The sequence below is a fragment of the Dendrobates tinctorius genome, unplaced genomic scaffold (genome assembly GCF_039654945.1).
Source record: "Dendrobates tinctorius isolate UK_male_01 unplaced genomic scaffold, ASM3965494v1 ptg000029l, whole genome shotgun sequence".
NCBI classification, from domain to species: domain Eukaryota; kingdom Metazoa; phylum Chordata; class Amphibia; order Anura; family Dendrobatidae; genus Dendrobates; species Dendrobates tinctorius.
The window spans coordinates 18531782-18647240 of record NW_027361697.1 but is presented as its reverse complement, the minus strand read 5'-3'; the positions used below and the strand labels follow the sequence as shown (position 1 = coordinate 18647240).

The following is a 115459-nucleotide window of genomic DNA, read 5'->3' as shown; positions in this document are numbered from 1 at the left end:
TCTGAGCGCTATGTGACAGGCTCGATGGCACAGCTGCCTGTGACAAAAGTGACGAGAGGATAATGGAGATTTTGAATCTCTGCGCACACTTTTGGACACTGGACACTTGTGGATTGTGTGAGGCCCACTGATATCTGAGCGCTATGTGACAGGCTCGATGGCACAGCTGCCTGTGACAAAAGTGACGAGAGGATAATGGAGATTTTGAATCTCTGCGCACACTTTTGGACACTGGACACTTGTGGATTGTGTGAGGCCCACTGATATCTGAGCGCTATGTGACAGGCTCGATGGCACAGCTGCCTGTGACAAAAGTGACGAGAGGATAATGGAGATTTTGAATCTCTGCGCACACTTTTGGACACTGGACACTTGTGGATTGTGTGAGGCCCACTGATATCTGAGCACTATGTGACAGGCTCGATGGCACAGCTGCCTGTGACAAAAGTGACGAGAGGATAATGGAGATTTTGAATCTCTGCGCACACTTTTGGACACTGGACACTTGTGGATTGTGTGAGGCCCACTGATATCTGAGCGCTATGTGACAGGCTCGATGGCACAGCTGCCTGTGACAAAAGTGACGAGAGGATAATGGAGATTTTGAATCTCTGCGCACACTTTTGGACACTGGACACTTGTGGATTGTATGAGGCCCACTGATATCTGAGCGCTATGTGACAGGCTCGATGGCACAGCTGCCTGTGACAAAAGTGACTAGAGGATAATGGAGATTTTGAATCTCTGCGCACACTTTTGGACACTGTACACTTGTGGATTGTGTGAGGCCCACTGATATCTGAGCGCTATGTGACAGGCTCGATGGCACAGCTGCCTGTGACAAAAGTGACGAGAGGATAATGGAGATTTTGAATCTCTGCGCACACTTTTGGACACTGGACACTTGTGGATTGTGTGAGGCCCACTGATATCTGAGCGCTATGTGACAGGCTCGATGGCACAGCTGCCTGTGACAAAAGTGACGAGAGGATAATGGAGATTTTGAATCTCTGCGCACACTTTTGGACACTGGACACTTGTGGATTGTGTGAGGCCCAATGATATCTGAGCGCTATGTGACAGGCTCGATGGCACAGCTGCCTGTGACAAAAGTGACAAGAGGATAATGGAGATTTTGAATCTCTGCGCACACTTTTGGACACTGGACACTTGTGGATTGTGTGAGGCCCACTGATATCTGAGCACTATGTGACAGGCTCGATGGCACAGCTGCCTGTGACAAAAGTGACGAGAGGATAATGGAGATTTTGAATCTCTGCGCACACTTTTGGACACTGGACACTTGTGGATTGTGTGAGGCCCACTGATATCTGAGCGCTATGTGACAGGCTCGATGGCACAGCTGCCTGTGACAAAAGTGACGAGAGGATAATGGAGATTTTGAATCTCTGCGCACACTTTTGGACACTGGACACTTGTGGATTGTATGAGGCCCACTGATATCTGAGCGCTATGTGACAGGCTCGATGGCACAGCTGCCTGTGACAAAAGTGACTAGAGGATAATGGAGATTTTGAATCTCTGCGCACACTTTTGGACACTGTACACTTGTGGATTGTGTGAGGCCCACTGATATCTGAGCGCTATGTGACAGGCTCGATGGCACAGCTGCCTGTGACAAAAGTGACGAGAGGATAATGGAGATTTTGAATCTCTGCGCACACTTTTGGACACTGGACACTTGTGGATTGTGTGAGGCCCACTGATATCTGAGCGCTATGTGACAGGCTCGATGGCACAGCTGCCTGTGACAAAAGTGACGAGAGGATAATGGAGATTTTGAATCTCTGCGCACACTTTTGGACACTGGACACTTGTGGATTGTGTGAGGCCCAATGATATCTGAGCGCTATGTGACAGGCTCGATGGCACAGCTGCCTGTGACAAAAGTGACAAGAGGATAATGGAGATTTTGAATCTCTGCGCACACTTTTGGACACTGGACACTTGTGGATTGTGTGAGGCCCACTGATATCTGAGCACTATGTGACAGGCTCGATGGCACAGCTGCCTGTGACAAAAGTGACGAGAGGATAATGGAGATTTTGAATCTCTGCGCACACTTTTGGACACTGGACACTTGTGGATTGTGTGAGGCCCACTGATATCTGAGCGCTATGTGACAGGCTCGATGGCACAGCTGCCTGTGACAAAAGTGACGAGAGGATAATGGAGATTTTGAATCTCTGCGCACACTTTTGGACACTGGACACTTGTGGATTGTGTGAGGCCCACTGATATCTGAGCGCTATGTGACAGGCTCGATGGCACAGCTGCCTGTGACAAAAGTGACGAGAGGATAATGGAGATTTTGAATCTCTGCGCACACTTTTGGACACTGGACACTTGTGGATTGTGTGAGGCCCACTGATATCTGAGCGCTATGTGACAGGCTCGATGGCACAGCTGCCTGTGACAAAAGTGACGAGAGGATAATGGAGATTTTGAATCTCTGCGCACACTTTTGGACACTGGACACTTGTGGATTGTGTGAGGACCACTGATATCTGAGCGCTATGTGACAGGCTCGATGGCACAGCTGCCTGTGACAAAAGTGATGAGAGGATAATGGAGATTTTGAATCTCTGCGCACACTTTTGGACACTGGACACTTGTGGATTGTGTGAGGCCCACTGATATCTGAGCGCTATGTGACAGGCTCGATGGCACAGCTGCCTGTGACAAAAGTGACGAGAGGATAATGGAGATTTTGAATCTCTGCGCACACTTTTGGACACTGGACACTTGTGGATTGTGTGAGGACCACTGATATCTGAGCGCTATGTGACAGGCTCGATGGCACAGCTGCCTGTGACAAAAGTGACGAGAGGATAATGGAGATTTTGAATCTCTGCGCACACTTTTGGACACTGGACACTTGTGGATTGTGTGAGGCCCACTGATATCTGAGCGCTATGTGACAGGCTCGATGGCACAGCTGCCTGTGACAAAAGTGACGAGAGGATAATGGAGATTTTGAATCTCTGCGCACACTTTTGGACACTGGACACTTGTGGATTGTGTGAGGCCCACTGATATCTGAGCACTATGTGACAGGCTCGATGGCACAGCTGCCTGTGACAAAAGTGACGAGAGGATAATGGAGATTTTGAATCTCTGCGCACACTTTTGGACACTGGACACTTGTGGATTGTGTGAGGCCCACTGATATCTGAGCACTATGTGACAGGCTCGATGGCACAGCTGCCTGTGACAAAAGTGACGAGAGGATAATGGAGATTTTGAATCTCTGCGCACACTTTTGGACACTGGACACTTGTGGATTGTGTGAGGCCCACTGATATCTGAGCGCTATGTGACAGGCTCGATGGCACAGCTGCCTGTGACAAAAGTGACGAGAGGATAATGGAGATTTTGAATCTCTGCGCACACTTTTGGACACTGGACACTTGTGGATTGTATGAGGCCCACTGATATCTGAGCGCTATGTGACAGGCTCGATGGCACAGCTGCCTGTGACAAAAGTGACTAGAGGATAATGGAGATTTTGAATCTCTGCGCACACTTTTGGACACTGTACACTTGTGGATTGTGTGAGGCCCACTGATATCTGAGCGCTATGTGACAGGCTCGATGGCACAGCTGCCTGTGACAAAAGTGACGAGAGGATAATGGAGATTTTGAATCTCTGCGCACACTTTTGGACACTGGACACTTGTGGATTGTGTGAGGCCCACTGATATCTGAGCGCTATGTGACAGGCTCGATGGCACAGCTGCCTGTGACAAAAGTGACGAGAGGATAATGGAGATTTTGAATCTCTGCGCACACTTTTGGACACTGGACACTTGTGGATTGTGTGAGGCCCAATGATATCTGAGCGCTATGTGACAGGCTCGATGGCACAGCTGCCTGTGACAAAAGTGACAAGAGGATAATGGAGATTTTGAATCTCTGCGCACACTTTTGGACACTGGACACTTGTGGATTGTGTGAGGCCCACTGATATCTGAGCACTATGTGACAGGCTCGATGGCACAGCTGCCTGTGACAAAAGTGACGAGAGGATAATGGAGATTTTGAATCTCTGCGCACACTTTTGGACACTGGACACTTGTGGATTGTGTGAGGCCCACTGATATCTGAGCGCTATGTGACAGGCTCGATGGCACAGCTGCCTGTGACAAAAGTGACGAGAGGATAATGGAGATTTTGAATCTCTGCGCACACTTTTGGACACTGGACACTTGTGGATTGTATGAGGCCCACTGATATCTGAGCGCTATGTGACAGGCTCGATGGCACAGCTGCCTGTGACAAAAGTGACTAGAGGATAATGGAGATTTTGAATCTCTGCGCACACTTTTGGACACTGTACACTTGTGGATTGTGTGAGGCCCACTGATATCTGAGCGCTATGTGACAGGCTCGATGGCACAGCTGCCTGTGACAAAAGTGACGAGAGGATAATGGAGATTTTGAATCTCTGCGCACACTTTTGGACACTGGACACTTGTGGATTGTGTGAGGCCCACTGATATCTGAGCGCTATGTGACAGGCTCGATGGCACAGCTGCCTGTGACAAAAGTGACGAGAGGATAATGGAGATTTTGAATCTCTGCGCACACTTTTGGACACTGGACACTTGTGGATTGTGTGAGGCCCAATGATATCTGAGCGCTATGTGACAGGCTCGATGGCACAGCTGCCTGTGACAAAAGTGACAAGAGGATAATGGAGATTTTGAATCTCTGCGCACACTTTTGGACACTGGACACTTGTGGATTGTGTGAGGCCCACTGATATCTGAGCACTATGTGACAGGCTCGATGGCACAGCTGCCTGTGACAAAAGTGACGAGAGGATAATGGAGATTTTGAATCTCTGCGCACACTTTTGGACACTGGACACTTGTGGATTGTGTGAGGCCCACTGATATCTGAGCGCTATGTGACAGGCTCGATGGCACAGCTGCCTGTGACAAAAGTGACGAGAGGATAATGGAGATTTTGAATCTCTGCGCACACTTTTGGACACTGGACACTTGTGGATTGTGTGAGGCCCACTGATATCTGAGCGCTATGTGACAGGCTCGATGGCACAGCTGCCTGTGACAAAAGTGACGAGAGGATAATGGAGATTTTGAATCTCTGCGCACACTTTTGGACACTGGACACTTGTGGATTGTGTGAGGCCCACTGATATCTGAGCGCTATGTGACAGGCTCGATGGCACAGCTGCCTGTGACAAAAGTGACGAGAGGATAATGGAGATTTTGAATCTCTGCGCACACTTTTGGACACTGGACACTTGTGGATTGTGTGAGGACCACTGATATCTGAGCGCTATGTGACAGGCTCGATGGCACAGCTGCCTGTGACAAAAGTGATGAGAGGATAATGGAGATTTTGAATCTCTGCGCACACTTTTGGACACTGGACACTTGTGGATTGTGTGAGGCCCACTGATATCTGAGCGCTATGTGACAGGCTCGATGGCACAGCTGCCTGTGACAAAAGTGACGAGAGGATAATGGAGATTTTGAATCTCTGCGCACACTTTTGGACACTGGACACTTGTGGATTGTGTGAGGACCACTGATATCTGAGCGCTATGTGACAGGCTCGATGGCACAGCTGCCTGTGACAAAAGTGACGAGAGGATAATGGAGATTTTGAATCTCTGCGCACACTTTTGGACACTGGACACTTGTGGATTGTGTGAGGCCCACTGATATCTGAGCGCTATGTGACAGGCTCGATGGCACAGCTGCCTGTGACAAAAGTGACGAGAGGATAATGGAGATTTTGAATCTCTGCGCACACTTTTGGACACTGGACACTTGTGGATTGTGTGAGGCCCACTGATATCTGAGCACTATGTGACAGGCTCGATGGCACAGCTGCCTGTGACAAAAGTGACGAGAGGATAATGGAGATTTTGAATCTCTGCGCACACTTTTGGACACTGGACACTTGTGGATTGTGTGAGGCCCACTGATATCTGAGCGCTATGTGACAGGCTCGATGGCACAGCTGCCTGTGACAAAAGTGACGAGAGGATAATGGAGATTTTGAATCTCTGCGCACACTTTTGGACACTGGACACTTGTGGATTGTGTGAGGCCCACTGATATCTGAGCACTATGTGACAGGCTCGATGGCACAGCTGCCTGTGACAAAAGTGACGAGAGGATAATGGAGATTTTGAATCTCTGCGCACACTTTTGGACACTGGACACTTGTGGATTGTGTGAGGCCCACTGATATCTGAGCGCTATGTGACAGGCTCGATGGCACAGCTGCCTGTGACAAAAGTGACGAGAGGATAATGGAGATTTTGAATCTCTGCGCACACTTTTGGACACTGGACACTTGTGGATTGTGTGAGGCCCAATGATATCTGAGCGCTATGTGACAGGCTCGATGGCACAGCTGCCTGTGACAAAAGTGACGAGAGGATAATGGAGATTTTGAATCTCTGCGCACACTTTTGGACACTGGACACTTGTGGATTGTGTGAGGCCCACTGATATCTGAGCACTATGTGACAGGCTCGATGGCACAGCTGCCTGTGACAAAAGTGACGAGAGGATAATGGAGATTTTGAATCTCTGCGCACACTTTTGGACACTGGACACTTGTGGATTGTGTGAGGCCCACTGATATCTGAGCGCTATGTGACAGGCTCGATGGCACAGCTGCCTGTGACAAAAGTGACGAGAGGATAATGGAGATTTTGAATCTCTGCGCACACTTTTGGACACTGGACACTTGTGGATTGTGTGAGGCCCACTGATATCTGAGCGCTATGTGACAGGCTCGATGGCACAGCTGCCTGTGACAAAAGTGACGAGAGGATAATGGAGATTTTGAATCTCTGCGCACACTTTTGGACACTGGACACTTGTGGATTGTGTGAGGCCCACTGATATCTGAGCACTATGTGACAGGCTCGATGGCACAGCTGCCTGTGACAAAAGTGACGAGAGGATAATGGAGATTTTGAATCTCTGCGCACACTTTTGGACACTGGACACTTGTGGATTGTGTGAGGACCACTGATATCTGAGCGCTATGTGACAGGCTCGATGGCACAGCTGCCTGTGACAAAAGTGACGAGAGGATAATGGAGATTTTGAATCTCTGCACACACTTTTGGACACTGGACACTTGTGGATTGTGTGAGGCCCACTGATATCTGAGCGCTATGTGACAGGCTCGATGGCACAGCTGCCTGTGACAAAAGTGACGAGAGGATAATGGAGATTTTGAATCTCTGCGCACACTTTTGGACACTGGACACTTGTGGATTGTGTGAGGCCCACTGATATCTGAGCACTATGTGACAGGCTCGATGGCACAGCTGCCTGTGACAAAAGTGACGAGAGGATAATGGAGATTTTGAATCTCTGCGCACACTTTTGGACACTGGACACTTGTGGATTGTGTGAGGCCCACTGATATCTGAGCGCTATGTGACAGGCTCGATGGCACAGCTGCCTGTGACAAAAGTGACGAGAGGATAATGGAGATTTTGAATCTCTGCGCAAACTTTTGGACACTGGACACTTGTGGATTGTGTGAGGCCCACTGATATCTGAGCGCTATGTGACAGGCTCGATGGCACAGCTGCCTGTGACAAAAGTGACGAGAGGATAATGGAGATTTTGAATCTCTGCGCACACTTTTGGACACTGGACACTTGTGGATTGTGTGATGCCCACTGATATCTGAGCACTATGTGACAGGCTCGATGGCACAGCTGCCTGTGACAAAAGTGACGAGAGGATAATGGAGATTTTGAATCTCTGCGCACACTTTTGGACACTGGACACTTGTGGATTGTATGAGGCCCACTGATATCTGAGCGCTATGTGACAGGCTCGATGGTACAGCTGCCTGTGACAAAAGTGACGAGAGGATAATGGAGATTTTGAATCTCTGCGCACACTTTTGGACACTGGACACTTGTGGATTGTGTGAGGCCCACTGATATCTGAGCGCTATGTGACAGGCTCGATGGCACAGCTGCCTGTGACAAAAGTGACGAGAGGATAATGGAGATTTTGAATCTCTGCGCACACTTTTGGACACTGGACACTTGTGGATTGTGTGAGGCCCACTGATATCTGAGCGCTATGTGACAGGCTCGATGGCACAGCTGCCTGTGACAAAAGTGACGAGAGGATAATGGAGATTTTGAATCTCTGCGCACACTTTTGGACACTGGACACTTGTGGATTGTGTGAGGCCCACTGATATCTGAGCGCTATGTGACAGGCTCGATGGCACAGCTGCCTGTGACAAAAGTGACGAGAGGATAATGGAGATTTTGAATCTCTGCGCACACTTTTGGACACTGGACACTTGTGGATTGTGTGAGGCCCACTGATATCTGAGCGCTATGTGACAGGCTCGATGGCACAGCTGAGTGTGACAAAAGTGACGAGAGGATAATGGAGATTTTGAATCTCTGCGCACACTTTTGGACACTGGACACTTGTGGATTGTGTGAGGACCACTGATATCTGAGCGCTATGTGACAGGCTCGATGGCACAGCTGTGACAAAAGTGACTAGAGGATAAGAGAGATTGGATTGCTTTTAAAAAAGCAGTTTGCGGAGCACTGGGTAAACAGCAATGCCAGCGTGTCAGGAAGCCTTAAAAGGCAGCCCAACAACCAACACCACTGATACACCACTATATAGCCTCCCCTTGCACTGCACACACAGTGACTTGTGTGTTGTGCAGGCCAAATCGCTAGCAGCAGAAGCAGTTTTTTTGTCTTCTTCCCTGCCTAACGCTCTCCCTACAGAATCAGCAGCAACCTCTCCCTATACTAAGATCGGCAGAAGTAAGATGGCGGTCGGCGTGCACGCCCTTTTATACCCCCTGTGACGCCCACCAAAGCAAGCCAATCACTTGCATGTCCTTCTGAAAGATGGTGGTGACCCATGCCTAGGTCATCACGTTGCCCACAGTGTCCGTGGATCCTGATTGGCTGAAAAAGAGCGCAAAACAAACTTTTGAAACGCGACTTTGGCGCGTAAGTCGCCGACCTCGTGGCCGACCTCATCCTAGGGTCGGGTTTCGTTTCATGAAACCCGACTTTGCCAAAAGTCGGCGACTTTTGAATTTTTTCGACCCGTTTCGCTCAACTCTAGTCCCTATCCATCCCTCATCCCAAAGTCTATTAAGATTTGCAGTCAAATTATCAACCCGGACCTGCCACTTCCAGTTCCAATGCCTTCCATTCGGGCTGGCTTCGGCCCCCCGAATCTTCACAAAACTGGTAGTGGAGGTAGTGGCCTTCCTGAGAGGTCTGGGTATCGTGATCATACAGTACCATACTTAGACGATTTCCTCCTGGTGGCAGGATCCGAAGAAGCGCTCATTCGAGACAGGGACCGGGCAACTGCAATAATGGAGTTCCTCAGCTGGGTGATCAACTGGCAGAAGTCAGACCTTATACCAGAGTGCAGGAAGGTCTTCCTCAGAGTTCTCTTAGACTCACAAGACAGGATATCCCTGCTACCAAAGGGCAAGCAGAAGACTATTGAAGACGGAGCCGGGGACCTCTTGAAGCATCGCTCCTCCATAAGAGGGGCAATGGAGGTTCTGGGTTTAATGACAGCTTGCATTCCGTGTGTCAGATGGGCCCAGTTCCATTTGAGACCGTTACAAAGGCAGACCCTCACAGTATGGGACAGGAGTCAGGCTTCACTCGACGGACCCATAAGGCTGCTAGGACTAGTGAAAAAGTCACTATGGTGGTGGACACAGGCCAAGAATCTCCAGGTGGGCGTATTATGGACAACCTCTCCATACGTGGTACTCACCACAGACGCCAGTACGTGGGGATGGGGAGACCACGTAAAAATGAAAATCTTCCAGGGAAGATGGCCGGCAGAAATCGGAAGCAGATTCTTCAACTACAGGGAGCTCTATGCGGTCTGGGAAGCTCTGCGGCAGAACCGGCCGGTCCTGAAGAATCCACATGTCCGGGTATTATCCGACAACATAACAGCGGTGTCATTCCTGAAGCACCAGGGAGGCCCCAGGCACCGACCGCTCCAGGCTCTAGCAGGGAGAATATTCACCTGGGCAGAGAGAGCAGTCCTCTCAGTAACAGCAGTCCACCTAGAGGGCTCCCAGAATGTGGTAGCAGACTACCTAAGCAGACAACAGGTCTGCCCGACAGAGTGGGAACTGAACGAAGAGATTTTTCATCAACTGTGTCAGCGTTGGGGGACCCCCAGTATAGACCTGTTCACAAATTGAAGAAACTCAAAGGTCTCCAGATTTTACTCCTTGAACCCAGTTAAAGGCAAAAAGCACAACAGTTAAATTTTCTCTGATTGGAGTCCTTCACTATCACCATCTGGTCCAGACTGCCATCACGACTTCTTCATTCATCTATGGTTTTTCCTATTTCATTCAGCTCTTGATGCAGAAGTGAGCAAAATTGATGACATTGTGTTTGCAGATGCATATTGGATTGCATGTATGACCTTCAGGATTTCGATGCTTGATACCTGCTAATTGTTCTTGCATCTCTGCAGGTTTGTGCTGAAATAGCAACTGTATGGCACAAAGATAAAGATATAGGTGTCTCACATAAGTTAAGGTTACTGGCTAAATAGTAAAATACAAGAATCAATATGCACGCAAATATACAAAATATTTCAAAGAGAAGGTATAGCCATAAGAATAGAATATCATTAATATATTTAGACCACAAGACTACCACATCAAATTCACTCATATTTTGGACCATCTCTCTCTTCCACAGCTCTAGGGCATGCACGTTGTCCCCATAGCAGTTCCCTGGAACTGGAGGAAAAAAGGTCGTTAAAACAAAAAAAAAATATATAGGTGAGCACAAATTGTAATAATTACTCCTGATAAAACTGCAGGTGACGGTGAAATGCACCTTGAGACAGGGCTTTGAGATATTTCTACAATATATTGTCCTATTATAGGCAATAACTAAGATGGTGATATACCGTTTTTGCATAATATACTACCGATTTGTGAGTATATAGATATAGCTTCTCTATTAAATATTTTGCTTATTTGTGTACATATTGATACTTGTGTGCAAAATTGAGCAAAACATTTATGTTTTTGTTATGAGCTGACACAGCGTCATCAGCAGTGCTCACCTTTCTATACATTTGTAAGGGGTTGTAAAGTATGGCATTTTTCCTTAATCCCTTTAAGTTCATTACACGTGTTTACCTCAGTGTATAAACCGCTATATTTAATGTACATGACTGTGTAAGTTGTTTTGTCTTATTGTGCTGCTATGTATGTTGTATAATATGCATGTTATATTTAGGGAAAGTGAGTACCCTGGGTCGGCCACTAGATGGGGCACAATGTAAAAGGGGAGCATTAACTCAGACAGGCCACTAGATGGGGAATTGTAGTATATAGTATAGAAATGGTTACTATAGGAGGGGTACGATGGGATAAGTTAAGCAAGACTTCCTGATAGTAGTCAGTTGGGGCCAGGGCGCCCATAGCTCAGGAGGGCTGGCTAGCCCTTGGCAACACCATGTCATGCAACATTAGAAATCACAGAACCCAGCATATATTCGTGACCTGGATTGTCACAGGAGGGAGTTACAGCAGCAGTGCTGGCAGTGCATTTAAAGTGGCTCTTCAGTTGCTAGTGAAGGCTAAGCAGTACGGGCACAACACTCAACATGTGGCAGCTTATCTATTGGGCTGATGCCTTCAGAACCAGGGAGAAACGGCTGAGGGAACACCCGACTGGAGTAAGGCAGGGCACTGAAGATGCTGTGGGACCGCTTGGCACGGTCCACCCTGGAAGCGGGCTTAGTGAGAGAGAGAGAAGGAAAGGGGCAGAAGAGGAGTTAATTGCTGTGAACCCTGATGATGATGCTGGAAAGGATATGAATATGCTGTGTCCCAGTAAAGAAGTTCTTGTTAACGTTGAATTGGATTGTGACTCTGTTATTTCTAAAGTGGATCCTGAAGTCCTCCAGAAACATACAGAGGACCCTGATGAAGCTGCGTCAGATGCTGCAGGTATGCTGAGTCATGGGCAGCGTGTTTATGTGATGGGAGGCCATGACTACAGCACTGGCCGTCTCTCACACATTAGTGATCAGAGCCTGAAAAGCTGGATTTTTGAAGCATCACAATAAATATAATGTTGGAGCGCTCAAAACATAAGGCAATACAAATTTAGTATTTACTCACAACCAGAGTCAGCTGTGCTGTTCAGTCTGTTCAGGGATCTCATAAATGGATGTCTCCATTTAAGCCACTGTGTTTCTTTGTCAGCTCCTCCACACCACATCCAGGGGACACAGTCCGTCAGTGTTACTTCTATAGGACAAACATCCAACCAATAGTGTAAAACAGTAAAGATTGATTTATTAGGTCCAATGCATTTTACTCACATAAGATCATTTAAAAGTCCATAAAACGGCACACTTCATATTTCTTGCCCAAAGGGTCACCCTTCCGGCTTTGTCAGGAGTGTCTCAAGATTTTAGGAACATACAACCCCCCTCACCTTTTTAATTTTTTTTTCAATCTTTTACAAACAAGGTGTGGTCCTGCACACTGATTACCCAGTCATGGCTTTCATCTAGACAGATTTCTGTTAGGGTATGTTTCCACGACCGGATTACATCAGGAATTGCTGCGGATTGAACGCTGCGTACAGTCGCAGCGTTTAATCCGCAGCGTCCAGATGTTACAGCATAGCGGAGGGGATTTTATGAAATCCCGTCTCTCCACTATGCGTGCAAAAACGCGGGTGACACACCCACGAAACCGGACATGCGGCGCGTCTTTCTAGAACGCAGCATGTCTGTTTACCTTGCGTAGACGCTCCGTCTACGCAAGGTAAATAGTGCAGTCTATGGACAGGATGCGGTGATTCAATGAACACATGCATTGTCACCGCGCGTAAAAAAGGGGGCAGCAGCGCTTTGGGCGGAGCTTTCCGCTGCGTCAAAAGTGCTGTGTGTCCGGACCGTGGAAACATACCCTTATACTTACCACCTTATCGCTAATATATGTCTTTGCGAGTCGACATTCAATTTATTCATTTTATTTGCAAGACATCTTACATTGGCCAAGATTATATATTTTTTCCAGGTCCTCATTTATTCTTGATTTTCCTAATTAATTAAAAAGTTATTATATTATTATATGATCCACAATCCAGAAACTTCCTACATCAGCATTACTAGTTTAGCTTAGGTGTAGAGCGATAAATCCACCACTCCCTCCTCACCGCATTATTAGATTAATGTAGAAATCGGGACTCTAGGTCACTGATAACATTTGCTCCACTCTTGCCTTGATCTATATATAGTGTAAGTCTTGTGATGATGGATCAGTTCTTAGCCCACTGTATTCATTCTTTCTCAAACAGAAAATTCATGAATGCAGCTGGAGGAAATGTGTTGTGATGTGGTGGGCAGAAAGTTTCCTTCTAATCTGTTTGATAACAAGAGAAGATAAAAGCTCTGCTTGTTTGGGATTCCTGAGATTCCAGCCCTAGAGAAGTGCCATGGGAAGTGATGAAGAGAATGGGTTTTATATATCCCATTTCAGTCTTGATAACTTTTAACCCGCTGCTGTCCAAACGGTAATCTACATTAACGTATGAATAGCTGAGTGGTAATGTGTAACTCCAATTCCCATTGTATGTCAACCAGCCAGTTTCTGTGCTCAGTTTTTCAGTTTCTGTCCTCAGTTTTTCCAGTTTCTGAACTTATCTTTTATTCTCAAAATTCTCAATTCGCTGGTAAAATCTGTATTTAGTAAACAAGAGATTTTCCCATTGCTGAGATCAGAGATGACAGTTGGTGCTCATGAAGTTGTATGGAGATGGGAGGAGCTGGAGTCAGACAGGGACATTCTGCTGCAAGTTCTCCTTAAACAACAAATACAATTCTACGTAGATCTTTGCATGCGCCATCTCTCATCTCCTATCTCAGCAATGGGAAAATCTGAATTTACTGAAGGTAGATTTTACCAGTGAATTGAGAATTTTGAGAATAAATGATTAATTCCGTAGTAGAAAAAAAAGTAGATTTTGCTAATAAGATATACTGTATTTCAAAGCTTGTTATGTTCACATTATAAGAGAAATACTTTTTTTTTCTAGAACCTTATGAATTTATCATTTATTCCCAAAATTCTCAATACATTGGTAAAATCTACCTTTGGTAAATACAGATTTTCCTATAATCTGAACTAATTATCTTTCCACCATCTCGCATATTTTCCCTACCTGATCTATCTATCACAATAAATGAAATCACACCCTCCCCTGTCCTGGAAATCCGCTGCCTCGGAGTAACCCTTGACTCTGCCCTGTCCTTCAAACAGCACATTCAATCTCTCGCCACCTCCTGTCACCTCCAGCTCAAAAATATTTCCAGAATCCGTCCGTGAATGCCCTCATCACCTCCCGCCTCGACTACTGCAACATCCTCCTCTGTGGCCTCCCCACAAACACTCTCACACCTCTCCAGTCCATCCTCAACTCCACTGCCTGACTAATTCATCTCTCTCCTCGCTACACTCTTGCTTCTCCTCTTTGCAAATCCCTTCACTGGCTCCCAATTTCCCAGCGTATCCAGTTTGAACTACTAATACTGACCTACAAAGCCATCTATAACCTTTCTCCTCCGTACATTTCCGAACTAATCTTCCAATATCTTCCCTTACGTAATCTATGGTCCCCCCAAGACCTCCTTCTCTCCTCCACGCTTATTAGCTCCTCACCCAATTGCCTCCAAGATTTCTCCCGAATATCCGCTATCTTCTGGAACTTTGTGCCCCAACACGTCCGGTTATCCACCACATTTGGATCCTTCAGACGGAACCTGAAAACCCATCTCTACAAAAAAGCTTACAACCTACAATGACCACGTTGCCAACTCAACACCATCGGAGCTGCTGCAAACCCTGACCTACTGTCTCCTTCCCCACCATCCTGTAGAATGTAAGCCCAAAAGGGCAGGGTCCTCTTCCCTCTGTACCAATCTGTCATTGTTAGTTTGTTTACTGTAAGTGATATTTGTATTTTGATGTAACCCCTTCTCATGTACAGCACCATGGAATCAATGGTGCTATATAAATAAATAATAATAATAATATAATATTATAGATGACAGTTGGTGCTCATAAAGGTCTATGGAGAAAAATAACTATCAAGGAGAACTTGCAGCAGAATGTCTGTCTGCCTCTAGCTCCTCCCATCTCCGTAGAACTTTATGAGCACCAATTGCTATTTCTTATCTTAGTAATGTGAACATCTGTCTTCACTCAATACAGATTTTACCCATGAATTGAGAATGAATGTTCAGTCCGGGAGGAGAAAAAAGCACATATTTTTCTGATAAGATATATTGCAAAGTTGCTTATTTTCATGCATTCTGTTGATTTGTGAAAACAACAGTTCCTCTTTAAGATACTTATAAAAGTGGAGCTTTACTTTAGGGAGAGGGATATGTGATCTAATCAAAATAAATACTCCAATGTGGACAGCTCAAATCTACTCAAAACAGAAAAAAAAACACTCATTCCAGCCTAATGGCAAAAATTAAAGCGCTCAGGATGAATCAGGAAAATGTCATTATATTCTTCACTTTTATTGCACTTGGCTGCCTTTCTCCCACTAGGATCGCACAAGTGTCTTTCAGCAGTATAAGGCTGTGCAATTACTACTGATATCTCAATAGCGGCAGATAAAATACTAGAAGGATGACGGCTCGTCATGCCATAACAATTAATCATATTATTTTGGAACCGAGAGTAAAACAAACATTTGGTAAAATCTGTATTGGTTTACACTGGGGCAGGTTACCAGCCAGACTTGGTGATGAACCTTTTAATGATGGCATATACTGTAAAGCCAATCGTACAGCGGGTCCTATGGATTCTACACAAGCGCGTAGTAGCAAAACCTCCAGCAGCTGCCAAAAAAAAAAGTTGTGCCTGCATAGCTTTTTGCTAACGGATTGCAGCTGGATCCGTTCTGATAATTACTGGACATGTGAACATAGCCTTATACAGACGCAGTGCTGTACATACAGTGCCTAGAAAAAGTATTCATACCTTGTGATCTTTTCCATATTTTTTCATGTTACACCCACAAACTTAAATGTATTTTATTGGCATTTTATATGTAATATACTAATACTATGTAGCAAGTATTTGTGAAGTGTAAAGGAAATGATATATGGTTTTCTAAATATTTTAAAATGATAAATTTGAAAATTGTGCAGTGCATTTGTATTTGGGGCCCTGAGTCAATACCACAAAGTAAGACCACCTCATGCAATTACTGCTGCATGACTTTTGTGCTATGTCTCTACGAGCTTTGTACATCTAGAGCATGATGTTTTTGCCCATTCTCCTTTGCAAACAATCTCTAGTTCAATGAGATTGGATACAGACGTTGTTGAGCAGGTCTTGCTGTAGTTTCTCAGTGGGCTTTAGGCCTGGACTGTGACTGGATCATTCACACACATGAATATGCTTTGTTCTAAACAATCCATTGTAGCTCTGACAGTATGTTTAGGGTTCCTGTCCTGCTGGAAGATCAATCTATGCCACAGTCTCAAGTATTTTGCAGCCTCTAACTGGTTTTCCTCCACAATTGCCCTGTATTTAGCTCCATCCATATTCCCAACAACCCTGACTAGTTCTCCTGCTGAAGAAAAGCATCCCCACAGCATGTTGCTGCCACCACAATGTTTAACAGTGGGGATGGTGTTTTCAGGGTGATGCGCAGCATTAGTTTTGTGCCACACATAGTGTTTTGCATTTAGCCTCAAAAGTTCTTCTTTGGTCTCATGGGACCAGAACAACCTACTTCCACATTTTTTGCAAACTGCAAATAGGATTTCTTATGACTTTTTTTCAGAAATGGCTTTCTTCTTGTCACTCTTCCTTAAAGGCCAGATTTATGAAGTACACAACAAACAGTTGTCCTGTGGACAGATTCTGCCACCTGAGCTGTGGACCTCAGGACCTCCTCCAAAGTGACCATGTGTCTCTTTTCTGCTTCACTAATTAGTGCTCCCCTTAATTGGGATCTCGGTTTAGGTTGACGCCCATGTTTTGATAGGTTTGCAGTTGTTCCATACATCTTCTTTTTATGGATAATTGCTTGATCAGTGCTCCGTGAGATGTCCAGAGCTTGGGCTATTTCTTTTATAACCTGACCCTGCTTTACTCTTCTCCACAACTTTATCCTTGACCTCTCAGGTGTGTTCCTTGGTTTCAAGTTGCTGTATGATCCTTAATGTTCTCAAACTTTGTGGGTGCAACATTAAGAAATGAGGACAAGTTCACGAGGTAAGAATACTTTTTCAAGGTACTGTATATAGTGATGGCCATGTGTTGAGTAGGTAAAATATAACTTCTAGCAGTTTACACACAGATGTACAAGTTTAAATATAGTACAAAGCATGGGAACATTTTTACATGCAGTCTGGTGGTAATAGAAATGATAGGAATGTACAGGATATCATAGAGATGCAAAATGTACAAACATCTGCTAGTACATGGATGCAAAGTCCTCTAATGAATTCCGCCCACTATGTAGCCTCTATTATACATTGTCAGCTCTCCCGGAGAGTCTGTCCCATTCCTTTGTCGTTTTTTAGTACATGAGGTACATGACAGGACAAGCACCCAGGCAACAAAGGTACAAACTGCATAAACCTGTCCTTGTGAAATTGTTAGGATGGGTGCAACCACCCGTGTCGAAAGATTTCATCAAAAAGCAGTGAACTGTGGCTGTAAGCAAGAAGAAGTGGCAAAAGGGAGATAGCAATAGAAAGGCTTTATAACATGTGAAGGTAGAGAGACTTTAGGGAGTGCATTGATTCCAATGAGGTTGTTTTCATGTCACTTTGCATTGCAAATCGGAATATCCTCCTGCATTCAACTAAAAGGATGAAACCATATACAGACATACAATTTATTGGAATGAAAGAATGAAGACGGCCAAAGAGAACTTCTTAGCTCCTTACTGTGGTTTATAGAGGGAGATCCTGAGAGCCAGACCACCCCCTTATGATGTCATACAGTATACCACAGATGCACAGAAGATGTTCTGATGGGAACAGAGTTTCCTAATACTCTCAGCTTTCAATGTCATAGTTTAGGCTCTGTTCACATCTACATTGGAGCCACTATTGCCGTATTTGGAGGAAGACTGATGAGTACAACCCCAAGAAAACTGTTCCAACTATGAAGCACGGTGGGAAAAACATCATACTTTTGGGGTGCTTTTCTGCAAAGGGAACAAGTCGACTGCACTGTATTGAAGGGAGGATGGATGGGGTCATGTATAGCGAGATTTTAACCAACAACCTTCTGCCCTCAGTAAGAGCATTGAAGATGGGTCGTGGCTGGGTCTTCCACCATGACAATGACCCGAAAAAAAAAACAGTAAGAGCAACCAAGGAGTGGCTCCATAAGAAGCATTTCAAGGACCTGGAGTGGCCTAGCCAGTCTGCAGACCTGAACCCAATAGCAAATCTTTGGAAAACCTGGAAAATCTTGGGAAAATCTGTATGAAGGAGTGGGCCAAAATCACTGCTGCAGTGTGTGCAAACTTGGACAAAGACTACAGGAAACAGCTCTGTACCAAATATTAAGTTCTAGTTTTCTATTGTATCAAATACTTGTTTCCTGCAATAAAATGCCAGTTGACTATGTAAAAATCATGCAATGTGATTTTCTGGATTTTTTTTTTTAAGATTCTGTCTCTCACAGATGAAGTGTACCTACAATAAAAATTAGAGACCTCTCCATTCTTTGTAGGTGGGAAAACTCATTTTCCCCACTATATATATGCTGTATATATCAGGATTGAGGACTTGAATTTTAGTACCTATGTGGAGGGGACTCCTGTTCTCACTATCCATTAGAATATGGGACTCAGCCAACGTGAGCTGGACTCCCTCTCTCAGAGTTCCCATAGTATCTAGATAAGCTGCCTCTATGTGATACATGCACATTTTTCTCTACACCCTCTTTATCTACAAGATTAACCCACCGATGATCACACGGGCCCAGAAGTCTGAGGTTTCTTCCTGTATAGGACTTATTGGGAAAAAATAGTGTGTTATTTTGGATTTCATTACTTTGTTGCCCAGGTCTTGCACGCTTTGGTGAATGTGCACGATTATGGAGGAGTTGCGAGAAGCAGCTGTTGGCTTTCTCACCATTGTATATGGTCACTTTGTGTATAGGCCATCCTCTCACCATTTATGTGTTTTCTTTGTGGGAGGTGTAGTCTTTACATTCAATGTAGATAAGATAAAAGTAATAAAATATTGGCTAAAATAAAGTCTATCAATATGTAAATGGGTCAATAGTGTTCAAAGGTGAAGTTCCACATCATGTAGCTAATTTAACCATTACAGGGTCTGCCCACTAATTAGATATTTATGACATATCCTTATGATAGGCCATTAATATAAGATCGGCCAGCGGTACAAATCCAGACACTCCCACCCATCAGCTGCTTGCTTTGGAGCAAGAACAGCATAGCGCCATAAACTGTGCAGTGGCCATTCATGGGTACTGCAGGTACCTGAAAATGACCACTATATGGTGTATAATAATAATCTTTATATAGTAATAATATAATATATAATATTATATTCAACAGCACTTAACAGTTTGCACACATTAGCATTGATGTCCCCAATGGGCCTCACAGTCTAAATTCCCTATCAGTATGGCTTTGGGAGGAAACAGGAGAACCCAGAGGAATCCCTCGCAAACAGAGGGAGAACATACAGACTCATTTAAGATGTTGTTCTTGGTGGGATTTGAACCCAGGACCCCAGCGCTGCAAGGCTGCAGAGCTAACCACCAAGCCAATGTGCTGCTTGTGTATGGAGACACTCTGTATCAGCAATGTACACTTTGTACATCCAACCACAACCAGAGCTGCAAATCGCTGATTGGTGGGGGTGCTGGGTGTTCAATCCCAAACAAATCTTATTTTGATGAAGTCTGCTAAAAGATAGATCATCAATATATTAATCCCCTTTAATTCCCAAATGGCAGCTAAGCTTACACATGCATATTCCTTGCAACATACGTAATGTGATTATATATAATAAACAGGTCCAATTTCGCTCATCTGCTGCGCACCAGGAGCTTCAGGTGAAAATTATTTAGAACACTTTTTACTCTTTATAGTACATAGAAGAATCTGTCACAATTAGGAGGTCATTAGCAAGTTTGCTGCTATTTCTGCTATTTATTTAGCAGCAGCTAAGTCCATCCCATAGTTTCATAGTTTTTAAAGTTGAAGGTAGATAAGTCCATCAAGTTCAACCTATAGCCTAACTTGATCCCGAAGAACGCAAAAACCCCACTAGACAGATGCTAAATGTCCCATATTAGAGGACAAATTCCTTCCTACAGATGGCAATCAGACTAGTTCCCTGGATCAATGCCCCATCACATAATCTGGTACCTGAATAATCTGTGATATTTTTCACAAAAGATATCCAGGCCGCCTTGTCCTTTTAGTTAATCGACTATTACAACTTCATGTGGAAGAGACTTGTCAAATCCAATTGCTCTTACAGTAAAGAATTCTTAATCTCACTGCTCGTACAGGAAAAAAATCTCTCCAGATAGGGGTCTACTGATTGCTGTGATTTCAACTTCTAAAATCCCTAGAGAACAGGTATTGCCAGGAAAAGCTGCTTGGGTCCATACCTGCTATTATATGTGTTCAATTGTAGTAGTGTTCCGAGCTGTGGACCCCATTTAGGGCACATATGGGCTCTTATATAATGGTGGAGATGTCCTTTTGTCCAAAGCCAGGATGGCAGTGTGACGTTGAGTCAGCGCATGTGCATACCTCACTACGGCACCATTTTATTGAAGACACTGTATGCGAATTCACAGACAGTGTCTTCAACAAAATGGCGCTGTATATCGTGGGATGTGCATGCGCTGACTCCAGTACCATTTTATAGAAGAATTCTACTGCAACGTCAACATAGCAGTGTGCATGCTGTGACCATCACCATTATCCCAATGGGCGGTGCGTGCACCCTGCTGCGTTGACATTGTAGTACATTACTTCAATAAAAGTCATAAAAGTCAGTGTGGAGTCAGTGCGCTCGCATACCACTCTATTCGGAGACTTTTTTTTTCCTTTAAGACAATGTCTGCGAATTTGCACATACAGTGTCTTCAATAAAATTGTGCCGGAGTCAGCGCGTGCGCATACCGCAGGGTTCCCCAACTCCAGTCCTCAAGGCCCACCAACAGATCATGTTTTCAGGATTTCCTTTGTATTGCACAGGTGAAGCAATTATCACCTGAGCAATACAAAAGAAATCCTGAAAACATGATCTGTTGGTGGGCCTTGAGGACAGGAGTTGGGGAACCCTGGCATACCGCAATCTGCAGTGCCATTTTATTGGAGATACTGTATAAGGTACTAATAAAAATGCTGACCACCTGGGTGTAAAACTGATTCAATAGCTAGTAGGATATATAGAAAGGGATAGCCTATTGGAGACTCCCCCTACAATGGGCAATTGTGTTTTTATGTAGGAGCAGGACTATCAGTAGTGGAGTTTCCATATTAATTTATTATAGCTGAAGGGTTGTTCAGTAAAGAAACTGATTTTTAAGTGTCCTATTAGGTTATGTGCAAACATCTTTTTCAGGTTGATTTCACCTGGAAAAGTGTTGAAAACAATGACAAAACCGCCAACGAAGCAGCTACTGGAAAAAGAGTTCCAGCTTTTTTCTGAACTCGCTTCCCCTAAGGCTACTTTCACACATCCGTTTTTTTAAATCCGGCATGATGCGGCGAAATTTGTGAAAACCGGATCCGGAATTGGATCCGGTTTTTTCACATAGAATGTAATGATCGCCGCATCATGCCGGATGGACATGCGGCGCCTCCGGGTTTTGCCGGATACGGCAAACATGCGCCGTCCGGCATCTGCAAAAAACGTTGGCTGCAACGTTTTTTTGCAGCGCCGGACCGGCTTTTTCAACTGCGCATGCCCGGGCACTATGTTTTAACCCCACAAGTGCCCGGCGCACATCTCTCTCTCTCTCCCCCTCCCCTTCTCTCTCTCCCTCTCTCTCTCTCTCTCCATACGCTCCATACCTTTCTTTGGCTGGCTCTGTAGTCCCCCTCTGTCTCTCTGGCTGCTCTCTCGTCCCCCGCTGTCTCTCTGGCTGCTCTCTCGTCCCCCGCTCTCTCGTCCCCCGCTGTCTCTCTGGCTGCTCTCTCGTCCCCCGCTGTTTCTTTGGCTGCTCTCTCGTCCCCCGCTGTCTCTCTGGCTGCTCTCTCGCCTCCCGATCTCTCTCCGGCTGGCTCTCTCAACCCCCGGTGCTGCGGCTCCTTTAAATGTCCTCCAAGCCGCATCAGGGGCCGCATGTACATCCGGTGTCATCGCTGCAGGCCGGATCCGGCGGCATGGCTATTCGCCGCAGGCCGCCGGACCCCTGACACCGGATGTGTGAAAGAGGCCTAAGAAAACCTTGTTGGGTCTTATAGACGTCGTGGGCACGTATCCTGGGTGTATGAACTGTACATACAGAATTTTTTGAGCAGAAACTGAGAAAATTCTCTAAATCCTCCTCAAAAATCTTGAAGGTTCTATACAGTTTGTGCTCCATAAACTCAGCAAAAAGACTCAGTGTGCACACAGTCTAAGGCGTGTGCAGAAACTCTCTAAAAATTATAACAAAAACTCAGTGATATGTTCGCCATTAGTCTCTTTGCTGATCTTTTGGAGTGAACATTCCAAGTTTTAGAGGCGAATTTGGAGAACTTCAGCTACAAAAAGAAAAAAAAAAAAAGTGAAAATACTCTTAGAATAAAAATACGGTACTTGCCAATGGTCCCAGATTTCTCAATAGAAAAGAGGGCAGACCCCCAAAGAGGGTATTTTTGGACAGACTTGGGGTATTACTGACAGGATCTGGGAGCATTTCCATGGTGGGAATTAGGGTACTGTTACACTAAGCGACGCACCAGCGATCCCGACAACGATACGACCTGGTAAGGATCGCTGGTGCGTCGCTGCATGGTCGCTAGTAAGCTGCTAAACAGGCAGATCTACTCAACGACGCAGCAGCGATGCGGCGATCCATATAACGACCTCGGCGGTCACACAGCAGCTATTCTGATGACTCACGCCTGCGTCCCTGAGTTCTGCGTCACCGAGGTCGCTCTTGTGTGTCAAACACAGCGATGCATGCTGGCCAGTGGGACGCCAACGATCAAAAAATGGCCCAGGACATTCGAGCACGATCAGCGATATCCAGTGGGGGGGGCCGGTCGCCGCTATGTGTCACACATAGCGAGGTCGCTGTTGCGTCACAAAATTGGTGATGTTTCAGCGATCTCGCTAACGATCTCGATATGTGAGACGGGGCCTTTAAACATTTTCAATAACGTTTGCAATTATGGAGTTAAAGAAGGCTGTGATCCATTTGGGAACCTGATCCCCTGACCACAGGAAAGAGAAGTTACAAAGAACATCTATCTGCATGACCAAACCAAAATTACAAATTCAGTCCATTGATTTGAGTGGGCGTTGTGTAATGCTTAACTTTCCCCTGGGGGGGGGGCGCTGCAGGGAAAAACTTCTTGCCGGAGATTACCACTAATTGCCTGAGGAGAGGGAAACGTTAGAATCTGCTCATTGTCAGATTACAACAAGTAGAGAAAACAAAGGAATTGTATTACGCCAAAAAAAGAAAAAACTAAGCGCAATTCAATAGACGCAGCATCAATCATTAAAGACTCCTTTATATTTCCCCATTCACCTTTATTTTGAAAATAAATCCTATAAAAATAAGTTACTTCCTTTTACAAATAGAAATATAATCCATCATATCATAATAACCATATCCATAAAAAAAATCATATATTATATAAATAGTACCCACGATTGTCAATGTAGAAAAGTAATCACCAAACACAATATCCTATGTACTTCCCTTTATAAAAATACAATATTGTCCTGATAAGTGCTTTGTGTCTGGCGTAGACACGCTTAAACATCTCCCACGCAGGAGGAGGGCCTGCAGTGATTTTCAGGTAGTGTTTTTTAGATCAATGTGGCAGGAGCAGTGTAGTTTTACAGTAGTATTAATCTTAAGGTATCTTTAGTGTTTCACAAGTAAAGAAGCAGCTTCATAATATCCATGAGTGGGTTTCACCACGAGTACCTAATGGGTAAAGGGGCTCATTCAGACGCCAGCGATTTCTCTGGTATGGGAAGAAAAATGGTCCAATTTTCATTGGAGTTCGGTCAGTTTTTCTTGTATCGGGAGGGTGGAATTTTCGCAAGCTTCTAGCAGTCAGTAAAAATTGGACACCACATGGATGGAATCTTATATGGATTATTTTGCTTAGTGACTTGGATCAAGAAAAAAAAAAACGATATGATTTGGTGCGCATCAATCGGGATGAATTTCAATATTGTCAAACTATAAAAGAAAAAACAAAACACAACTTGGTTTGAGTTTTTATGTGACGCTGTATGAAAGGAAAGGAACACTTAAAATTTGTGCCAAGCCCAGAGCAGGGTCTGAGGGGGGGGAGTGCATGTTACCAGCATACTTTCTGGTGGTCTTTTGGTTACTTTCAATAGCACTAATGGTTAAAATTGCAAAGTTCTTGTAAAAAAAACCCAAAGATTGCATAGGAGAGTGCACAGTCTGGTCTAATGGCCATTCTGCTAGTCCAAACTTAATTTTTAGTAGTGCTTCAACACCACCGGCAGGCAGAAAGCCAGGAGGACACGTGACCGCAACACTTTACGTCTGTGCCATGAACCATCCTTTTATGCCTATAGCAGGCACTTTAAGTTTCTATGTATTTCCTAGAATGTTCCTTCAAGTTAAAATGATTAGTCTCAACGTCACTGGAAAATGGGAATTAGGTCCTGCTGATCCACCAGAGTGATGTCAAATCTTGATTAATAAAGCTGCCGATCCAGAAAGTAGAATCGCTGCCGATGGGCTGACTAGTAGACTAGACTCCTATTGCTACACATACATTTTGGACCGCTAGAGCTTGATAATAGGCAAACTATAGTGTACTTGTAAAAAAAAAAGGTCATCCACAATGGTTGAATATATTCTGATAGGCTGACATGGGAAAAAAAATAAAGCAGACATTTCCCGTAGGATTTGTAATCCTGAAGAAGAGTATCGCCAATCATCACCGGTAGCTCATTATATTGCCACCTCCATAGACTTCTATGGTCAGCGTACCACTGCATATACGATATTAGGAAGTATCACAATATACTGAATATTTTTGTACCTAGTAGTGCTTTCAAAGTAACATATTATTTATTTTTCCATTATTATCCTTGGAAATTCCTGATTCAGCACCAATTCCAGTAGCGCTGACAATGCCCAATGGCCTCAACTGACGACACACGGCATCCATCATCATGTAGTGTTACATCTATAGGAATGTGTCCTGAACTTGTACCCTGTCAAATGTTGACGTAATCAAGAAATATAACAAATAGATAAGTTTCACAGAAACCAGTAAAGTCCTGTGCTGCGCGGAGAGCGGCAGGTAGTGTGCACTGGAAGAGTCCATGAGAGCAGTAGTCCATCCGCTTTTGACGGGGTTACAGCAACCCTCGTCTATACATTATTCAGCGGCGTTGTCTCCTTGGTTTTCGGTGTTCGCCCTTTTCCGCATTTGCAGAGGACCACTGACAGTACTATTATTAACACGATAAGAGCCACCGCTATTCCTACAGCAACTAATATAGTATAGTCCAAATCTGGAAAGACAAAAGCGAGACAAAGAAGGGTTAGATGAAATAAAAACACTAAATTATTAACTATATATTGGCATGCAATAAATATATATGTATCTCATGTACCATCAAGATACATATGGGGGTTATTCCCTTTTTCACCAAAGCTCCACCTCCTATTAGCAAAATATTCCATATTTTTCAGCTGTTAAAATAGTTCTAGAGGATTTATTATATTCACGGGAGGCAGAAACGTCGTATCTTGTGCAATAGCAATACCTGAATGTATTATGTAGCTACCACATGTCAGGACACATGTGATGCCCGGCCCATTGAAGAGGTTTTTCCATCTCAAACACCTTGTAAATTTGCCAACTTTGGGATCCCCACCTACTGAAAAAAATGGGGGTGCACTGATGCCCATTTGGCCAGATGAATCCAAATGCAGACTTAATGGAGAGATGGCTGTGCATGAGTGGCAATTTTCATTAATATCTATGGGTGTGTCCACACTTTTTTTTTCCGGGAGGTTTTGGAGCAGAAATTCTCCTAATCCTCCTCAAAAAGTCAAAACATTGGAGATTCTGGAGAAAAAAAATTTGCATATACCCTAACATAAAAAACTAAACAACTCCTAAAGACTTGGATGGAAATTGCAAAGCACATGTAGCGTCATCCTGCCATCGACTGTGCCTGGATGTGGCTAGGCTACCATGGCTGGTAGAATGGGGACATGATGCCCCCCCCCCCCCCATCTTCTAGATAGGCCGGCTCCTAGCGGTGGCATCACCACCTACAAGGTATTAATGGCACATCCTGGGGATAGGTCATGAATGTCTGAAATGGTAAAATCCAGTTTTGGGCCCATAGTTGTTGCTTCAGCTTAATATACACCGCCCCCGGACAACTCCACTAATTAGTAAGATAGGAAGCCACAACACATTACAAGTAATGTGTTGGTAAACGAGGGGGGCAGAAAAATAGAAGAACTCGTAGGAACAGAGAGTGGTCTATATGGAAGCACATGTGACTTATTGACCTAATTGCGTGGGAATGGACTGCAAAGAATTAATAAAAGTGTTATGCAATAGGACCCAACTCCCACATGTCTACAGAGGTCATACGAGAGGAGTCAACTTACAATGAGGCACAAAACTCCAGTGGAGGGGAAAAACCCACTGGCAGCTGGAAAGCAAAAGCAAATTCAGAGTCGATGACATTTACATTGGCTTAGACATTAAAAGTAGAAATGCTTCTCCAAGGATCCATAAAAATAGTAGGGTTTAAAACTTTTCAGGAATTACAATGTATATTTTTTACACTTTCAGGGTTATTGAACACTTTGAGAGTTAGTAGCTAGCCACAGGATCAGTGATAACTTTGATTACTGGGGTTTCGACTGCTGGGACTCCCATTAATCCCAAGAAAGGGCTCCTGAAAAGGACCATCGAAATGAAGCAGCGCCTGGAGCATGAGAGAAAATGCTCTGATTATCATCTACGGGACTGAAGTAGAAAGCAGAATGCATGGCGCTTGTGTGACTCCATATGCAGGCATGAGATGGTCGGTTATGGCCGTCTAGACTAGAACATATCCCATGAGGTTTCTCTGCTTCTAAAGGAAAGTGATGCCATTCCCAAAAATGAAGATAAACTATATACGGCTATAAAAAAAATAAAATGGGGCTTTAAAGATTCTTTAACTTTTTTTTTGTTCAAACAAATCCTTGACTAAATCATTTTTTACAGGTGGAGCTTAAAACTGAGTCAATAGCAGAACATAATAGATACTGTACAGGAGGTGACACAGAAAAATGCAATAAATGCTGCTCCATCTGCAAGTCTAGGAAAAGGTTCCCAACATGATCCTCATACCGTAGTACACAGGTGCCTTGCTTTCTATGGCACATTCCATTACGGATCACTGTCACGGTCATGGGACTGGATTTTTTTTTTCCAATAGCTAAATGGAAGCATAATAAGCTAGCCATAGGCAACAGCTATTGTAGCCTCAGAAAAAAGAAAAAAAAAAACCTTTCTAGTTTTACAGCCAGTTTATTATTCCAACACATTCTTTGACTTTGAGCCGAATGTTTTGATAGCAAAAGATTAAAACCCCCAAAACAAACAGAACAAAACTCTTTACTTTGGACACATACCTCCACCATTTGATGGCGTGCACACTTCCTCCGAGTTTTGGCTCACACGGTTCGTTATGCGAGATGGAACTGATGCCTGGACATAGAAGCAATAACCGTCACCTTTCTCTGTATTTATGACAATGTCATTGGTGGAGGAGGATTGTGACTTCTGCGAGAAAAAAAATTATATACACATATAAATTGCAGACAATCGCCAACATTGTAAGTTAGTCATCTTTTACCAAATTATTGTACGGTGCCTTATATAAAGCAAGCACTTGCCAGAATGCAGCTCAAAGCATGCTCTATGCAGGCAATACAAAAAAAAAGTGTGAGGAATGGTGGGATATTTCAACCCTGAAACCATTAAAATTGTAAATTATGCACGTCTATTATACATGCGGTAACATCGGATCAGTATGAGACTTCATATTAAAGAAGCACTCCTCCCATCAAAGTTTTTATCTTCGTAATACATTGCAATAATCCTATTATATAGCCCTGTGCACTTACAATTGCTCATTTTGCCTTTCTACCTAGCTATTTCTCCTCTTTTTTTCAGCTTTATGTAGAAACAGGAAGTCTCTTTTTCCTTACATAAGCCATCCCTCCTCTTTAACTCCTGACTTTTTTTGCTCCCTCCTTCCCGGCAAGGGAATTTACAGTGATGTAGAATTGTACTTCTAATGATGACTCATGCAGGGAAAACGAGACTTCCTGTTTCTACATAGATCTTAGAAGGATTCATGGCCCATACTCAAATTAAAGCATCTTGAGTACCTTTTACGATTACTAGGTCCCCGTGAAGTCATGACATTGTCATGTCAGGGACCTAGTAAGAGCAAGATGGACCCAGGGTTCAGGCATTTAGGTGATGGCCAAGGAAGGTCTGGCTGTCCTGAAGTATAAAGAATGCTTGACCAAGGTATGTAGCATGAATTTTTTTTCTTCTCTTCGGAAATGATGATATGATAATGATCACGATATAGGAGCCTCTTCTTACCTTTCCTGTGCTGGAAGCCTTCCTGTAGTATAGTGTATAGGCAAAGTCATTTTGAAACATATCCCGCACTGTGATCACATTGTTATTAGCATTTCTGTAGGGTGTCGGGGTATCTCTGACAACTACAGTGAGACGGCTGTGGTCTTTATCAAATGTGTAGTTTTGGATCATCGGTTTTCCGATTATGGCTACAATGAAAAAGAAACAAGATCATGTAACTAATGGTAACCAAGGAATATTATAGAAGTATTACAGGAATATTTGCCCTGCCCCCTAAATACTAAAAACAAAAAAAAACGTGTTTTGATAGTTCAACTCTATGCCAAAGATATGGATCTGCTGATACTGATGGAAGACAACTTAGGGGGTTGCCTACATTTTTAGGGTATGTTTGGATCCAAATATTGGGAAGTCATTGTGGTTGACGAGAAAACCAACTCTCCGACATGTCATCTGATGAGGCCAGAAGCTAAACCACTTGCTATAAAGCGGATCCTTACAATTAAATTCAGGTTAAAAAATTGGAAAAACCCTTTGAACACCCAGTTATGCATGACATCCAACAGAAAGTTGGTTCACATTTTCCATACACAAGGACTAAAACAGAAAACCCCCCACAAAAACTTAACAGAAAAATAAGGTAAACAGTGATCCTTCAATAATTTTATGAGAACAGTGCAATTTTAGTAATAAGGTTTCATCCTCGTTTTCATTGCAGATTTATTGACTCCCCCCACGTTGTCTTTATTATTAGAATAGAATGAACACATACTTTGCAGATAAGGTGTGAAAGTTGGTCCTTCCGCATAAGGAAACTCCTCAGCATGAACTTCGATTGATGACGATGGTCTGATTTCTGAAACAATCCGAACTTCATAGGTGCTGTTAATATCCTTCATAAGATCTGAAACATCGCACGTGGTGGCCGTGGTGTATGGACACTTCTTCGTCCAGTCTTGCGAAAGTGGACTAGAAAGACAAAAACCAGACGTTAGTCGACATTTCTTTATCTCTGCATATAGGATGGCTGCCAGATTCCCATGGGCAACCTGAAACTTAGATAAAAACATAAAGCGAAAAGACCGCTTCAGAGATAGCCTAAAAAATGCCAAACTAATGGGTATGACACCACGAACAATCAATGGTCCCTCTGAAGTGGTGAAAAAGTAATTTGCGCATAATGAATATATATGGTTGGTTGTCCGTTCTCATTCAACCCAGTAGCAGCGAAGAGGACAAACAATTCTCTTTTCTCACGGAAAGATCAGTCTGACAAACACCGAACTAATCTGGAATCTCACAAACCCAGAAGTAGAGGACAGGTCAAAAATATCCAATTACGGGACCACCAGTGAGTAGTCGGGTGGTAGCGGCATATTTCATGTTAGAATTCTACTTGTAGACGTTCTCCATCGTCAGCAAGTACATTTTCTACAATTTATTACCATCCTATAATGCAGATTGTCTAATGTATAAAGTTTTGAGCAGAAGTTTTAGGCAGGCGTGGCGAAAGAAAAAAAATGCAATGTAAGAATATTTTAGTTTTTATATCAAAGAGAAAATCTAGTGAGTGCTTTTGTTCATTCACTTTGCATTGTTAAAAACACAATTTTAACTATTTTTAAAGTATTTTTTGCCAAACTCCTGCCTTAAACCCATGCACAGCCCTGTGTGTTGTCTTTCCTACACCTAATCTGTAGCTTAGGAACCAGTTCTACTGATCCTTTGAGTCATAATTCCGCAGTAAAGGTGGAATTCATGTTATCGTATTACCTTGCAGCTCTTATCATTCCTTCTAAAGTAAAATTTCACGAGTACTTGTAACATAACATGCAGGGACAAGCTCGCGCCAGGACTACCCGTACATTATGCCAATACCTCCACTATCAGCAATTCTGCCTCTGCACAGTAATCTAGAACAAATGTTCCACACCTCAAAAAAAAAGCAATGATCCTGACAAAGCAACCAACATCTAGCTATTCCAGGAAATCATTGACAGACAAGTATTGTCAGATAATTCCAATAGCAAAGTTATGCAATAGAAGCCGTGATTAATAAATAATTTGTGGTGCCTCCAGGATGCCACATTGTGAGTTGTCAGTGTGGCGTCCATAGTTATAACCAATTCCTACTCACAGCGGGTGCCACCTAGCTTTACCAAAAAACATTAGAACTTGTTAAATCTATACTTTTCCAACTTGATAGTCTGGATCACCATCTATGAAACGTAGAGGCAACGTTGCTCCTTGTGGAGAGTGACATGTCAAGCCTGACATGCCAAGTACCCCAAAAGAGTGCCTGAAGATTGAGATTTTGACTTTTATCCCAAGTTATGTGACAAAGTCGATATCGACTTTTAGGATCAGCAACTTTCTATTGTTGGATCTAGAGTTGCGGTCCTCTTCCTCTCTGGAGGGACAATGTGCTCATCATTTCATAGATATGCAGAGAGACGTTTATCACTCACCTTCTCAGCAAAACACTGTACGTATAGTTTGTAGGTTTTGGATTCCAGTCTAAAATGGTTTTCAAGTTGATGGATGACCAACTGATGCCTGTCGCCGTGGGAAAGTTCTCACCTACAAAAGATGAATGACATTTTAAGGATTAACAAGCTCCTGTTTCAAAGATACTTAGTGTTTAATTCTACATCTCAAAAGGAAGTAAGCGAGTTACTAAATAAACACAAGCACGGTTTTACTATGGTCAATGCTGAAGAATATTAATTATCCTTATGTATCACGATTGCGTCAATGGCCCTAGATCTCTACGTGACCCAATATAGTCAGAAACATCTCCGGTCTCCTTAGAGGTTTGCGCCGTTGCTCTGCCACTTAGGGGGATGTGCATACAATGTCTTTTTTTAGGTTGAACCCACCTGAAAAAGCCATAAAAAAAGCCAAAGAGAACGAACATATGCACAGCAATATCAAAATATCTTGCGGTGCATACGTGCCATGTTTTATGACTTCTTTTAAGTGCTTCGGGCTACGAAAGCCGTGAAGTGGCTAAAAGAAGTGACCGGTCACTCCTTCTTGTGGCGTTTGCTTGGAAACCACTGCCATGTTATATATGGAATTAAGGGGAAAAAAAAATTCACAAAACACCATTCGGGGGAAAAAAAAAAAGTCTTCAGTGACCATAAACTTCATAAACTCCCAAGAGTGAGAAAAGAAAGTTTATCAGGCCATTCCGCAAACATATGAACAAAATAAGCCTAAAAGTAGATTCTGGTGCTTGGCATCAAGTATAATTCTTCATCATGTATTATGTCATGGCACAAACACTGATGGACACAGACGAAAGAGTGCAAAGTACAATATATGGGCAATTTGTAGTCCAATTTCACCTGCGTTGGGGCTCTGTGCGGCCATACGGGTGGCAGCAATGATATCCACCCCTGGGCACAAAATGTTGTGAACTAATGCAAAGTTTAAATATTTCTATTTGTGGCCGTAGTAAGGTTTAAAGGTTAATCTGAATTAGGTCGGGGTCAGACTTGTGAGTACAATGAGAAAAACTCGCATCAATACCTGGCACTGCCACCGCACACTCCAGTCCTGAGTGCCAGCGGCAGCGCCGGGTATTGATGCGAATTTCTCGCATTGTACTTGCAAGTGTGACCCCGGCCTTAATAATGAATCGGATTTCACATTTTGCTGCATGTACACAAATACTGGTGACCAACAAGGAAAGCCGGCAATAGATATCAGCCGGTATGAGCTCCGGCTGCACAATATCCTGTACTGCTTTCCAAGTGCTGATGGAGGCATGAGGACGGAGGCATAAAGATGGAGGCAGGGTATTTCTAATTGAAGGATATTGTTGGAAACATGCTGATGAGTTACTTCCAAATCAAACTCAAGTTTCTAGTTGTCGCTACTTTACAGTAGTTCACAAAATATGCAAAAGACAACACAGATCTCAACATATTGATTATCGCCATGAAAATACACAGTAAATACAGATATTTATATAGCAAAGGTCGGAAAACTTGTCTCTGGGATCACATTAGCAAAGCAAAACAAAATCAGAACTTCTGATGCTGAGCGAGGCCTCGTTCAGGTGACCATTTTTGTCTTATTACATGTGCAAAAAAAAAAAAAGGTACCGATTTCCGTTAGTGTGCTGGGTCACATTATCATTGTCGTACATCAGTTTTTTCTACCTGTGTCTAAAATGCAAAAAAAAAATACAGATTCCAAGCTTCTTCTACCGATTAGCTACTCGAAAATGTAGAGCACTCAGATGACAAAATGGGTTCTATGAGTTTTTGGGTTTTTTTTGCAGACACTGCAAAACAAATATGGATACGTGAACAGCTTTAAAGCCTATAACGCTACATTCCCACGAGGAGTTTTTGATGTTGTAGATTTTCGAAAAAACGACAGTAACTTATTTTATGTAATAGGTGGAGAAAATCTACATCAAAAATTCACCATAGGAACAGAGGCCAATGGGTGCATGTTTTATCCATGAAAAACACAGATAACACAAGTATGTGAAACATTGCTCAACTAACGAGGCCACCGAATGTGGAAAACTCTTAAACTTGTCAGATATTGCAAGTCCACATTCTATACGGCCATAGGGCGTGACAAGGCTACATTAACAATGAAATTTAAAGGAGGATAGCAGATAAGAAAATTTCGTCCGAATCACTAAAATTCACAATAAATCCCAATGAAAAAAAAAAAAAATATATATATATATATGAGACTTGATACTGTACAATATAAACAAGAGAGAAAGATAAGCACAGCAGCAACCAGGAAAATGTAGCAAAAAAAAAAAGGAATGCCTTCGTCACTACATATAGATTTATACATGATCAAGTCAAATTCTAGAAATACTTAAAGACACAACATTAGGTATCTCACCATATTAAAGGGGACCACATTATTCTAGTTCACCCCCAGCACACCTATTATATAGAGACCACCTAACTAAAGCAGACCATGTCCCATGCCAAACAATGAGCAGTGATGATAATACATAAATAGTAAGAAAGTATACTAAAATATTTTGAGATTAAATTAAGTTACTTTCCCATTTATTGTCCTGGTTGCTGCACACACGTATTTATCCAATTAATCCCAATGATACATGATGAGGTTGTGTTCTTGAGGGGGAACGTGTCCCCCCCATACAACAAAAGTCTTCCTGTTTGATAATCTCCCCAATGAATGTTGCCCCCAGCCTCATCCCAAACTGTACAAAACAATATTGTGCCCGCTGCGACGCAACAGATGTGTTAGTATCACGTGAAATGTCTCTAGACCATATATGATATGTGAAGATATTATTTTTGCATTCATTGTGCAAGTCCTTGGGATAAGTGATCCTAACAACAGGCCTCATTTCACAATTTTCTCCATGGATGTAGCTTCCGCTTGTAAATTTAAAACATACGGAGTTAATTAGGGGTCACAATAAAACTATGTTCTCCTCAGAGAGCGGTTCTGACTTCAAAAGATCCCTGGAAATGGTTTTATCCCTTGAGAATATGTTTAACATTGTAGAAAGCCAACTAAATGACCGTGTCCAATCACAGACGTTGTGGCCTCCGCTTGTGTACTGTATATTGTGCCATATGTTCACCCTGTGACGTGAAGATTATAGAGTTGTACACCTAATACCCAGGGCTACAGAATGTGAGAACACAGAGTACCGATACCATGGTATGTAAAATATGCCAGAATGGGGAAAAAGGGTGGGAAATGGAGAGAAAGCCTAGATCTCCTGCAGCCATGTCCTTACTCAAATAAGCCTAGATCTCCTGCAGCCATGTCCTCACGTAAACCTGGATCTCCTGCAGCCATGTCTTTACTCATGTAAGCCTAGATCTCCTGCAGCCATGTCCTTACTTACGTAAGCCTAGATCTCCTGCAGCCATGTCCTCACGTAAACCTGGATCTCCTGCAGCCATGTCCTTACTCATGTAAGCCTAGATCTCCTGCAGCCATGTCCTTACTCAAATAAGCCTAGATCTCCTGCAGCCATGTCCTCACGTAAACCTGGATCTCCTGCAGCCATGTCTTTACTCATGTAAGCCTAGATCTCCTGCAGCCATGTCCTCAAGTAAACCTGGATCTCCTGCAGCCATGTCCTTACTCATGTAAGCATAGATCTCCTGCAGCTATATCCTTACTCACGTAAGCCTAGATCTCCTGCAGCTATATCCTTACTCACGTAAGCCTAGATCTCCTGCAGCCATGTCCTTACTCACTTAAACCTGGATCTCCTGCTGCCATATCCTTACTCACGTAAGCCTAGATCTCCTGCAGCCATGTCCTCACGTAAACCTGGATCTCCTGCAGCCATGTCCTTACTCACGTAAGCCTAGATCTCCTGCAGCCATGTCCTTACTCACGTAAGCCTAGATCTCCTGCAGCCATGTCCTCACGTAAACCTGGATCTCCTGCAGCCATGTCCTTACTCATGTAAGCCTAGATCTCCTGCAGCCATGTCCTTACTTACGTAAGCCTAGCTCTCCTGCAGTCATGTCCTCACATAAACCTGGATCTCCTGCAGCCATGTCCTTACTCATGTAAGCCTAGATCTCCTGCAACCATGTCCTTACTCACGCAAGCCTAGATCTCCTGCAACCATGTCCTTACTCACGTAAACCTAGATCTCCTGCAGCCATGTCCTTACTCACAGGATGAAGTTTTTTAGGATTATTTCTATGCAATGTGGAGCTCTACCTTGATAGGTGCATACAGGGACAAGGAGGCGCTATATGATAATTACCCCTCAAGAGTCATCTGGTTGGTGCCAATGAGGAGAAGACACATGCAATTCCATGCCATTCCTTGCTTGACTGATGTCCCATAGGCTGGGAAGGGGGTGGTGTTGGGGGTGTACAAAGTTCCAACCCAGCACTCTCCTTTCTTTAGATGACATTAGAGCCATCTGGAAATTATGTATCCCATGTGGAGTGTCAGGTAAGCCAAACTCTTGCAATCACGAGTTTAGACCATTCAAAACAATTTCTATTAAAGGGAACATGTCACTGTGAAAATGCCGCCCATTCTGCAGGCACCATGTCATAGAGCAGGAGGAGAGGAGCAGATTGATATATAGTTTTGCAAGAAAATATCCAGTACAACCCATGATTTCATCATTTATTCCTCTGCTGGTTCTGGGATTTCTGGTCCAGTGGGCGGTCCTATCAGTGACTGACAGCTTTCTATATAGAAGTGTGCATACAGAGGGTGCTGTCAGTCACTGATAGAACCGCCCACTGGACCGGAAATCCCAGAAATAGCAGAGGAATAAATGATGGGAACCCAGGTTATACTGAATATTTTCTCACAAAATGATATATCAATCTGCTCAGCTCTCTCTGCTCGGTAACATGCTGCCTGCAGATCGCAATGCATTTTCTTGGTGACAGGTTCCCTTAAATTTCTATGGGAAACTGAGGTTTTTAAGAATTTTTTTTTCTGCACAAGTTTTGAGAAAAAGAAAGACAAAAAAAAGTGCACATTGCTTCTTAGAAGCGGAGCCTGATGGTATCTGCTCCAACTAGGCACTGTCAAATCAAAAGACTGAAAAAAAAAAACCCTTTTCCAAAACAATTTTAGAAAACATTTTTTTTTTAATGCGGACTCATTTAAAAGTCAACGTTGAAGAGAGGTTTTATCTATGTGGATTTTGAAGTCAGTCTGGTTCCAAACATACATGTAAAAAAACCCTCCCCTCAGGTAAAGGAAACCTCTCCGTAAGGGAGCGTTCCGTCAAGAATGTCGGGCTTGAAAAACTTGTCCAAGAGCGTTCCGTGCGAACGTAAACGTTCTCTTATGTTGCGGCCCACTGTTCTAGGACATGTGAGAGTGACGGAGGCGATCAGTATATATCATACAGGTAACAGAAGTCTAGGAGTTCCCAGGATCTGGGGTCCTGAACTTGACCTTCAGCGTCCTGTCCTTACTGGTCAAGAGACTCTCAGAACATTAGAGCGTCCATAAATATTGACATCAGTATAAGAAGAGTTTACACTCCGAATAACACTAGGGTTACTGACACTCATCACTTTATAGGACAGGCTGGGGGTCTCACCTTGTGCTGAGGTCCTCTGCCAGCAGAAGACAGCCACAAGCAGCAGACTCAGTAGACAGCGCATGGTGTGATATAATCCGGGGGATGAGATGAGGGCAGTAGTCCTGGGGCGCCGGTAATCCGGGGAGAAGAGATGATACTTGTCAGTCCTCCCGGACTCTGCTGCTGTGTGAGGGGAGCTCTGTGTGGGACTTGTCCTGCCCGCAGCTCCCTTTATACTCACCTGACTGGGAGGAGAGTCCTGCCTGACTCACTGCACAGCTCTTCCTGTCATTACCGCCCGGTGCCGCCAGAGGCCGCTCTCTGCGCTAATTAGAACTACAAATTACAGAAGTTGCGGAGTCGCCTGTAGTCAAAAGTCCTGTATAATCAGAAGACAGACAGTGGGACTGGTGAGAATCACACGTCTGGGGGCTGCATTCCTTATCAGGACTCATAGCAGTCTGTCTATTATCTATCTATCTGTCTGTCTCATCTTGTATCTATCTATCATCTATCTATCTATCTATCTATCTGTCTGTCTCATCTTGTATCTATCTATCTATCTATCTACCTATCTATTATCTATCTATCATCTATCTATCTGTCTGTCTCATCTTGTATCTATCTATCTATCTATCTATCATCTATCTATCTATCTGTCTATCTGTCTATCTATCTATCTATCTGTCTATCTATCTATCTATCTATCTATCATCTATCTGTCTATCTATCTGTCTATCTATCTATCTATCTATCTATCATCTATCATCTATCTATCTGTCTATCTATCTATCATCTATCTGTCTATCTGTCTATCTATCTACCTATCTATTATCTATCTATCATCTATCTATCTGTCTGTCTCATCTTGTATCTATCTATCATCTATCTATCTATCTATCTATCATCTATCTATCTATCTATCTGTCTATCTATCTACCTATCTATTATCTATCTATCATCTATCTATCTATCTATCTATCTATCTGTCTCATCTTGTATCTATCTATCATCTATCTATCTATCTATCTATCTATCTATCATCTATCTATCATCTATCTATCTATCTATCTATCTATCTATCTATCATCTATCTATCATCTATCTATCTATCTATCTATCTATTATCTATCTATCTATCTATCATCTATCATCTATCTATCTATTATCTATCTATCTATCTATTATCTATCTATCATCTATCTATCTATCTATCATCTATCTATCTGTCTATCTATCTATCATCTATCTGTCTATCTGTCTATCTATCTACCTATCTATTATCTATCTATCATCTATCTATCTATCTATCATCTATCTATCTGTCTATCTATCTATCATCTATCTGTCTATCTGTCTATCTATCTACCTATCTATTATCTATCTATCATCTATCTATCTGTCTGTCTCATCTTGTATCTATCTATCATCTATCTATCTATCTATCTATCTATCATCTATCTATCTATCTATCTGTCTATCTATCTACCTATCTATTATCTATCTATCATCTATCTATCTATCTATCTATCTATCTGTCTCATCTTGTATCTATCTATCATCTATCTATCTATCTATCTATCTATCTATCTATCATCTATCTATCATCTATCTATCTATCTATCTATCTATCTATCATCTATCTATCATCTATCTATCTATCTATCTATCTATCTATCTATCTATCTATCTATCTATTATCTATCTATCTATCTATCTATCATCTATCATCTATCTATCTATCATCTATCTATCTATCTATTATCTATCTATCATCTATCTATCTATCTATCATCTATCTATCATCTATCTATCTATCTATCTATTATCTATCTATCATCTATCTATCTATCTATCTATCTATCTATTATCTATCTATCATCTATCTATCTATCATCTATCTATCTATCATCTATCTATCTATCTATCTATCATCTATCTATCTATCTATCTATCATCTATCTATCTATCTATCTATCATCTATCTATCTATTATCTATCTATCTATCTATCTATTATCTATCTATCATCTATCTATCTATCTATCTATTATCTATCTATCATCTATCTATCTATCATCTATCTATCTATCATCTATCTATCTATCTATCTATCTATCTATCATCTATCTATCTGTCTATCTATTATCTATCTATCTATCTATCTATCTGTCTGTCTATCCATCTATCTATCTGTCTGTCTATGTACCTATCATCCATCTGTCTATCTATCTATGTATACAAAAAGAAAGAGAGGAGTACAAAAACCCGCTTAATATATCAAGAAGGATTTTATTCAATAAACATCACACAATAATTACAAATTACAATAACAAATTTATATATACGGCATATATATGTATATATATATATATATATGTGTGAAAGTCCTTCACTTATATATATATATATATATTTTATTTATTTATTATTGTGTGATGTTTATTGAATAAAATCCTTCTTGATATTTTAAACGGGATTTGGTACTCCTCTCTTTCTTTGTGTATACATATTCATGTTTTGGAGTATACCTGTTTTTTTCTAATATTTTATGGTATTAGACCTATTTTTGCTCTATTTTTCTTGTTTCTATTATCTATCTATCTATCTATCATCTATAATGTATCTATAGTATCTATCACAGAATAACAATAAAAGCCATACAACAAAACAGACAAGTTACTATAGGTGAATCAAGCAGGGAAAATTAGCCAAAGTCAAAGTGTCAGCTCTATTGAGAAGTATGACATACAGGAACAAAATGAAAATGAATGAAAGATAGATACCCCTAAAGCCTGCAAAAAAAATTGTAGAAAAAAATAGTGAAGTGCCTAAGTCCATGGTTTTCCCAACAACACCCTGTGTGTGTTTCGCCAGTAGCTTTGTCTGTGGTGATGAAACAGTTGCCTAAACGCATCAACAACTTATCAAACGTATTTATTTTCCAAAAGCATGACGGGTACAGTATATGTGAAGGTTCCTGACAAAACTGGTCTGACATGGAGATCTTTTGCAAACTGCCTTCCCTACCAATGCATGCAGGTACTTGGTGTCCCAATATTGGATAGCAATGGAGGAGAACCTGAGATGCACCCAGAGACATATTTTTCCTCCTATGGATTCAATGTGGAACTGAACAAAGTTAAATGGGATCTGCTAACTCTCATGAGTTGTTTATTTTTTACTTTTATTCCCCATTCAGACTTTTTGGGGGATGATTCTCCAATAAAGAGTCTCCACTTGTTCACATTGTACTCAGTGTTAAATATTTCCATCTGCCCAGGAACATTACTGCAATACACTACAGCACAGTCTTGAGAAAAGTATGGAAGGAAGTCCTTTTCTCTGATTCTGTACCGTGAAAAACAGATGCCAGGAGCTAGCAGGTTCTTTTCCTAGAGCCTAAAAAAATTATGCAGAATGTTTAGGAAGGTCCAAGTCCGACTAAATAAATTAATTTGAGCTGTGGTTCATTTGGACAAGCGTGAAAGTCTTCATCAAAATCCTGCTCTTCGTGTTCTGAATCTTCTGAATCAGGTGTATCTTCAAGTTTCTCAGGAGTTGAAGGGACAGGTATTGCTGGACCATGAGGCACAGGGCGATATATAATTTTCTTATTTTAAGGTTAAATCCCGCAACGTTGTATGTACAAAATTAGCAGTCATCACTTTGATTTCTCGGTTCCCTCCAGATCATAGGCACACCAAAATGAAAGCTCTCCTTCCCTTCAGACCACTGTTGTAGTTCTTCTGCATAAACAGAACACACTACATGTGAAGCCCACGACTTGTCCTGATCACCTAGTTTTACACCATTACACCATAGAATCATAGAATCATAGAATCGTAGAGTTGGAAGGGACCTCCTGGGCCATCTGGTCCAACCCCCTGCTCAAAGCAGGATTCGCTAAATCATCCCAGACAGATGTCTGTCCAGCCTCTGTTTGAAGACTTCTATTGCAGGAGAACTCACCACTTCTCGTGGCAGCCTGTTCCACTCATTGATCACTCTAACTGTCAAAAAGTTTTTTCTAATATCTAATCTATGTCTCCTCCCATTCAGTTTCATCCCATTGCTTCTAATCTTTCCTTGTGCAAATGAGAATAAAGTTGATCCTTCTACAATGTGACAGCCCTTGAGATATTTGTAGACAGCTATTAAGTCTCCTCTCAGTCTTCTCTTTTGCAAGCTAAACATTCCCAAATCCTGCAACCTTTCCTCATAAGACAGGGTTTGCAGACCGGTCACCATTCTGGTCGCTCTTTTCTGAACTTGCTCCAGTTTGTTGATGTCTTTTTTAAAATGTGGCGCCCAAAACTGGACACAGTATTCCAGATGAGGTCTGACCAAAGAGGAGTAGAGGGAAATAATGACTTCACGTGATCTAGACTGTATGCTTCTGTTAATACATCCTAGAATTGCATTTGCCTTTTTTTGCTGCTGAATCACACTGTTGACTCATATTCAGTCTGTGATCTATTAGTATACCCAAGTCTTTTTCACATGTGCTGTTGCTTAGCCCTATTCCTCCCATTCTGTATATGGTTTTTTCATTTTTAGTGCCCAGATGTAGTACTTTGCATTTTTCCCTGTTAAAAACCATTCTGTTAGTTGCTGCTCACTGCTCCAATTTATTTATATCTTTTTGAATCCTGTCTCTCTTGTCTAGTATTAGCTATCCCTCCTAGCTTTGTGTCATCAGCAAATTTAATCAGTTTACCCTCAATTCCTTCATCTAAATCGTTGATAAAGATGTTGAACAATACAGGGCCCAGGACAAAGCCCTGTGGTACTCTACTTGAGACATTCTTCCAACTGGATGTGCAGCCATTTACGACCACTCTTTGGGTCTGATCACTAAGCCAGTTATGAATCCACCTAACAGTTGCCTTGTCCATTCCATACTTAGTCATTTTTTCAAAAAGGATTGTGTGAGATACTTTGTCAAATGCTTTGCTGAAGTCAAGATATACAATATCTAGAGCATTTCCCTGATCCACCCAATCAGGGATTCTGTCATAGAAGGAAATTAAGTAAGTTAGGCTGACATGACTTATTAGTTACAAACCCATGCTGACTCTGTTTAATCACTTCATTCTTATCCAGGTACTTACATACATGTTGTTTAATAATTTGTTCAAAGATCTTTCCTGGTATAGAAGTCAGACTCACCGGCCTATAGTTGCCTGGGTCCACCTTCTTCCCCTTTTTGAAGATAGGAACAACATTTGCTCTTTTCCAGTCTTCTGGGACTTCTCCTGTTCTCCTAGAATTTTCAAAGATTATGGAGAGGGGTTCAAAAATGTCTTCTGCTACCTCCTTCAGTACTTTGGGGTGTAATTAAATCTGGACCTGGAGACTTGAATTCATTTAGTTTAGCTAAGTGTTTCCTCGCTATCTTTCTGTCTATAGATATCCTGGATTCTTCTATTCCCTTAATAGGACAGTGAAGAACAGTTGATGTTACATTTCCTTTCTGAGAGAAAACAGATGCAAAATAGGAATTTAAAAGTTCGGCCTTCTCAGCATCTTGTCTTACCATTTCATCATTTTCATCCTGTAAAAATGCTATAGCATCTTTGACTTTTCTTTTACTTTTGACATATCCCCAAAATCCTTTATTATTGCTTTTGACGTCTCTTGCAAGCCTAAATTCTTTGTCAGCTTTAGTAATCTGATTCGTGCCCTGCAGGTTCTGCAGACAGCATTATATTCTTCTTTAGATATGCCTCCCTCTTTCCATTTTATAAACTTTTCTTTCTTCCTTTTTAGCATGTGCTTAAGTTCTGTGTTCATCCATCCTGGTTTCCTTAAATGCTTCCTATTCTTCCCTCTTTTCGGAATTGTTAACAATTGTGCTTTGAGAATTTCATTTTTCAAGATTTCCCATTCTTCCTGGATATTTTTGTCTTTAAGGATATCCAGCCATTGGATCCCTCCAATTCTCTTTCTGAATCCCTTAAAATCTGCCTTTCTGAAATCTAACCTTGACGTCTGAGTCTTCACAGGTCTTCCTCCTCTAGTTATCCAAAATTCTAAAATAGCATGGTCGCTACCTCCTAGGGTCCCAGCCACTTATACCTCCTCAACCATTTCCTCCCTGTTTATAAGGATTAGATCCAAGGTAGCAGTTCCCCTTGTTTTCTCCCCTACCTTTTGGAAGATAAAGTTGTCAGCAAGAGAGGATAAGAATTTCCTTGACCTGTTAGTTTTGCCTGAGAGAGATTCCCAACAAATGTCTGGGTAGTTGAAATCTCCCATGACAACTATGTCATATTTTTTGGAGAACTTGGCCATTTGATGCATAAAGAGTTCATCCATATCTTCAGCTTGCACAGGTGGCCTGTAGTAAATGCCTACAATGGTGTCCTTTCCATTGTTCTGTCCTTGTATTCTTACCCAAACAGTTTCCACAGAACTCCCAGTCTCTGAAGCTTCAATCTCTGTGCAGATATACGCGTTTCTAACATACAATGCGACACCCCTTCCTTTTTTATCAAGTCTGTTTCTTGCAAATAAGTTGTATCCTTCTAGTCTTGTATTCCAATCATGTGTATTGTCCCACCAAGTTTCAGTGATTCAAATGACATATTTCTTTTCCTGTGTTAGTAGTTCCAATTCTCCTTGTTTGTTGCCCATGCTTTGTGCATTAGTATAGAAACATTTTAGTTTGTGATTGGTTTCTCTTTCTCCAATATTTTTATTATTTAGATTCTTTTGTCTTTGTTCTTCCTTTCCACTTCTAATAGCAGAGTTCTCAATAGCATTTGTCAGGTGTATGGCTTTTTCTGGTCTTTTGCTTCCCTTCCCACATTGTTCTAGTTTAAAGCTCTCCTTACAAGTGTAGCAAGGCGACTTCCAAATACATGTTTTCCAGTCTTCGTAAGGTGCACCCCATCTCTAGCAAGTAGTACATCGTAAAGGTAATTCACTCCGTGATCCAGAAATCCAAAACCTTGCTGACGGCACCATCGACGTAGCCAGTTGTTCAGTTACGTATTATGCACTTTTCTAGCGAAGTCCGTAATGTTCCTTCATTGTTTCTTCACTGCAAAACAACCGCAAGTATAGCAAAAGTTGTCGGGTGAATTACGACACCCCTTGTAGCCATTTTGATCACAAAGTTAGAAACAGAAGCTTAATCCACCTCAACGACTAAGTACTGAAAGGAATCTTGGCAAGCACATCACCACACTGCTATGAACTCTGTCTAAGGCCGGGGTCAGACTTGCGAGAGCAATGCGAGAAACTCGTGCGAGTCTCTTGCATCAATGCCTTGATCAAGGTCAATTATACGCTTCTTCTCCTGACATCACGCCAGCCTTTCTAGAAAACACCGGCGATTGTCTAAACGCTGTGTCTAATATCATGTCCTCACTATATCTGAAACTGAACCTGTCAAAGACTGAACTCCTGGTGTTTCCTCCCGCTACTAATGTACCTATACCCGACATTGCTCTCTCTGTGTGTGGTTCCACTATTACTCCCCAGCAACATGCCCGCTGTCTTGGGGTCATACTTGATTCCGAGCTTTCCTTTGCCCCCCACATTCGATCACTGGCTCGCTCTTGTCATCTGCACCTCAAAAACATTTCTAGAATTCGACCTTTTCTTACTTTTGACTCTGCAAAAACTCTTACTGTTTCTCTTATTCATTCTCGTCTCGACTATTGTAACTCTCTTCTAATCGGTCTCCCTCGTACCAAACTCTCCCCTCTCCAATCTGTCTTGAATGCTGCAGCCAGGATCATATTCCTCAGCAATCATTACACCGATGCCTCTACCTTGTGCCAGTCATTACACTGGCTACCCATCCACTCCAGAATTCAGTATAAACTTATTACCCTGACCCACAAAGCCCTCCATGGCTCAGCACCAACCTACATCTCCTCCCTTGTTTCAGTATACCACCCTACCCGCGCCCTCTGTTCTGCTGATGACCTGAGGTTGGTATCCTCAATAGTCAGAACCTCCCACTCCCGTCTCCAAGACTATACACGTGCCGCGCCAATTCTTTGGAATGCACTTCCCAGGTCAATACGATTAGTCCCCAATCCCCACAATTTTAAGCGTGTCCTGAAAACACATTTATTCAGACTGGCCTATCGCCTCAACACATTAACCTAATCTATCCCTGTGTGGCACAGCCAAAAGTTTTACCATAACCAGATTTCCCGCATCATGTTCCCACATGCTTTATGCATCCATTAGCCCTCTGTGTCTGTACTGTCACACACTTAACATTATGGCTGGTCCAAACAATCAGGGCAATTGTTACCACCCACCTTTCGTGTCTACCTCTTTCCTCATAGACAGTAAGCTTGCGAGCAGGGCCCTCTTTCCTCTTGGTATTTGTTATAATCTACTGTATGTGATTATTGTTATGCTGTAATGTCTATAGTCAGTACAATTCCCCTCTGAAATGTAAAGTGCTGCGGAATATGTCGGCGCTATAAAAATAAAATTTATTATTATTATTAATGCCTGGCACTACTGCCGGCACTCGGGACCGGACTGTGAGGCTGCATAGAAATACATGCAGCCGCACTCTCCGATCCCGAGTGCCGGCGGCAGTGCCGGGTATTGACATGTGAGACTCTCGTGAGTTTCTCGCATTGTACTTACAAGTCTGACCTCGGCCTAAATAAAAATCTGCCTTTGCTTCCCATAGCAAACAATCACAGTGCAGTTTTCAGTTCTTATACTGCTGAGGTAAAATGAAAGATGTGCTATTATTGGTGCTATGGACACCACCACATTCTTTAAGTTGGGTTAAGAAAATCTTCTTTGCCCAGAGCAGACAATCGCAGCACAGAGTCCCATTAATTTCTAACCAATGTAATTACATCAATATCATCCATCAAAGGTCAGGCAAAGGGGTCAAAGTATGGTGCAAGAAAAAACCTATGGATTCAGTGTTTGTGAAAAAACTATACGTAGCCTGCCAGTCGGTGATTCCATGGCTCTTTGTTCCTGGTGACCTTGTAAAGCCCTTTTGGATTCTTCAGGGGAGTTGTATTGCACGTGTTACTCCATGCAGAGTATAGGGTTATAAAGCTGCCATTCCTCCTGTGGAATGTGCACCTCTCAGAATGGATGTATGGATCTTTTTGTTGGGGGATCTACATTATTTGCCCTTCTACACTCACAACTTGCTACTTATTTACATTCAGTGAGTAAACCTCCATTTTGATAGGACGTGGGTTTAGATTTTCTCCCTTTTGTCCTTTATTCTGTGCGCTAGACGATGGATCCAGAGGAACCAAGATCCCTTAAAAAAATAAACATTGAAATAATGCATCACCAGAAAATAAACCCATTACCATTTCATATATAATATATACAAAGTAAGGCTAGTTTCACACTAGCGTTTTGGAGCGCAGCGACGGCCTGCGCACGGCCGCCGCTAAGCCCCGCCCCTGCCCCGCCTCCACCAGTATCTCCGCCTCCGGGCGCATGACGTTGCATGCGTCATGCGTCCCCTATCTTCATCACAGAGGGCGCAGGCCGTGCGCAGTCTGCGCACAGTCTGCGTTTGGCGGCGCATGCGTCCTTTTGACGGTGCGCCGAGCAGCGCCAAATGCAACCTGTTGAGATACTGGTGGAGGCGGGGCAGGGGCGGGGCTTAGCGGCGGCCGTGCGCAGGCCGTCGCTGCTCTCCAAAACGCTAGTGTGAAACTAGCCTAAACCATAAAAAATATAACGTAAAGGCAAACGCCCCAATCACTGTCACATACAATAATATAAGACATGCAGGAGTATCTGATATCATCCACTACACACATATATATTTTATTACTCTATATCTGGTATAATCCTGCTCTATACAAGTTTTAATATGTTTCCACTGTCCATGCGTGAGATTCATTGGGAAACCCTACAACTAATGAAGAGCATATACTGGACAGAGATAGAAATGTTTGGTCAGACTTTATGACCTTGATGCTAATGGTTGTGTGGTGGTCATGATGTGACCTACGTTAATAGATGCTGGTTAGAGAACTTGGTGGTGATGACTCTAGGATGAGCGATTCTTATTGGAGCGATATCACATTATTTCTAAGCTTTGCTTTGACTCTTTTCCAGTTTCATCTTACAGAATTATATGAACATGAACTAGTCTGAATTGCTTGCATAATCCTGTATATTCTTTATTCATTATTTAGCTTCTTTACTGACTCAAGTTTACCACCTTCATGTCTGATCATGAAAAAGAATGTGGAAAGTTCATCGAGCTGCCTAATTTACAATACAGATTTATCAATGGTAACAACACCCATTGAATGCCTCCAGCAACTTTTTCCTTGTAACTGAGCCTGAACATAGTTAGTATATATTCGGTATGATGACTTCTATAAAATATATAAAGTAAAGGTGGGGCTGGCAATTTATGGCCTGGAGGAGAAAAAGAATGAACATGATTATATGGGTAATGGGGCCAAAGCTTAAAGGTGGCCAAATAAGCCACAAACATGCAAAACCTGTACCAAGGTCCCCAAATATTATGTGCAATTTATAATCTTGCTGTCCAGGGGACATGGTTCTTGTGACCCCACCTTTATCTATACAGATATAATACTTTTATTTCAATATCATCTTTCTTGTGGTCATTGCACACAGGGGACATATAAATAGGCTAAATTACTTGTTTGTGAATCACCCATTTGAAAAAGTCCATAATGGCAAATGAATGGCCCCCAAATGAACTCTATACCTGGTTAACTTTTTTGGAGTTCTTAGGTCCACAACAGACATAGTTAGGGGTTCAGCTCAGGGGGGACGAAACATCTGAGTGTGTCCCTAACCTGATTACAACTATGGTGGCGTAAAGGGGTTAAGTAAGATGTTCAAAGTTGTATTTATTGTCTTTTGCTAAATGGTACTGCTACATGTTAACATGTATTACCACACGTATGAAAATGGTACTGCTACTCCAATCGGGGTATTATCATTCTTTGTATTCATGTTGTATTGTTATGGTTGCTTTTATTTGCACATAGTTGTGATAATGTTTACTGCATTGCAAGATGTGTTATTTATAGAATTGGGAAAGCGTAGTGCTCCCTTTGCACACTAGAGGGGGTCACTCTAGTATATAGAGCTATTAGTAGGATAGGGTTAAATGTAGGAGGGGCTGCTGGGAGTTAAGTTTAGGAGAGAAGGAAGATAATTCAGACAGGGCCAGGGTGCCCGAAGTGTCCACATGGGCTATAGGCCCAGGACAGCTCGGCAGCCACACAACGTTAAGCAGCGACAGCCCACGTTATCCATGGCCACTGGACATCAATACAGTGGTCCAGTACAGTAAAGAGATGTGGTGACTCATAGCCTGAGCGGACGCCTTTAGGGCGGGAGTCGGGTGTAGTGAGGAACAGAAGGATGCTGAAGTTTCACAGGGAATGTTACGGATGGGTCGGATGCTTTTCCAGAGGCAACCAAACCGGGTGGCGGATGATTTCAAGTCTGGGGCGAAAAAGTAAGAAGGAATTGTCATCATGGCAAGATTAGGCCAAGAAGGAACTGGGAAGCAGTCTAAGACGGTCCAGTCCGGACATGTGCCATATAGAAATGTCAGCAAAGTAGGGAGAGCTGAGGAAGCAAGTGAAGTGGAATGCATATCCCATGATGTGCCAACTGTGGATATCCCGTGTCTACTTATAAGTAAAGAAAACATTCAAGTTACTCTGGACTGTGTCTCAATTACTAGGCGTTGCCTTGGAGAAGGGCCAACACCACTTGGGAAGTGCCCAGGGGGACCCGAACCTGGAGACGCAGGTACGCTGAAGAGTGAAACGCAATTCTCTCTGAGGGAAGGCCGGGACACTGATGCTCTAGTGTCTCTGGCCACGACTATAGTCCTGGCCGACCCTTACAGTGGTGCTCCCTAATTGTAGGTATATGTCAACCTCACCAGATGACTGCGCTGTTACTGAAAATAAATCTCTATATAAAGACCAACACTAAAATTACCGCCAGGGTTTCCATGACCCAGACAATTCCTTTCAAAATAAAATTTATAAATCTTTCTGACATGCAAAACTGAGATGAGCCCTTAAGTTGTCATGTTCCCCATATAGTGACCATATAGTGGTAGATATCAGTCCTGCAGAACATGTAATAAATTACAGTACAGTTACAGATAGTGACTTACAGATGACGTTCTTTCTGGTGGAGTCATTTACTTTCCCCGTCTTTTCCATCTCACCCAGACAGACAGAATAATTTTCTCCAGCCACAACTCATCTTCAGAGAGTACTACAAAGATTCCTTTGACTTCTCACATTTCCAGCACCGTTCACATCTATCCCCAACCTGCACAAACTCCTCATCCTGCTGATACCCCAATGCTGAGCCACTACTGCCATATGTGTCCCTATTACTGCACCTGCTGTGTGATGTAAATACCATGTTCCTCTTACTGTCCTTCGTATTAATGCCACCACTGTGACCCTTACATAGTAAAATGCTTCCTTTGTGTCCTCTAAATGGTAAAATTGTCCCCTAGAAAATATTAATGCCCTGTGTAAAGGCCCTAGAAAATAGTCCACAATTTGCCCCTGGAAAGTGATAATGCCCCGTGTGCACCCCAGACTGTCATAATACTCTGAGTGCCACTATAGCAATAGTGCTTCTTAAGTGTCCACTTAACTTTTGATAATGTCTCCTGAGTGCCCCCATGTACAGCTCCTTTATACACAATATTATGCCCCTATACCTCCCCTATACACAATAAAATGGCCCCACAGCTCCTCTATATACAGTGTGATGGTTCTACAGCTCCCCTATACACAGTATGATGTGCCCACAGCTCTCCTTTGCACCACAGAGTAATGCCACCACAGCTCCCCTATGCACAATATAATGCCCCCACCGCTCCCCTATTTACAGCATGATGGGCCCACAGCTCCTCTATAAGTAGTCGGTTGTCACCACAGCCCCCCAAAAACACAGTATAATGGTCCACACACTGTATGATGGCTCACACACTGCATATTAGCCCCCAGAGTAGGCTTTACACTGTTTAATGGTCCCCAGAGTAGCCCCCCACAGTATAATGGTCCCATCTGTAGCCCTCACACTTTGAGGGCCCCACAGTAGCCCAGAAACTGTATAGGGTCCCTTGCATTAGCTCCCATATTGTATAATGGACTCTGTATTAGCTCCCAAACTGTATAAGGGCCCCCAGAATTATCTACCACACTGTATAAGGGCCACAACATAAGCTCACATGCTGTATAATGGCCCCTGCATTAGCTGCCTCATTGTATAAGGGCCCCTGGATTAGCTCCCACGTTGTTTAATGCTCCAGCATTAGCTTCCATGCTATATAAGTGCCCCCAGCATTATCTCACACTGTACAAAGTCCCCGGCAATAGCTTCCATGCCATATAAGGGCCACCAAATTAGCTTCCATGCTGTGTAAGATTGCTCAGCATTAGTCTCTCACGCTGTATAAGGGACCCGAATATTAGCTCCCATACTGTATAAGAGCCCCCTGCTTTAGCTCCCACAATGTATAAGGGCCCTGGCATTAGCTCCCACACTGTATAATAGCCCTGGCATTAGCTCCCCCGCTGTATAATACCCCCGTATTAGCTTCCATGCTTGGTAATGGCACCAACATTAGCTCCCACGTTGTACAATGGCCCCAGAATCAGCTCCCATGCTGTATAAGGGCCACTGGATTAGCTGCCATGAGAGGTGTTTAGTTATCTTTCAATGAGTCTTCAAACAGAGGCTGGACAGACATCTGTCTGAGATGGTTTAGTGTCTCCTGCATTGAGCAGGGGATTGGACACGATGATCCTTGAGGTCCCTTCCAACTCCAACATTCTATGATTATATGATTTTATGTATAAGAGCCCCAAGCATTAGCTCCCATGCTGTATAAGGGCCCCGGCAATATCTCCAATGCTGTATAACGTTTCCCTGGATTAGCTCCCATGGTGCGCCGATGCACTACCTGTAGACCACAGGCTTAAAGACCTGCGGTCTTCAGAACAGAGAGCGGTAGCATAGGGAGATTGTTTTTCACTGCTGTATTGCAGAGATTAACTATATCATCGCGATGCACACGCCGATATAATTAACAGTAGCTGTAGCTCCAAGTGGGTGCCTTCGAGCATGGGGCTCGGTGTGACTGCACCCTCCGCCCCCCTGTAGCTTTGCAACTGGTCCATAATTTTGTCAGAGTGTGAAATTCTCTGCTACTAGCATTGTTAAAGCTGAGATCCCGCGCTACCACTATAGTACCAATCAGGCCTCAGTAGTTGCTCTCTTGCTTTACAATATGCTATAGAACCATCCTGCACAACATGTGGCCACCAAAGGATGTTGTGCAGCTCACACAGCTATCCAGGATACATTGGCAGAAACGCGAATACATTTGAACAGTGGGGTGCCAAGACTGGGGCAGAGGAACACCTGTGAACCCCTGCCCCAATATGCAGCAATGTGATGAGGTGATGTATTCATGTAACTATCCCTTTAAAGGGAATCTGTCACCCCTTTTTTTAGATACCATATAATGATATCATTCAATTGTGTGTCACATAAGGATTCTCTTAGTACTTCTGCTTCCCCCTGACCCCGCACCTTTCATGCATAAATACCTTTTTTATATCGGTTCAGATGTATGTAAACTGCCACGGTCCGGTCCAATGGGCGGGGCTTATTCAACTGCTCCCCCCTCCCTGTCTTGCTCTATGCATTCCTTCTTGTGTAGACAAGACAGGGAGGGGGGAGCAGGTGAATAAGCCCCGCCCAGCGGACCGGACAGCGGCAGTTTACATACATCTGAGCCGATATAAAAAAGGTATCTATGCATGAAAGATGCGGGGTCAGGGGGAAGCAAAAGTACTAAGAGAATCCTTATGTGACACACAATTGAATTATATCATTATATGATATCTCAAAAAAGGGGTGACAGATTCCCTTTAAACAAAAATGTGGCCCTTGGGATTGGTTCAGTATGGCAATGTGGCCCTTGTTCCAAAAATTGTTGTGCACCCCTGCAATAGAAAATTTTGTACTTTCAAAGGAGGCTAAGTGTGAGATCAGAAGTTAGCTCGACAATAATGATCTACCGTACTTTTTGAGATTAAATAACTCTACTGTGACCCACATTGTCCGTATATTCTGTCAATGGAATTTCACCTCAATTCAATCTTTATTTCATTAAAGATAAGGTATAAACAGCAATATTTAGGCTACACAATGGCCTTTGTCCTGCCAAAAAAATCAGCAGTTACCATTGAACTGTGCATTAGTCAAAGACATAGTGTTAAGCCCACCCATAAAAATTAGATGGCTTGCCATTCTCTATGCGAAAGCTGACAGACATTTCTGTCAGCAGGTTAAAGGGAATCTGTCACTGGATTTGGAGGCCTATGTAAATGGCCTGGGTCAGGTCCGATGGGCGGTGTTTCTTCTTTTTTCTCCACCCCATTCGTGGCCTCTGTCAGCGATCTTTTCTGGTATTAGAATAGTTCTCCATAGTTCGCGTGTGCGCAAAGCAATCTTGCTTTGTGCACGCGCAGTATGCTTTGCCCAACTGAGGGCAAAGCCGATAATCTTTACTGTGCATGCGCCAGTACACTATGTCCCGGAACACAGCGAAATACTTCCGGGACAAAGTGCACGCGCAAACTATGGAGAAGAACTACTCTAATACCAGAGAAGATCGCGGACGGGGGCCACGGATTGGGTGGAGAAAAAATAAGAAACACCGCCCATCGGACCGGACCCAGGCCATTTACATAGGCCTCCGACATCCGGTGACAGATTCCCTTTAATCTCCCGGAGAACAAGCAGGCAGATGGCAGTTCCAAATTGGACATACCTGATCGATATCAGCCCCATAAACATAAGACTGTCAACCAAACCCAATGATATCAGGCAACATAAGTATAATGTGTAGGTGGAGTCTGCACACAATGTCCATGAACTTACTTTATTACCTTAACCGCAGTCCAATGTTTCTATGTTGTTTCTATTGAGATTGTCAAAGTCTACTATTTATATGGAACATGCTACATTGAACATGTAGTTTGGTCTGTCATTGCATGTTATAGGCAGAATTTGTAGATTTATTTATAGTATGACTGGTTGTGAAGATTGAAATTTCCTTTAAGAAATATATTGTAAATTTTCTCTTTTGTTTTTAGTTAAGGCTTTCATTAAAATTATGTATTTTTTAAATATATGTTTTTATATATATATTTTTTTGCAGTCAATATTTCAGCTTTGCTTTGTAGACTGGGTCACAATTAACAGAGTCATCTCAGTATAATTAATGCATTGGTGATTTTATGACAGCTCTGTTTTACTGCTGGAGCCTTAGATAAGAAAAGATAGCAACACTAAATATTTGACACATATACAAAGACTTATCCATTTTTCCTCGTCTCTAGCAGAGGTGGCTGTACTCCAAAACTTTATGGCGACAGTGATGATTTAATGTATCTGCATTGTTAATGCAATGTCATCCCATGGAAATGCTCACTGTGTCTGCAGCTGGAGATTTTATTAAGTATCACATTTCAACAGCTTCCAATCTTTTTTAAAGATTTATCTGTGTGATAAGTGGTGAACTCGTCATCATCTGAACAGCTTGACTATAAGGGTATGTGCACACTTTGCGGTTTCCGCTGCGTTTCCGCAGCGTTTTTGGCTCTGCAGAAACGCAGCAGATTGTGTACCTTGATTTCCTATGGAAATAAAAAAAAAGCTGTGCACATGCTGCGTTTTTTTCTGCGCGGTTTTGCTGCGGTTTTCAAAACGCAGCATGTCAATTGTTTGGTGCAGAAACGCTGCAGTTTTACACCTCATCCATTATGAGGTGTAAAACCGCAGATAAATCGCAGGTCTTTGTCCTGCGGATTTACCTGCGGTTTTCTCTCCAAATTCCGCAGAGACAAAAAACTATATGTGCACATACCCTAAAAGGTAAGAGATATTGTCTACAGAAAGAACCTAGTAAAATAGCCATTAAATAATAATATTATCATAGCACTAAACTAACAATATCTTCTGTTGCTAAACTTTAATATAAATATCATAATATTATATATTGCCTAATAGAAGTGGCATTTCCAATAAATTCATAAATCATACAAAAGAAACAAAGCGGAAACTATATGCCATAAAAACAATAGAATTTTATTATGAATCAATTAAAAAGCATTGAAGTGTAATGCAATATTTTTCGGGGCAATAAATGCAAAAAGACAAAGGACTATAAATCAGGTACAATCAATTTCATGAGCAAATATATGCATATGTGGTGCTTTCTTTATCTATTAAACAAGCTTCCCGAAGGGATAGTTCCTAAAAATGTGCAGATAACAAGAATTATATCAAAAATTCTTTACATGCAAAGTCCGCAAAAAGCCATAATCAAAAAGTGGCAACAATATATATATATATATATATATATATATATACTATTCAAAATATGCGCTGTACAAAGATAAGCGAAGTGCGCCAAAAAAATAAGTTAGTATTTAAATTGCCTACATGAATAATGGCATACAGCAGTAGAGCAAATCCTCAATCCCTAATAAATGCAAATACTTAATCCTGAGCATAATGCAGCAAGCAAATAGGCTAAGAGGAGAGGCATAACGCAGTCATAAAAGCCAAAAAGCTGCTTACAAACAGTATAAAGTAAACCAAGGAGAAAGAAGGGAGAGGAAAAGGTTAAGAGCTGCTGCTAGGCAGATACTGTACCTGGATGGCCGAAGCACCCCTTAATATATATATTGGTGCCACTTTTTGATTTATTGCCCCGAAAAATATTGCATTGCACTTCAATGCTTTTTAATTGATTCAAAATATATATCTATTGTTTTTATGGCATATAGTTTCTGCTTTGTTTCTTTTCTATGATTTATAAACTTTAACCCCTTAATCCCATGTGACGTACTATCCCGTCCATGTGCCCTGGGACTTAATTCCCAGGGACGGGATAGTACGTCACAGCGATCAGCGGCGCCCACGTGGTGAGCGCCGCTGATCGCGGCCGGGTGTCAGCTGATTATCACAGCTGACACCCGGCACAATGTGTCAGGGGTGGTCATGGACCGTCCCGACACGTTAACCCCTTGCACACCGCAATCAAACACGATCGCGGTGTACCGGGGGTTAACAGGAAGCATCAGCAAGGAGGGGGCTCCCTCCGTGCTTCCCTGAACCCCCCACCGCAGCACAATGTGCAGCGCTGCTGCGGGGGTCTCTTTCCCTAAAGGTCCCCGGATTCAAGATGGCGACGGGGACCTTCGGGGGCCTGCAGGGAGCTTACTTCCTCATACCTGCAAAGCGCAGGCATGAGGAAGTCTGCGTCTATGCCTGTGACAGATCGCTGATCTGTCACAGTGATCTGTGATGTGACAGATCAGCGATCTGTCACAGGACAGTGATGTCCCCCCTGGGACAACCTAATGAAGTTAAAAAAAAAAAAAATTGTAAAAATAATTTTAAAAAAATCGCTAAATAAATTAGAAAAAAAAATATTCCCCAATAAATTCATTTTTTGGAAAGAAAAAAACAATAGAAGTACACATATTTGGTATCGCCGCGTCCGTAACGACCTGCCCTATAAAACTGGCCCATTAGTTAACCCCTTTAGAGAGCCCCTTAAAAAATAAAAATAAAAAACGAAGCAAAAAATAATGATTTATTATCATACCGCCGAACAAAAAGTGCAATAACGCGCGATCAAAAAGACGCATATAAATATCCATAGTATCGCTGAAAACGTCATCTTGTCCCGCAAAAAACGAGCTGCCACACAGCATCATCAGCAAAAAAATAAAAAAGTTATAGCTCACAGAATAAAGCGATGCAAAAATAATTATTTTTTATATAAAATAGTTTTCATTGCATAAAAGCGCCAAAACATAAAAAAAGACATGAATGAGGTATCGCTGTAACCGTACTGACCCAGAAAATAAAACCGCCTTATCAATTTTACCACACGTGGAACGGTGTAAACGCACCCCCCAAAAGAAATTCATGAAACGCTGGTTTTTGTTCATTCTGCTTCCCAAAAATCAGAATAAAAAGTGATCAAAAAGTGTCACGTGCCCGAAAATTGTACCAATAAAAACGTCAACTCGTCCCGCAAAAAATAAGACCTCACATGACTCAGTGGGTCAAAAGACGGAAAAATTATAGCTCTCAATATGTGGTGATGCAAAAACTATTTTTTACAATAAAAAGCGTCTTTTAGCCTATGACAGCTGCCAAACATAAAAACCGCCATAAATAGTAAATCAAACCCCCGTTATCACCCCCTTAGTTAGGGAAAAATAATAAAATTAAAAAAAAATGTATTTATTTCCATTTTCCCATTAGGGTTAGGGCTAGGGTTAGGGCTAGGGCTAGGGTTAGGGCTGAAATTAGGGTTAGGAGTGTGTTGGGGTTAGGGTTGGAGTTAGAATTGGGGGTTTCCACTGTTTGGGCACATCAGGTGCTCTCCAAATGCAACATGGCGTCGGATCTCAATTCCAGCCAATTCTGCGTTGAAAAAGTCAAAGGGTGCTCCTTCCCTTCCAAGCTCTGCCATGCGCCTAAAAAGTGTTTTACCCCCACATATAGGGTATCAGCCTACTCAGGACAAATTGCAAATCAACTTTTGGGGTCCAATTTCTCCTGTTACCCTTAGGAAAATAAAAAATTGGGGGCAAAAATATCATTTTTGTGGAAAAAAAATGATTTTTTTTATTTTCACTCCCGGGCGCTATAAACTTCTGTGAATCACTTGGGGGTTCAAAGTGCTCACCACACATCTAGATAAGTTCCGTGGGGGGTCTAGTTTCCAAAATAGGGTCACTTGTGGGGAGTTTCAATAGTTTAGGTACATCAGGGGCTCTCCAAATGCACATGACACCCGCAGACCATTCCATCAAAGTCTGCATTCCAAAACGTCACTACTTCCCTTCCGAGCCCTGACGTGTGCCCATACAGTAGTTTTCTCCCACATATGAGGTATCAGCATACTCAGGACAAATTGGACAACAACTTTTGGGGTCCAATTTCTCCTGTTACCCTTGGGAAAATAAAAAAATTGGGAACTAATTGATCATGTTTGTGGAAAAAATACGATTTTTTTATTTTCATGCCCGGGCATTATAAACTTCTGTGAAGCCCTTGAGGGTTCAAAGTGCTCACCACACAAAACACATCTAGATAAGTTCCTTAGGGGGTCTAGTTTTCAAAATGGGGTCACTTGTTGGGGGTTTCCACTGTTTAGGTACATCAGGGGCTCTCCAAAAGCAACATGACACCCGCAGACCATTCCATCAAAGTCTGCATTCCAAAATGTCACTACTTCCCTTCCGAGCCCCGACGTGTGCCCATACAGTAGTTTTCTCCCACATATGAGGTATCAGCGTACTCAGGACAAATTGGACAACAACTTTTGGGTCCAATTTCTCCTGGTACCCTTGGGAAAATAAAAAAATTGGGGACTAAAAGATCATGTTTGTGGAAAAAGTAAGATTTTTTTATTTTCATGCCCAGGCATTATAAACTTCTGTGAAGCACTGGGGGGTTCGAAGTTCTCAACACACATCTAGATAAGTTCCTTGGGGGGTCTAGTTTCCAAAATGGTGTCATTTGTGGGGGGTTAACACTGTTTTGGTACATCAGGGGCTTTCCAAACGCGACATGGTGTCCGATCTCAATTCCAGCCAAAAAGTCAAATGGCACTCCTTCCCTTCCGAGCTCTGCCATGAGCCCAAATAGTGGTTTACCCCCACATGTGGGGTATCAGCGTACTCAGGACAAATTGCACAATTACTTTTAGGGTCCTGTTACCCTTGGAAAAATAAGAATTGAGGGTGAAAAGATCATTTTTGTGGAAAAAATATGATTTTTTAATTGTACCGCTGTACGTTATAAACTTCTGTGAAGCCCTTGTGCGTTCGAAGTTCTCACCACATATCTAGATAAGTTCCTTGGGGAGTCTATTTTCCAAAATGGGGTCACTTGAGGGGGGTTTCCACTGTTTAGGTACATCAGGGGCTCTCCAAACGCGACATGGCGTCCGATCTGAATTCCAGCCAATTTTGCATTGAAAAAGTCAAACGGCGCTCCTTCCCTTCTGAGCTCTGCCATGCGCCGAAACAGTGGTTCCCCCCCACATATCAGGTATCAGCGTACTCAGAACAAATTACACAATAACTTTTGCAGTCTAATTTCTCCTGTTACCCTTGGTAAAATAAAAAAATTGAACCTGAAGTATTTTTTTTGTGAAAAAAAGTTAAATGTTCATTTTTTTAAATATTAAAAAAATTCCTGTGACGCACTTAGAGGGTTAATAAACTTCTTGAATGTGGTTTTGAGCACCTTAAGGGGTGCAGTTTTTAGAATCGTGTCACTTTTGGGTATTTTCTATCATATAGACCCCGCAAAGTGGCTTCAAATGTGATGTGGTCTGTAAAAATAAAATGGTGTTGCAAAAATGAGAAATCGCTAGTCAATTTTTAACTCTTATAACTTCCTAACAAAAAAAAAATTTGGTTCCAAAATTGTGCTGATGTAAAGTAAACATGTGGGAAATGTTACTTATCAAGTTTTTTGTGTGCTGTATCTCTGTGATTTAAGGGCATAAAAATTCAAAGTTGGAAAATTGCAAAATTTTCAAAATTTTTGCCAAATTTCCGTTTTTTTCACAAATAAACACAAGTTATTTGAAAGAAATTTTACCACTAACATGAAGTACAATATGTCACGAGAAAACAATGTCAGAATTACCGGGATCCATGGAAGCGTTTCAGAGTTATTACCTCATAAAGGGACAGTGGTCAGAATTGTAAAAATTGGCCCCGTCATGAACGTGCAAACCACCCTTGGGGATTAAGGGGTTAATATACCGTACTTAGACAAATTGTTGGTTCCTTTTTAAAACTGTGTTTGCATAATTGGTGCGATGATCCTAAACCTATCAAAAACACGTAGATTAAAAATATCAATCAGTAATCTCTTAATATTTTTTTTAAATGAAACAGTTTTACTTATGTATTTTTCCTAATAACAACGTTGGTTTAACCCCTTCATGACCGGACTATTTTCAATTTTTTGTTTTCGGTTTTGATTTTTTCTCCTCTTCTTCCAAGAGTCATAACTTTTTTATTTCCCCATCCACATAACTGTACGAGTTGTACTTTTGAACTACACCAATTAGTTCATCATGTGATGCACTGGAAAGTAGGAAAAAATTCCAAATACATTGAAACTGGCAAAAAAGTGCAATTTCACAATTATTTTCTAGGTTTTTTTTAAACGTATTCAATATTCAGTAAAATTGTCCTGGCAATATACGTTAATTCTCTAGGTCAGTATGAGATATCAAATATGTATTAGTTTTGCTTCCTGATGTTGTGGAAAAAATTAGGAAATTTGTAAAAAAAAGAAAAAAAAAACATTTTGCTTGTGTCATAATTTTCCGAAACATTTTAAACTTTTGGGGCATGGGTCTGTGTGAGGACTTATTTTTGCGGCCTGAGCTGACATTTTCAACTAATACCATTTCGGGGTATATACAATGTTTTCATCACCTCTTATTTCATTTTTTTGAAATATTACAGAGGTCAGGGAAACGTAATTCTAGTGTTTCGATCTCTTTCTACACCGTTTACTGATTGGAATTATTTATTTTATATTTTGATAGATAGGACTTTTATGAACGCCACATTACCAAAAATATATATTTGTTATATTGCTTTATTTTTAATGGGGTTGCTTTTTTACTGTAGTATTTTGGGGATTTCAAGTCCTTTTTTAGTGAACTACCTTTAATTTTAGTGTTGCGGCTCATAAGATAATGAGGACCCTTGGTGGGTTGCGAGTTTGCCTATTTTAGTCAAAATATCAACCAATATGTCCTGTATTTTTTCCAATTTTTGCAGGTTGCATCCAAGCTCTATAGGGTTGGTGGGGGAAATTGGGGTGTCTATCTATGAGAACTGCACTTATATAGTGCTGGGCAGCCCGCCTGATCTAATGTATTAAGATTAGCCAGTAATTGTAACAATCATTTAAAAAGAAATTAACAAATTGTAATTACTTTTATAGGTAAATATAAGAATAAAGTCCTTGTCCCGTGCTTTTAACTCTTGCATACCCCTGTAAAACAGTTATTTTGTGCGTGTATAGAAGATGAGATCGCTCTACAGTGTGCAAAATGATGATTTTGTGACACAGCCGACATCTGCCTGTAAAAGTAACTCCGATTGCTGCTGTTTGACAAATCTTGCTGTCAATTGTCCATAGTAGCATTTAAATGGTGCAATCTCGTTGTCATGAAGTGACTGTCCTAGCATGACACGACGCAAAGATTGGTCGGTCATTAAACGGCAAAACACACAAAGGAACACCAGAGACACAATAACAGCGCTAGGCCCTGTCGATAGGGAACGGGGGAATGGATACCTCCTGCACTCACCTAAGGATGTGCCCTGATCTCCCTTTCGACCCTATATGGGTTTTTTCACCCCATTGCCGACCAGGATACCTAAACCCTCACTTGCCCTGCTCCTATCCCTAAGTAGGGAATTGGCAAGTGAGAACACTGGTCCCACCGCTGCACTAAGACAACACAAGGTGTGATGAAGGAGCGGCTGCCATCTTAGATGTGGGGCCACATATGTGAGCTTGGCATCCATTTTGGTCTAAGTTCAGAAATTACAGGCAGCTAAAGGCTTCTATACCCCCAGGCGCTGTGTACTTAGTGAATACAAGCAGGATTTAGTGTTCCAATGCTAAATAGCCAGGGCATTGGTGTGATAATGAGGATAGGCCCAAAACAGAGCTTCAAAGCCCAGGTACGGAGCCGTGCCAGCAGGGGGCCAGATAAAGCCTGAGGGCTTCAATTAGAATGTGCCTGCTAGCAGACGCAGAAATATGCATCCTTTGTGTGTCCCAGACACTGTGGCTCCATCCTATGAACACGAATTATGAACTCATCTTTCGAGTTATGGACACATGAAAATATCCGAGTGACCCTGAGGGAATCGTGCATCTGGCAGTTTGACTCCCTAGTCGATGAGAGCACTGATTCCTGAGATATAGAGATTGGCCCTCTACAGTGACCCAATAGGGCCATGTTTGCACTCCACATGACCGGCAAAGCAAACCGCATTCACTGGTACCTCTCATGTTCTGATTCGATCATGCTGTAGAAAGTTATCCCCTTTCTTAGATATTGGAAATAAGTTCTGCAAAGAGCTAAAGGGTGGAGATTATTATCCCACCCTCTGACACAGGGGGAGGAACCCAGCGTGTTTAAGGGCTGGCAGCCCCTGGCATTCAGTCTTTCACAAAGAAGATCCAGACGATGATGATCTAAGAAGGACCTGGGGACAGACCTGCCGAGGGGAGCAGTGGCCCATGCTTTGGGGGTCTGTCCAGCAACTAAGATTATTGTACCTGTGGACTGCAGAGCTCCCCGGCAACCGCATGCACCCTACAATACAATCTGGTAAATTGACCTCCAGCTTAATATCTCTAATCCTTGTACCCTATTGTTATATCTTTTCTCTGACTGCAAATTTACTGTATATTTCTGTAATTATCTAGTGCGCCCTTAAGGCAATTAAACTATAAACTTAATCTTGGGCTGATGCTTTTACTCTGATCACGAATCTTAGAACCCCCAGCGGGTAAAAGGACCTCCTCCCCGGCGACCATTTGCTCTAGGTACAGTTCCCTTACTGACCTGAGAGACAAAGGGGGGTGCCGGAGAGCTGTGCCTGTGTAGTTACGTCACGGTGGTGACGTGGGAGGAACGGGTCCGCGTGTGTGTTCCTCCACACAAGGTAAGGCAAGACAGACACCAAAAGGGAATGGGAAACAAAATACAACACTTAGCTTTCTCTGGTGCAATGAATACATCGCACAGCAGAGTAAGGTTATGTGCACACGCTGCGGATTGGTCTGCAGATTTTTTATCTGCGGAACAGCAGGTAAAACCGCAGGTAAAATGACCTGCGGTTTTCCCTGCGGATTGGCCTGCGGTTTTCCCTGCGGTTTATCACCTCTACAATGGAGGAGATGGTAAACCGCAGCAGAATCCGCAGAAAAGAATTGACATGTCATTTCTTTCTGCGGATTCAAAACCGCAGCTTTTCCGCAGTTAAAAATCTGCAGCATGTGCACAGAAAATTGTAAATCCCATAGATTTACATGCTACTGTACACTGTCTGCAGAACTGCTGCAGTTCTGCTGCGGCCAAAACCGCAGCGGAACCTCAGCAAAAGCCGCAGTGTGTACACATTGCCTTAGGCACCAGATCACAGCATTCAGCTGAAGCACCACTGCACCAGAAAGCTCCTGTTTCCTGCTCGGATGGTCTCCAAAAAGACCAGTATAACGAACAGCTGATGCATCAGGTGACCTTTTAAGGATGGTGGGAGTGGTCACCACCCACATCCGCAGAATTAGCAGCAATGCAAGTACACCAACAGGCCAGCGGGGGGAAAAACTGACATTAACCCCCGATGGCCTGAAAGGAAAAAAGTTTTAATCTGCCACAGATCCAAAAATGGATCATGACACTTGCCAGTGCATCATGGACTAGCTGTGATCAGCCCTACCGTGACTCAATCCTAGGGTTTTGATGGCTTGCTATGGTAACCGGCAGCAAGCTGAAGGCATCCATCTCTCCCATGCTGGTCTTCCCATGAAGCCCAGTCCATAGTTTTTCTTTTTAAGAAGATGTCAACTTAACTATATACTACAATACTGCAGCATGGTAATAAATACTGTAAGTGACCAAATGATTGCAGGTGCAAGTCCCCTAAGGGGACTAAAAAATAAAATAATGCAAAAAAAGTTTAAAAAATATTGAATAAAATATTTTGATAATAAAAATATTAGATAAAAATATAAAAGTTTATATAACTACCCCTTTCCCAGTTTTTAAAATAAAGTAAAAAATAAAAGTTTGCTATTGTGTCTGTAAACATTTGATCTATGTAAAAGTATTTAAATCATACATTTAAAATATACATTAAAAGAAAAAAAAAAATCGAAAGAGCAGATTTACAGTTTTTCTGGTGCAGCACTTCCCCCAAAAATGCAATAAAAAGCAATCAAAATGTTATGTGTACCCCAAATGGTATCAATAAAAACATCAACTCTATGCCCAATAAACAAGTCCTTATGGACAGTTTCATCAGTGGACAAACAAAAACCATACAGGTCTCGATATATGGAGGCTAAAAAAAAGTTTTTTTGGGTACAAAGTTCTATCATTTTTTAAACCATTAAAATAATAAAAAATATTAAGTTTGATATAACTGTAATGATGTCATTCTCTCATTTTTACTGCACAGTGGGCGACTTAAAAACAGAACCTGAAACACAATAAAATTGTTTTTTTCTCACTATCACACCATTTGTATTTTGTTTTAAATTAATAGTATTACTCAAAAAAATAACTTGTTCTGCAAAAAAAAAACAAGTCCTCATAAAGCTATCAGCTATGTCCACTGAAAAATAAAAAAGTTATGGAAAAAGGGGGAGGGAAGAACAAACGTGCAAAAAAAACCTTAAAATTAAAATGAAACCATCTAATTCATGTTTATACTGGAGTTATTGTTTTAGTGTGTCAGTATTAGAACCTCTGAAGGAGGAAGAGATCTCGGAGGAGGAAAGTGTTTTCGGGAGGTAACAGTTGACTAATCATGCTTTAATAAACTGTGGGATATTAGAGTTGTAGGACATTTTCCGACACTTATCACCCACCAAGTTAATTGCTCCTTCCCCTTAGAAGTGAAGAATAATAATAATAATAATCAGGGGGCGTTCTGCGGGGTGGTTTGTGGTCTAGTTTATTAACACAAGGCTGGGAATTCCTCAGTGTGGGAACCTGGAGATGATGGAAAACCACAACAAATGAGGAGTGTGGTCAGGTAGCTGTGATGTATCTATGCTGACATAAAGCAGGTTTGCTGGCAATTTTCCATCCTCCGGGCAAAGCTAATGAAAACAGTTGTCAGACAAGTCCACTCAGTCCAGCTGCTGATAAGGAGGGGTACCAGCCGGTGATGGCTTTGCCATGATCTATAGGAATGCTTTCTAGACCGGAATGTACTTATATAGCGGTATATATAACACTTCTGCTCCTTTCCATGAGTACTTGTGCTGCAGCCTGCAAAATATATAATTGATCTATCTACAGATCCAGAAATATGTGTGGCGTCCAAAAAAATGATTGGAGGCCATGAGCAATATTTATAACCTCTTAGGAAATAATAATGTTCCACTTACAGTACATCTAGTGTGAATATAGAAATGGAAATCTCTTGGAATACAGGTGGGAAATTCTCACATTCAAGGATTAACTCCTACTTGTGACTAAATAAACTTTGTTCGTGCAGAAATAATTCCAGAATTGATGAAATAAATGAATAATAAAGTGAATAGTGCAACTTAACCTAAGAAAAACCTAGTACAGTTTTTTAGGCTGTGTTCACAGAATGTTGAAGAGTTGAAAAAACAACAAGTCGTTTCAAGAAACGCTTGTCTTTTGGAGAGTTTTACGCAAAGTCTCTTTTCCTTAAGTATTTCCGGAAGAGTTTTGGAAAAGTTTTTTCTGAACTTTCTTTTCTTTTCTTTTTTGCAGCTATTCTATTTGACAGTGCTTACGGGAGATTGAATTGGATCCATCAACATCTGCTTCAAACAGGTGACATGTATTTTTTTTGTCCCACCAGACAGTTTTCCAAACTTCTTCAATAAAAAAAAGCATAGAAATCTCATATGAACAACTAAGTGAATAAAAATTTATAAGAAGAGTGTACCAAACGATTTTGAAGCAGAATCTAAAAAATCTCTTCAGAAACCTGTGAACAAAGTCTAATCCAGAATATTTTATGAACATTCCTATTGCATATTGTGGTGAAAGGCATCTGCTGAAGCATGTTGCCATACAGACATGCGGTCTAAGGGGGAACGTTTCTCCTTATGGATAGTACCAAGCTACTGTAAGGAGACAAATAGGCCATGCAATGCTCCTCTAGGAATTTTAATATCCAAATAAAGTTCAAGTCATCTTCTTCTCTGAAGAGGATATTTGCATATTTAAATTCCCAGAGGAGCATTGCATGGCCCGTAAGTCTTACTACGATTTGGCTCTCTCACAATGAGAAATTTTAACCATAAATCTCATGTCAGAGTCCTCTTATCCAGCCAAATCAGAATTCCTAAATATGGCAAGGCTTGCTGAAAGGTCAATATTGACTTTTAGGATTGTTCCCCCAAAAGTCGCCACTAGAATTGAAAGGGGTGGTCCAAAATGAACATTTTAATAATATAATATTATTAATCTATTTTAATAATATAATAGTTTTTCTAACATTGTTTAATTAAAATGTCCTTATCCGCACCACTCATCTAACTTCTTTAGTCTTCATTTTTTACCTGTTTCCATTTTGTTGACACTTTGAGAATCACCAGTCATGTTGGGATGCTAAAATGATACCTCACCAGGGGTCAGAGACTGCAGTCACTGTCACAGCCTCTGTCTCCAGCATGAAACTAAGCATCCTTGATGTCTATTTCAAGGGCTGGGTTAGTCCTTGGTTGTCAGTTCCAACCTATGCTCAGTATGAGCTCCCTTCATTTAACGCAATATTATTCTCAGTGCACAGTGACAGTTTGCTCCATAGCTACCTCTAATTAGGAGTGATGAGTTGGCAACAGAGCGCACTGTCAGTTTGCATTGTAAGAAAGACATCAGCCCTACCCCTGAAAAAGGCATCACTTTTGGGGGTGAGGCTGGTCTCTTCTCATTGTCTTCTTTCTCTCTATACAATGCGTACTGATAGTGCTCTTTATTGCCACCTTGTCACTTCTAAGTAGAGCCGCAGAGGGAGTGCACTGTCACTGTGCACTGAGAAAAATTGGTGCAAAGGAGAATAGTTAGTAATAGCACCCAATCAGGTTTCTTTATACCTGACAACTGGAATGCAAGTGTCAAAGACACATAATAATGCATTCTTGTAATGAATTTAGAGTTTGGAATACTTTTCCATTTCCTTTCTCATTTTTTTTTCGCCTAGAAGAAAGAATGTTAATAAAAATCTGCATTGCCCACTACAAAGTCACCCTGGTGTCAAAGTACCTGACTGTTTTGGGCAATGAATGTTGTTTTTTTCTTAAACATTAATGCAATGTAAGTCTGAATATAAATCATAATGTATCTATTTGTATGGGAAGTTGCTTTTAGTAAATGTGAGCAGAATATCTGATATTAGTGTTGTAATTCCTATAATGACATTTTAGCATCCACATGGTCTAAGATCATTTTATTATTCAGAGACTTAGGCTCATGTATCATAGTCGGTATGTTGTTTTAATATTGAAGCCATAAAGTTTATAAATCCCCTGAGGCCTTTAAATCCATTCTGCATATTTATATTACAGCATACAAAGTCACATAGTTCATTATACATAACAACCATTAACCAGCGCTCATTAATATGGAATTTAAATCCCAGACTGCATGCAACAAACACTGAGCAAAGTTAAAAGGTTAATTCCTTGCTGGAGAAATCCCAAAATGTGTTCCTATTTGAAGCTGTGGACCATTCATTAAAAAAATGATCTCTGCATTTTGACTTTATTTGTTTGCGTATGAATGCAACCAAATATCGTGCCACGGAATGATAGACGCAAATCAAAAAAATCAGCAGAAAAGGGGCAGGAATGCATCCAAAATTCTAGGCATTAGGCAGCAGCGAAAATGCAGCTATTATGCACCAGTTTAGATAATCAGCTAACGTACCATAATCAAAGGCACCAAAACATCACATTCAACAATCTGAAGTTTATGAAAAAGCATGATACTTATCAGCTGTCAGGCAAGCTCATTCCTGATGGATCGCCCGCCAGGGCAGCGGGGTACTCGGAGTCGGGCCCGTTGAGTTAAATGGGAGATGTCACTGTAGCTGTGACCCGGTCCATGGCCCTGGGCGTCCCTTGTAAAAAGGGTGATATTGAATGATGGAATAAAGTTTATTAATGAATGTTTCGTGACGCCACCTGTGGTATTCGGCAATGAAGATGTTAAGCCAACGCTGCAGACAGATCCTCTGGGACAGATGGTGTGGTGCAGCAATGATGGTGTAGCCCTCCACAGGAAGGGCTGTAGTCCCAGGGCAGTGTAGATGAAGAGATAGGGGAGAGACGTGGATGGTGCAGGGCTAGGCACAAGGATGTAGCAGTGCTGGGTGTGTTGATGCAGGAATAAGTGGAGGACACCAGGGCATGTAGTTCCAAAGCTTTACTTACAGTCTGTTGCAGGTACAAGTGCTCGTCTCAGTGCCGTGTCCTCCGGGTCAGGGGCTCAGCCAACCTCCAGACAAGATGAAGCACTCCTTTCCAACACTCCGCCAACATATGTGCCTTTTCTGAACATCTCCCTTTTGCGCCTATAGTGAAGTACTCTCAGTACTGAGTTACACTGGAGTTCCTCCTGTCAGATATTCCTATGAACTCTACTTGTATGGTAGACAGCTGTAGCCTGCTTCGGGGACTCTTTATTACTAAGTCCCGGCTCACTCTTGTTGCTGTTGTGCCCCCAAGTCTTGTGTGGGAATAAAATGGTGACAACTTCTATTCCTCCGGTGTCTGCTGCAGGACCATTAGTATCCATACAACCTCGGGGACCGGACCCCGGCCTTGCGCTGTGAACTTGGGAAGGGTTCTCCTCTAACCCTAATCCTTAGTCCTCTTCTCCTCACGTTCCGTACTGATCCTTCTTTCTTATGGAGAGAGTCAGACTTTCTATCAATGTTCCTTTCCTGTGCCAGCGGACCCAGGTCACTGAGGTTGGCTGCAGCACTTCCTTCATCCATCCCACTCAGGGGATCTTCACTCTTCCTCTGACTCTGTCAGACTGACTAAATCCTATACTCTTCCCGCTCTTTTGATGCTAACTAAACTCCACCCGCCTCCCAGCACGCTTTGTGTTCCAAGCAGGGAGCCACCAAAGGTGCTTTGCTACACTACTGTGTTGTGTGGGATGCAGGTGTTGGAGTGTGGTCAGGTGTCTCCACCCTACCTGGATGGTGGGGTACCACACCTCAGGAGGAGGTGCAGTACCTCTGTGGCGACTGAACCCTCAGGGGCGCCACATAGACGCGTGTCCCCTTTTGGATCTCAGGGCTTATCAGGGGACCCAAAAAAAAGGTAGCAATGTCCCACATAGATGGGCGCACACAGCACTGTCTTCGGCCATCTAATATTAGACAACCTGCATGCAAAAATCAGTGAAATGTTTTATTAGATAGTCATGTTGAGCAACACAGCGTTAAAGCTATTAAAAGGCAATAAAAGGGGGATGTTTTTTGCACAAGACCTGATCTTAAAACAACATATAGAGAGATGACAGCAGACTCGCTAGAAGCCAAAATAAGGCTAGACGCAATAATATCAATGTAAGAGTAAATGTATTTTTACCCTTATATTTATATTACTGGGTATTGTGGCTTAGGCTTGCTCATACTGGAATATGTTCTCTCAGGCAAGACTTGGGATGATTAATTAAGCTAAAGGCTCTACTCAAACTCTGTCAGAGTTTGATCCGATTGTCATCTTAGTTTGATCTGATCCTCTCACATGCAAGAATCGTTGCACAGGTGTGGAGATGATGGAGAACTTAATTTCTCCATCTTCTCCATTGTGTCTGTGAGCGTACATCGGCTGACATGATAAAACATCCAAATGCAGTCCGATGTGTCACACGCACCCACAGACTGGTATGGGTGCATGTGATCCGCACACTGAAGCCACTCGCAGCATGCTGCAATTGTTTTATCATGCTGGGTCAACATGAGAAAATAATCTAATAACTGCTCTGCCCCATAGTATAATAAAACATCAGATAGCACTCAGCCGTGTTATACGCTGATGTGAGAGACGCCTTACAGGGAGTCAGAAATGGCCGGAGTGAGCCTCCCAACCCCCTAGAGGAGGCGTGGGCGGAGGCCAACATGACGGGGGGTTGGAAGTTAGTGAGGGAAGGTGAAGGGTTAAAGGGGAGGGGGAGCTAGGGGGTATTTAATGCAGGGTCTGGGGGGTGCCCGCCCTCTGTTCCTGTTGTCCCAGCTCCTGAGCAGTCCCACAAAACTTACCGGGATGTCGGGAGTGGACCAGGCCCTGGACAGACTGCGGGCGGCAGCGGCAGGGCAGCTTCCTGGCTGGCTGGAGGCGCAGGTGGCCGGCCTGCTTCACCGAGCGCCGGGGCAGGCCGAGGTGAGAGAACGGAGGCCCCGGCGGGCGCGGCCTCCAGAGCGGCTGTCCCCTGACACCGCTCCCCGGGCTTCGCATTGCCGCCGGAGCCCCTCCCGGGACCCTCCAGGCCACGCGACGCAGCCTTCCCCGTCCGGGGGTGCGCGGCCTGGGAGGAATCCTGTCACGCGGCGAGGCCCTGCGGCGGCGTCCGGACCTTCGCCCCGTGGCCGGAAGGGGGCGGGGTGGCGCGCGCCCGACTTCCGGCGGCACCAGGTCCTTCGGGGGGCCGCGGCGGTGGTGGACGAGCCGCGCGGCCTGCCTCGGCGGGCGTTTCGGCCACGGGTGGAGTAGCGGCCTGCCGGGCGGCAGGGCCAAGCCGGGTCGCGTCCCCCGGCCGTGGGGGGAGCTGGCTGGAACGGGGGGGGCGCTGCTGCGGTGCCCCTGCAGCGGTGCTCGCCTCTGACCCCCCGAGATTGTGCCACAGCCCCATGGCTGCAGCGGGACCGGAGGGAAGCCCAGCGGAGTCTGTGCCGGCTGCCAGAAGATTGGAGCGGAGGACGCTGTCGGGCTCCCAGTTGCCGTGGGGGGCCCTGAGCAAATTGACTCTCGGCGGGGGGAGGCAGGAGCCTTCTTTTGTGGGGGTGTCGCGGCCCAGTTCCGTCGGGGGGTTCAGGCCTCCCACCCCGGCTCAGTCTGCAGGGGTGTTCGGGCCGCAGCAACGAGGCGGTGAGTTCGCCGCCGGGAGGCGCGAGGTCCACGAGGCGTCATCGTCTGGGGATCCAGGATTTCCGGCTGGAGGGCACACAGCCCCCTCACAGCCCGGTGAGTATGCGTCTATGTCCCCTGTTTGTCACCCGCTTTTGTCTTCGTCTGTGGTGGTAGGGGGCCCCTTAGCAGAGTCCGGGGGTGGTGGGGTTGAGGCTGGTTTTAGCAGTTCAGGGTCGGTTGGGGGAGTATGTGATGTGTTGGCGGATGTGCGTAGCTTGCTTTTACGTTTGGAGCAGGGTTTTGTGGGGTCGTCGCCGGTTGCAGCGTGGGTTGGGCCACAGGGTGGCGGGTTGGCGGGTCAGGGCGCGGCTGCGTCGGGCCCTTGTGTTAGCACGCCGGTTTCGGTGTTGGTGCAAACCGAGAAGGAAAAGGAGTGTCGTGTGCATCTGGATGATCGGGCGCATGGCGAGGTGTATGTGTGTTTTGAGGGTTCGTTGGGGGCCCATTTAAAAAAGGAGGTGAAAGAGCGGATTTGGAAGGATGAATATGTTGAAATATTTTCGCTATTGCCTCTTGAGAAGTTTAATTTGGACAAAAGTAAGAAAGAGGATAGCAAAAAGGAAGAGGAGGAAAAGCGGAGGTGGCGCTTTGCTATTTTGGCGAGTGTTATCGGGGAACAGGCCCCTGATAATTGCTCCGCATTATTTTGTTATTTGGATGCTATTGGGGAGGCTTATAGAGTATATGGCGGGCAGGCGTGGCTGCGGTATGACGAGCAGTTTCGTCAGAGGAAAGCTGTGCGTCCGGCTATCCGCTGGGACCAAAAAGACATTGGCTTGTGGATGCGGGTGATAGCGCAAAATAAGTCTGGGAGTTCCTTTCTTGGGGGGGCTGGAAGCACCAGCCAGAATAGCGGCACTGCCAGCTCTATGGGTGGCGGGGGTCAAGGGCAGTCGGGAACGCACAAGGTGGGGGTGTGCTGGCAGTTTAATGACGGCCAGTGTAAGTTTGGGGCCAACTGTAAATTTAAACACCTCTGCTCCAACTGCAACGGTACTTCACATGGGGCATCAAAGTGTTTTAAGAAAGGGAAGTCCAAATCCGGGGGGGGTAATTCGCAAGGGGGAGACTCCAGTGAATCTGGAAAGGATGGTCCCCTATCTAAATAGATACCCTGATAGGGTAAGAGCGGGGCTGTTGTATTCTGGTTTTCAGGAGGGTTTTCGGATTCCGGATCCTCCGTTTGAAATCCCGTTTGTTTTAAAAAATTTGCGCTCTGCTCTGGAGCATCCGTCAGTTGTTTCGGAGAAGATCCAAAAAGAAGTTTCATTGGGGCGCATGGCGGGCCCTTTCGTGTCTCCTCCTTTTCCGAATTTGGTCGTTTCCCCGTTGGGGGTGGTTCCGAAGAAGGAGCCCAATAAGTTTTCGGCTCATTCAGCATTTGTCTTACCCACGGGGGAGGTCGGTTAACGACGGTATCGATCCGGAGATTTGTTCAGTGGTATACTCTTCATTTGATGAAGCGGCAGGTTGGGTCCGGAAATGTGGTCGTGGGGCCTTTATGGCTAAGACTGATGTTGAGTCCGCTTTTCGTTTGCTTCCGGTTCACCCAGACAGCGTGAGGTTATTGGGCTGTTTCTGGGAAGACAGGTTTTTTGTAGATAGGTGTTTACCTATGGGTTGTTCCTTGTCTTGTACGTATTTTGAGGCTTTTAGTTCTTTTCTTGAGTGGGTCGTGTGCGATGTCTCTGGTTGTGATTCGATAGTTCATTATTTGGACGATTTCTTGTGTATTGGCCCGGCGGGTTCTTCGCGTTGTCTCAGGATTTTGAAGGCGATTGAGTGGGTGGCGGATCGGTTCGGGGTTCCGTTGGCACCCGGGAAAACTGAGGGCCCCGGTACGTGTTTGCGTTTTCTGGGGATCGTCATCGATACGGTCGAATGGGAATTCCGGTTGCCGGAAGACAAGCTTGATGATTTGAGGGCTGAGGTTGTTCGCGCACGTCGGTTGCGAAAAATATCGTTGAGGGACCTTCAGTCGCTGTTGGGAAAGCTTAACTTCGCTTGTCGGGTAATGCCGATGGGTCGAGTTTTTTCACGTAGGCTGGCTAGCGCTACTTCGGGGGTTCGGGCTCCCCATCATTTTGTGAGATTGTCGGCGGAGCTCAGGGCCGACTTGGAGGTTTGGGAGTCCTTTTTGGAGAAGTACAATGGTCGTTCGTTGGTAATGGCTGATGTGGTCTGCAACGATGCTTTGGATTTGTTTACGGATGCGGCAGGCGGATTCGGTTTTGGTGCTTATTTTGGAGGGCAATGGTGCGCCGCTCAGTGGCCTGCCGCTTGGGTTTCGGCTGGGTTGGTGCGTAACATCACGTTGTTGGAGATCTTTCCGATTCTGGTGGCAGTTCATTTGTGAGTTCAGGAGTTTCGGAATCGGCGCGTTCGTTTCAATTGCGACAACATGGGGGTGGTGAGCGCGATTAATGGTCTTACTGCATCATCCCCTCCAGTGTTCAGGGTTTTGCAGAAGTTGGTGCTAGCATGTTTGTCTTTGAATGCGCATGTGACGGCGACACATGTGCCTGGAGTGACGAATGAGATAGCTGACTCTCTCTCTCGCTTACAGTGGGATCGTTTTCGTTCCTTGGCCCCGGAGGCAGAGTTCGAGGGTCTGATTTGTCTGGAGGAATTGTGGAGGGTGGCTTACGAGCCGCAGAGTCACTGATCGTATCGTCTTTGGCACCAAAAACCTGGGAGGCCTATCGGAATGTGTGGTGTGCGTGGGAAGAGGTCATTACGGCTGGCTCCACCAGTGGGGCCAGGCTTGAGCAAGAGGGTCTGTTGTTGTCATGGTTGGGGCAGGGCGCAAACGAAGGTTGGTCTCGGGCAAAGGTGACACGTTTGTTGGCCGGATTGTCTTTCGGTTTTCCGTGTGCGGGCACAGGGATTTGACAAAAATGTTTTTGGTTAGACAGGCGGCGAAAGGTTTTCGCTGCTTTCGCGGGGGGGGGTGATTTAAGGTGGCCAGTGTCGTTTAATATGCTTGAGCAATTGGGTTTGGTTCTGGGATCGGTATGCGCGGATGGTTATGAGGTTGCGTTGTTTCGGCTGGCTTTTTCCTTTGCATTTTTTGGGGCACTGCGGATCGGGGAACTGGTGTCTCACAATAAAGAGTCTGTGGGCGGGTTGTTAGCCAGGGATGTGACGTTGACCGCTCAGGGCGTCGAATTCTGGCTACGGAGGTCGAAAACGGACCAGGCTGGGAAAGGCCGTCGAGTTGTGTTGGGGGTTATCTCTGGTTCCGGAATGTGCCGGGCTCAGTGTTTGCGTAGATTTTGGGATCTTCGTCCTAGTCTGGGCGGATCTTTGTTGTGTCACGCAGATGGGGGAAGTCTGTCTCGATATCAGTTTGGTGCGGTGTTTAAGAAGTCAATTCGGTGTTTGGGTTTGGATGATTCTAGGTTTGCTTCGCATTCTTTTCGGATTGGTGCGGCGACTGAGGCAGCTGAGCGTGGTTTGGGTCCCTCTTTCATACAGCGTATAGGAGGGTGGAGGTCTAATCGTTATCGGAGTTATGTTCGGCCTTCCGGCGTGCAGGAGGTGTGTCCGGGTGGTGTGGTCCATGGGGTTGATTAAATATTGCAAGTATTGGAGCGTTTTCTTGGGATATGTTTCTGTGAGTGTCGTTTTGTGTTTCAGGTACGGAACCGCTGCTGGTTTGGATATTTGGTCACTCCTTTGTTTACTGGGGAGCGGTGAGAGCCGATGTCAGGGCCGACGGCAGGCAGTTGGGAATTTCCAGATCGGCGGCGGTGGTGCGGTGGATTGGTTTTCGGGGCCTGGTGTGGCGTCGGGTGTTGCCGGAAATTCACGAGTGTGTTCGTTTGGACCGGGCACCAGATGTTCTCGTTATTCATGCTGGGGGTAATGATCTGGCTGTTTGTCCCTTCCGGGAGTTGATCAAGGACATTAAGCAAGATTGCTTGCGGTTGTGGGTGACTTATCGGGAAGTCACGATTGTGTGGTCAGAGATCGTGCCACGCAGGCGTTGGCGGTCCATGAGATCGTTGGAGAAGGTCAACCGGGCCAGGATCAAGGTTAACAGAGCGGTGACCGCTTTTATAGTTAAAAATGGGGGAGTTGCCGTGCGACATTTTGATTTGGAGAAGGGTGAGGGCGATAACTGGTTGGCGGACGGGATTCACTTGAATGCAGTGGGTTCCGATATTTGGGCCCTCGCCCTTCAGGAGGGTATAGAGAAGGCTGTCGCTTGGCGGGTTGTGGGGGTCTCGGGTCATTGAGGTGTTCAAAGGCCCCTCGTTGTGGCGGTTTTGGGGGAGGGGGAGTCCTTGAAGTCGGTGGAAATTGGTTTGGGAGACTCTCTGGGTAGGGTCTCCTTCTTTTAAAGGTATGCTGGTCGTGATCTGGTGAAAGGTGGATGGGGAGTTTTCCGTCGGAAGAGGGCGGATCCCCAAGGAGTTTGTGGACAACATCTATTGTTGTGCTGGTGCTCCCGAGCCTGTGGGGTAACGGCTGGGAGCAAATGGTCGGGGGTTGTCCACGATATTTGTACTATTTCACCACGATCTTGTGGCTTCAAGGACTTCTCCTTCCAGGGTTAAATTCATTGTATTGTTTATGATACAGTGTTTATTGTTTGTTTATTGTTATAATAGAAGGCTGCTGTGGCCACAAAATTCCAAAAGAAATACCGGTGTCTGTGTATTAGTTGGCGCCGAGTTGGGGGTGGTCATTTTATGGTCACGGTGGGGGGTTTTGGGGTAAGTCAAGACGCTTTATATCCCCTTACGAGGTAAATACTTGACAATACCAACGTCAAGAAATGGCCGGAGTGAGCCTCCCAACCCCCTAGAGGAGGCGTGGGCGGAGGCCAACATGACGGGGGGTTGGAAGTTAGTGAGGGAAGGTGAAGGGTTAAAGGGGAGGGGGAGCTAGGGGGTATTTAATGCAGGGTCTGGTGGGTGCCCGCCCTCTGTTCCTGTTGTCCCAGCTCCTGAGCAATCCCACCCTCCCTCCCTTTTTCTCTTGGATTGGTAGTACGTGATTCTATTTTGGGTCATGGCGGTTTTGGGGGAGGGGGAGTCCTTGAAGTCGGTGGAAATTGGTTTGGGAGACTCTCTGGGTAGGGTCTCCTTAGTTTAAAGGTATGCTGGTCGTGATCTGGTGAAAGGTGGATGGGGAGTTTTCCGTCGGAAGAGGGCGGATCCCCAAGGAGTTTGTGGACAACATCTATTGGTGTTCTGGTGCTCCTGAGCCTGTGGGGTAACGGCTGGGAGCAAATGGTCGGGGGTTGTCCACGATATTTGTACTATTTCACCACGATCTTGTGGATTCAAGGACTTCTCCTTCCAGGGTTAAATTCATTGTATTGTTTATGATACAGTGTTTATTGTTTGCTTATTGTTATAATAAAAGGCTGCTGTGGCCATAAAATTCCAAAAGAAATACCGGTGTCTGTGTATTAGTTGGCGCCGAGTTGGGGGTGGTCATTTTATGGTCACGGTGGGGGGTTTTGGGGTAAGTCAAGACGCTTGATATCCCCTTACGAGGTAAATACTTGACAATACCAATGTCATGCAGTAAGCTCTGTATAGTCTGTGTTGGAGATCAGGTCTTATGCAAAAGAAATAACACACAACCCCCCTTTTAATAATTTTAGCACTGTGTTTTTCACCATGACTATCTAATAAAATATTTCACTGATTTTTGCATGCAGGTTTCATTAATTTTGGGTTACTAGTGCCTCCATACAGCATCTCCCCCTCTTTCAGATTTATCGCTTTTGGGTATACAACACAGAACCCTAGTATGTTGACGGTGCAGGGTCCGCTGTCTTTTTCTAGTTTTTGGAAAGAAACTTTAACATAAAGAGAAAACCAATCTGTATAAAGAAATCTGTATGACTATACTGCACATTGGCTAGTAAACACATAGACTGCACCCCACAGCACCTCTAATATTAGATTTTACAGAAAGCTGGGCTGCATTTATAGCTAGTGTTGTCCTAAGCACCGAGATTTGCTCTTTTACTGGGACTCATCTGCGCATTTTGGGAAAGTATAGTATTAATTAAAGGGGGTTTTCCACTACTGGGACAACCTCTTCTCAATATGTTTTCACCATCTATAATAATAAATGCGCTAAGCAGCTTCCGGGTTGTAACAACTTCCGTCACCGCACACCTCTTGCCATGTTAACCCTCAACACACCACTCCTCCTCAACACACACACCTCCTCAACACAGACTCCTCTCACCTTTCACCATCTCCACTCACGTCCCGGCCCTCTTTCACTCCACATGCGACCCTTTCTCTCACTCCGTCTCTCATACTCACGCCGTCATCACCGCTGCTCCACGATCCCCGACAACTTCTTCCGCCGGCGCCATCCTGGATCCAGACGTTGTCCACGCCGGCGACATGTTCTTGCGGCGAAATCCCGCGATACTCAAGATGGCGTCGCCGCAAGAACATGTCGCCGGCGTGGACGACGTCGGGATCCCGACATCGTCCTCGCGAGATTTTGCAGACGCCATTTTGGATCCCGACATCGTCCACGCCGGCGACATGTTCTTGCGGCGACGCCATCTTGAGTATCGTGAAATCCCGGGATACTCAAGATGGCGTCGCCGCAAGAACATGTCACCGGCGTGGACGACGTCGGGATCCAAAATGGCGTCGGCGAAATCTCGCCGACACCATTTTGGATCCCAACATCGTCCTCACGAGATTTCGCCGACGCCATCTTGGATCCCGACATCGTCCACGCCGGCGACATGTTCTTGCGACGACGCCATCTTGAGTATCGCAGGATTTCACGATACTCAAGATGGCGTCGCCGCAAGAACATGTCGCCGGCGTGGACAACGTCTGGATCCAGGATGGCGCCGGCGGAAGAAGATGTCGGGGATCGTGGAGCAGCGGCAATGACGGCGTGAGTATGAGAGACGGAGTGAGAGAAAGGGTCGTATGTGGAGTGAAAGAGGGGGGGACGTGAGTGGAGACGGTGAAAGGTGAGAGGAGTGTGTGTTGAGGAGGTGTGTGTGTTGAGGGTTAACATGGCAAGAGGTGTGTCACTATCCTCCCGATGCGATAGCATCGGGCCTTAATCCAGTATAAAATAATAACACCTATACTTGCCTTCGGTGGCAATGACTTCCTGTGATGTCGGCACCTCTTCTCCCAGGGGTCGTGTAACATTTTTATGTCACGGGAGCCCTGCTGCCAATCAGTGACCTCTTCCCTCTCACTTACTTTGGACGTAACTGACACCCGGAGGATGTCGAAGATCAGCTACAACTTTCACTTCTTCCGGGTGTCAGTTTATATGTGCATATATATTTATTAAAGAGGTTCCCATTGTAACAAAAAACACACACACACAAAACAAGCAACAGGAAAAGGTTAAAAAAATAAAACCCCAATACTTATCTGACTAAACATTGCTGTTCTGCTCTTCTAGCACTGCTATTCTAGCAGATATGTCACATACATCCATATGACCACTGCAGCCAGTCATACATACAAGCATCAGTCCTGAGGCCATTGATTGGCTTCATTGAACATGTGGTTGCACGGAAGAACAGTAGAGGTAGAAATCAGGGCTAAGAGCAGGAGGGCTTAGGGCATGTTCTTTTTTCCCTTACATGACACTGTCTGGCTTATGATTGGTCAATGTCATGCAGAGGAGAAAGATCATGCCCCCATGGAAGAATTTGTGGTAACTCCCAGTTGGGCTTATGTTAAATTATAATCTAAACTGTACAAGCTAACATCTCCGCAAATGTTTAATTCAGCTCTGCAGCCACTATTTTATGATGTGGCCAGTTTAATATGCTCAAACTAGTAAAATACCTCTTTAAGTAGACATTTGTGTATATGTTATGTTTTGGTCTCAAGAGCATTCATATGGTCATATTGTTGGTGAAATGTATTCCTATTGTTCGTAGTGATATTATCCATTTCAGATGCTCCTTCATATTAAATCCCATTTCATTGTAAAACAGAAAAATCATTATCATCTGTTTACATTGTTTTGCTCTAAATACCGGATTTTAAACATTTCTTGGTTATATCTCTTTGTTGTGACACTTTGTAGCAATCAATATGGCTACAATTAAGGATCCTTCATGCGAGCATTTGTCTTTCACTTTTACCAGATTCTCAGAAATACCTGCACACAGATACAAGAAATTGACATATTTGTAATATAAAAATATCATGTTTTCAATTGGTGGGCAAATTTAAAGTAATTCTGATTGATAGCACACAGCTTATATTAGCGTAACAATTTCCGATCACCAATTTTTCTTCCTGGGATATTTATCTACCTGTCATATTAACACTGTAGGGAAAATATTAAAGATGTTAATGTTGTTGCTTGTGTAGACTGGAAAAAATGCAAAATGTTTCCTGCATTGCACAAGACTCCTGTTCCTAAATTTTCACTCTGAATGTCCCTTGTTGGGGATCCTGTTACCGTACACATTATAGAATGGAAATTTTTCTTTCTTTCTCTGCAGATGACAAGGGAACATTCTTTGAGCATTCTTCTAAGTGTAACATAATCTCCCCTGTGAGTGAAGTCAGACTATGGTATTTACAATGCCAAGAGCGAGTCAAAAATTTGGACTTGCCAAAGTTACCAGTCAACTTTGCTCTCTCAAAGCCACCAGTTTCCCAAGCAAGGAGCGCACCCTTCTCCAGGAACTATGCTTAAAAGCCTGCAAATGCTGCTCTAAAGCTTTTACCATTCCGAAGGCGTAAAGTTGCCTCTACTAGCAGCATGAGAGAGCATTCAGGACCAAAAGGATGACTATGCTGCTGGTATCCACTATCAATCATCAGGAGCACACTGACGCCGTTTTCTGGAAGCTGAGAGGCAGAGGAGCGATGGGCTCCTGAAGACAGAAGAAAAGAACACTCCTTTAATTACTGGCACACAAAAAAAGTCACATAAGCTGCACCAACAGACACTTTGTGATCCAAAAATGGCAGACTGTTACGCTGATTGTGGGTCCAAGATTCTTTCATGAAAATGTGAGCACAGCCACGTATGTGGACATCGTCTATGCACCGTCAACCGAGTATTGTTTCCTTCAAGAAAGAGAGTTCTGTTTTTTTTTGGTAACCCAATCCATAAATTGAAGCAGTTTTCCAAAAGTTCTAAGATCAGTTAAAAACACAGAAACGTATCCTCAGTCATGCAATCCGCATTTGTTAATTAATAGAACTCTTCACCTTTGAGGCGTTGTCTCGGAAGAGACATTGATGGCACATTGCTTGCATATTCGAGGAATATGCTACCAATGTTTCTTGAGACAATTCCTTTAAAATATGCAGTAAATTGTCCTCCCATTGGATTGAATTTACCGATGGAATAGTAAAGTATTCTAACCAAATTTTAGAATTAGCACAAAAAACAGTTATTGACCCAGTAAAAAAATGTTGCCTTATTTTTGTTGAATACTGGATCCATCTTGATCCATAAATTAAGATGAGAAGTAAAAAGAAAAAGAATCTTGTAAATGATCTCATTCTAGAATTTGTTGTTCCAGGAATCAGTGTCATATTTGTAGGCATCGGGTGCTGCGACAGCCTTTGGTCACACATCTTGTAATGGAAATGAGTCAGGGAACTTTTAATATTTGATAACACTGATGCATCTTGTTTATTTAGTGGGAAGGATTCGCCTTCATCATCCGCCTCACATTTACTTATTTGTTAAAAGATTTCAATAAGTCAATAAAGATATAATCTAGCAGTTTACAATCTGTATGCTTCAGTTCTTGTTTCCACCAACTTTTTAGTGCTTTAAAGTTTTCATGCTTTTCATGGAGATGGTGCCACTAGTCTAAGGCCTCTTTCACACATCAGGTTTTCGGCGTCAGGCGCGATCCGGCGCTTTTGACTAAAACCGGATCCGTCGAAATGCAATGCCGGATCCGGTTTCCCCCCCATTGACTTGCATTAGAGCCGGATCGAGCCGGATGGCCATACGTTTCATCCGATTTTCGCCGGATCCGGCAATGTGACGCGATCCGGCGTCTGGAAAAAACGGAGACTGTAACGTTTTTTGTCTCCGTCGAAAAAGCCGGACACGCCGGATACGGCGTGTCCGGCTTTTTCATACAATGAAAGCCTATGAGCGCCGCAATGCGCCGGATCCGGTTTCTTTGGTCTGAGCATGCTCAGTAGCTCTGCCCACAGGACATATATAAAAGCAAGACAATGGGACCCTCAGCCACACCCAACATGCCACCCAAGCCAAGAACCAGGAGCAGGAGAAGGCAGCAGACATCTGCAGCAGCAGCACCATCAGCACCACCCCAAATGGAGCAGCATGCTGAACAACGGGAGGGGAGTCCAGCAGCAGATGAGAGACGGTAATTATCAAATCCCCCATTCCTCCAAACTAGGGCTATGGAATATCAAGATATTCATTGGCCCTTTGTTTCTCTTTATTCAACAGCCGCCCAATAGATGCAGCAGCAGCAGCAGCAATGGCAGCAGCAGAAACACCACCCACAGCCATGGAGTCTGGCCATGAGGAAGACAGCACATCTTCTGGGAGCCCTCCCTCGCATCGTCAGCGTTTGACGGTAAGTTTTTATTTCCAAAATCCATCATCTCTGTAATATATGTGTATTCATTGCCTTTTATTTCAAAACAGGAATCACAAGATGAAGAGGAGCTCCCAGAAGAAGAAGGAAGGGGTGGACAGACACTTGGAGTGGGCTCACAATTGGTAAGTTTTTTGCATCAAACGCAGAAACACAACATCACACTACACACAACACATAGAAAACAATGTTCTGCAGACCACACACAGCAAACAAATGCCTACATCCAAAGACATAACATTTTTTGTTTTCTTCTCTAGTCTTCCCAATCTGGTGCTCGGCCAAGAGGTCCTCGCAGTGCCTCCCAGGGTCGTCAGCGACAGCAACGCGGCGGTCACCAGCGTGTAAGTATAAATATTTTTGCTTTGTTTTTTTTGCACTTTTTATTTCATTTCTTTTGTGGAGGCTAATTATGTTATTTTTGTCTTTTTCTTTAACAGCCTTCACAGCGTGCTCCCGACTCTGACGGTGAGGATGGAGGGATTGATGTGGACCGCCTCATCGATCTCGTCAGAGAAAGGGAGCCGCTCTGGAATATGGCTGACCGCCGCCACGCTGACCTGATCGTTACCCGACGACTCTGGGAGGAAATCTGTTCGCTCCTTGTGGACCGCTGGGAGGACCTCGAAGCTCGGGCCCAGATTAAAGAGCGTAAGTATATACAGTACCGGTTGCTTGATTTAAACCAGTGTTTCCCGAACTCCAGTCCTCATGGTCCCCACGGATCATGTGTTCAGGATTTCTATTTACTTTGGAAATCCTGAAAACATGACCCCTGGGGACCATGAGGACTGGAGTTTGGGAAACACTGATGTTGTATACTAACCACTTTGTCCTTTCTCGTTTCAGGGGAGAGAATTGTGAAGCGGTGGCGGTCTGTGAGGGATCGTTTCAAGATGGAGTTCAATAAAGAGATGCGGGCCCCGAGTGGATCTGGAGGACGCAGGAGCAAGTACAAGTACGCACAAGCCCTGTCGTTCCTCCGGGATACAATGGTCACCAGAAGGTAAATATTACACACCACATGTGACAAAAAAATGTTTAGATGTAACTTTTTTTTTTCAGCCAGGGCCATACCATGTCACTATTTTAATTGTTTTTTTTTCTTTTTATTCCACAGCACGGTGAGCAGCACTCGGGAGCCTGCACGATTGGACCCTTCTGAGGCGATCCCTGAGGAGACCGGCACCGAGGGACACTTCGACCGCCCCGGTACATCTGCACCTTCCCAGCCTTCCCACACATTCGACCCATCTGTCCCATCCACCAGCACAGGAGCATCGTGGCCGCCTACATTACATGAAGCTGCTGGTGAGGAGATCGCTTTCCCTTTACCCCACCCTTCTGCCCCTGCCACCTCTAGTACACCTGCGGGTACTGGGCGGCAGCGGCAGAGGGGTCAGGAAAAGACTTTTGCGCCAGAGTTCTTGCATCTGAATGCATCTTTCCAGAACTGTCTAAAAGTCTTGTCAGAGCAAATCTCCGCAGGCTTTCAGCAGATCAACTCCAGCATTCTGGAGGTGAAGACACTTCTGCAAACCATGCATTCAGAAGCAAGATCTTCGCCAAACCACACCTTTTTCAGGTCTGTTGTGGAGCGCATGGAAACGCTCTCTCCTGCCCAGCAGATGCATGTAATGCATTCATGCCACGCTGCTCTCCAGCAAGTTACCTCCCAACCTCCTCCTCCCACCACAGTAGTTCCTCCACCTGCACCCCCTCCAGCCACTTTCCATCCTCCCCCTCCTATTACATCTACACCCCCTCCAGCCACTTTCCATCCTCCCCCTCCTATTACATCTACACCCCCTCCAGCCACTTTCCATCCTCCCCCTCCTATTACATACCATCCACCTCCCCAGCACCATCCACCTCCCCAGCACCATCCACCTCCCCAGCACCAGCAACCTCCCCAGCACCAGCAACCTCCCCAGCACCAGCAACCTCCCCAGTACCAGCAACCTCCCCAGTACCAGCAACCTCCCCAGTACCAGCAACCTCCCCAGTACCAGCAACCTCCCCAGTACCTGCAAACTCCCCAGTACCAGCAACCTCCCCAGTACCAGACATCTCCCCACTTCCAGCAACCTGCCCCGTACCAGACATCTCCCCACTTCCAGCAACCTGCCCCGTACCAGACATCTCCCCACTTCCAGCAACCTGCCCCGTACCAGACATCTCCCCACTTCCAGCAACCTGGCCCGTACCAAACTCCTTCATCATACAACTTGCCATCAACATCATCTGCTCCTACAGTCCCTGCCCAACCCTCCACTCCACCACCCACCACCTCTTCTGCTTCCCACATGTCCACCCATTCTGTAGTTTTTTCCACACCTTCACCTCTAACTGTTCCTTCCCCACCACGATCCCAGTCCTCTCTCCACACTCCCAGTGTCGAAGTGTCCCGCAGCCCCTCCAGCAGTATTTCCACCACACACTACACAGATTTATAATGTGTGTATTTAAATAAAAATGACCAGTTTTATGGTTTCAAAGCTTTATTAAACAAGTTTATTAAAATTTTAAAAAAGTTTACTAAAAAAAACATTTTTCAATAAAAGTTAAATTATTTTACACTGGTTGTCTGTCATTTCTTTCTGCGGCGAAAAAGGTTAAATACAGGGTATTTAAAAGGTGAAATGGTATTCAAAACTAGGTATATAACTGGGTAAATTTTAGCTTTTTGCCACAGTTGTGTTCCTGGTTGTGTTTGAAGCAAAGTATTTCACCTAAAAAGTTGTGTTTATTGTTGGTGATTTCCTAACAATGTACACAACTTTTGTTAAAAGGTGAAATACTTTGCATAAAACACAACCAGGTACACACCTGTGGCCTAAAGCTAAAAATAGAGACCATGACAAGATAGCCAACTTTGGTTGGCAAAGGTATATACTGTTGGTACAGAAGGTACACAAGTTTGGTTAAGGGCACAAATCTTTCACACTCTGTCATCCTGCCAGTGTACTCTGCCTTGAGGTGACATAAAGTATAGTGCAAAATTGTCCCTCATTACTGAAACCGTCACAGAACTTCTAGTGGTAATGTCATGGTAATCTTGCAAGGTGGTTTCTTCAGAGGTGTCCTCAATGGAAATGGGTTCCTTGCAGATAACAAAATTGTGGAGTACCACGCACGCTTTGATCACCTCGTCCACAGTTTCTGTCTTGAGGTTGATCGCAGTCAATAGGACCCGCCATTTGGCTGTCAGAATACCAAAGGTACATTCAACCATTCTTCTTGCTCTTGTGAGGCGGTAATTAAAAATGCGTTTTGGTCTTGTCAATCCTCTGCTAGAGTACGGTTTCAAAAGGTGTTCTGACAGCTGGAAGCCTTCATCCCCTACACAGACAAATGGCATAGGTGGACCAGATGTTTGCGGCAGCGGTCTAGGTGGTGGGAACTGGAAGGTGTTTCCATACAGTTTACGCCCCATGGCAGACAGTTTGAAAACTTGAGAGTCATTGGAGCGGCCATAGGCCCCAATATCAACCGCAATAAATTTGTATTCCGCGTCAGCGATGGCCATGAGGACAATTGAAAAATATTTCTTGTAATTGAAATATTCCGATCCCGATCCAGCTGGCTTTACAATGCGGATATGTTTCCCGTCCACAGCGCCCAAGCAGTTGGGAAACTGACATATCTGTTGAAACTTGTCAGCAATTTCAATCCACCTCTCTGTTGTGGGCTCTGGTAAAAACTCTTCAGCTAAGGAGTCCCACAGTGCACGGCATGTGTACTTCACAATTCCAGATATGGTGGAAATCCCGAGTCTGTACTGGAAATGCAGTGACGAAAGGGATTCTCCAGTTGCAAGAAATCTGTGGGGAATTAAAAAACAATAAATTAGTTTTAAATCACAGCATTACATACCAAAACTGAGCTATAACACTTGGAGATACAAACTACCACCAACAAGATTGCAGTGAAAGTGTGCTCTGATGCGATCACATCCAATAAATGTGGCTTACCTTAAAGTCACCATCAGACGCTCTGCGGGTGAAACAGAGAAGCGGCAATAGGTGTCCGCTTTTCTTATGAGGTGTGCAATGCGCTCCACCAAGTAATCAAAATTCTCCATTTTCATCCTAACATATCCAAAAAATGTATCCGGGTTTCGTCGAAGGTCCATGCAGAGTGTAGAATAGACCCCACGCGTCATTCTCTTGGCTGTGATGGGGTGGATCCACAAACGTCGTCTACGATGCCTGATGCGCTGCTGTCTCGCTCTCTCCTTCTCCAGAACAATCACCCTCAAACGATTCGCCTCCGCTATAAAATCCGCCAAATTCTTCAAAATATTTCCAATGACAACATCCATCTTCGCCAGTAACTTGCTCTTCTCTCCAACCTGCACTTTCTCCTCTACAACCTGTCAAAGAAAGGCTGTAGGAACATGCTATATATAGTTTTCCAGTAGCCAATCCCGTTCGGAAGGCCACAAGGGTCAATTTTAAAAACCGGATCCGGCGTAATCCGTCGAAAAACGGATAGAAAAACGGATGAACCGGATGAGACGGATCCGGTTTTGTCTGTCAAGAAAAAGACGGATCCGGCAGAAAACCGGATCCGTCACATCCGGTTTTACAAAACATTTGCCGGATCCGGCGTTCCGGCACGACGCCGGATCGCGCCTGACGCCGAAAACCTGATGTGTGAAAGTAGCCTAACCCTATTCTGTCCAGAGATCCCACATCAAATACAATTAGTGTCGTCTACCTGGTGGTCTACACACGGAATAAATAATTTCAGAATCCTAGTGGTCCAAAGTAGTGAAGAGGGCAGTGCCAATACCTCTGGTGGTCTGGAAGTTTATTGTAAAGCGTGATAAATGCTAATTATTTGGATATATTAATACAATTTTGTGCAATTTACAAAGTCTTTGAGAATATTTATCTGGTTCCAGACTATCGTATATAAGGCTAGTTACAGACTAGCGTTTCTGGGCGCAGCGCAGGGTCGCCGCTAAGCCCCACCCCTGGCCACGCCCCCTCCGGTCAGTTCCTCCTCTGATCGCATGAGGCTGCATGCGATCAGCGTATCCTATATTTAGCGTTGGATACGCTGATCATGCGCTGACCATGCGCTGGTCTGATTTTGCTGGCACTGCGCCCAACGCACAAAAGCTCACTGGGTTGCATTTTTGTGCGCTGGGTGCAGTGCCAAACGGGCGCAGCGCCAGCAAAATCAGACCAGCGCATGATCAGCGTATCCAACGCTAAATATAGGATACGCTGATCGCATACAGCCTCATGCGATCAGAGGAGGAACTGACCGGAGGGGGCATGGCCGGGCGCGGCTTAGCGGCGGCCCTGCGCTGCGCCCGGAAATGCTAGTCTAAAACTAGCCTGAAAAAAAGAGAAAAAAGTCTTTATTTCGCAAGCAGCGTCATTGTGGAGTTTAGTCTTCGGTCATATGTTCTATTAACAAAAAATTGGGCCATAATACTGTGTAACTAGATGCCAAAACTTCTGTGATCTGTCCGGTTGAAGCACGCTGTGGTCCATGTGAGTTTTCCCAGATGTCTTCCTTGCCATTGGATATTACCGGACATGGCTTTACTTCTTTTCTTAAGTGGAGAAATGACCCTCAACTTAACTTTAGGTCCCAACATTTCTAAATAAAGAGAAATTATACCAAGGCCACTAATTTTTCATATAAAAGACCTGTAATTTATCATAAATATGTTTTTTCTAATTTTCTCCTGAATCTGGTGTTATTTTTCTTTTGTTTCTGTGCCTTTCTGTTCCTGAGATATGGCCCTCTCTTCCCTGTATGTAGTCTTTATAGCCAACGTAAGTGTTGTTTTTAACTCTTCTGCATGGGAGTCTTCTCAAGGACCATGCCTATTTGGCTTAAAAAAACATTCATATATAGGAAAGAAGGAGATACATCTCAGTAATGGAGAAGCAAAGGGACAAGAGAATAATGACACAAGATTCAGGAGAACAGCGACACTTACACCAGGTTAAAAAAACAACATATTTATGGCAAGCAATATCTTTTCTTTAATAGTTGCATCAGTACAAGTCTGGAGGAGACCTACCCCAATGTAACATTGAGTTTGTGGGAATGTAGCCCACCTTTGCAGCAGAGAAGTGAGCCCACAATTCATCAGATATTTGATGTCCCCTATGGATTATTCACAGAGGTGTATCTAGGTTTTCTGGCACCCGAGGCAAGAATTCAGTTTGGCGCCCCCCCTTCCCAAGCACATATGTGATTTACACACTTAGAACTGCTTGCCCTAATTCAATGTTCAGTGAAAAACTGAGAGAAGCAGGAAGAGAAGCTCGTTGTCACATGACCGTAAGTATTAACATTGCATATATGTGAAGCAGCCATATGATGACTGCTGGAACTAGGAAGAAAAGCTGAATCCTGACACTGAGGATATTACACGCTGTTAGGATTGGCTACAGGGCTTCACTTTATAATTAAAGGGCTCGTTTAGACTTGTGATGAAATTCTGCAGTCACTCTGTATTGTAGTGCAGCGGTGTCCACACTGTGCAGTGATGAGGCAGTGACCCAGCAAAGTTCAAAGCAAAGTCTCTTTAACCCCTTTCTGACATCAGACGTACTATCCCGTCCATGGGACCCGGGCCCCTATGCCCATGGACGGGATAGTACGTCTAGCGCGATCAGCGGCGCCCACGTGGTGAGCGCCGCTGATCGCGGCCGGGTGTCAGCTGATTATCACAGCTGACACCCGGCACAATGTGTCAGGGGCAGTCATGGACCGCCCCGACACGTTAACCCCTTCCACACCGCGATCAAACATGATCGCGGTGTACCGGGGGTTAAAGGGAAGCATCGGCAGGGAGGGGGCTCCCTCCGCGCTTCCCTGAGCCCCCCACAGCAGCGCAATGTGCAGCGCTGCTGCGGGGGGCTCTTTCCCTGCAGGCCCCCGAATCCAAGATGGCGACGGGGGCCTGCAGGGAGCTGACTTCCTCAGTGCCTGCAAAGCGCAGGCATGAGGAAGTCTGCAGCAGTGCCTGTGACAGATCACTGATCTGTCACAGTGATCTGTGATGTGACAGATCAGCGATCTGTCACAGGACAGTGATGTCCCACCAGGGACTATGTAATAAAGTAAAAAAAAAAAAAAAGTGTTAAAATAATTTTAAAAAAATCGCCAAATAAATTAGAAAAAAAAAATATATTCCCCCAATAAATTCATTTTTTGGAAATAATAATAAAAAAAAACAATAAAAGTACACATATTAGGTATCGCCGCGTCCGTAACGACCTGCCCTATAAAACTGTCCCATTAGTTAACCCCTTTAGCGAACCCCTTAAAAAATAAAAATAAAAAATGAAGTAAAAAATAATGATTTATTATCATACCGCCATACAAAAAGTGCAATAACGCGCGATCAAAAAGACGCATATAAATATCCATGGTACCACTGGAAACATCATCTTGTCCCGCAAAAAACGAGCTGCCATGTAGCATCATCAGCAAAAAAATGAAAAAGTTATAGCTTGCAGAATAAAGCGATGCAAAAATAATTATTTTTTATAAAAAATAGTTTTCATTGCATAAAACCGACAAAACATAAAAAAAGACCTAAATGAGGTATCGCTGTAACCATACTGACCCGAAGAATAAAACTGCTTTATCAATTTTACCGACGCGGAACGGTGTAAACCCACCCCCCCAAAAGAAATTCATGAAACCCTGGTTTTTGTTCATTCTGCGTCCCAAAAATCAGAATAAAAAGCGATCAAAAAAGTCACGTGCCCGAAAATGGTACCAATGAAAACGTCAACTCGTCCCGCCAAAAATAAGACCTCACATGGCTCGGTGGGTCAAAATACGGAAAAATTATAGCTCTCAATATGTGGTGATGCAAAAACTATTTTTACAATAAAAAGCGTCTTTTAGTGTATGACAGCTGCCAAAAATAAAAACCGCCATAAATAGTAAATCAACCCCCCCATTATCACCCCCTTAGTTAGGGAAAAATAATAAAATTAAAAGAAAATGTATTTATTTCCATTTTCCCATTAGGGTTAGGGTTAGGGCTAGGTTTAGGGCCAGGGCTAGGGCTAGGGTTAGGGCTAGGGTTAGGTCCAGGGCTAGGGTTAGGGCTAGGGTTAGGGTTAGGGCTGGGGTTAGGGCTATGGTTAGGGCTAGGGTTAGGGCTGGGGTTAGGGCTGATATTAGGGTTAGGGGTGTGTTGGGGTTAGGGTTGGAGCTAGAATTGGGGGTTTCCACTGTTTGGGCACATCAGGTGCTCTCCAAATGCAACATGGCATCTGATCTCAATTCCAGCCAATTCTGCGTTGAAAAAGTCAAATGGTGCTCCTTCTCTTCCAAGCTCTGCCATGCGCCCAAACAGTGTTTTACCCCCACATGTAGGGTATCAGCCTACTCAGGACAAATTGCAAAACAACTTTTGGCATCCAATTTCTTCTGTTACCCTTAGGAAAATAAAAAATTGGGGGCAAAAATATCATTTTTGTGGAAAAAAATGATTTTTTTATTCTCACGCCCGGGCGTTATAAACTTCTGTGAAGCACTTGGGGGTTCAAAGTGCTCACCACACATCTAGATAAGTTCTATGGGGGGGTCTAGTGTCCAAAATGGGGACACTTGTGGGGAGTTTCAATAGTTTAGGTACATCAGGGGCTCTCCAAACGCACATGATACCCGCAGCCCATTCCATCAAAGCCTGCATTCCAAAACGTCACTACTTCCCTTCCGAGCCCTGACGTGTGCCCATACAATAGATTTCTCCCACATATGGGGTATCAGTGTACTCAGAACAAATTGGACAAGAACTTTTGGGGTTCAATTTCTCCTGTTACCCTTGGGAAAATAAAAAAAATTGGGGACTAATTGATCATGTTTGTGGAAAAAATACGATTTTTTTTATTTTCATGCCCGGGCATTATAAACTTCTGTGAAGCCCTTGGGGGTTCAAAGTGCTCACCACACATCTAGATAAGTTCCTTAGGGGGTCTAGTTTCCAAAATGGGGTCATTTGTGGGGGTTTCCACTGTTTAGGTACATTAGGGGCTCTCCAAAGGCAACATGACACCCGCAGACCATTCCATCAAAGTCTGCTGTCAGTATCTAGTCCTAGAATCTGTTTTTTCTTGCCCTTAGACTTGCCCTTAGTTAACATGGATCTTGATGTTTCACAAGTCGGCCATCTTGCTTCCTGCCAAAGCTGTATATAAAGCCAGCACCTGTTCTGTTTCATTGCTTGAGTATTATGTTTTGGACTTTGTGCCTCTGCAGTCCCAAGCCTGGACTTACTATCCCTGTTGGTCCTCTCTTAACGGCGGAGTCCTCCGTCAACCTGCACGTCTGGATCCCTGCCTGCTGATCGAGTGATTGCTGAACACCTGACTTCAGAAACCTCTGCCTGACTACACCTGCGGTGAAGTAAGAACTCCAGCCAGCTAGTGTGTTCCTCTGCTCTGCAAGAGTCTGTGTCTTGTGACCGCATTGCTCAGTGACTTTGAATGCTGTGTCGCAGAGTATCAACTCTGCTATAACCATTTATCAGATTGACTGAACATTTATCTGGACTTATATGCTATCAGATTACTAATACAATATTGCTTGCGCAACCCATTGTGTCTGCAGTCTCTTTGACCTAGCCACTGGTGTCCAGTTGTCTCCACTAGTATCGTGACAGGATACTCAAGCCTTAAAAAAATGGATGCCGCTGGGTCAGAGACTTTAGAAGTGCGTGTTAAGAAGCTAAATAATATCACTGCCACTGTACACGCTGAAGTGCAGACATGGAAGAGCAGAATAGAAGGCCTAGAGGGGCAGACTAAATATCATATACAAGTGCTCAGTCAGACCCTTCAGGAATTGCGTGGCCGAGTTGCGGCTCTGGAGGCACAATCTCAGGCTTCTGTTCCTACCATCCCCAAACTACCGCCATTTAGGTTTGGTGGCGACCGAGACAAGTACCGTGGGTTTCTGAACCAGTGTCGTTTATACTTTGCTGCACATGTCACACAGTTTCCTACAGACCGATCCAAAGTATTGACTATCATCATGTTGCTGACAAATAAGGCCCTTGCCTGGGCAAACCCTCTGATAGAATCACAGGATGCATGTCTGAATGACTTCAATATGTTTATCGCCGCCATGGGTTTGACGATCCGAACCGTGGCCTTACAGCTGAGACGGCCCTGCTGAATTTGCGTCAAGGTAAACGCCCAGTGACTGAGTATGCTATGGATTTTAGAAGGTGGGCTCAGGACACCACCTGGAATAGTGCAGCGAAGTACTCAATATTTAAGAAGGGGTTGTCCAGTTCTATCAAGGACGAGCTTGCACGTGCGGAGGCTCCCACTGCTCTAGGTGATTTCATCAATCACTGTATTCGCCTAGACGGTCGCATCTCCGAACGAAAACTAGAAAGGTGGTCTGAGATGAACCGCAGCAATAAATCGCTTCTTCCTTTCCTTCCTAAGGAGAGTCCGGACCCAAGTCCCCAGGAGTCCACACCTGAGCCGATGCAGGTAAATTCCCTACGAAGTCGAGTAAGTGACAAACGGAAGGAATTTCGCTTCAAGGAGAATTTATGTTTTTACTGTGGGAAGTCAGGACATTTTATTATCAACTGCCCCAATCGTTCTCGCAGAACAACCGCAGCCGTGGTAGAACGCGACTTCTCCGAATCATACTCCATGACTTCCGAATCAGGGCCACCCGAAATTGTAGCAACCGCTCCTGATTATGACTTTTCAGATATGAACTCTGTTACATCCGAAACGATACTACCCATTAATGCTGTTATTCTATCTTCTGCAGTTTCATACCCTTGCAATAAGAAAAAAGATTCACATTGTTACCTTCCTATCAAGCTCTGGATTGACTCCCGTTGGGTGAACAGTTCCGCCATGATAGACTCTGGGGCTAGCGGTAACTTCATGGACACTTCTTTTGCTAAGGAATATGGAATCCGATCACAAAGAAGAGTGTCTTCAATTCTGATGGAGACTGTGGATGGGTCCCCTTTGACTTCGGGGCCCGTAGACCAGCAGACTGAACCACTGAAGGTCCTCATGGGAGATGATCACTAGGATAAATTGCCCTTCCTTCTGATTTCCTCTCCACATTTCCCTATTATCTTGGGTTTACCCTGGCTGCAGGCTCAAAATCCCATCATTGACTGGGAGACTAAGAGATTGCGCTTCCCAGCTAAAGAGGTAACTTCTGAGAAATCGACTGATCCATCTCCGGCCAACCCATCATCGGACCTAGAGTTACCGGCAGTTTATAAAGAATTTTCTGATGTGTGCGATAAAAAGAATGCAGATAAATTACCACCACACAGCTCTTATGACTGCCCAATCGAGCTTCTGCCTGCTGCTACCATTCCTTTTGGTAATATTTATCCATTGTCCGGTCCTGAGCTCAAGACTCTCAAAGAATATATCGACGAGAACCTGTCTAAGGGGTTTATACGCCCCTCATCCTCTCCAGCCGGTGCACCCATCTTTTTCGTTAAAAAGAAGGATGGATCCCTCAGATCCTGTGTTGATTACCGGGAAATTAACAAGGTAACCATCAAGAACCGCTACCCTCTGCCATTAATTCCGGAGCTTCTCGAGAGAGTTCGTCAGGCCAAGGTCTTTTCAAAATTGGACCTACGAAGGGCATACAATCTAGTCCTTATAAGACCTGGAGACGAATGGAAAACAGCATCTAGGTCTCGATATGGACACTTTGAGTATTTGGTCATGCCATTTGGACTTTGCAATGCCCCAGCAACGTTTCAACATCTTGTAAATGATATTTTCAGAGACATTCTTGATATTTTTGTCGTAATCTATTTGGATGACATTCTGATTTTTTTCTAGCTCCATGGAGGAACATCAGCAACATGTCAAGACTGTCTTGCAGCGGTTGAGGGAACACCAGCTGTACATCAAGCTGGGGAAATGCGAATTTCATAAGTCGGAGATCCAATTCTTAGGTTATGTAATTTCTCCACAGGGTCTGAGTATGGATAACAGCAAGATCAAGGCGATTCAGGAGTGGCCAATCCCCAAGAACGTCAAAGAGGTCCAACGTTTCATCGGGTTTGCTAACTTCTACAGACGTTTCATCAAGAACTTCTCTGACATCGTCTCGCCCATCACCCGGTTGACACAGAAGAAGACAGCATTTATTTGGTCCCTTCATGCCCAAGAAGCATTCTCTTGGCTCAAGACCGAGGTCACGTCAGCACCAGTACTGATCCACCCTGACCCGGAACTCGCCTTCATTATTGAAGTGGATGCCTCAAACTGTGCCACCGGGGCTATACTATCCCAAAGAACAGGTGAGAAGAATTTACTTCATCCTTGTGCTTTTCTTTCAAAGCGACTGTCTCCTGCCGAAAAGAACTACGATGTAGGAAATAAAGAATTACTGGCTATCATCGCCGCCTTCAAGGAGTGGAGACATCTTTTGCAAGGAGCCTCACAGCCGATCGTGGTCCTCACGGATCACCGCAACCTTGAGTTCATCAGGTCAGCAAGATGCCTGACCCCACGGCAGGCCCGCTGGAGTCTTTTCCTTAATCAATTCAATTTTACAATCTCTTATAGACCAGGTTCTCGCAATGGAAAAGCAGATGCTCTATCCCGGATGTTCTCCACTGACGCTGTTCCAGATGCTCCACCTAAGACCATACTTTCTGATTGCAATTTTGTAGGAGTCATTCAGAATCAAGATTTGCTGCAGGTCATCAAAGAAGCTTACAACTCTGATCTTTTCCTGTCTCAGCCATCTGATGAGGTAAGCCTTCTTTTTAGGAATGGAGTTTGGACCCGGGAACGGCGCCTCTACAATCCTGAAGCCGTGAGGTTAAGAGTGTTGAGATTGGTTCATGATTCCAAGGTTGCAGGGCACAGAGGAATTCAGAAGACTCAAGAATTCTTATCTCGCTTCTTCTGGTGGCCAGGTTTTCGGAAGGATGTCGAGAAGTACGTTTCATCTTGTGAGGTATGTGCCAAATTCAAGGTTCCACGTGCCTCCCCTACTGGTCTGTTACAGCCTTTGCCAGTGCCGTCTCGCCCGTGGGGATCCATTTCTATGGACTTTATTGTAGAACTGCCCCTTTCTGAGGGAAAGAGTACGATTTTGGTGGTGGTCGATCGCCTGACCAAGGCGGCCCATTTCATCCCTTGTTCCGGTTTACCCTCTGCGAAGGACACTGCTGACCTAATTATCCAGAACATCTTTCGCCTGCACGGGGTTCCGGATGAAGTTGTTTCTGACCGTGGAGTTCAATTTACTTCAAAGTTTTGGTGAAGCTTTTGTTCAGCATTAGGCATAGAAGTTAACTTATCTTCTGCTTTCCACCCACAGTCCAACGGGCAGACAGAACGTACCAACCAAACACTAGAGCAATACCTTCGCTGCTACGTTTGCCATTTGCAAGATGATTGGGTAAGGCTACTCCCCTTGGCCAAATTCTCTTATAACAACTCCCAGAGTGCCTCCACCAAACAGTCTCCATTCTACGCTAACCTGGGATATCACCCTAGCATTCTTCCCAGATTACCGGTAGATACATCTTTACCAGCAGTTGCCGACAGGATCTCTTCACTTCAACAGAACCTTGAACTTCTGAAAGAGACTTTGGGTTCTGCACAAGAGAGGTACAAGAATGCAGCTGACAGATTTCGCAAACCAACACCAACATTTAAGGTAGGAGATTTAGTCTGGTTATCTACAAAAAATTTAAAGATGAAGATCCCTTCCCCTAAGTTGGGACAGAAGTACATCGGTCCTTATAGGATCAGTGGCCTGGTAGGTGCTGTTGCATGTCGCTTAAAACTCCCAAGAACACTGAAGATACATCCTGTCTTTCATACTTCTCTACTAAAGACTGTAGTACCAAATCTTTTTCCAGGACGTTCATCTCCTCCTCCTGATCCCGTTCTTGTGGATGGTCAAGAGCAGTTCATCGTTGAGAGGATTCTGGATTCAAGAATCTACAGAAATCGACTGCAGTATTTGATTAAATGGCAAGGCTATTCCTCAGAGGAGAATTCCTGGGAACCCGTGGATAATATTAACGCCTCCCGACTGATTGAGCAGTTCCATCAAAGGTACCCTGGCAAGCCTGGTTTAGGGTCGTCCGGAGGCCGTCCTTGAGGTGGGAGTAATGTCAGTATCTAATCCTAGAATCTGTTTTTTCTTGCCCTTAGTTAACATGGATCTTGATGTTTCACAAGTCGGCCATCTTGCTTCCTGCCAAAGCTGTATATAAAGCCAGCACCTGTTCTGTTTCATTGCTTGAGTATTATGTTTTGGACTTTGTGCCTCTGCAGTCCCAAGCCTGGACTTACTATCCCTGTTGGTCCTCTCTTAACGGCGGAGTCCTCCGTCAACCTGCACGTCTGGATCCCTGCCTGCTGATCGAGTGATTGCTGAACACCTGACTTCAGAAACCTCTGCCTGACTACACCTGCGGTGAAGTAAGAACTCCAGCCAGCTAGTGTGTTCCTCCGCTCTGCAAGAGTCTGTGTCTTGTGCCCGCATTGCTCAGTGACTTTGAATGCTGTGTCGCAGAGTATCAACTCTGCTATAACCATTTATCAGATTGACTGAACATTTATCTGGACTTATATGCTATCAGATTACTAATACAATATTGCTTGCGCAACCCATTGTGTCTGCAGTCTCTTTGACCTAGCCACTGGTGTCCAGTTGTCTCCACTAGTATCGTGACATCTGCATTCCAAAACGTCACTACTTCCCTTCCGAGCCCCGACGTGTGCCCATACAGTAGTTTTCTCCCACATATGGGGTATCAGGGTACTCAGGACAAATTGGACAACAACATTTGGGGTTCAATTTCTCCTGGTACCCTTGGGAAAATAGAAAAAATTGGTGACTAAAAGATCATGTTTGTGGAAAAAATACGAATTTTTTATTTTCATGCCCGGGCGTTATAAACTTCTGTGAAGTACTGGGGGGTTCAAAGTGCTCACCACACATCTAGATAAGTTCCGTGGGGGTCTAGTTTCCAAAATGGTGTCATTTGTGGGGGGTTTCCACTGTTTTGGTACATCAGGGGATTTCCAATCGCGACATGGTGTCCGATCTCAATTCCAGCCAAAAACGTCAAATGGCGCTGCTTCCCTTCCGAGCTCTGCCATGCGCCCAAATAGTGGTTTACCCCCACATGTTGGGTATCAGCGTTCTCAGGACAAATTGCACAATAACTTTTAGGGTCCTGTTACCCTTGGGAAAATAAAAATTGGGGGTGAAAAGATCCTTTTTTTTGGAAAAAATATGATTTTTTAATTGTACCGCTGTACGCTATAAACTTCTGTGAAGCCCTTGTGGGTTCAAAGTTCTCACCACATATCGAGATAAGTTCCTTGGGGGGTCTAGTTTTCAAAATGGGGTCACTTGTGGAGGGTTTCCACTGTTTAGGTACATCAGGGGCTCTCCAAACGTGACATGGCATCCGATCTGAATTCCAGCCAATTTTGCTTTGAAAAAGTCAAACGGTGCTCCTTCCCTTCTGAGCTCTGACATGCGCCGAAACAGTGGTTCCCCCCCACATATCAGGTATAAGCGTACTCAGGACAAATTGCACAATAACTTTTGCAGTCCAATTTCTCCTGTTACCCTTGGTTAAAAAAAAATTGAACCTGAATTATTTTTTTTGTGAAAAAAAGTTAGATGTTCATTTTTTTTTTAAATATTCAAAAAATTCCTGTGATGCACCTAAAGGGTTAATAAACTTCTTGAATGTGGTTTTGAGCACCTTAAGGGGTGAAGTTTTTAGAATGGTGTCACTTTTGGGTATTTTCTATCATATAGACCCCTCAAAGTGGCTTCAAATGTGATGTGGTCCGTAAAAATAAAATGGTGTTGCAAAAATGAGAAATCTCTGGTCAATTTTTAACCCTTATAACTTCCTAACAAAAAAAAAATTTTGGTTCCAAAATTGTGCTGATGTAAAGTAAACATGTGGGAATGTTACTTATCAAGTTTTTTGTGTGCCGTTTCTCTGTGATTTAAGGGCATAAAAATTCAAAGTTGGAAAATTGCAAAATTTTCAAAATTTTCGCCAAATTTCCGCTTTTTTCACAAATAAACGCAAGTTATTTGAATGAAATTTTACCAATATCATGAATTACAATATGTCACGAGAAAACAGTGTCAGAATCACTGGGATCCATGGAAGCGTTCCAGAGTTATGACCTCATAAAGAGACAGTGGTTAGAATTGTAAAAATTGGCCCGGTCATGAACGTGCAAGCCACCCTTGGGGGTGAAGGGGTTAATGTTCAGCATACTCACAAAACAGAAAGTAAATATAATCTTGCAGATCACAGGCGGGAAACAAGACATTCCAACTCCAGATTGCAGCCAGGAACAAGACAGTCCACCTCAGAGACAGATTGCCATGGGCAACTGCACCACCATGTAAGCTGAGGGGTGCAGGGTCTTTTGGCTCCCCTTGGTCCTGTGTTGCCTCACACAGGTAGAGCTCTGCAGAGCCTTCTGCTCTGCACGCTTGCAAGACCAAACTGACACACCCAACTCTCTGTTTCAGGGGTTTTTACAAGGACTGTGTCCGTAGGCCACATGGAAAGCTTGACCGGGAAAGAAACGGACTGCTCCACTACCATCCTGTAGTTCGCTTAAAAAATAAAAGCCCATGGCAGGTTTACTTTAATCTGCCTTGGACAAATAGCTTGCCCAAGACCAACACTTACTTGTACTTTGCATTGCAATCACAGCTATGACTGTGACTGCATTGCACTCCCATGGCCTCAACACGCCTCTGTGCGCATTCTGGGGGGGAAACATAGCAACCCTCGCATATGTCACCAGTAGTGTTGAGCGATACCATCCGATACTGAGAAATATCGGATCGGATCGGACCGATACCCAAAAAGTATCGGGTATCGCCAATTCCGATACCGGAAGTCCCATGCAACTCTATGGGACAGAAATATCGGAAGTAAAAAAAACCCTTTCTTTCCTTGCACATCCTGTTCGGGAGGGGGGAAAAGTGTGGGCGGTGCGTGGGCGGACACTGTGCGTGTCTGTGTGTGCGAGCGGGGTCTGTACGGGCCTCTCGGGGGGCCTATGCGGGCCTCTCCAGGGTCTGTGCCGGCCTGCTGGGGCCTGTACGGGCCTCTCGGGGGCCTATGCGGGCCTCTCGGGGGTCTGTGCGAGCCTGCCGGGGCCTGTACGGGCCTCTCGGGGGTCTATGCGAGCCTGCCGGGGCCCTGTGCGGGCCTGCCGGGGCCTGTACGGGGCTCTCGGGGGTCTATGCGGGCCTGCCGGGGCCTGTACGGGCCTCTCGGGGATCTATTCGGGCCTGCCGGGGCCCTGTGCAGGCCTGCCGGGGGCCTGTGCTGGCTGTCGGGGGCCTGTACGGGCCTCTCGGGGGTCTATGCGGGCCTGCCGGGGCCTGTACGGGCCTCTCGGGGGTCTATGCGGGCCTGCCGGGGGTTTTGTGTGTGTGCAGGCATCGTCCGATGGGACTACAAGTCCCACTGGGCGATGCCTGCTACAATGACAGTGATTGACACATTAGCCAATGATGGGACAGTAGTAGTCCCATCATCCGGCTAATGTGTTGAATGTAAAAAAAAAAAAAAAAAATACATACTACATACATACTATATACATACTTCATACATACTACATTCATACAACATACATACATACTTCATATATACTACATTCATACAACATACATACATACTACATGCATACTACATACATACTACATGCATACTACATACATACTGCATTCATACAACATACATACATACTGCATACATACAACATGCTACATACATACAACATACATACAAACTACATACAGTTGTGGCCAAAAGTATTGATACCCCTGCAATTCTGTCAGATAATACTCAGTTTCTTCCTGAAAATGATATGATTGCAAACACAAATTCTTTGGTATTATTATCTTCATTTAATTTGTCTTAAATGAAAAAACACAAAAAGAATTGTCCTAAAGCCAAATTGGATATAATTCCACACCAAACATAAAAAAGAGGGTGGACAAAAGTATTGGCACTGTTCGAAAAATCATGTGATGCTTCTCTAATTTGTGTAATTAACAGCACCTGTAACTTGCCTGTGGCACCTAACAGGTGTTGGCAATAACTAAATCACACTTGCAGCCAGTTGACATGGATTAAAGTTGACTCAATCTCTGTCATGTGTCCTTGTGTGTACCACATTGAGCATGGAGAAAAGAAAGAAGACCAAAGAACTGTCTGAGGACTTGAGAAACCAAATTGTGAGGAAGCATGAGGAATCTCAAGGCTACAAGTCCATCTCCAAAGACCTGAATTTTCCTGTGTCTACCGTGCACAGTGTCATCAAGAAGTTTAAAGCCCATGGTACTGTGGCTAACCTCCCTAGATGTGAATGGTAAAGAAAAATTGACAAGAGATTTCAACGCAAGATTGTGCGGGTGTTGGATAAAGAACCTCGACTAACATCCAAACAAGTTCAAGCTGCCCTGCAGTCCGAGGGTACAACAGTATCAACCCGTACTATCCGTTGGCGTCTGAATGAAAAGGGACTGTATGGTAGGAGACCCAGGAAGACCCCTCTTCTTACCCTGAGACATAAAAAAGCCAGGCCGGAGTTTCCCAAAACTTACCTGAAAAAGCCTAAAACGTTTTGGAAGAATGTTCTCTGGTCAAATTGTCAGAGACACCGCACTGCACTTGCTCATAGAGCCAGTGTGCGTGTCCTGAGTACAGAAGCAGTGCTAAAAGATACCTGTGGAGCAGGGCAGCAGAGGTGACCATGCGTGCTTCAGGCTAATAGTGTCAGGGTCCAGCCAGCGCTGGAAGGTAAAGAGGCATAGGACTTGCGGACACTGAAGCTGAATAATCTGCACGGGACCTATGGTCATGTGACTGCAAGGGGGCGGGGCTTAGCGTCCTGTATTCAGATAGGACAGGACACCATACAACAACTCAGAGTCAGGCAAAACCGAGGTCACAGCAGTACGGGCAAACGAGGTACAGGAGCGACAAACAGACGGGTAGTCAGACAAAGCCAAAGGTCGTACAGAAGAGGGCAACGTGGTACCAAGGGGACAAGCAGAGAGAAGTCGGGTCACAAGCAGAGAGTCATACACGAGAGGTAGCGCAGTACAAGAGGGTCAGGCAGAACTCGTAACAGGGACAGAACCAGATCACAACCGAACAAGCAAGCAAGATATCAGGCACAAGGCACACGTATACAAGAGGTCACTTAACTCAGCCGAGGGCAGGAGTATAACTGACACCGGACCCAGGTCCAGTGAGCACTAAATAGCCTCCTGCTGCCAGAGAGAGGCAGCACAATTAACCCATAGTCTAACCAGGACGGGTCAAAGCGAAATCCCGTCCTGGATCATGACAGTACCCTCCTCTCAATGGGGGGCCACCGGACCCCCAGGTCTCTCAGGGTACTTGGCGTGAAAGGCTCGGATCAACCGATCCGCATAAACTGATCGAGCAGGAACCCACGAGCGTTCCTCAGGACCGTAGCCCTTCCAATGTATCAGATACTGAAGGGCGCGACGGACCAACCTGGAGTCGACAATTCGTTCCACCTCGTACTCAGCCTGCCCATCTACCATAACCGGTGTCGGGGAAGATGATGATCCCTCCCCACTGGACCTCACAGGTTTCAAAAGGGCCTTATGGAAAACATTAGGGATCCTTAGAGATGGCGGAAGACTCAACCGAAAAGCCACCGGGTTAACTGCTTCGGTAATTTCATAGGGACCTATAAACTTGGGTCCAAGCTTCGCAGAGGGGACCTTGAGCCTTATATTTTTGGTGGATAACCATACCTTATCTCCGACCTGAAACACTGGACCCACGGATCGTTTTTTGTCCGCAAAAAAATTTAAATTTGTCCTGGGCCTTCGTAATGTTATTCTGGACCTCCCGCCATACCTCCCCCAACCGCTGGATCGTCTCGTCCTCCCCAGGACACCCAGAATTCAAGCGGGAAAATTCTCCAAAATGAGGATGAAACCCATAATTGCAAAAAAAAGGAGATGTACCCGTAGACTGGTTAGTGCGGTTGTTAAAAGCAAACTCAGCCAATGGTAACACAGAACACCAATCATCCTGTCGGGCTGAGGTCAAACAACGCAGAATTTGCTCCAGAGACTGATTGGTCCGCTCAGTCTGCCCATTAGTTTCTGGATGGTAGGCGGATGAAAAGGACAGACCAATACCCAACCTCCTACAAAAAGCTCTCCAAAATCTGGACACAAATTGCACTCCCCTATCAGACACCACATTCAGGGGTACCCCATGCAACCGCACCACATGCTCCACAAACAATCTGGACAATGTTTCCGCATTAGGTAGAGCTGCCAAAGGTACATAATGTGCCTGCTTACTAAACCTGTCCACTACGACCCAGACCACGGTATTACCCTTGGAAGGGGGAAGGTTGGTGATGAAATCCATGGACAGATGAGTCCATGGTCTCTCAGGAATTGGCAGTGGTACCAATTCCCCGGCCGGCCGGTTATGGGGAGTTTTCACACGGGCACAAACCTCACACGCAGACACATACTCCCCAACATCAGAGGCTAAAGAAGACCACCAGAATATTCTAGCAATGGCCTTCCGGGTCGCTGAGATCCCTGGATGTCCACCCAGAACTGAGTCATGGAACTCCTGGAGGACCTTGAGACGAAGCTGAGCTGGCACAAAAAGTTTATCCACCGGCTTAGCTGGAGGTGCAAGAGCCTGGGCTTCTCGAATCTTCCGTTCCAACACATTAGAAATCTCTGCCACCACCACCCCAGGCTGAAGAATGGAGGATGGAGGTTCCGGGGGGGGGACACCGGATCAAAACTGCGTGACAACGCATCCGCTCTGATATTCTTGGATCCTGGTCGAAAAGTGATCGAGAAGTTGAATCGGGAAAAAAAAGTGACCATCTAGCCTGTCTGGGAGTCAACCTTTTAGCTGACTCAATGTAAGCTAGGTTTTTGTGGTCCGTGATTACCGTTATAGGATGAACAGCCCCCTCCAAAAAATGCCTCCATTCTGCAAAAGCCAATTTTACGGCCAGAAGTTCCCGATTCCCCACATCATAGTTTCTCTCTGCAGGGGAGAACTTCTTTGAGAAAAAGGCGCAAGGTCTTAAATTGGTCAAAGTGGCGGGTCCCTGGGACAATACCGCCCCCACCCCCACCTCTGAGGCATCTACCTCAACAATAAATGGTTCAGAGGGGTCCGGTTGGATAAGAACCGGGGCCGACATGAAACATTTTTTCAAAAACTGAAATGCCGCTACCACTGCGGTTGACCAATTCTTGATATCGGCCCCCTTTTGAGTCATGTCTGTGAGGGGTTTAACCACCTGTGAGAATCCCCTTATAAATTTCCGATAATAATTAGCGAACCCTAGGAAACGTTGCAGACCCTTCAAATCACACGGTTGAACCCACTCGAGAATGGCCTGCACCTTTTTAGGATCCATGCGATACCCTTCAGCAGACACGATGAACCACAGAAAGGACAGTTCCTGAACAAAAAATAAACATTTTTCAAGTTTAGCAAACAGACAGTTCTCCCTGAGCCTTTGGAGAACTGCCCGAACATGACCAATGTGAGTCTGTTTATCAGGCGAGTAGATTAAAATGTCATCCAAATACACCAGCATAAAACGTCCAATCAAATCGGAGAACACGATTTATGAAATTTTGGAAGACCGCTGGAGCGTTGGTCAGGCCGAAGGGCATGACCAAATTTTCAAACAACCCTTCAGTAGTGAGAAAAGCGGTCTTCTATTCATCTCCATCCCGGACTCGGATAAGGTTATACGCTCCCCGTAGATCTAATTTCGAAAACCACTTAGCTCCGGACAACTGATTGTATAAATCAGGAATAAGTGGAAGGGGATAAGTATTCCTCACAGTTATTTTATTTAACTCACGAAAATCGAGGCATGGGCGCAAACCACCATCTTTTTTTTTTTTACAAAAAAGAACCCTGCCGCCACAGGAGAAACAGAAGGACGAATATGTCCCTTACGGAGGCTCTCGGAAATATATTCCTTCATCGCAGCCCGTTCCGGACCCGAGAGGTTATACAGGCGGGCTTTGGGCAATTTAGCACCAGGAACCAGGTCAATGGCACAATCAAATGGGCGGTGTGGTGGTAAAACCTCAGCCTCTTTTTCGGAGAAAATGTCAGTATAATCTATCAGGCACTCCGGAATGCCTTCTAGACCCACGGACGACACAGACACAGAAACAAGACATTTCTCAGAGCAATAGGGACCCCATTTAACAATATCCCGAGATTCCCAATTAATCACAGGATTATGCAGCTGTAACCAGGGGAACCCCAACACCAGTCCTGCAGGCAGGTTGTTCATTACAAAACATGAAATACGTTCCTGGTGTAAGGAACTCACTTTAAGGAAAAACTCTTCAGTACTAAACACAATGTCATTCTTAACCAGTGGTGTTTTGTCAATAGCAACAAGGTGAATCGGAGTCTCCAACCTAACTGTCCCTAACTTACACATGGCCACCAAGTCAGAGTCAATAAAGTTCAATGATGAACCGCAATCCACGAAGGCAGAAGTGGATGTGGAGACACCCCACAACAAAGTTCCACTTGAAATGACATTTTAGAAAATGCCGAAAAGGGTACCTGAGAGCCTGGGTGACCTCCACGATAATCACCCGGGCTCAGTCGCTTGTTGGTTAGTGGCCGGGAGGGGCAATCCTTTTTCCCATGTCCAGACTCGCCACTGTGAACACAGCATTTTCTCACGTGCCGTTGTCTCCTTTCTTCCTCCTTAAGGTTGATGGTTCCCATCTCCGTGATTTTCAATGAAGAACTGGCTCCCCTTCCTTGGGAGAATAATGATGTCTCGGTTTGTATCACTCCCCTTGCCCGTAACCTGCGATCCATTCGGACGGCCTGTGTCATAGCTTCCTCCAGTGCATCAGGTGGGGGGTGGAGAGCCAAGGCGTCTTTCAGATGCTCAGACAGGCCTCTACGGAACAACCCCCGGAGAGCGGCGTTGTTCCAGCAGACCTCAGCAGCCCAGCGTCTGAACTCTGAGCAAAACCACTCGGCTGAGTGTTTCCCCTGGCAAACATTCATCAGCCTGTCCTCAGCCATACGCACCCGATCAGGCTCATCATAAATATGCCCCAGGGCCTCAAAAAATGCATCCACAGTCATACGCTCAGGGGCCGTGGTAGGAAGGGAGAAAAACCAAGCTTGGGGGGCTCCCCTTAACAGAGACATAATGACCCCCACTCTCTGACTTTCATCCCCAGAAGAGTGTGGTCTTAAGGAAAAAAAATGCTTACAGCCCTCCTTGAAAACTCTGAAGTCATTTTTATCTCCAGAAAAGGTATCTGGTAACTTCACTGGAGACTCAGGGGAAATTAATGTAACATCCCGAGCCCCCCATGAAAGAACTCCCTGCACAGTGTCAGCGATCAGCTGCTGAGACTGAGCCAGGACTCTTTGTTCTCCAAAGAGTTTCTGAGACATCTGCGTCAGATGCTTAACCTGCTCAGAAAGAGTGTGCACAGGATCCATCACACACACAGGTGAATGGGAGCAGAGAAAAAAAATGGTATGGGTCAGTTATAATGTCAGAGACACCGCACTGCACTAGCTCATAGAGCCAGTGCACGTGTCCTGAGTACAGAAGCAGTGCTAAGAGTTACTTGGGGAGCAGGGCAGCAAAGGTGACCATGCGTGCTTCAGACTAATAGTGTCAAGGTCCAGTCAGCGCTGGAAGGTAAAGAGGCACGGGACCTGCGGACACTGAAACTGAATAATCTGCACGGGACCTATGGTCATGTGACTGCAAGGGGGCGTGGCTTAGCGTCCTGTATTCAGATAGGACAGGACACCATACAACAACTCAGAGTCAGGCAAAACCGAGGTCACAGCAGTACGGGCAAACGAGGTACAGGAGGGACAAACAGACGGGTAGTCAGACAAAGCCAAAGGTCGTACACAAGAGGGCGACGTGGTACCAAGGGAGCAAGCAGAGAGAAGTCGGGTCACAAGCAGAGAGTCATACACGAGAGGTAGCGCAGTACAAGAGGGTCAGGCAGAACTCGTAACAGGGACAGAACCAGATCACAACCGAACAAGCAAGCAAGATATCAGGCACAAGGCACACGTATACAAGAGGTCACTTAACTCAGCCGAGGGCAGGAGTATAACTGACACCGGACCCAGGTCCAGTGAGCACTAAATAGCCTCCTGCTGCCAGAAAGTGACAAGTGATGGTGAGTATGTAATCTATGTTATATGTACTGTATGTCTATATGTATGTATTGTATGAATGTATTGTATGTAGTATGTATGTAGTATGTATGTTGTATGAATGTAGTATATATGAAGTATGTATATAGTATGTATGTTGTATGAATGTAGTATGTATGTAGTATGTATGTAGGATGTATGTTTTTTTTTTTTGCATTCAACACATTAGCCGGATGATGGGACTACTACTGTCCCATCATTGGCTAATGTGTCAATCACTGTCATTGTAGCAGGCATCGCCCGATGGGACTTGTAGTCCCATTGGACGATGCCTGCACACACACAAGACCCCCGGCAGGCCCGCATAGACCCCCGAGAGGCCCGTACAGACCCGCACAGGGCCCCGGCAGGCCCGCATAGACCCCTGAGAGGCCCGTACAGGCCCCCGATAGCCGGCACAGACCCCCGGCAGGCCCATACAGACCCCGGTAGGCCCGTACAGGCCCCGGCAGGCCCGCACAGACCCCGGCAGGCCCGTACAGGCCCCGGCAGGCCCGCACAGGGCCCTGGCAGGCCCACATAGACCCCCGAGAGGCCCGTACAGGCCCCCGACAGCCGGGACAGGCCCACACAGGGCCCCGGCAGGCCCGCATAGACCCCCAAGAGGCCCGTACAGGCCCCCGGCAGGCTCGTACAGGCCCCGGCAGGCCCGCACAGGGCCCCAGCAGGCCCGCATAGACCCCCGAGAGGCTCGTACAGGCCCCCGGCAGGCCCGTACAGACCCCGCATCATGATGCGCACAGACCGCGCATCATGATGACATCATTTCAGCAGCCAATCACAGCCACAACAGTGGCTCATTGAATTATGGGGACTTCCGATTCTGTATCCGATATTGAAAAAATATCGGTACTCGGTATTGGAATTCCGATACAGCGAATATCGGCCGATACCCGATATTTGCAGTATTGGAATGCTCAATACTAGTCACCGGTCACTGCCTCACATAATGCACTGCACATTTTTAGGATTCTCCCTTGCACAAGTATGTGATTTGTATACTTCTGGACACCTTCCAACTAGACGTGTCGGGTCTTCCTCAATTCATTTTCATTGAGTGAGGCCATGCATGTCTAATCGGCATGTGACCGCATGTATGCAAATTGCCGACATGAGAGAATCCTGACAGCTTGCAGTGAGCACTGTGAGAATTCAGAAGTCTTCAGTCACATAGAATGACAGCAGACTCATCACAAACCTGGACAACCCCTTTAATGCTCCTAACATAAATAAAAACATGACATTTAGTCAATATCACAAAAAAAAACATTTACGAGCCAAACGATTCGGAAGGGATTTGTTTTCTTAATTCCTTAAAATTACCCAAATTGTGTGAAGCAGATAGATTCATTGACTGGATTAATAAAGAAAGAAGAGGTAGTTAAAACGATAACAAATTTAAAAAATAACAAAGCTCCTGGTCCAGATAGACTCCCAGGGGAATTCTATAAATTGTTAAATGAAGAAATAACAACAACCCTGGTTGAAGTCTTTAATTTTACATTATAAAACAAGATCCTTCTAGGCTCGGGAAACATGGCTTATATTAAAGTTCTCCATAAACAAGGGAAAGATGAGAAGGACCCAGGGTCGTGTAGACCCATCTCATTAATAAATCAGGACATAAAAATCTTATCGAAAATATTGGCAGACTGATTCGCTGATATCAGTAGCGTAGCTACCGGGGGGGCAGAGGGGGCGGTCGCCCCGGGCCCCGCACTCTGAGGGGGCCCACCTGGATTTACACTTAACTGTATCTGCAGCAAAGAGGGAGAATCGATCATCTCCCTGCTCTGCCCCTATGTTCTCTTCTCTGCCACAGGACCTGTGATGAGGTCACAGGAGGGGAGGAGTCGAGGTCACATGATCAGGGGTCTCACTGACTGTATGCACTATGCAGGACTCTGCTGTGCTGGTTGTCATGGCGCCCTGGGATTGGAGCAGTAGCATAGCTCTAATCTCTTCTGGGTGCACAGGACCTGTGATGAGGTCACAGGAGGGGAGGAGTCAGGGGTCACATGATCAGGGGCCTCTCAGTGTATGCAGGACTCTGCTGTGCTGGTTCTCATGGTGCTGGATGAAGGGAAGTTTCTGTGTGGGGTCAGGAGGGGTTTACAGGGTGCATGTAGCAGAGCTGAGTGTGTATGAGGTGTACGGAGCAGAGCTGTGTGTGTATGAGGTGTACGGAGCAGAGCCACGTGTGTACGAGGTGCATGGAGCGGAGCCGCATGTTTAGGAGGTGTACGAAGCAGAGCCATGTGTATTAGAGATGTACGGAGCGGAGTCGCGTGTGTACGAGGTGTACGGAGGGGAGCCGCGTGTGTACGAGGTGTACGGAGGGGAGCCGCGTGTGTACGAGGTGTACGGAGCGGAGCCGTATGTGTACGAGGTGTACGGAGCGGAGCCGCATGTGTACGAGGTGTACGGAGCAGAACCGCGTGTGTACGAGGTGTACGGAGCAGAACCGTGTGTGTACGAGGTGTACGGAGTGGAGCCGTATGTGTGCGAGGTGTACGGAGCAGAGCCGCGTGTGTGCGAGGTGTATGGAGCAGAGCCGCATGTATACAAGGTTTACGGAGTGAAGCCATGTGTCTACTGAGTGGAGCCGTGTGTATGCGAGGTGTATGGAGCAGAGCCGTGTGTGTACGAGGCATAGAAAGCGGAACCGTGTGTGTATGAGGTGTGTGGGGCTATGCGGGTACAAGGTGTATGGTGGGGAGCATTCATACCTCCCAACCTTCTCGATTTTTCTGTCGGGAGCTTACTTTTCCCGTGGACACAGGAGTACACGGCAGAGCCCCGAGGAGCACTTTAAAATTTGAACGTGACGTTCCACTGAAAGTGACGTGCTGGAAGCTGACCGGAAATGAGGTAATTTCAGGAGGAGATTGTGATGGAACCATTGAGGCACCTCAGGGAATGCTTCAGATTCATCACTGTCTCCTCCGACAGCGGGATCGCCTTGGACTCGGGGATGTCGGCCATGTGAGCTGATCATGATATGTCCTGCACTGGGAGGCTCAGGTGGGCACTACAATGGGAGCCGGGCTGCTATAGTATCTTTATAGAATCTTTCTTTCTCTCTCTCTGTTCTTTCTCTTTCTGTTTCTTTCTCTCTCTCTGTTCTTTCTTTCTTTCTTTCTTTCTTTCTCTCTCTGTTCTTTCTTTCTTTCCCCTCTTCCTTTCTCTCTCTCTGTTCTTTCTTTCCCTTCTTTCTTTCTCTCTAATCTTTCTTTCTTTCTCTCTAATATTTCTTTTTCTCTCTCTGTTCTTTCTTTCTCTCTCTCTGTTCTTTCTTTCTCTCTGTTCTTTCTTTCTCTCTCTGTTCTTTCTTTCCTCTCTTTCTCTCTCTGTTCTTTCTTTCCCTTCTTTCTTTCTCTCTAATCTTTCTCTCTCTGTTATTTCTTTCTCTCTCTGTTCTTCCTTTCTCTTTCTGTTCTTTCTTTCTTTCTCTCTCTCTCTGTTCTTTCCTCTTTCTCTCTCTGTTCTTTCTCTCTCTTTCTGTTCTTTCTTTCTCTATAATGTAGCCCCCTTCATATGGTATAATACAGCGCCCCCCAAAAATATAATGTAGCCCCTTCAGAATATAATGCAGTCTCCCTCATAGAGTATCATGCTGCCCCCCTCATGGGGTATCATGCTGCCCTCCTTTATATGGGGTATCATGCTGCCCCCCTAATACGGGGTATCATGCTGTCCCCTCATGCGGGGTATCATACTACCCCCCTCATACGTGGTATCATGCTGCCCCCCATCATATGGGGTATCATACTGCCCCCCATCATACGGGGTGTATCATGCTGCCCCCTCTTACGGGTATTATGCTGCCCCCCCATACGGGGTATCATAATCACGCAACCAGGATTCACTATATAAATTAAAAAAACTATACTTGCCTCTCCTCCTAGCTCCCACGCTGATTTTGGCGGCGGCTCTGCTCTGATGTCAGGAGCTGCGCATCAGTCAGACCAGTACACAGAGGGGACGCGATGAAGTGGTGTCATCGCGCACCCGCTGTGTGTCAGAGGAAGAGGGTAATGATGGGAGAGGGAGCATCATGTGATGCTCTCTCTTCCATTATTGTGGCGCGCACTGGGGGGCCGCGCTGACACCACAATGATGGAATATATATATTTTTTTGGCAACAGCGCGGTCATCTGCTGAGGTTATCTGGTTAGGGGCCCACTCACAAGTTTCGCCCCCCCCAAACCAAAATCCTAGCTACGCCTCTGGCTGATATGCTACCAGATCTGATCGGCACACATCAAGTAGGATTCATAAAAAAAAGAGCAGCGGTATTTAATATCAGAACAGTATTAGTGGTCCAAGATGGGCTCAGACGAGATGGGAGGGGGTCGGAAAATCCAGCTCTTTTGGCATTAGATGCTGAGAAAGCATTTGATAACATACAATGGGAATGGTTATATAATGTTTTGGATAAATTTGGAATAACTGGTACTTTCAGAAATTATCTTACGGCGTTATATACTGCACCGCAGGCAAAAAATTTACACTCCAAGGTATCTGTCTGAAGCATTCCAACTACAAAAGGGAACAAGGCAGGGGTGCCCACTCTCACCGTTGTTGTTGTTGTTTAATCTTGCTGTAGAACCGCTTGCCCGATTCATAATTAATTCTAAATATTTTGAAGGTATAAAATTGGGTGAAGCAGAAGTTAAATTAACTTGTTTCCAGATGGAGACTTAGGCAACAAAATGTTGATTGGATGGACAAAAATAAGAAAGGTGATGACTAATGAGCAATGGAGGGAGATACACTTTAAATTGATACACCAAGTGATATACGCTTTTAATTTTCCCTACAAAAACGCACCTGCTCACTTTCTTACTAGTTGCCCAAAAATGTAATTTACACAAGGCCAATTTGCTGCATGGCATCTGGGACTGCCCTTTTATCCAAAGGGTTTGGGACGAAGCTATTAAGTACATACAAAAAATTTGGAAGGTTAAATTACCCAGAACTGTACAGGCAGGTGTCTTCCATTTTCTCAGTTTGGAAAATGAAATGAGTAATAAGGTGTATGATGCTCCTGATATTATACATATTGTGTTACTGGTTGTACAAAAATGTATCTTGAGACACTGGCTGGAAAAGCAAATGCCTAATTTTTTGGTAATGACAGACACTTTAAAGTCTTTATTGTTGATGGACAAAATAGATACAGACTATCAAAAGGAAAGAAGTACTGGAAAATATTGTAAAAAATGGAGAACTTTTATTGAATCCAGTTATACACTGGCAGAAATCAATCAATTGATGGTAGCATTTAAAGGTACAACATGGCATAATCTTGAGGACCTAGAAGGTACTTTGGGGATTTTGGAGACATAATATCTTCTTCAGACGCCATGGTGAATTTTCTCATCCACAGCTCGTCTGGTCTTCAGCAGCACATCCCCACCTGATGCCCTTAAAGATAAAAGTGTCTTGATAATGCTCCTGAATAAAAATATCTGAGCTATGCTGTGACCCTGATTAAATAATTGCCCCTCACTATATTCCCTGCACAAAATATTACCCCCACCCTATCCCTCTTATGGTACATGTCCTTCACACTGCCTTCTCCTTTCCATACTGTACTCCCTCTTCACACTGCCCACTCACACTGCGTCCCTCCTATAGGGCTCAGTCTGTATACTGTGCCCCCTCACCACATTCATACATTTACCCTCTCACTTTCCATACTGACTCCTCGCATATCCCTCCAACTCCCCATACTGTTTCCGCATACATTTTTCCCTAGCTCCTCATACTGTGTCTGCACCCATCTCCCCATCTCATACCTTCCGCTTCATATTGTGTTTTTAAATTTCATGAAATCTCCCTCAGCTCTGTTACACTAAATACACGCATCACAGTAAATATCCCTCACCCACAGTAAATACTCAAATACTCACCACACACAGTAAATACCCCAACACACAGTAAATACCCCCACACAGTAAACACTCCCCCACACGCAGAAAATACCCCCCATGCAATAAATACCCCCAAGCAGTAAATACCCCACCATCTTTGGTGTCTTCAGCTCCCGTTACTAACAAGGAGCACTTACCACCAATGCTCTTTGTGTCGGTGAGTGACATCACATGACCTGATCACACTGCTGACGTCACTTTTAACTGGCGGTCAGAGCTTCAATTGCATTACAATTGATCACTGGGATCCGGCATGCTGCAGTTTCTCTGTGTCATCTGTCAGCTTGCCAGCCAGCTCAGAGAATGGCCAACTCCCAGTCCGAATGCAGTTGCCAGAGGAGACAGTTCAGACCGCCGCATTAGGTGTCTCCACTGCGCCGCCTGCCGGGTATGCCCAGGACACATGCCCTGGCTGCCCCCCCAGATACCCCTCTGATTATTCATCAATGTGGGTGGTCAGAATACTTCTTTAGACTGAATGTACAGTATAATAGTCATTTGAGAGTATTGTAGAGAATGTAGATCAATGATGTCTATAAGTGATGACCGGAAGGGATTACAGTGTAAACACAAAGTGATTTAGACCAGTGTTCCCCAACTCCAGTCCTCAAGAGCCACCATCACATCATGTTTTCAGGATTTCTTTAGTATTGCCCAGGTAATAGTTCCATCCCCTGTGCAATATAAGGAAATCATGAAAACATGATCTGCTGGTAGCTCCTGATGACTAGAGTAGGAGAACACAGCCCTAAAGCTGGAGTCACACATAGCAACTTACCAGCGATCCCGACAACGATATCAACGTGTCAGGATTGCTGGTAAGTCGCTATGTGATCGCTGGTGAGCTATCAAACAGACAGCTTCACCAGCGATCAGCACAGCGATGCCGAGTGCCCGGCATCGCTGTGTTCGTTAGCGCTGATGCCATATCCCTGTAAAAAAATAGAATCAAAATAAAAAATATTGTTATTCTCACCTTCCGACGTCCCGCGCAGCCTTCCCGCCTCTCTCCACGCTCCGGTCCCAGTAATCCTTTGCGAGAATGACCGTGAGAATGTCGCGGTCTCGCAGCAGCGCGACCTCTCGCGGTCATTCGTGCAAAGGATCACTGGGACCGGGAGCGTGGAGAGAGGCGGGAAGGCTGCGTGGGACGTCGTAAGGTGAGAATAACGATATTTTTTATTTTTTAATAATTTTTTACAGCTGATCGCTGGTCTCCCGCCTGTCACACGCAGCGATGCGTGCTGGCCAGCGGGAGACCAGTGACGAAAAATATGTCCAGAGGTTTCTTGCAGCGATCAGCGATACCGGCAGGGGGGCCGCTCGCTGATCGCTGTCACACACAGCGATCTCGCTGGTGAGATCGCTGTTACGTCACAAAACTTGTGACTCAGCAGCGATCTCGCTAGCGAGATAGAATCATAGAATCATAGATTGCTATGTGTGACTCCCACTTAAGACCATAACTACTGTCAAGACCAAGCAGGGAGCACCAGTATCCTGGCATGGCTCAGCCTTTTACAAACTACAACTATTTCAAACACAATTATCCCTGAAGACAGTTTATTACCATATGAAACGCATGCTTACTATTCAGTTTCAATAGCCTAATGTATTATAAATGGAAAATTGCACATAGCCCAAGTGAATCTAGTGCTGAATGTCAGACACTGCTGCCATGTGCTGTTTCATTATTCATGCTTTATATGGATTGTACACGCATCTTTTCGGCATCAATCATTTATACCTGTGAATAGATTACAAATGGCAGAAAATCAATATCCCCCTTCAGTAGATGCATTTCTAGACTCTCTGCTCCTTGAGGAAGAAACACAACTGCTCCCATCCTTCCAAGATTGGTGATGGGAAGAAGAGATTGGTGTAAGTGGCACAGATCATGCGACGGCTTGTATACTCCATGGCACCAGATTAATATTGCAGTCCCCATATTGATAATTTCATAGCAGCTCCCATACTATGAACCTCGCAATTCAGCAGAATACTCTCATAATTATGTACACTTGCTCCTTCCTCCACTGTCAGCAACCAACAAGTTCTAGATGAGCAGTCAATTCCTTCTAGTGTGCTACTAGTATTCCCGGGGAAGAATAGTGTTGGAAGTTTGATTCACTTATCGCTCTTGCTGAAACAGGCCCCATATCTAGAAGATTTCCATTTACCTGCAGTAAAGAAAAGTGCTCAGCAAACATCATGGATTTGCACTTCTGTAATGACAATCATGATGTTTTGCAAGAAATGGGTCTGACTAATAAACTGCTGAGATGCCTAGATAAAATTAGGTGAAAAGGAAAGAAAGTTTCAATAAAAACACATAGTAGTCTCCTCATCTCGACATGCTTAGCATGTCTTTCTCCGCAAGAAGAAATGATACTTCTTGGATATCGGTCAGACGCCTCTCTCACAGCCAAACCAGATCTCACACTTTGCACTGACGAGGGGCAGTACCCAGAAACACAGTGCCTGCAAATTGAGATTCTGTCTTGGCTTTTATCCTAAGGCCGGGGTCACACTAGCGAGGAATACGGGAGAGTGAGAGGCGCTAAAAGCACGCATTACACACGGACAAATGATTCTCTATGGGGTCCCTCGCACCTGCCGTATATTTCTCATCCGTATTCTACGTTCCGTGCTAATCGCAGCATGCTGCGATTGTCAGCGTACTACGGCCATAGTACGCCAATGCAAGTCTATGGGTGCGCAAAAAATACGGATTACACACCGACCACACATGTGACTTGCGAGAAATACGCACCCGGTGTCTTTTAGCAAAGCCGGCAATTCAGTGCGCTATACAGTAAACTCACACTGACAGGTTTAATAAAGAAACGAAAGAATAGATATAGACACATAGAAAATTGCATATATATAATAAATATATATACAGTCATATGTAAAAGTTTGGGCACCCCTATTAATGTTAACCTTTTTTCTTTATAACAATTTTGGTTTTTGCAACAGCTATTTCAGTTTCATATATCTAATAACTGATGGACTCAGTTATATTTCTGGATTCAAATGAGGTTTATTGTACTAACAGAAAATGTGCAATCTGCATTTAAACAAAATTTGACCGGTGCAAAAGTATGGGCACCTCAACATAAAAGTGACATTAATATTTTGTAGATCCTCCTTTTGCAAAAATAACAGCCTCTAGTCGCTTCCTGTAGCTATTAATGGGTTCCTGGATCCTGGATGAAGGTATTTGTGTCCATTCCTGTTTACAAAACAATTCCAGTTCAGTTAAGTTTGATGGTCGCCGAGCATGGACAGCCCGCTTCAAATCATCCCACAGATGTTCAATGATATTCAGGTCTGGGGACTGGGATGGCCATTCCAGAACATTGTAATTGTTCCTCTGCTTGAATGCCTGAGTAGATTTGGAGCGGTGTTTTGGATCATTGTCTTGCTGAAATATCCATCCCCTGCGTAACTTCAACTTCGTCACTGATTCTTGCACATTATTGTCAAGAACCTGCTGATACTGAGTTGAATCCATGCGACTCTCAACTTTAACAAGATTCCCGGTGCCAGCATTGGCCACACAGCCCCAAAGCATGATGGAACCTCCACCAAATTTTACTGTGGGTAGCAAGTGTTTTTCTTGGAATGCTGTGTTTTTAAGCCTCCATGCATAACGTCTTTTTGTATGGCCAAACAACTCAATCTTTGTTTCATCAGTCCACAGGACCTTCTTCCAAAATGTAACTGGCTTGTCCAAATGTGCTTTTGCATACCTCAGGTGACTCTGTTTGTGGCGTGCTTGCAGAAACGGCTTCTTTCGCATCACTCTCCCATACAGCTTCTCCTTGTGCAAAGTGCGCTGTATTGTTGACCGATGCACAGTGACACCATCTGCAGCAAGATGATGCTGCCGGTCTTTGGAGGTGGTCTGTGGATTGTCCTTGACTGTTCTCACCATTCTTCTTCTCTGCCTTTCTGATATTTTTCTTGGCCTGCCACTTCTGGGCTTAACAAGAACTGTACCTGTGTTCTTCCATTTCCTTACTATGTTCCTCACAGTGGAAACTGACAGGTTAAATCTCTGAGACAACTTTTTGTATCCTTCCCCTGAAAAGCTATGTTGAATAATCTTTGTTTTCAGATCATTTGAGAGTTGTTTTGAGGAGCCCATGATGCCACTCTTCATAGGAGAATCAAACAGGAGAACTACTTGCAAGTGGCCACCTTAAATACCTTTTCTCATGATTTGATACACCTGGCTATGAAGTTCAAAGCTCAATGAGGTTACAAAACCAATTTAGTGCTTCAGAAAGTCAGTAAAAAGTAGTTAGGAGTGTTCAAATCAAGAAAATGATAAGGGTGCCCATACTTTTGCACCGGTCAAATTTTGTTTAAATGCAGATTGCACATTTTCTGTTAGTACAATAAACCTCATTTGAATCCAGAAATATAACTGAGTCCATCAGTTATTAGATATATGAAACTGAAATAGCTGTTGCAACAACCAAAATTGTTTTAAAGAAAAATGGTTAACATTAATAGGGGTGCCCAAACTTTTACATATGACTGTATGTTCAAATCTCTTTTTGGGAGGGTTCGGACGTAAGCCGCAACTTGAACCACTGAACGGGTGCCTGAATGCAAAGTGGAAG

General features: G+C 44.3%; 1 protein-coding gene and 1 long non-coding RNA gene across 3 annotated transcripts; one reads left to right on the top strand and one right to left on the bottom strand.

The window, feature by feature from the left end:
* The first annotated feature begins 21366 nt into the window (after window positions 1-21366).
* Window positions 21367-79722, top strand: LOC141085712 (uncharacterized). Its single transcript, XR_012231386.1, has 3 exons — window positions 21367-21472; window positions 64611-64673; window positions 78474-79722. It is a non-coding gene; the product is annotated as an uncharacterized lncRNA (long non-coding RNA).
* On the bottom strand, window positions 23811-37208 carry F3 (coagulation factor III, tissue factor). Of its 2 annotated transcripts, XM_073571411.1 has the most exons (7): window positions 36999-37208; window positions 31402-31513; window positions 29706-29902; window positions 28934-29121; window positions 27949-28099; window positions 26932-26975; window positions 23811-25814 (listed from the first exon to the last, which is right to left on the bottom strand). In XM_073571411.1, exons 1-7 carry the CDS (start codon window positions 37060-37062, stop codon window positions 25794-25796), a joined length of 777 nt encoding a protein of 258 aa, XP_073427512.1. In that variant the 5' UTR covers window positions 37063-37208; the 3' UTR covers window positions 23811-25793. The 2 variants fall into 2 exon arrangements, with proteins under 2 accessions (XP_073427512.1, XP_073427511.1); XM_073571410.1 differs by lacking the exon at window positions 26932-26975.
* Window positions 79723-115459: the final 35737 nt, after the last annotated feature.

What these genes read in the sequence shown, in the direction of transcription:
- F3 (XM_073571410.1), bottom strand. Translation starts at nt 37,062, where the DNA reads ATGCGCTGTCTACTGAGTCTGCTGCTTGTGGCTGTCTTCTGCTGGCAG. An exon ending in TACAGTGTTTTGCTGAGAAG is followed by an intron (nt 29,903 to 31,401) that starts GTGAGTGATAAA and finishes TTGTCTTTCTAG; the next exon opens with TCCACTTTCGCAAGACTGGA. An exon ending in TTTCACACCTTATCTGCAAA is followed by an intron (nt 29,122 to 29,705) that starts GTATGTGTTCAT and finishes TTTTCATTGTAG; the next exon opens with CCATAATCGGAAAACCGATG.